At 36.8% G+C, this 144,179-nt stretch overlaps 2 protein-coding genes and 1 long non-coding RNA gene across 3 annotated transcripts in view; 1 reads left to right on the forward strand and 2 right to left on the reverse strand.

Moving 5' to 3' along the window:
• Nucleotides 1-50,941: 50,941 nt before the first annotated feature.
• On the forward strand, nucleotides 50,942-112,155 carry LOC129740333 (glutathione hydrolase 1 proenzyme-like). The gene is made up of 6 exons (XM_055731983.1): nucleotides 50,942-51,243; nucleotides 70,387-71,193; nucleotides 100,222-100,644; nucleotides 105,410-106,216; nucleotides 110,983-111,408; nucleotides 111,466-112,155. The coding sequence occupies exons 1-6, from the start codon at nucleotides 51,149-51,151 to the stop codon at nucleotides 111,977-111,979; spliced, it is 3,072 nt and encodes a 1,023-aa protein (XP_055587958.1). The 5' UTR covers nucleotides 50,942-51,148; the 3' UTR covers nucleotides 111,980-112,155.
• Nucleotides 91,878-93,528, reverse strand: LOC129740334 (uncharacterized). The gene is made up of 3 exons (XR_008736206.1): nucleotides 93,081-93,528; nucleotides 92,930-93,009; nucleotides 91,878-92,872 (listed from the first exon to the last, which is right to left on the reverse strand). It is a non-coding gene; the product is annotated as an uncharacterized LOC129740334 (long non-coding RNA).
• A 14,588-nt stretch (nucleotides 112,156-126,743) lies between the features above and the next one.
• The window catches only part of LOC129737638 (serine/threonine-protein kinase Smg1), a 69,713-nt gene continuing 52,277 nt past the window's right edge, over nucleotides 126,744-144,179 (reverse strand). The window contains 4 exon segments of the mRNA XM_055728799.1: nucleotides 126,744-127,519; nucleotides 127,587-129,132; nucleotides 129,424-130,389; nucleotides 130,448-131,362. Of these exon segments, the coding sequence (XP_055584774.1) occupies nucleotides 127,320-127,519; nucleotides 127,587-129,132; nucleotides 129,424-130,389; nucleotides 130,448-131,362 (3,627 nt within the window). The 3' untranslated portion in view covers nucleotides 126,744-127,319.

Below are 144,179 nucleotides of genomic sequence, written 5' to 3' on the forward strand. Positions count from 1 at the left end.
TAAATTTTAATCGTTTAAACTATTTAGGTTTTGGACAGTTTGTTTTGTTTTGCGTTTACATTTGTTTGTATTCAGTATGAGAGTCCTCCCTCCTTCGAATGAAAGAGACTCAAAACTTCACAGGAACAATTTTTCATTCGGAAAACTACTTCATGCCAAGTTTCACATCAATCAGTCCAGTAGTTTATGAGTTCTTGAAGAACACAGATACAAATTCTCTATATTTTTCTAAAGATTTTAGCGGTTTTTACAAAACTTCAAACACCCTTACCTAAACGCTTTAAACAAAAAAAAACATTCTTCCAGTTTTTTGATATTGTAAAGACTGTAAAATGAACTTTCAAATGCAATAATCCACGATGCAATTTTCGACTTGCTCCATTTGGAGTTATCTTAGTTCTAAAAAAAGTTATTTTCAACACAAATTGCCTTATAAACTTAAAAAAACAAACAAAAAAATGGTAATCCGTTTTCCACAAATGATGTGCACCCTAATCAGTTAAAATCTAGTCGAACACATATTTTTGATAAAATATCACACTGAAAAATTATGACGAAAAAACTGTTTTTTGGAGGGCCACCCTAATTTCATGAAAACAAATTGCCATAAAACTTTTAATTATATCTCTGAAACTTAATGAGCTACTCTAAAATTATTTTTTTCAAAATGACTGCTTCAAACTTAAAGGGAAGACGCTCAAGTCTTGTTCACATAGAATCTGGTCGGATAAAATAGATCATTTCCCCGCAATGAAATAACGTACAACAAGAGTAAAAATGTCATTTTGTAGGGTTTTTAGTGCACTTTAAGGAAAAAAATACTTAAAAATCATTCGTCAGCTTTTCGGATGAATTTTCGAACTTTTTTTGTGATACCACCCATCATTTTCTGCACAGTACTGCTGGTGACCTCATTCGCCATCTTGTTCCACCACTTTTCCATTTGGCGGGTTTTTTCATGGCTCTGCCACATTTCTTCAGTTTTCCCTATTGCCCAATATTTCTCGATGGGACGAAAATCCGGACAGTTTGGTGGATTGATACTCTCAACTTCAACAAAATCGATCTTGTTCTCCTTATACCACTTAACGACATCACGGCTGTAGTGCCAGCTTGCCAGGTCTGGTCAGAACTTCACCGGACCTTTGTGGGACCGGATGAATGGCAAAACCCTGTTCTGGAGACATTTTTCTTTGTAAACATTTCCATTCATTGTGTCCCAAGTGATGAAAATCTTAGTCTTCTTCCCACAACTACAGTACCGTTCATAATTGTATAGAAATTGAAAGCACGCGCACTGTCACTTCGACTTTGAACTTCCATAACTTTTTACTATGATGATATTTTTTGATCAAATTTTCTGCGTTAGATACATCAACTATCACACTATTATATCACGAAATTTTAGCTTTCTGGAGTTTGTGTGGCCTGAGATACATCAATTCTACGAAAATCGGACTTTTTCGACTTTTCTCATTCAAACTGCAATATCTCAGAAACTACGCTACATTTTTTGTTGAAATTTTGCAGAGTGATTGTTAAAATGTGAAGCTATCATTTCTGAAGTTTTTGGAAAATTTTATCAATGGGATCATAAGTTACGCGAGGTACAATTTTTCGGGCATGAACCTAGAAATGCGGTTTCCTTTGGATTTTGTGACGAATGTTTTCATAGGAAAATCATTTTTTATGTTTAACAACCAGTAAATTTATTTCAACCAAAAAATCAAAACAATATTGCAAAGTTCTGATTTCAAAACACAAATAGATCTTTAATTCCATTTTTTCATTTCTTCATTGCTTTTGCCCGACATTTTTTGACTGATTTTTGGATGGAAACGATATTGTTCTCATGAATCGTCCAAAATTCTATAGAAATCGCATTTTTAGGTTCATGCCTGAAAAATTGTTCCTGCCGTAACTTTTGATACCATCGATCGAACTTTCCAAAAACTTCAGACATGCTTACTTTATATTTCAACAGTCACTCTGCAAAATTTCAACAAAAAATTTAGTGTAGTTTCTGAGATATTGCAATTTGAATGAGAAAAGTCCAAAAAGTCCGATTTTCGTAGAATTACTGGGGCTTATTCTGCGAGGCGAATGACGTGAAGTGACTACGATTTTTAGAGTCACCGTATTCTAGCAGGCGAATGCCGTGACTTGAATGAACTTTAGGTGACTCGAATGAACTTTTTTTTACTGTCACCGTATTCCCAGAGGCGAATGGCGTGACTCAAGTCGGTGCCAAGTGACTTTTGAAGTCGTAACCTATTCCGCAGGTGACTTTGAAGAAATAAAAACGAAAATTACATAATATGACAAAATTGTAGTGATATTATTGACAGAAACTTTAAAATAAATTTTTTAAGATGATAAATGTTTTTAAAAAATACTACAAACGTTTGTTTTCTTAGTTTGAATCTTTAAAAGCACCTTAAGATTTTTGTCTAATTCGCACAAAACATCTCAGTTCTGGATATTTGCACAATGCAGAAAAGATTATAGAATATATAAAAAAAATAAAGAATCCTTACCGATGATTGTAAATTCGAATTCGAGACTTGGATTTTGTATTTGTTGATCCAGAATCAAATTTGAAGATCAAAATAGCACATGACGAGGATGAGATCTGGACTGCAAGTATTTTTATTACGAAGTTTTAATCAGAAACACATATGAAACGGAAAGTATGTTTATAATAAAGAGATTTCGAATAAAGTTTTTCAAAATCATTTTTTAAACTTTTATTGATATAAAAAAATCAACTTTCCTCTTTGGTGATTCCGCAGCGTGTCTCGGTGCCAGCATCATTCCCTTTTGACATGATTTGAGCCGCTGCTGACTGCAGTGCTCCAGAACAGCCGGGGTTCCGATAGCCTTATGTGCATCTCCATTCGTCGTTGTTGTAAGTCCAATTTCCGGGTGCAGCTTCGTCTCAGCTTGCCTGGGAAGAGATATCCGCGCACCACACCGTAACACTCGAACGGATGACCAAACCGCGGATCACAATTTTTCTAGTTCGTACTTCAGCACCTAATAAAATAAAATACAAAATAATTAAATTCAGGTTCCGTTGGGTTTTTGAAGAAAATTTACCTAATCTGTTTGTTCTATCGCTGTTGGTAAAACTATAGAACTTCCGCCGAATATTTTATTGGAATAGACTTTTGGTGTGAGGAGAGCAGGCTTCAGAGACACAGTTGCCGTACGGTTCCCGAAACGCGAAAAATTTTCACCGAAAACACGGAAAAACAGACAGTTTTGGTTGTTTTACTTTTTCTTCTGTTTTTTCATTTGTATTATTGAACGTGCGGATGAATACAGTGCAAACACCAACGAAATATAGAGGGAGGTGAAGCTGAAAATTTTGTTCGAAATTAGTTGGAACCAAACCAGATAGAAAAACTACTTTTTTGTTTATTAGAGCTCTTGAGCTATCTGCAAATACAAAATAAAATACTTAGAATACAAATGAAAGTATGTTCACCCCTATAATTTTAAAACTAGTGAGCAAAATTGTGCATGAAATCGATCTGATTTGCATCACCTGAGTATGTACGCACATTGGATGAAAGTCATTTCGGATGAACTTTGACAAACTGTCAATCCATAAAGATAACTTGTTTTTCTAGGTACGCAATTTTCGTTTATTAATATGTGTTAGTAGTTCAAGAACTTTGCTATATTAATAAAAGTAGATGTTTATGTTGATTTCTTTTTAATAAATAACTCTTTAATCCATAAAACAATTACTAATAACAAAATATACTGAATTAATTCAAGCAACGTATTTGTATCGCAGCCATTACTGAAAAATCAAACACAATTGTTTATCGAACTTAATGAAACAGCATAACTTTTTCACAATGTAATTTGTTTAACTAATAAAATTCAAACGGTAGTTAGAATATGATTGAAGAAGAACATTTTGAGTTTTTATGTTTCAACATTTTTTTTTTCTAGCAGTGCTCAAAGATTTTAATAATAGAATGAATTTACTTCAAAGCTTAAGATAAACCTACCTTGATCACTGAATTCTAGATATAATTTAGAGTAAAATAACGAACCATAACTTAGATATTTGAAATTTGCGCATTCGACGTTTAATATATATATACAATAATAAATAGAAATAAAAAAAAACAGAAGTTATAACAAAAGAGTTTGGTAAATTCAATCAAAAGCGTTATGTATAGAAATAACACTATTAAAGACTAAATTTAATAAATGTGTGATGTGATCAATTCATTACGTAAAAAAGCAACATTTATAACATTTTTAATAAACTCTTAAAATAAATGTTATCGATCAATGTAACGATTTCTTTTTTTTAAGTTTTCAGATCACATATTAATAATAAAGTGCTGAGTTTGAATTATGAAATATTTAAAAAAAAAAAGAGCTTAAAGAGCAAAGTTAAAAATAAATTGTTCTATTTAAACTAAAAATGGCGTCCTTTCTTCTATTTCAGAAAACCAAAAGACATATCTACATGAGGAATATTAATCTGAAATTTTGATTCCGAATACTAAAGAATATGAACTTTGAATCCTGAATATGAAATATATGTTAAATTAAATATGAAACCTTAGTTTGGAATGTTTTTTGAAATCTTTATATCTGAATTACGAATCTATATACTTACTTACTAGTAAGTATATAGATTCGTAATTCAGATATAAAGATCTGAATTACGAATCTATATACTTACTTACTAGTAAGTATATACTATATAGATTCGTAATTCAGATATAAAGATTTAAAAAAAAAACATTCCAAACTAAGGTTTCAGATTTAATTTAACATATATTTCATATTCAGGATTCTTTATATCTGAATTACGAATCTATATAAAAAAAAATATTATTTGAAATTTGAATTTTTTATCTGAAATATGTATTTAAAAGGTTTTTAATGTTGAATTAATGTGAAGTATTATCGAAAAAAATAAATTTATCTGACAAATTTGAGATTGCAGTTTTCAATCTGAATTTGATCTTTGAATTTGGAATTATCGATATTTTTATCTTTTTGATATAGAGGCGAACCAGCCTGCGGCTGAAAACATCTCAAATAAAGACAAAAATAAACTTTTTGATAATAAATTTTTAATCTTTATCAGAAATTTTATTACGTAGAAAAATGTAAATTCCAATTCTCAACATGAACTAGAATTAAAAACAATTTGAATTCCGCTTGGGGATTTACAGCACATTGAAATTGTTTAATTTTTTTGAGTCCAAGATTTGGTTTGATTATTTAAAATTAAATGCATTATTTTAAAAATTTTCATGAATGACGTCATCCAAGAAATTGAATATCACACCACCTTCTTTGAATGTTCCTTATATGTTTGACAGTTCGCATGGTGAACCCGATGAAACTAGTTCATTGCCTCTGGAACGTCAAAATGAACAATTCGACTCCGGAGTAATGAACTAGTCACCTGGAGTGAGTCGCCTCTCGGAATACCACGACTATAGTCACGTGACTACGACTAATGTGACTCCGAGTCACTTCATTCGCCTCGCAGAATAAGGCCCACTGTATCTCAGGCCACACAAACTCCAGAAAGCTAAAATTTCGTGATATAATAGTGTGATAGCTGATCTATCTAACGCAGAAAATTTGGTTAAAAAATATCATCAGAGTAAAAAGTTATGGAAATTCAAAGTCGAAGTGACAGTGCGCGTGCTTCCAATTTCTATACAATTATGAACGGTACTGTACAAATCCCTTGCCAAATCATCAACTTGCGAGCAAATTTATCTGCGAAAACAAACTTGAATCTACCCGAAACATTCCCTTTACGCTTCGCAAGGTAAAATTTGTTACCGGGTATTTGCCCAAAATCCATTTTGACGTAAGTTTCGTCGTCCATCAAAATGCATCCGTTGTACTTGGTCAACACTTTCTCGTACAACTTCCTTGCCCTGGTTTTGGCAACCAGGTTTTGTTTCAGTGTCCTGTTGGGGTGTTTGCTTGCATGATACGACCGCAAGCCTTCTCGCAAACAAATTCGACGAGCTGTACTGTGGTTCTTCTTGAACTTTTTCGCCAAATCACGCAAGGAGATTATTGGAGGATTATTGTAAACTGATCGAATTACCTTCCGGTCATATGTTCCACTTTAACGCCTGGTTTGTTTTGCTCGATCCACCGTAAGGGTCTCCCGGTAATGTTGCAGCACCGAATTTACAGTCGATTTTGGATATTTCAGGAATTTTGCGATCTTTACACCTGACCACGTCGGTTTCTCTACATGAGTGTGCAGAATTTCCTCTCGCCTTTCGCGTTCCATCGTCGATAACTTTTGACTGACTGCTTCAATCTTGATGAAATTTTCACCACTAAGTAAACAAACCATCCGGATCAAAACATTGTCAATAGATTTGCGATGTGACAACTAGGGGCGCTGCAGTAAATGAAAAGATGCGAGCAGATTCTATGTAAAACAGACTTTAATAATTGTTTTCCGCTAATTTTCATTTCTCTACCACTGTGCATTGGGGAGAACCTCGGAAATTTTGGGCAAATTCAGTTATTAGTAACGAACTGAACGTTTTAAGTGCTACACCCAAAATAATCTACACGTGGCGGCTACGTGAAAAACTATATAATTTTTATCCAATTGATTTTCACGTAGATGGTACGGTATAAACATGCAAACGCGTCGCTATAAGAATCAGCAACAATCCGCATTCCGTGCCTGGTTCGATTGTGTTATCCTGTAGGAATAAAATAAAAAGTTGAATAAATAAAACGAATTTTCTGAATAGTAAAAAAGTTTCCTTTACCGGATCAGTCGAGGATTCATTTTTTATAATTCCTGGAAGGCACTCAGATTTACTTGATTTGTCAGGAAGTCCGCAAACCTAACGCCAAAATCTAAAATCTAGTTACTACGACGGCGCACTTGAAACACTGAGGTTACTACAAGACTCACGTAGAATCGATATGATGCAACCAAATGTTAGTTTACGTGAAAAATACCGTAAAAATAATTTCTAAATTATTTTGGCTGTATAACGCTGAAAAACGTTTTTTTTGTAACTTACACTTTAGAAACTTAAAAAGCAGAATGTTTGTCACATAAACTTTGACTTTTTGCCACAGAAGCAGAAATCTTGCCCATTCTTTTTATTTCTGCGAACTTACCCGCTTTTACAAATCTCAATCTGCTATGAACATTGCCACGAACAAGGATCGTGTAGAAATTAGACCTTTATATTTTTTTTGTTTCGATTATAGTCGTTTCACCATCTTTATGGCATTCGCGACTTGATATAAACGTTGCAGTTGACGAACAGTTATCGAAAAACTTATCCGGTAAAAACTGTTTACTCTTGGGCTCGAACTCGCGGACATCGGCTCAGAAAGCAACTGACTTGCCAACTGAGCTATATCACAAGCCTTATTCAAAATTATGAAAAAATGAAGAATTATACTTGCATCTGTCTTTTCAGCAATCAGCATTTTAGAAATTGCGTTCTGTTAAAACAACCTCACAGGATGGCTAATTCATCCCTAAAAACTGATATTGACCGAAATCTCAAAAATTGTCTGATATGTGAAATCAAATCACACATTAGGGACTTAAGGGCTTGTGATACTTTTTTGTTAATGTTAGGTGTTTAATATGAGGTATATTCTTAGATTTTTTGTTGATATTTTTCTGTTAATTATCAGTGTTTTGTTGATATTATTCGGTTGATTATGAGTGTGAAAACTGAAAGAACATTGCGTAACGATTAAGATTCAGATAATAAATCTTCCGAAGAAGTAAGTTGCAAGGACTGTGTAACACTTGTTGGACGCCACTGAATCATGAATCATCTCATCGATCATCAAACCATCCATTCGGTTGTGTTATTCAAAACCCTTCATTTAACACCAAACCATCATACAGTTTTAATCCATTCGTCATCGTCATCGTGTAAAGGTTGAAATTAAATGTGGAAAAAATAAAATAATCACACGAAGCTCTGCAGTTGTTGTTGATGTTGTGAAATTACTCTTGAACGTTGACAAGTTTTTTTCTTCTTTCAACAAAACAAAACAAATTCAGCAAAAACAGATTTGTTGCTGAAGTTTGATGACCATGGCACTGATCGGAAAGCTGTCGTTAGCCATTTTTCCGTCGAGATTGTTTCGTTTGAGTTGACGCTAAACAAATAGATTATTTTGAGCTTAAGGTTGATCTTCCCAATTAACTGACAATAATTAAAAATGAAAATAATAGATGCCAATAATAAATACAGAATGGATACTTGATTGTTGACAATCTCTTGTTGAATACCTTTTTTCTCATAGAAAATATCAAAATTCAGAATCACAATGATTATTTAAAATTGAAAAAAGTAAAATTTATAATTAGAAAAAAATCAGAATTAGGAATCTGAGTTCATAATAAGAATGACCAAAAAATCGAAGTCTGAAAAATAAAAATGTGAACTTAAAATTGGTTCTGAAATTTGAAAAAATATCAATTAAGTTTAATTGCCATGCTAAGTGCTAAATTCAGCTTCGTGAAAGTTTCATGTTTAACGTGATTTATTATCAAACAAATTGGCACTAAGCGTTAACTGTATGTTTAAAATTATACAAGTTCATGGCGACGGTTAATATTGCCAAATTATAACGTCAACAGAATGGCTTCCAACGCTTTAGTTTGATTTTTTTTCTAACGGGAGCCATTCGACTTGTCACGCTGCTGTAGAAAAAAAAATGTTATCGCCTTTGTTTGAAAACATTTCTGTCACGTGTGTGAATGTTTTGATTATTACAGTGGCTAGCTTTTCTATTCTTTTCCCTTTATTTTTAAATGTAAGTATTAAGATAAATTACATGTCTTAAATAACCGATTTGAAAAAAAAAAAATACAAACAACCTATTTATTTTAATTTCTTGAAAAGAAATAACAAATCAAAACATGGTATGAAGAATCTAAAAGTTGCAGATGACGCAATTTGAAAACATTTTTAATTGTGAGAATGGTTTGCAGGAAGTTGCTTTGAAAAACTCTGCGATTCGTTGTCAATATATGCCTCATATTTTGTAGTTAAATACTATTCAGTGCTTAATTATATCAGTTTTCATTTTAGCCTTTCTACAAAAATAAATTTTAAAACATATTCTCTCGTAGTTAATTACTCATTTCTGTCAGTCATTTAGTCAGATATTACATTGACAGTTTATAAAAAGAAAAGTTAGATTTGGTTGTAAACCGATTCAAAAGGTTTTTTTAAATAGATCATTTTATATTGTAACATTTTAAAATCCCTGTGCACAATCACTTGTCACTGAGTATTTATATGAATTTTGTCCTTGGAAACATAGACGATTTTCTTTAAGCATTTTGTTTCATTTTCATAAAAGTCACTCATTTATAAAAAAGAATGTTTTGAATACAAATTATAATATCGCTGAAATCGAAATTTTGATAATGTTGCTGTTTTGAGTTATATTGCAATTTTTTATTCACTTCGATATTAAGTTATTCTTGCAGATTTCGAATGTAGAAATGCCAATTAAAGGGTTTAAACCAATTCTAGAAAGAATAACTAAGTTCCAACATAGTCGAACTCCTTTTTTGAAATAAACTTAAATTTTCAAGAAAGGAATATGGTACTTATCTGTAAAAATATTCTAAATAAACTTAAGAAAAATTAGTAAAGACAGAAGTAAAGGGTGAAACGGTAAAAATTTTGTCAATATCAACTTGACGTATTTCTTTCAATTTTGCATTTAAAAAACCCGAACACCCCTCATTTTGAAGGTGTGTGTGAGTAGAATGTTGCTCCTATTTTGATTTTGGAATTCACTCTTCAGTTGTCAAAATACCGTCCAAGGAAGAAGAGCAGCGTATCAAAATTTTGCTCGCGCATCGCGAAAATCCGAGCTACTCGCACGCAAAGCTGGCAAAATCGCTAAAAGTTGCCAAATCAACCATTACAAATGTAATTAAAGTGTTTGGGGAACGTTTGTCGACAGCCAGGAAGTCTGGATCGGGGGGAAATCGAAAACCGGAAGTCGCTGGGACGACAAAGAGAGTTGCCGGTAGTTTCAAGCGAAACCCTAACCTCTCTCTCCGAGATGCCGCAAATAAGCTGGGTGTATCGTCTTCAACCGTGCATCGAGCCAAAAAACGAGCCGGACTATCTACTTACAAGAAGGTAGTGACTCCAAATCGCGATGATAAACAAAATACGACGGCCAAAACGCGATCCCGGAGGCTGTACACGACGATGCTGACGAAGTTTGACTGCGTGGTAATGGACGACGAAATCTACGTCAAAGCCGACTACAAGCAGCTTCCGGGATAGGAGTTTTCTACGGCAAAAGGAAGGCGAAAGGTAGCAGATATTTTCAAGCACATGAAACTGTCAAAGTTCGCCAAGAAATATCTGGTTTGACAAGCCATCTGTACCTGTGGCTTTTCAGCAGCAGCAGCAGCATTTTCATAGCTTCCGGGACTGTCAACCAAGAAATTTACGTGAAAGAGTGTTTGAATAAACGTCAGCTGCCTTTCCTGAAGAAACACGGTTGTTCCGTATTGTTTTGGCCGGATTTGACATCATGCTATTACGGTAAAAAGACCATGGAGTGGTACGCCGCCAAAAACGTGCAGATGGTTCCCAAGGACAAGAACCCTCCCAACACGCTAGAGCTCCGCCCAATTGAGAAACACTGGGCTATTGTCAAGCGGAACCTAAAGAAGAACAAAAAAAAACTGCTAAGGACGAGCAGCGGTTCAAGGCAAACTGGCTTTCTGCGGCGAAGAAGGTGGACAAAGTGGCTGTACAAAATCTGATGGCAGGGGTTAAGCGTAAGGCCCGGCAATTCGAATTTGGAAAAGCGGAAGCCTGACTGAATATTTTTCCTGAATTTTATACATACTAATTAAACTTGAAAAAGAAATTTAATTTGATTTTTTAAATAAACGATTTTACCGATATACACGCGTTTTCCCTTGACCAAATTTTGACCGTATCACCCTTTACTTATCTTTAAAATGAATCTTCGCAGTTCCGGCGAAATATTATTCAGGATAGATCCGGAGGGCGCTGAACCAACCCTTCTTTTTCAGGCACAATTAGTCCAGCAAAAAGCATCGCAAAACTAAAACTTTGCTGAATCGGGAATCAGTAAACCCAACGGGTGAGGATAACCTGTAATCCGCGTTGATGTCACAACTCTCACTCACAACTGCACTTTGAGTTTAATGAAATATCAAAACAATTTAAAACTTTCAATTTTTGACACGAGATAAAACTGTTTGCGTCCTATCTAATCAACGCCTACTTCGAACCTCTCCAATTCTGCATTTCTGCTTTGTTCTGATTTTTTGCCAATGATGATTCAAACTGAAGTTCAGTAACAATAAACTGGATACCGAATCCGAATTCTTATCACAGACAGCAAATTTGGAACCACACAATCATGAGTTATTCTAACCTTAGCTTTCCAATTATTCAAATTCGGGAAATTTTCTTTACTATCAAAAAATTTCAAAATTTATAAATAAAAATCATGAAGAAAAACACTTGACTTTTGTTTATCGAAATACATCAGTCAATTTGAAATCATATTTTAAGCTTTCAAAAAATAATTTTGATAAAATTTACTCAATAAATTTAAACGTAAATACGTAATTTTAATGACCTAATTTAAATTTTTGTTTGATTTTGCAAATACAGTGCAAAAACTGGAGTAAAATCTGGACGATATGCAAACGTAGTCTTATCTTATCAAAATTCGGTATTGGGGACTAAATTTCTATCCACAAGTAGAACGTTTTTTTGAAAAACTGTAGTAGAATCATGGCCGTAGGAACAGGGGGGGGGGGGGTTGGGAGTTAACCCCCCCCCCATGAGGGTCCAAAAAAGCAAGCGTGGTATTCTACTTTACACTTTAAATTTTAAATTCATAATCCAATCATAATAGAGCAAGGTTATTCAAAAGTTACAATCTAGATTAAAACCTAATGCCAAAACATCAAAAACCCATCCCAAGTTCAAAATTCTGCTACAGTTTTTCAAAATTTTCTCACTTGTTCATGGAATAAGCTGGTTTTTATAAAATCCTGGCAAAATCCGGGAATTTGATTTCAAAATTGCCGACCAAAATTTTATATCTCTAGAGTACACTATTCAGTGCTTCCTTAAAACCTACGTAGTTTTAAGGAAGCACTGAATAGTGTACTCTAGAGATATTTGTATTTAGATTAGATCTAGGTTTTATTTCATCTCCATTCGAACATCAACTAGTGAAATCCTTATGTTACATATCCTTAACCTGAACTATAGTTTACAACTGACAGGCTCACGTACTCCTTACAATAAACATATATACATATATATACCAAAATTCGGGAAATATCCGGGCAATTCTGGTCAAAACCTAGGAATTACTCATAAAAAATCAAGATAGAATACCTTTCAGTTTCTTTTTTTTTTAACTTGCTTCAAAAATTTTGAACGTATTAATAAATATAAATTTGCAACACAATTTGTTTTTTTAAGTTTGATTTCAGAATAAGAATGAGAATAAACTCGAGCAAAATGTACACCGAAAAAACTTTTCACATGAACGCTACGTGAAAATGTACATGATTTTTTGCCATCATGAAAATCACGTGGAACCTACGTGAATTTCAGGTAGCAATCAGAGCTCGCGTAGCAAGCAAAATTCATATGCGCTGTAGGTGAGTTCTATTTGAAAGGTATGTGGAAATAACGCAGATCGAATTTGAATAGGGATTCGTTCTGCTACATGCCTTTCACATAAATTTTGTTAAAGATGAACGTAGGTTAATGTAGTTAGTCCTCTCCGAACAAATAAATAAAAATGTTTTGATTTTGTAGACACATTTTATTTTCTGGAATAATTGATATAACACCAAGCACGCTCTGTACACTTCACTTCACTTTTTTATTTAAAAATATTTCGCTTCGACGATTTCATTGATGTCCCTTGTTAGCCGTTGCCTGTTCGTCCCAGCTGTCCAATTCCAAATTCTGTTGAAATGGGAAAAGATATTAAATGAACAAAAATCACACAACAAAATTTTTAGGTATATACTTACGAAAAATCAGTTCCATCACCCATAATTTCTCTAACTGCCTGCAACAACTGTTGGATGGAAGCCATATTGAGAACTGGTGTTCTTTCACATAGATTTTACATGAGTAAGTTATTTAGAGCTACGTGAACCTCACATAAGATGCACCAAATTCGTTTGTGCTTGGCGGATCAATGGATTTTCACGTAAATCGAATGTGTCTTTGTGTTGACAGCAAACGGCTATGTGAATTTCACGTACGGATCAAGTGAATTTATATTAACATCCAAATGATTCACGTAAGTCAAGCAAAAATTCACGTAATCAGCGCATACGTGAAAATCCAGGTGAATTCAACGTTTGCTTTTCGGATGAGTGTAGGCTTTTCCAATGAAATCCGGGCAAAAGGGTCGAACCGGACTTTTCCAAAATTTTATATTAAATATCCGGGCCAACCCGGTTAAAACTGGACAATCTGCAACCTTATCAAAGAAATTCTAGTCTGAATATTAAATTTTAAATTAAACACATTTTGGAGGTTTTGGTTTCATATTTCTATAACCAAAATTGTATTTCTACATATTTTCGTATTTCTGATTTTATATCAAGCTTAGGATTCTTGATTTCCAGTTCGAATGATCATAAGAAATAAGGAATGAGAAGCTGCTTTGAAATCATGGTTCAAATTCGGTTTTGCATTTCATATCAAATTTGAATCATGTTTTTCAAAGATCATATGCATTTCCAATATTTCGATAATAGTTTTTCGAATATGAAAAAAAAGAAGAATTTGGTTTTATATTAAAATTCGAATTTCTCAAACTTTATTCTTACACAAAATTTAAACATTTAAAGCTTCTTAGTGATGATCCAAAATAGAAAACTCAGATTCAGATTCATCATTTGAAATTCACATTTTAATTCAGATTTACAAAACATCATTTGAAAATAAATAACTGAAATAATGAATTAAGATTAAACCAGCACTACAGAGTTCAAATAAAAGATTCATGAATGAGGGCTTGGCTCATGAAATTCTGTTTTTATAATAAGATTCAGAAATCGTATTTTTTGTACATTCCTGAAATTGTATTGAAATTCGAAAACAGATTCAAAAATCAATTTTTGAATTCAGATTGAAAATTCAGAAAAAGATTTGGCTTGTGAATGAGTTTTTTAATCAACATAAAATTGTTGAGGAATTTCAAAGAACATGAACTTAAATATTTGCACACCCAAAATTCAGCCTCTGTGCCAATGGCGTGTAGTCAATTACATAGCATCATTGGTACAAGAAGATAACGCGATCGGTGCTGAATCGATTTGCTCCCACCGGCATTAATCTCCCAAGTTAACCGAATTGCGTATGTCTGAAAGAAACAAAATAAAAACGCTTTCACGTCCCTCCCTATCGCATCACAAGACGAAGAAGGATGGAAATAAATACCGGCCAACACCAGGCAGCCAGCGAACCGAGAACTGTGCGTGTAAATGTAGCAAAAGCAACAACAAAAACATCCTTCTTATTCAATCCCTTCAATCTACCGGCAAACAACCACGGCCGAGCTGTGCGTGTGTATGCAGTAAAAGCAACAAAAAAAACATTCCTTCAATTCAATTTGCCGGCAAACAACCACGGCTAAGCTGTGCGTGTGTATGTAGCAAAAGCAACAAGAATATATTCCTTCAATTGACCGGCAAACAAGCACCGGCCAAGCTGCCCGGCTTTAGCAGCTGTGTATATGTAGCGTGTGTATGTAATAGCAGGCAGTAAGCAAAGCACAGTTCTCATTCAATGGGTTTCCCGTTTCCTCCACTCCCGTTCCCTTTCCCGTTTCCATCGCAAGACAAATGAATACCTTGAAAGGAGACCAAACGCCGGGAAGCCACTGTCGTGCGTTTCTTTTGTGATTGATCGGTGGCAGAATGCCTATGACAAATATCCCTCTTCCTGCATGAAGTTCAAATAGTACACTGGTTAAGATGTCGGTCTGGCAATACGATTTAACTGATGATTTGAGTTCGATTCTCCCTACGGGCGCTGTGGTTTATATTTTTATATTTTCTTGTTTCTGGGATGAATTATCCAATAGGAACGAAATCCCATAAAATGTTTTTCTTGTTTTGCTTGAATGTAGTGGTCATGCATCATTTTAGTTGGGAGCCGAGTCCTTATGCCAGTTACGGTTTTTCAAACATATCATCTTCGGCACAGTGCACATTTCAGCGCATTATCGGCACAGAGATGTTCCAAATAGGCATTGGATTTTTGCAACCTCTTCTATGGGTGCATGTCAATTCAATTTCCAGATTTCAATTTTTCAATCAGAATAAGTTTGTACACAGAATTCAGCTGAAAATTACAAATATAAAGTAGAATTTGAGTTAATTTTTTAAGTTTTATTTTATGAAAAATAATCCTAAAGTCATCCTCAGGATTTTCATTATGGAATTGATTCCTTATGAACATACATATATTTTAAAGAAAAGGAAGAAACTGTTAAAGAAACATATACCTGATCTTCACCTAAAACATCTGCACAAAGTTAATTTTACTTGGTGTATTGTTTAACATTATGTAGTTTTTTTCAAAAGCCAAATTTGAAATTAAAATCATAAATGTAGTTTAAGTTTGCATCAAGCAAATGTTTAATCTCTTACTGTTTATTTGAAGTCTTTTTTTTTCAAAGGTTTGAATCTTGGAACTTGCTTAAGAGTTTGGAATTTTTGGCTTGTTTGATTTGAGTATAGAATATGCTTTTTCTAAGAAATTGAAGGCTATCCTAAGAAGAACTTATTTTATGCTCAAATCAAATAACTTTGATCTACCGGACTCTTGAACAAATTCATAAATTTCAACCATCAATGAAAGCAAATTCCATATTTTGTTTCTAAAGGTTTCATTATAAAAAATGTGCTCACCATTTAGGCTAAGGACCCCTTTCCTAAAGTTACGATTTAATACGAAAACTATTGATGAATACTTAGAAATGAATAATCATATAGTTTCAAATATATTTTGATTTAATTGTTTTTGTTCGTGCGTTGTTGGGCAAAAAATCATAGGTAAAAATCAGTCACTGCCTTGTTTACACGACTTTTTTTAAATTTATGATCTGAAAATTAAAAAGAAAAATTACAATCAAAAAGTTGAAAATTCGAGGCATATCCAGCATTTTTAACCATTTATACAATAAGTTGAAAACCATTGAAACACAAGGGTAAAGTAGTGGTTAATTAAAAAAAAAAAAGTTTCCTCGACATATGAATACGTTACTCCAAATCCATTGAACTTAGAGTGAAATAAAGTTCCACTAACTAAAACTAAACACTTCAAGTAACTCAAGAGTGTCAAGTTTTTAAATGCGGATGGACTCCGATCGCCGATAAATATTTTTCATGTGGGTGGGAATGGGATTATTTTACAAAAAAATTCCGGATTTTAAAATATATTCATTTCGAATTTTTTGCTTCCCATCCCTGGTTGGTCGACCATGGATAAAGCGGCATTGCTAGTTCTTGGAGAGAAAAATTAAAAAGGAAGAACGTTGGTGTAACATCCATGCAATTTTTGGAACTTTACCCTTTCCATTTCCAAGGATTCATGGTAAATATAAAAGAATTTATTAGATAAAGTTTTGTACTTAGGTACGATTAACGGAACTAAAATTTCTTTGAAAGACTAATGAATACATTTTAAGTGAGTTTGCCCTACTATCGCAGATTTTTTTTCCAATCGCAACAATCCGAAAAGTTTTCACACATGCGCACGTGCGTCACAAAGAAATAATAAACATAAAATAAACGAAAAGCCATCAGAAATATAAAATAAAGTTTAAAACCACAGCAAAAAATAAAAATCATTCAAAATCAATTGATTGAAGGGGCTACGTTTTGGAAGAAACAAAATTGCTGTACCTGATAATGCTGAACATATAAACTTTATTCAGCTAACTATTCTTGAAAATCTGAGATACTCAAATGTATTGAAAATTTCTAGATTACCATGAGAAATTTCCAGAAAGCATGCATTCTTTTAAATTTACGTATAATAATTATCATGGAACGAACTCACCAAATAATCTTCGGGCCCTGATAGTCGTTGATCGATTCAACTTTCCAATCAGCTCCAGCGCCTAAGAAAAAGGATGCTTAAAGTCTTTACTTCGCCGAGGTAGACTGTTACTTTCCTGAAGATCACTTTAAACGATTGGCACATTTGTAAGTACGATATTTCTATTTTTTAGGTTTGAATCAGTTTAACCACTAAAATATTCAAAAATAAAATTTTCCCCGACGGAGTGAAAATAAAACGCGTCCAACGTTGCCAACGAATCATGGCCTACTATTTAATTATCTTAATATTAACATTGAAACTTATGTTGTAGCAGGGGATTTTTTTTTATTATCTGACAATTTGCGCCGGGGGTCTTCAGATTTTCCCCAAAATTGAAAATTTGGTTCATTTTTGCGACTTAAAAACACATGTACTTTTTCAGATTTCTAACATTTTTATTTTTTGAGTTAGCTTCGGTTAGATTTTTTTGTAAATAAAAAATAACCATTTTTGAAAGCTACATAACTCTGTTGTTTCTCAACGGAAATTATAAAATAGCACATCAAAATGCATTGAAATTTTATCAGCTTTCCAAATAGAATAGTTGAAAAAAATTAAATAATGACCTTCAACATGAAAAGTTGTAAATAAACTTTAAATGGCGTCTAAAAGTACCGTCTGCACCACCGAATATTTTGCAAAAAATACTGTTGTATAGCTCGATTCATGATGCAACTTTCATCTGAAGACACCAAAGTGGGCCATTAACACCTTGAAGAGTTATGAAAGAAATAATGACGATAAATCTCTTTTTTTGCGACGAAAACAAACAATGGTCGAACAACTGCACTCACATATGGAGGTAGCGCGAACTTCTAACAACATGGAAACAAAAGAACTTACCAAAGCAGGTAAAAAACACTACTATTTCGTGCTTTGTAGAGTGTTTGCAGCAAAACTGACTTTAAATTTTAACCAAAATTCTGAGTATCGTATTGTTTATGTGATATAACTAATAATGGGAATGTTGCTTTTACAACCTGGTCATATACTATATAACTTATTAATTTTTCGATCAAAGATCATTGTGAAGCATAATCAATGCCAATAGTAGAAGGTTCAGTCCCTGTGTTTGGGATCACAAAAATCTGATTAAAAAAATGAAATATAGGCGTGCTTTACAAAATTTTTATATCGGGAGCTAAACACTGGACACCAAAATCCTTTCCCATTGATCAAAAAAGTATGAGAAAGTGGCACAAATGTTGTAGAAATAATCAAAGAGCTCAGTATGGCCAGCCCAGGCTGTAAAATGATGAAAATATGATACTTTAACCGTATTCGTTTTCTACATTCGCCCAGTTTTGAGGTTTACCATACTAGAACGAACATAATTCGTCGTCAGTGTTTTGCTACCTCGATCGCTCACACACGAATCTTCAGTGTTCCACCGTCTATTTTAAATCAAATCTGGGGAATTACGAATGTCAAACTTAGCGCATAAACTTCTAAAAATGACAGTAAAATGTGCATAACTTGTTGTGACTCGATGCAAAACTGGGTATGAACGAATACGTTATTAGATTTTTGGATATAACATGAAGTCAGTTAAGCTGCAACAATCTACGGCCCCTTCTTTCATAACAGTCCAATATACAAAAATAAGCAAGCGAGACAATCAGCTCTTTCTGTTTTGGAATATATTATTAAATTGCGACCACCACTTTCAGCATAAACGAAAATCGTTTCTAGGTTGTCATAATAAATCGTTAGACCTGACATTTCCGAAATTGGGTTATTGGTAAGGTCGAGAGCACCATTTTTATTCATTATGGGACTGTTAATCGACCATTTTTGAAACCTTTTTCAAATCTAATCGCATAACAGTCCCACACATAATATTTTTCTCTAACCAAGCTACTTTCTAAGACTTAAATTGATCATTTTTGAGCTTCCTAATGCAATTTTCAGAAAATAAACAAACTATTGGAAAAATATCGTAAATTCCACATTTTAAGTTGAATATTTTTACGATTTTCGATTGCATCCGATAGTTTTTCGCTCAGGAAGTCATTCCTAAGAAAGTCAGACCTGCCTTCGAAAACTAGTGTGCATCATTCGACATCAAGTGAGTTAAAAAAATGTTTAAATGATTCAAAGCAATAAACCAAAGACTATTTCGCCGAAAGAAACATTGAAAAGTAACCAAATCCGTGGTATTTCACATATGGGACTGTTATTCAGGTATATTTCATATAGGACAGCCACGAATTGATATTTTTTTTCGAAATTTCTAGAACAAAACCTCTATTTTTAGTCTTTTATGTTGAAGCCTTATGTTGACCTAAAATGACGAAAATTCATATGGGACTGTTATGCGAGTAGGGGCAGTCTGAAAAGGACGAAAAAATAGTGTTTTTACCAGCTTTGATAAGTTCTTTTGTTTCCATGTTGTTAGAAGTGCTTGGTATCTCCATATGTGAGTGCAGTTGTTCGACCATTGTTTGTTTTCGATGCAAAAAAAGAGATTTGTTGTCATTATTTCTTTCATAACTCTTCAAGGTGTTAATGGCCCACTTTGGTGTCTTCAGATGAAAGTTGCATCATGAATCGAGCTATACAATGGTATTTTTTGCAAAATATTCGGTGGTGCAGACGGTACTTTTAGACGCCATTTAAAGTTTATTTACAACTTTTCATGTTGAAGGTCATTATTTAATTTTTTTCAACTATTCTATTTGAAAAGCTGATAAAATTTCAATGCATTTTGATGTGCTATTTTATAATTTCCGTTGAGAAACAACAGAGTTATGTAGCTTTCAAAAATGGTTATTTTTTATTTACAAAAAAATCTAACCGAAGCTAACTCAAAAATTAAAAATGGTAAAAATCTGAAAAAATACATGTGTTTTTAAGTCGCAAAAATGAACCAAATTTTCAATTTTGGGGAAAATCTGAAGACCCCCGGCGCAAACCCGTCAGATAATAAAAAAAAATCCCCAGCATCCATTACCGTCAACTGGGGCAACATGCAACATTTTTCAACTTCAATGGCTTCTTAAATCTTAATGCCTACAGATAATCATTCCTCTTGTACATCAAAAGTTTTAAGGTTGATGGGACACCAAATTGACGTAGTCAGAAAAATTATTGGTTTTACCAGTTATTTTTAAATTTTCAAAAACATGCGATTTTCACCCTACTAAGAAAAAGGGGTAAGTTGCAACAAACTCTATTATTAATGAAAAATCAAATGAAAACGTTTGAAAATTTATTGTTTTTGATACATTCATGATGTCATAACGCATAAAGCACCAATCGCAGTAATTTTTTTGTTTTGCTCGAATTAAATTTTACATTTTTCTATCAAAAATGTTTTTAAGGAAAAAAGTGTGAATTTACTGCATACATTCAGGGGTAAAAAATACTACAAATATTCTATTAGCTTAAATCATGAAAATAAATCTTAGGATGGATGAAATTTTCAACGCATAATGCAAAACAATCATATCCCGGCATATGGAAACGCGATTTATGAGATTTAGTTCTGATTTGCATTTTGTAGCATTTTGCCCCAGTCAGCTAACTGAATTATAAAAATATTTATTTAAAAAAAAAAGGTGATTGTCCGAAAAATATTCATACACCAACAGTGTTGGTATTGGATAATGAAAGCAATATAAAGCTTGTAAGTGATATCATTAAGCCAATCCGGCATACGAGGTAAAGTTTTTTACGGCATCGAAAAATGTAAAAATGTGTACATCTATTGCTCGATTTTTTTAAATTTTTTATGAGAATCAAAAACTCTAAAAAACTCTTTCACGATGTTGAAAACTATGTCATCATCAATTTGTTATCATTCAATGATAACTTTATTACAGTATATTGAAGTAAAAATTCATGTTGTGGTATACAAATGTTGCATCTAACCCTGCTTTTGCATGTTGCCCCGTTTGACGGTATTTCGGAATGATGTTTAAATTTAACTTAAAAGTTAAGTATTATAAATCAACTAAAAACCCCTTGATAAATTGGTCCAAATTAAACTTTTTGAACACCTGCAGCCGAATTCCGGGCAAAAAATGTCATGAAAGAAAAGAAATTATTGAAGACATTTTTAAAATTTTCTTATTTTGGAATTCCGGTGAATTTAAAGAAGACATTTTTTGACGTTTAAATAAGAAAACATGATTTTCAATCTCTTCGGATTTTTTTCGTTGTGAAATTGTCTTAGATTGACATTCCGGTCAATTCAAAGAAGACATTTTTTGACGTTTGGAATAGAAAACGAGATTTTTAATTTCTTCGGCATTTTTGCTTCGGAAATTTAAAAAGACATTTCTTTCGAGTGAGGATTTTTTTAAAAATTAAACGTTAATACCTATTAAAACATGAAAATAATTGAGCAAATGATTGTATCATACCTATTACTATGCAAAAAAAATGGTATAAACGCCAAGAATAAATCCAACTGCTTCGGCATCGTCGTTATTTGAGAGATATTAGTAATCCATTTGATATTTCATTGCTATATCTTGGCTCAGGTAATCGATTAAACCTAATTAATTGTACTTCGTCAAATTCTATGGTTTTTTTTTTATTTTTTTTCTTTATTATAGAGACTTTCAGCCTCGGGCTGGTTCGTCCAAAAAAATTCTATGGTAAAATTATTAACATCGTCGCCGTTCAACACATCCGATTGTCTACAAACACGTAACTTTCAAGCTTCATTTTTCAAAATGTCCAATTATGCCTTCAACACTCAACGATATGTTTTTTTCATATTTAATTGCATGCACGATTGGAGCAAGATTTGAAAAATTTTATCTAGCAATATTGAACATTGCTGTTATAAATAGTTTTCAGTATTTAAATATAATTTTTATCTTATTACCATGCTCAATATCGGGAAACAAACTAACATGGGAGAAAGATGGTGCCAACAATCAGTCGTTTTGAAAAGTCTCACCGACAGCAAACGTCAAAGACGTCTAGCGGTGAATAGGTGAACTATACTTTTTTCTTCTCTTACATTTGATTTTTTTTTTCTTTCTCTTTACTTTTTCGGAATCAGCCAAGAAGAAAAGACATTTTTATGAAGAGAACGACAATTTCAGAATTTCTTTTCTTGAAGAGATTTTTGGTGATTTTCTTCAAGTACCGGAATTCGGATGCTGGTCAACTAGTTCCTAATAAAGTACTAACAAATTTAAAGAATCCGATTTTGTTGTTTTGTCCGTTTTTAAGTGAAGATGCTGTTATGTGATTGTTATGAACTTTGCTTAACAAATATTCAGCGTTCTTGAATTAGTCCGGCCACTCTAATATCTTTCCACACTCGGACAACAATGAAATGCTCAGTTTTTTTCTGGATTAATTATCTATCAAATCAATCTATCGACCGAATACCTGTTCTGATTATCAATCATTTATGGTTACGGTTTTTTTTCTTTAGTTTTTTTTTCGTCGATGATTATGAAGGCAGCGTGCGGGTAATAAACTAGACGTCATCAATTAGTTCCCTTGAACCCGATTGTACGCCCTCTAATATCAGTCGACATTATTGATATGCAAGCTCCGGTATTGACTGGAGGCTTTCTTACGCATTTTCGTTGTCGATTAACTGGTTTAATCGCCGCGATGAATTGTTTGTTGTTTTCATCGACTTTTTTCGGCGAGGAATAAAAACAAATTATTTGCCAGTTGGTCCAAACGTTACGAGCTACTTTTGGCTGTTCGCTCCTCTTCAGTGGACCTTAAATAGAATTTATTTTCAATACAATTTTCCATTTTACTAGATTATATAACTTACTTTATCTAGCGATCGTCTAACTACTGCTTGTTGTCTGTTGTTTGTTTTTGATGTTATGTTTACATTTATCTGTCAGTGTTCTGATGTTGGGTAAAATGGAGTTGTAGGCTGATTTAAAATTGATTGAATCTTTCTGTTTGTTAACAACGTCGTTGTCTCCTCTTATCTTAATGTGAAACATTTCTGCACAAATTCTAGTGTTGTATTTTGAAACTTTTTCTAAGATGTTAGTGTTTTTGAAATCGAAAGCATGACCGTACTCTATACTATGTTGAGCAAGTCCTGTGCCTCCAACTTTTTTGTTTTTTTTACATCATTTCTATGCTGTTCTAATCTTTTGTGTAAAAATTGGCTAGTTTCACCAAATCGAAAATCGAACAATCCAAGAGTTACATTATAATTCCGTATTGTGCAGGTTTAGGTGAGAAGTTAGCCAAATATTTTAAACAGTACGATATCAATGTAGCTTTCAAATCCTTAAACAAAGTAAAGAACACTTTTTTCACAAAAACCAAAGATAAAATACCAAAAGAAAAAACAACAAATGTGGTTTACAACATAAAATGTGGAGGTTGTGAAAAATCTTACATTGGTGAAACTAGCCAATTTTTACACAAAAGATTAGAACAGCATAGAAATGATGTAAAAAACAAAAAAGTTGGAGGCACAGGACTTGCTCAACATAGTATAGAGTACGGTCATGCTTTCGATTTCAAAAACACCACTATTTTAGAAAAAGTCTCAAAATACAACACTAGAATTTGTGCAGAAATGTTTCACATCAAAATAAGAGGAGACAATGACGTTGTAAACAAACAGAAAGACTCAATCAATTTTAAATCAGCCTACAACTCCATTTTACCCAAGATCAGAACACTGACAGATAAATGTAAACATAACATCAAAAACAAACAACAGACAACAAGCAGTAGTTAGACGATCGCTAGATAAAGTAAGTTATATAATCTAGTAAAATGGAAAATTGTATTGAAAATAAATTCTATTTAAGGTCCACTGAAGAGGAGCGAACAGCCAAAAGTAGCTCGAAACGTTTGGACCAACTGGCAAATAATTTGTTTTTATTCCTCGCCGAAAAAGTCGATGAAAACAACAAACAATTTTCGTTGTCTCCAAGTTTTCTACCTTATAGGTTGGCAACAGCTTCAAAAAGTAGTAATTTGTCTGTTGACATTTTTACCTTCATAATTAAGCCAGCCGCTTTGGAAGCTACACAAAATTGCAAGATGCAAAAGATGATCACCTTCGGCAGAGAATGACTTCACAGTTGCAAAAAAAAACATTGTTAACCTACCCTTAACGACGGAAAGCCAATAACCGGTTAAGCTAGCTAGACTGTTACGTGAAGGCTTGCCTTAGCTCTTGACTTGACACACCCCCCATTTGGTAGAGTCCCACTTTAGCTCATTCATAAACTTCAGAAGAAAAAAAGAAAGTCAACAAAGATGTCAACACTTGTATTTAGTTGGGATCAACGTGACTTCCCCGTATTCTAAAAACTTGTAGAAAATCGCGTGTCATCAAAATTTTTAGAACATAAGATTTATAAGAGAACCGAATGACCCGGGTGGTTGAAAGTTCTTAAATTAAATTACAATGATGAGATTGATCGAGTAGCTGATCTGGAGTAGTTCTAGAATTTTTATTGAATGCTGAGCTGAGCCCAGTTGCATAGTTAAACAGGATGGGACAATGTGGCAGAGAGGAGAGCCGGTCCAAGACTTGGTAATTTTTGGTGTCCTATTCAACCAATTATGTTCAACATTAATTGAAACTAATTACGTAAATAAACTAGACAACTAGGGCATTCATGCATACGACACGTTCAGTGAGCAGCAATATGCCGGACACTGTCAATCACAGATGGTAATTTCAGGACATGGAAGACAACAAAAGAAAATCGCAAAGTAAAGAACAATCATAAGTAGACACGATAAAAGTTGATGTCCTTTAGTCAAGTTCAACCCGACCATGAATTTTAATAATTAGTAGGGAGGTTCAATCACGCTTCGGGGCAACCATCATATTGGCAGTCAGATATGGTCTAGTTTGGAGGTCGGGAACCGGGAAGCTCTAGATCCAGAACCCTTTAAGAATTTAACTGCTCTAGAAACAAAGTGGAAAGGAAAATATAGTAAAATCTGATAGGTATGTGTGCTCGTTTTTTTTTACTTTTAGTAAAACTCTAATACAGTTACTTTCGGATTTCATTTTGTGGAGATTTTCAAGGCCATACACACAATAGACTGGCCCAGATTTGTATGGGATTTTTTCTCTAACATTTTTTCAACGCGGCACCCCATCCTAAATTGGTGCCATAAAGCATGGCCATAAGAACGGGGGAGGTTTCGGGGGTTATGTCCCCACCTCCTCCATGAGGGTGTTCTTCTTTTAAATTCTCAATCAAATGTTGATGAACGACTAAAATGAATCGAGAGAAACATTCTCGACTCAGAACTAAGGCCAAAACCACGAAATCTTCTGTCAAGTCCACAATTCTACTACAGTTTTTTCTTAAAATTCTCACTTTTTGAAGGATATTTAAGACTGTACTCGAAAAAACGTTATAAAAAGTTATGCACAAAAGAAAGTGAGAGCATGAATTTTGGGTAGATCATTATTCCTGAATATCGAATTTTCAATAAGTCTGATCTCTCTAAGGTTGCCAGATTACCCGGATTTTGACCGAATGTTATCACTTTATTTGCCAATGCTAAGAAAAATTCAAATTGCGTGATCACAATTATGAATTTAATGAATTTAATAATTATTCAATATCGAGCAAAATTAAACACAACACTTTTAGTTTGTAGAATGTTGTCCAGTTGCTGAACTTTGATGATTTCTGGCTGAGATTCCTACGCGGTCCTTAATGTGTTAAGATTCAGAAATCGAATTTAAATTAGGAATTCAGATTTTTTTTCAGGTTCACAATGTACAATTCAGATTCGTAATTAAAATTAAAAAAAACACATAAAACAGATAAAAACCACTTTCATTAAATTGTGGTCTTTGAAAAATCAAAATTTTAATATTGATTTTTTTCTCAGGATTTTAAAAATGAAATCAATTTTTAGTATTTTTTGTTGATAATATAACTTGTAACTAATCTTCAGCTAGAAATATATTTTATTGGTTTGTTGTTTAACATCATTTATATTGTTGGCTCGATCAGAAAAAAAACTTCTTTTGATCAGACTTAAAAGTATAGCTCAAAATTGCTTTTTTATTTCAATGATTTGTTTAGTCGAAAAATTATTAAAAATGATATTGTGAAACCTACATTTATGGTTCTTTTATAATTATTGGATCGAACACCAACCAACCTAGTGGGCGAGCTTATTTTCCTGACCTGGTACGTAAAGTAGTATAAAGTCATACGAGGTATTCCAATAAATGTTAACAACTCACTCGTAAAGATATCGGAGATACAAAAAAATCGTTTGCCAAGAAATATCAGTTCTAAATTGGTTGAATGTGGCACGCGACCTGGGTTGCCAGGTGCCCAGGTTTGTCTGTAAAACACAGACTTTTGACCCTTCGTCCAGATATTGGTCAGACACAGATTTTTTCTCAGAGTGCCCAGACTTTCAAAATTGTATGATAAAATCAATGTTCATGTATCGGATTTGATCCGTAAGTGCCAGATTTTACTAGAAATGTCTCTTGTATGGCACCAGACACCTGTGTAACACACAGGCAAGTACAACAACTTTTAATCAACCCGAAAACAACACCGATGCACCGTACCTTTCAGCACCAACTCATTCTACCTCCGCAAGACGACCGGACTCTGAGGCATCCCTACACATTCACCGCCACAACATTCGAGCCACCAGAGACCGGGTACCTGCTAGGGAGGAAACTCTGGTGTTACAGTGGAACGTATGTGGAGCACGCCCACGCAGAGCCGAACTACAACGCCTTATCAGCAAGTACGATCCTGTAGTAATTGCCATCCAAGAACTGCGCACACCAAACCTAGACGGGTATGTACAAAACTTTAACTGGTTTTCAACACCAAGTGTATTCCCTCACACATCGAGCGCTGGACTCGGAATTCGAAATGGTATCCCAGTCTCTCAAGTCAGCCTAAACACAACTTTGCCTGCCTGTGCTGTTACTATCGAGTCTCCCATTAAAGTCACGATCTTATCTACCTACGTCCCGAATAGTGAATCACTTGCCTCTTTTAAAACGGAATTCGAGAATATTATCCACTCATTATCCCACCCCCTACTCATTGTCGGAGATTTCAACGCTCACAGTGCCACCTGGGGTGATAGTCGTACCGATAATCGTGGACAATTTATCGAAGAATCCTGCGCCGAAAATGCGCTCATCATTCTCAATTCCTTAGAACATACCTACTTCCATCTCCCAAATGGTACAACTAGTGCAATTGACCTATCCTTGGCATCCGTATCAATCTGCAACCGACTCTCGTGGCAAGTGGAAAACGACCTTTGCGGAAGCGATCACTTCCCAATTCGAGTAACCTTAAATAACCCACCAAAAAAGCAAAACTGTCGTCCTCGCTGGCTTGAAGATCAAGCTGATTGGCAGCTTCTTGAAGATACTCTTCTAGAAAAACTACCCCCAAACTCTGCACCAAATTTAAACGCAATCACTGCGGCGATTGTTGAATCGGCTGAGGTTAGCATCCCCCGTACTAGTGGAAACTACCACCGCAAAGCCGTACCATGGTGGAACATTCAAGTACAAAAGCTGATTGAAGACCGACGGAAAAAGTTGAGACGACTACGTAATCTTACGCCAGACGATCAAGAACATGCCAATGCCCTCAAAATGTTCCAAGCATCTCGCAACGCTGCACGTAGTGGAATCATAAAAGCAAAAAAAACTAGTTGGGAAAATTTTGTCGCTTCTTTTTCACCAGACACGCCAACATCTGTGATGTGGCAAAACTTTAATCGTTTCTCAGGGAAACGGAAACCACCGAGAATTGTTCTTGAAACTCCAGGAGGGATAACCGATGATCACCAACAGATTGCGGACTGTCTAGGTGACCACTTCCAAACAATATCCAACCAACCACAACTACCTTTTCCTCTCCCACCGACAACAAACCGACGAAATAGGAAAGACGTTTCTGAAATGGAAAGAAAATTCTCAATTCAGGAGTTTTTTGTTGCAACCAAATCAAAAAAAGGCAAATCTGTCGGGCCAGACAACGTCAGCAACGAAATGATACGACGCCTTCCGATTGCAACAAAAACACAACTCCTTGACTGTTTTAATGAGCTATGGGAAAATGGAGTTTTTCCATCCAACTGGAAAGAAGCGACAATTATACCATTGGCAAAGCCGGGGAAAGATCCAAAGAAAGTCGAAAATCATAGGCCAATATCTCTCACGAGTTGCATAGGTAAAACGATGGAGCGCATGGTGAACCGAAGACTTGTTCAGTGGATAGAAGACCGGAAATTGTGGAGCCCAAATCAATACGCGTTCAGAAAAGGAAGAGGGGTAGAACAGTACCTTGCAGAACTGGAAGCCGCCTTAGACACACCCTTCGAAAATAAACAGCATTCAGAGTTGGCTTTGCTCGACCTTAGCAAAGCGTATGATACTGCTCAAAGAGCACCTATCCTTGCTACTCTAGCAAAATGGGGAATTAGCGGAAATCTGTACATGTTCATACAAGATTTTTTAACGCATAGATCTTTTAAAGTACTAGTTGGTGGAACCCTCTCTGATTTAAAATCTCAAAGAAATGGAGTACCTCAAGGATCGGTCCTTGCTGTGACACTTTTCCTCATTGCTATGGAGACAATATTCGATAAAATTCCTCGTGGAATTCAAACCTTTGTTTACGCCGATGACATAGTTTTACTAGTGTCAGGAAAACAAGTTAAAAGCATCAGGAAAAAACTACAAAATGCTGTAACAAACGTGATCAAATGGGCTGATGGAATTAAGTTCACAATTTCGTCAGAAAAATCTAACATTCTCCACATTTGCAGAAGAAGACGACACAAAGCAATTCCGTCAATCACGATTGATGGAAAAAACGTTCCAGAAGTGAAAAAAGCCCGTAACCTTGGAGTGACATTCACTAAAACCCTCAACTTTACCTCCCACATTTTCGAAACTAAGGCAGCGCTAGAATCTCGCCTCAACCTATTACGTGCAATTGGTGGTCGACCTTATGGTGGTCAAAGGAAATGCCTACTAAACATGTTCAGTAGCATAGGTGAATCTAAGATCTTTTATGCGATCAATACTATAGGGCGAAAAGGTCCCAACTCACTCAAACCACTCATGCCCAACTATAATGCTGGTATACGCATCGCTGGCGGAGCCATGCGTAGCAGCCCCGTCCTGTCTATCCACGCAGAAAGTGGAACACTTCCATGGAAATACCGCCTTATCGAGCGTTTGACAACAAATGCCATTCGCATGCTTGCAAAACCACATGGAACAACCACTCCAGCCTCGGAAAGGTCATTGCAGGAGTTTCAATCGTTAACTGGAAAAGCGGTTCCCATAGTTGCTCGCTCTAATATGGTTTGTACCCGACCATGGAATTCCAATATGCCCAACGTTGACTGGTCGATAAAACACAGGTTCAAAGTAGGAGAAGGTAACCGAAAGGCCGTCCAACTATTTAAAAATCACCAGGAACAACGATATTCGAATTTTTTGCAGATCTACACTGATGGATCAGTTGCGAATAGGCAGGTTGGCATTGGAATATTAAGCAGAAACAAAGAGCTCTCCTTCCAGCTACCAGAGGAATGCACTATTTTTTCCGCAGAAGCCATGGCCATTTTGTTAGCCCTCAAGAACATAGCGAAGAAATCAAGGTATCCTGCAGTTGTTTTCTCGGATTCAGCCAGCGTTTTAGCAGCAGTAGAGTCGGGAAAATCGTTCCATCCTTGGATACAAGAGATTGAAGAGAAATTGCATCAACTTAAAAGCACTTTATGTTGGGTCCCCGGTCATGTGGGCATTGAAGGCAACAGCAAAGCAGATGAATTGGCCGAGAAGGGTAGGAGTGGCCCGAGGATGTCAGTTGAGATTCCGGCACAGGATATTATCACATGGGTTAGGTCAGAGATAAGATCGAAATGGGAAGCAGAATGGATAGATAATCGGGAACTCTTTTTAAGAAGGATAAAAAGTAACACTCGGAATTGGAAGGATAGAGGAAGTCCTTTAGAACAACGTGCTTTGACCAGGCTACGAATTGGGCATACGAAGTTGACACACCTGGAGTTCTTCACGAGAGGAATAACAACATGCATCACCTGCAACAAACCGCAAACGGTTTCCCACATCATCGGAGAATGCAGATTATACGCAACGGAAAGGCAAAACAGCGGAATTAGTTACGACCCATCGACAGCGTTAAGCGCAATGAACGAAGACAAACTAATAATTTTTCTGAAAAGTGCTAGAATATTAGATAAAATCTAGAGTTAAGAAACAGTGTAAACGTTAAAAATCTCCTAAGAGGACGAATGACCATGTTGGTTAAAATCCTCTATAAATAAACAAATTAGAATAGAATAGAATGTCTCTTGTATGCATTGGTATCTCACCAATCGAGCATTGAAACTCAATCAATTTTTGAAATTAGATTGACATGGTACGTGGTTAGTAAAGTGTTTGTTATATATATAAAGTTTCTCAAGTCGAAAATCACCCGAATACAGAACAACGCCAATAATCCCTACTCTCACCCCGCCCCCTTGTATCTTCAAAAATTTTGTTTGGTACTAAATTCGTAATCTTGCTTGTGCCCAGACATTAACAGATTTTTTATTCTAAATTGCCAGATTTTTCATCCTCAAGGCCTGGCATCCTGCACGAGACTGAAAACTTTTGACATTTCTCCTCTTAAAGTTATAACTTTAAACATTCATATCCATCTAAAACTATTGCAGTGCGGCCAGTTATGTCAACATATATTGTAGACTAGCTGACCCGGTGTGCTTTGCTACACCTTTCAAAATCGAATGATATTTTAAGAATTTATTCAAATTTTTATTGTTTTGTTGGCATTATTTTAAACCAAATTATAACATAATTCATAAGCAACCGCTTTAAAATGAGAGCTGCAGCTGGAGTTTCGGATTGGAACACAAAAATAATATAAACTAATATTCTGAATCTTGATCTATAAATTTGTGTTAAAGATCTGATAATTTTAATCTGTTTCTTAAAGCTTCGCACTAAAAAAGGAGGCTCGCAAATTAATCGTACGCAAACAATCCAACTGATAAAATATGGTTGTATTTGCTTGATATGTTCTAGATATATGCTAAAAACTGATAAGAGAGCCCCCCTTCTTGTCCTACCCTTCCCCCCCTGCTGAATAGAGATCGTGATCTTTAATAATCCTACCCATTTTTTTCGTTCCCAAAAATCATGTTGTATCAAATATTGTTCCATTGGTTGATAAGTTTTTAAGCTTTACAACAAAACTTATATGGAACTCCCTCCTTTCTTCTCCTCTCTACACTGTAAAGCGTGAGGGTCTATAACAATCGTAGAACCATATCTCGTAACCAAGTACCTTTCCATGCCATATTTGTTTCCGTTTGTTGGCTTCGTTAGCATAAATTGAGAACTTATGCTAACAAAATTGTATTGGGCTCACCTTCCTTCTCCTATGTATGTACCTACTCACTGAAAGGAGGATGGTGTGTCAGATAATCATAGAATCATATCAAAATGATTTTCCATGTTAAGGTTAGTCCATTCCCAGATTTTGTAAAAAAAAAGTTAAAAGTAAGCTTTCCTCTTCCCTTTCTTTATTCCCAATTCTATCATCCCACTGCAAGTAAGGAATTGTTTTACATAAAAAATTTCTCGTATTGAAATACCATCCCATGACAAATTTGGTTTTATTTGCGTTGTAAATTCTTGAGTTATGCATAAATTTGCCTCCGTTTGCTTCCGTTCTCCCCATTGAATTGAGGGGTGAGAACTTAATGTTTATAAAAGTATTTTTTGTACTCGAATACTTTTTGATACCAAATTTTATTTCATTTGCTCTATTAATTCTCGAGTTATGCAAAAAAATTGTATGGGGGGGCTTCCTTTTCCCCTTTTATATCTTTCCGCTGAAAAAGGTGGGGCTTCAACTTATAATAGAAACATTTCTCGTATCCAAATACCCTCACATGCCAAATATGGTTCAATTTGCTCGATCAGCCCTCCAGTTATACTGAAAATTATAAAGGAGACCTCTTCTCCCCCTTTTCATCCACCTTTTCGAAGGAGTGAGGAATACCAAATGTTCATAGAAGCATTTCTCGTACCCAAATATCGTTCCATGCCAAATTTGGTTCCATTTGCTGTTGTAGTTCTGCAGTTATGCAATAAAAATTGTATGAAACTTCCCTCCCTCTTTCCTTTCTCTCCGTTGAAAGAAGGAAGGGGTCTCAAACAATCATTAGAACATGTCACATTCCCAAATATCCGACCATGCCAAATTTGGTTCCATTTGCTTGATTAGTTTTTGAGTTATGTAAAAAAATATGAAAGAGGCCCCTCCCCTTTTCAACTGCAAAAAGGGAGGGGTCTCAAATAATCATTGAAATATTTTTCGTATCCAAATACCTTCCCGTGCCAAATTGGGTTCCAATATCTTGATTAGTTTTCGAGTTATATGGAAAATTGTAAGGTAGCCCCCTTCCTCCCTTCTCATCACCCCACTAAGAGGAGGGAGGGCTACCTTATATCCATTAAAGTATTCTCCGTTCCCGAATACTGCCCCCTGCCAAATGTGATACCATTTACTTGATTGGTTCTCGAGTTATGCAATAAATTGTCTTTTGTTTGGGAGGCCCCTCCCTCCCTTTCTGTTAGGGGGAGGGGTCCCAAACCATAATAGGAACCTTCCCCGGCCTCCAATACCCCCACCGGCCAAGTTTCACGTAAATCGGTTCTGTAGTTTCTGAGTCTATAGGGAACAGACAGAAAGACAGACAGACAGACAGACAGACAGACAGACAGAAATTCATTTTTATATATATACTAGCTGACCCGGTGTGCTTTGCTACACCTTTCAAAATCAAGTGATATTTTCAAAAATTATTCAAATTTTTATTGTATTATTGGCATTATTTGAATCAAATTATAACATAATTTATAAGCAACCGCTATAAAATGAGAGCTGCAGATGGAGTTTCGAATTGCAACACAAACCATAACTTATATTCTGAATCTTGATTTATAAATTTGTTTTAAAGATCTGATAATTTTTATCTGTTTCCTTAAGTTTCGCCCTAAAAAAGAAGGGTCCCAAATTAATCGTTCGCAAATAATCTAACTTATAAAGTATGGTTGTTTTTGCTTGATATGTTCTGGATTTATGCTTAAAAACTGATTAGAGAGACCCCCCCCCCTGTTCTTCCCTTCACCCCCTGCTGAATGGAGATTGTAATCTTTAATACACATTTTTTTCGTTCCCAAAAATCCTCTTATATCAAATATAGTTCCATTGGTTGATAAGTATTGAGGCTTTACAACAAAAATTGTATGGAGCCCCTTTCTTTCTTTCCCTCTCTACACTGTAAAGCATGAGAGTCTATAACAATCGTAGAAACATATCTCGTAACCAAGTACCTTTCCATGCCATATTTGTTTCCATTTGTTGGCTTCGTAATCATAAATTTAGAACATATGCTAACAAAATTGTATTAGGCTCACCTCCCTCCTCCCATGTACCTTCTCACTGAAAGGAGGATGATGTATCAAATAATCATAGAGTCATACCAAAATGATTTTCCATGTTAAGTATTGTCCATTTCTCGGATTTTGTAAAATAAAAGTTAAATGTAAGCTTCCCTCTTCCCTTCCTATATTCCATGCCATGCCAAATTTGGTTTTATTTAAATAGTAAATTTTTGAGTTATGTATAAAATTGAAAGGGAGTACCATCCCCCTTTCCGTTCTCTTCTTTCAATAGAGGGGTGATAACTTAATATTCATAAAAGTATTTTTCGTACTCAAATACTTTTTGATGATTATGATGAAATTTGGTTTCATTTGCTCGATTAATTCTCGAGTTATGCAAAAAAAATTGAAACCCCCCCTTCTTCCTTTATATCTTACCGCTTAAAAGGTACGGCTTCAATTCATAATAGAAACATTTCTTGTATCCAAATACACTCACATGTCAAATATGGTTCAATTTGCTTGATCAGCTCTCCAGTTATACTGAAAATTGTAAGGGAGACCTCGCCTTCCCCTTTTCATCCACCTCTTCGAAAGAGTGAGGGATACCAAATATTCATAGAAGCATTTCTCGTACCCAAATATCGTTCCATGCCAAATTTGGTTCCATTTGCTGTTGTAGTTCTTGAGTTATGCAGTAAAAATTGTATGAAACTCCCCTCCCTCTTTCCTTCCTCCCCGCTGTAAGAAGGAAGGGGTCTCAAACAATCATTAGAACATGTCACGTTCCCAAATACCCGCCCATGCCAAGTTTGGTTTCATTTGCTTAATTACTTTCTTAGTTATGTTGAAAACTATAGAAGAGGCCCCTCCCCCCTTTATATCTCCCTACTGGAAAGAGGGAGGGGTCTCAAATAATCATAGAAGTATTTTTCGTATCCAAATACCCTCCCATGTCAAATGTGGTTCCATTTGCTTTATTAGTTTTTGAACTATATAAATAAATATGAAAGAGGCCCCTCCCCCTTTCAACTGGAAAGAGGGAGGGGTCTCAAATAATCATTGAAATATTTTTCGTATCCAAATACCTTCCCATGCCAAATTTGGATCCAATATCTTGATTAGTTCTCGAGTTATATGAAAAATTGCAATGTAGCCCCCCTCCCCCCTTCCTATCACGCCACTGAAAGGAGAGAGGGGTACCAAATATTCATAGAAATATTCCTCGTTCCCAAATATCACCCCATGCCAAATATGATACCATTTGCTTGATGGGTTCTCGAGTTATGCAAAAAATTGCCTTTTGTTTGGGAGGCCCCTCCCCCCCTTAATGAGAGAGGGAGGGGCCTCAAACCACAATAGGAACCTTCCTCTGCCTCCAATACCCCCACCTGCCAAGTTTCACGCAAATCGGTTCAGTAGTTTCCGAGTCTATAGGGAACAGACAGACAGACAGACAGACAGACAGACAGACAGACAGAAATTCATTTTTATATATATAGATAGATACTACAAAAACAAAGGTTCATACTAAAATCTGAATGTATCGAGTTTACAATAGTTGAAAGAAACCTTATTCGAACCCCAAACATTATCTTTAAGCAATAAAAGTTTATTGCTTAATATTTGATACATTTTTACCAAAAATTTCTTTCAAATTAAGCCTTCTAGATCTCTCAATTATTTTATAAGCTTCAATAAAACTGGAAATTTTTAGTACCTACTTATATTCGAAAGTAACGATTTTAAACGAATAACTTTTCACTCTATAAAGGTATGAGCCGTTTCAAATAAAGATGTTACAAAAAAACTTTTCACTCTTATATGTGTTATGAGCCTACTTGGTTGAATAATTCTACTAACCCGAATAGAAAAACATTGTGATAAAACCATGAATTTAATTTTCACATTACCATGGATTTTATGGTTGACACTATAAATAGCATGGTACAAGAAACGTTGAATGCACTGTCAAATTTATCGTTTTTGACAGTGAAATTTATGGTTTAAACCAAAATTACCATGGAAAAGTGGGTTGTTAAGCAAATTAACCATGAAAAAATCAACTTTTTCCATACATTTCAAAACACAAAACTATTAAGTTCATGGTAATTACAGCTTCCAGTTTTCCTCAAGGAAACTGTGAAATTCAATGTTTTTCAATGAATTTTCATGGGTTTAAGGGAGGGGTAGGGTCTAACGGCTATAAAAAAAACACCATTTTCACGATTTTTTTCTAGAGCTATCGTTCAAACAAATGTTTTCAAATTTTTTGCATTATACAAAGCATTGTTAAAAGAACATTTAGTAATTTTTTCGTAGAAAAATATTGAAAAATGAGCCGGTGACGGAGCATTTTCGAGGATGCCTTTTTAAAAACAAGATTTGCGGTGGACACTGTATCTCAGCACAGAATCATCTGAAGTCAAAAAATCAGAGCAAAATATTTTTAATAGATGTTTTTCTAGACCCCAACGTTTTTATTTAACTTATAAATTTTTTTATGAAATTTTTGTGGCTGTTTGAAGTAAAAAATACGATTTTTCACGAAAAAATCCACCATTTTTCACCTGTCAAATCTCCCCAAAGTAAAAAAAACAAAAAAGAAAAACGTTGGGGTCTGGTATTTTATATGTAGAAAATATGTTCCAAATTTGAAAAGAATCGGATAAGTAGTTTTCAAATGACGATGTCCACGGACTTTAAAAATGTGCTTTCGAGAAAACGCGTTTGAAGATTCGGCTCTTGCTTTCTTGCAGTATAAGATAGGAGGAGATAAAGGCCTATAACTTCTACAGTTTTGCTTCAATTGACTTGAAAATTTGACACAACATTCTTGAAATGTTTTACAATAAGAAAATAAAAAAATAAAAAAATCGATTTTTTGAAAGTGTTAGACCCTACACCCCCCCCCCCCCCCCTTAAGGAAGATTAAATTCAATGTTATTTCGTGATCTTATAATAAGATTATGGTGTATAATTTTCGTTTATATAATATTTCACGGTGTTTCGTAGAAGGACTCAAACAAAAAAATACAGTAACGCTAATTTTTGCATGGGCAGAAAGTAAAGTTTTTTCCAGGTCATTTTCAAAACAAAATTAAATATTCTTTCGGTGACCCCCTAGACAAAATATTTTTTTGAAAATTTGCTGTTTGAATTCTTAAAAACAAAATAAATATATTTAAGTGTTTAATAATTTCAGAGGTGCTGATTATCTTAATTTTAATTTTCAACACTCTTAAATAAAACTCAACAATGTTATTAAAAACTTTTAAAAATTTACAATTTTTTTTTAAAACAAGTTACAGAGCTGTTTAAACGTTAAACAAAATGCTTAAAAGTACCTTCTAATACTAAAATTAAAACCCTGTCAGCAATCTGAGAGGGTCAAATTATTAGAATTATCTAGAATGATATGAATCCATTTGAATCCATTGTCTTTAGATTTTCTGATTGTGGCAACACTGGAGGGAAATTTATCAAAAAAGCGCAATGATTGAGAAAGTCAGTGAACAATAGGAAGCACTATAACTTTTTTGTGATGACGCTTATCGTGATGCGAGCTGGAGTTAAAAGTTTTGTCTTAAGTAAAGCTTTTAAAAAACTAAAAAATCAATATTCGAAAGTAAACGATTAGATAAATTAGATTTTATACTTCAAATCGTTTATTTAAAAAATCGAATTAAATATCTTTTTCAAGTTTAATAAGTATAAAATTCAGGAAAAATATTCAGTTAGGCTTCCGCTTTTCCAAATCCGAATTGCCGGGCCTTACGCTTAACCCCTGCTATCAGATTTTGTACAGCCACCTTGTCTACCTTCTTCGCCGCAGAAAGCCAGTTTGCCTTGAACTGCTGCTCGCCCTTAGCAGTTTTTTTTGTCTTCTTTAGGTTCCATTGACAATAGCCCAGTATTTCTCAATTGGGCGGAGCTCTGGCGTGTTGGGAGGGTTCTTGTCCTTGGGAACCACCTGCACGTTGTTGGCGGCGTACCACTCCATGGCCTTTTACCGTAATGGAAAGATGTCAAATCCGGCCAAAAAATTTCTTGGTTGGTTGCATTTCAAGCAACAGGTTATATTTCTTCGCGAACTTTGATAGTTTCATGTGCTTGAAAATATCTGCTACCTTTCCCCTTCCTTTTGCCGTATAAAACTCCTGTCCCGGAAGCTGCTTGTAGTCGGCTTTGACGTAGGTTTCGTCGTCCATTACCACGCAGTCAAACTTCGTCAGCATCGTCGTGTACAGCCTCCGGGATCGCGCTTTGGCCGTCGTATTTTGTTTATCATCGCGATTTGGAGTCACTACCTTCTTGTAAGTCGATAGTCCGGCTCGTTTTTTGGCTCGATGCACGGTTTTAGACGATACACCCAGCTTATTTGCGGCATCTCGGAGAGAGGGGTTAGGGTTTCGCTTGAAACTACCGGCAACTTTTTGTATCGTCTCAGCGGCTTCCGGTTTTCAATTCCCCCCCGATCCAGACTTTCTGGCTGTCGACAAACGTCCCCCAAACACTTCTTTAATTACATTTGTAACCGTTGATTTGGCAACTTTTAGCGATTTTGCCAGCTTTGCGTGCGAGTAGCTCGGATTTTCGCGATGCGCGAGCAAAATTTTGATACGCTGCTCTTATTCCTTGGACGGCATTTTGACAACTGAAGAGTGAATTCCAAAATCAAAATAGGAGCAACATTCTACACACACACACACACCTTTAAAATGAGGGATGTTCAGGTTTTTTAAATGCAAAATTGAAAGAAATACGTCAAGTTGATATTGACCAAAAAAAAGTGGTTTATTGTATGGAAACTTCCCTGTACTCGGCCTCTAAATACATCAGTACTATTTAATCTATTTTAAAAGCAAGGCTCTTGTTCAGTTCATGTGTCTGTTCATCTGATTTAGATGTTGTTCTAAAAATTCCAAAGGCGCTACATCATTAGTTAAGTACATTCGTATATGCTATATTATATGTTTTCGATCTATTTCTGTTATCAATATGATTATAATTTTAATAGCATGAGCGGCGGAATGAAAACTAGAGAGAATTTATTTTATAGAATTTGAAAGAAAGATGGATAGACAGGCATTAGTACGCCAATAGGAGAAAGCTTGATAGGAGTTGAAATTTTAGGCTACAGGGCATGTTGATGAAAAGCTCCCATGAATTGCTCCCGCCTTTGCTCTACACTAGCTAACTATACATGAGAAACTCAGAAAGAGAATTTCCATGTATAGCGAGCCCAGTGGTTTGAGAGCGTGTTTTTACGCACACTTCAAACGAGCAACACCTATCAAGCTTTCTCCTATTGGCGCACTAATGCCTGTCTATCCACCTTTCTTTCAAATTTCTATAAAATAAATTCTCTCTAGTTTTTCATTCCGCCGAACATGCCATTAAAATTATAATCATAAAAATTACGGCGATTAAAATCATATAACGTTATCAATATGAATAAAAACTAACGTTTCATGCGTATTGGATTAAAAATTGTATGTAGAGCTTCCCATTTTTTTTTTCAAACGTCGCCAAAGTGTCATACCATTATTTCATGTATGTACATCAGCAAGAGATATTAAAATAGGTTAGTTCGAAAGCCATATAGGATTTTTTTTGAGATGTCACAAAAACGATTTTATCAAAAATTTATATGAGAATGGAAGAAATTTCAAAGAAAACACGTTTTAGAACGATAATGAATTCAAATTTAATTTTGATTGTGTTTTAAGGCCTCTATTTCACTATGTTTTTTGTTCTTTTGGAGATTGCATTATGTTTTTTTTTAATTTTATTAACGAATGCATTGTCCTATCTACCTTGAAGCTTAAACGTGCAACAGTGAAGAAAAAATCTGCTTTAAAAAGGTGTGGTAGTTATTGAGTGTTCAACTGATCGTCATGATTTTTATCCAACCGGTTTACCATATTCAATTCTTACGTAGAACAATAAACACTGATTTATGATTATTAACTCAGTTTTTTTTAAATTCCAATAAAAGATTTGCGTTTTGATTACTTTGTTGTAATATAGGAGCTTAAACTGCACTGACTTGAACATTTTCATGGGTGACATTGAATTTATTTTAAAATTTTTCAATTGGAGTGGGGAAAATCCACAATTTTTGCAATCTTCGATGATCTATTTTATAGAAAAATAATTCTAAAACGCAACTTTTTTGTAGCGATCTTGAAAAACGAGTTTCCTAGTAAATGAACAGATTTTTCGTGATTGTGACGTCTCAGTCTGTACCAGTACTAAAGCAAATATGAATATTTCTTGGTGCGTCAGTACTAAATTCATATTTTTAAGACAAAAAATACTACTAACATTGACACATTTTTCGGCAAAACATCATTTTGGGTCACATCTAGGCGTCATTCATTACCATGTGCTGAACAATTGAGTAATGAATCAAAGAGCCTACTTGGTTGAGAAATACGCGCTCAAATATTGCCACTTATCGGTATGCTTTGGCAACTATTTCAGCGCCAGCACTAAATTTTACTTCGGAAGTTAGGACTTCCGACTTCCGAAAGACTTTCTAAAATTTGTATTAAAATACACAACTCAACATTTGCTCGCGACGCCCATGGAGACGAAAACAAATCCCCCAATGGAAAAAAAAATCGAATTTTTAAAATTCACATTATTCACAACTTCAACATTTTTCACATTCACATTATTCACAACTTCATGATTTTTCAATTTCAGATTTTGGGAAAAAAAAGAGATTTGAATTACTGCGGACAATTACTATAACTTTGTGTTCGTAATATTTGACTAAAAATGTTTCCTCATGCATACAACTTATTTCAAAAATAATTTCATGTCACGGTTCACACGGCAATTTTACATGATAGATGATTTTTCAACTCGATTTTAAAATCTCTAGTTTTCTCAAACTTGTCATCTACTAATTGCATCGTCTTTCGAATGATTGTAAAAAAAATGAACCCATATTCTAAACAAGAACTAAGCTCAAAGCGCAAACAGCGCATATGCGGAATGTGACGTTTATGGGCCAATAAACTCATTGGCCATTAGCCAGTTCTAAGTGGTAGGGGAAAGTCGAGTGAGACGTACACCGTATAGCATCGCGCCAGCACCAAATATTACTTCGAAAGTCCTGACTTTTCGACAAACAAAATATGAAGTACTAGATTGGCCTTTTGCTCTAATATGTTTTAATGAGAAGTCTATAAACTTTCCACCGTTGAAAACGGTAAACATTTCTGAAAAATGTTGAAATGTTGCGAGGTATGGACTTTTTTCTGAGTAGAGAAAATAACATCAAATGGTGCATCCTCAAAGATTTTGTTTGTTTTGTTTACTTTTATGAGATCTTGATTGATGTAAATCAACAAAGGGTCTCGAAAGTGTTGATGCACTTAGGCAAATATATTTGCTTCATAAATATTGAAAGTGTTTGTTTTACCCAACTTTCCCCTACGTGATTGCGCCATCCATGCCTTATTAGATGCACGTGGTGTCACATTCAGAGTACTTTCGATCGAGATCTTGTCACGCTTGAAATCCTTTGTTTGCTAGTTGGGATACGACTTGGACCAACATTCATTGAATTCTTGAAACAAGCTAGTCGATTTTAAATTTCTATTCCAATAAAGAAAAAAACGACGAATTATTTTTTAACAGAAAAGTAAAACTGACACCTGATAATGGTTGTCACTGTCTGGATGATAATGAAATAGTTTATACACACAGCAAGAAATGTTTCTGTCTGCTGTTCAACTAAAACTCAATGAGTGACGTAGAGATAATGATGTCAGGTACCTATATACAAAACAGTCTGACATAATTCGAGTGACTGATACAGGTATCTTCCTGATTGTGTTTGATAATGTAGATATGAATGACAACCGACACTGTCACGATGACTCTGAACAATGGGACACGCTTGACGGGTAAAGTTTTCTAGATCAGGCAGTACCGGTTTGAGTACGTTTGAACTTTGTTTTTGTTTTTAAGTTTCAAGTGACTATTGATGATTTTATATGTACATTAGACAGGTAAAGAAATTTGGTTTTAGCGAAAAAATGCTCTGGTGTTACAGATGTTAAAATACCATGTATAATTTTCCAAGTCAGGAGATCCTGAAGATTGTTTGTCTGCATCGCAATGAAGAAAAAACATTCCAACATAATTAGGAATCACTATTGTGAAACCGAATCCAGAATGTGAGCCTGCTTGTAGAATACTTAATCTTTGTTAATTGATTTCAGAATCGAACAAGAATTTTGAAGAATTCAGAACCTATAAACGAACAAACAAAGATTCTCTAATCCGGTTTCAGGCCGTATCGGGTTTCTTGAGAGAGACTGACAAAGTTCCTTCAAACGATCTTTGGAAGGGCAAACAGGAAAAAGGAATAAACTAAAATGTTTAGCCTGTTTTGAACCTATTATAAAAAAAATAGAAGACGAGTCGTTCGATTTTGATCGCCAACACGTGTCTCATGAAGCTAGGATTGGAATGATATGGAAACGTAGAAAAAAAAATCAATTGACAAACACGTGGTGATCTCATTTTTCTATTAGCCTTAGAAGATCTCTTCTGAATAAAAATAACAATTGAATTAATTATACTGTGCATTCGGTGAATCAGTGAAAAGTTTCCAGCGGGTAGTGTTTTGTTCTCTCTTGCCCAAACATAGATATGTTTATTGTTTATATGCACAGTAAGGTTCATAATTCTACAGCAATTGGGAAGCATGCACACACTTCTTCAATTTTTCACATCCATAACTATTTACATTAATAATAATTTTTTCCTAATTTTGAAAGACAGTTAGAGTGTTCCACTAAAATGTGATGAAATTTTACGTTTTTTAATACTTGGGACTTGAGCTACATCTGAATCTGAAATCTTAAATCTGAATCTGAAATCTGAATATGAAATCTGAATCTGAAATCTGAAATCCGAATATGGAATCTGAATCTGAAATCTGAATCTAAAATCTGAATCCGAAATCCGAATCTGAAATCTGTAATCTGAAATCTGTAATCTGAAATCTGAAATCTGAAATCTTAAACTGAAATCTGAATCTGAAGTCTGAATCTGGATCTGTAATCTAAAACCCGAATTCTAAATCTGAATCTCTAATCTGAAATAAAAAAAATTGAATCTGAAATAATTTTCCGATGTGCAAAGAATTTAAAGGGTGATACGGTCCAAATTTGGTCAAGGGAAAACGCGTGTAAATCAGTGAAATCGTTTATTTAAAAAATCAAATTAAATTTCTTTTTCAAGTTTAATTAGTATAAAATTCAGGAAAAATATTCAGTTAGGCTTCCGCTTTTCCAAATCCGAATTGCCGGGCCTTACGCTTAAACCCTGCCATCAGATTTTGTACAGCCACCTAGTCCACCTTCTTCGCCGCAGAAAGCCAGTTTGCCTTGAACTGCTGTTCGTCCTTAGCAGTTTTTTTATCTTCTTTAGGGGACCACCTGCACGTTGTTGGCGGCCTACCACTCCATGGCCTTTTTACCTTAATGGTAAGATGTCAAATCCGGCCAAAACAGTACGGAACAACCGTGTTTCTTCAGGAAATGCAGCAGACGTTTATTCAAACACTCTTTCACGTAAATTTCTTGGTTGACAGTCCCGGAAGCTATGAAAATGCTGCTTTTCAAACCAGAGGTACAGATGGCTTGCCAAACCAGATATTTCTTCGCGAACTTTGACAGTTTCATGTGCTTGAAAATATCTGTTACCTTTCCCCTTCCTTTTGCCGTATAAAACTCCTGTCCCGGAAGCTGCTTGTAGTCGGCTTTGACGTAGGTTTCGTCGTCCATTACCACGCAGTCAAACTACGTCAGCATCGTCGTGTACAGCCTCCGGGATCGCGATTAGGCCGTCGTATTTTGTTTATCATCGCGATTTGGAGTCACTACCTTCTTGTAAGTCGATAGTACGGCTCGTTTTTTGGTTCGATGCACGGTTGTAGACTAGACTGCCCCAAATGACATGACTTTTGAAAAAGTGATGTGCTGCAGGCTTAAATTGATCATAGGCCTAGTGCAAGATTTCATGCCAAATTTGGGCCAGATCGGATCACGGGAAGGGGTCGCTCAACGAGCCTGAAGTTTGTATGGGATTTTGAGACATTTTGTTCGGGAGAAACATGGAAAACCAGTTTTTCATGAATAACTTTGGTTTCCTTCATCCAATTTCTTTTGAAAGCGGGTTTTATTATAGCCCAAACTATGACAAATATTTTATCCGAAGACTGCAAATCGATTCGAGTTAAAATAAAAAAGTTATTAGGCTTCAAAAATGGGCTAACTTTTTTCAGGGTGGTATTCATCACGGTTAATGCTGCGTCGAAATGTTCGAACGCCCTGACTCATTATGAATGATGAATACCACCCTTAAAAAGGTTAGCCCATTTTTCAAGCCTAATACATTTTGTATCTTAATTCGAATCAAATTTCAGTCTTCGGATGTAATATTTGTCATAGTTTGGGCTTCAAGAAAACCCCAGCTAACATGAAATCGTAATGGAAATGATAATCCAAATCGATTAGTAACACATTTTCAATAACCATCGTAAACACGTTGGTATTGAGTGCTTTTCAATCATTCATTTACGACAAGCCTTGCCCAAAAAAAGTGGAATCGGATAGCAGTTTAGTCAATTCGTAAATATGTCTCCAAAAAGTTGAGAATATGCTAATTCGACATTTACGATTTGAGTAAACTGATTTACGATAAATGGGCGGTCCTTCAATTGACACTCTATCCAGTCTCTTCCTTGGACCGGTTCGTAAAAAGAAAATCTCACTTATAGAGCTATAGCGTGGATCATTTCAACTGATGAGTTGGCATCGTGGAAGGATATCGGACAGCGAACTCGGACGACTCGAGTTCAAATCTCGGTCGGGGAAATTCTTTTTTTTCGTTTATTTTGCTTTTTGTGGGAAAATCGAATCGTTGAAATCTTGTCATTGTAGATATATCGCCTCCACTTATGTAGCTATATGCTATTTTGGTAAGTTTAATACAATCTTTTCATCTGGTATATTTGTTTGAATAATTCTGTTGTTCCTGCGTTATACCTTCATAAATGTTTGCTGGGACCCGTTTTCAAAAGAAATCGGCCGAAGAAAACCAAAGTTATTGATGTAAATCTGGTTTTTCATGTTTCTCCCGAACAAAATATCTCAAAACCCCATACAAATTTAAGGCTCGTTGAGCGACCCCTTCCCGTGATCCGATCTGGCCCAAGTTTGGCATGAGATCTTGTACTAGGCCTAGGATCAATTTTAGCCTGCAGCGCATAACATTTTCAAAAGTCGGGTCATTTGGGGCACTCTAGTTTACATGCAAAAAACTGTTGATTCACAACTTGTGCAGAATCTTATGGCCGGGGTTAAAGCCAATGTGCTGGCATTTGCGTATGGACTGTGAATAAAATGCGAGAAAAATAGTAAAATGAAGTTTAATAGTCATTCTTCAATCCCTGAAAATTAGATGGAAATCGGATGAAAGCTCGAATTTTGCTAATCAATTTTGCGTGTGGCAATTTTATCGTGGACACCAGGGCCGTAGGAAGAACCTACTCATGGGGGGTGGGGGGGGGGGGGGCTTTGTGACCAATTTTTTATTATGATATTTTAGCTTAATCAATGCATGAATAATACAAATAAAAAAGATATTTTTATACTACAAACTTGATTATTCAATTCTTTCACATAAACAGAATTTTGTATAAATTAGAAACTTTTGAAAATACATCCTTGAATCTATAAAATGGTAAGCTAAGGTATTTATTTAAGAAACCCTTTGGTATAGAAAAGAAATCTTTGAATTAGCTAAAAAACACTAGCACTTCTCATTTGATTTTAACATAGAAAACGTGTTTACTTTAAAAGAAATCCTTGAAAATAAGTCAAATTTTCAAAACCAAAAGTAATAGATTAAAACTTTGTGGTTCAAATCTGATTCTTGTAAATTTCTTCCAAGTTTTAGATTTTAGTTTGAAATTTGGCCTTTGAAAAAACTGCAACTGCATATGTTAAGCAATACACAAAAATGTGAAATTCTCTGCAATTTATTTTACAGGAAGATAACAGACAATATTTTTCACCAAAAATCAATTCCATAATTAAAAACCTCTGGATGATTTTAGGATAAAAAAATTACATTTTACCTGAAAAAATCACAAAACTATTTCGTTTAATATAAAGTTAGTAGAAATATGTTTTCAAAAAGACTTGTTGAAGAATTTGAAATTTTTAAATTAAAATAACAATAAAAATTATAAGTATTCGATCTCTTACAAGATAAATTCCCCAACGCAAAAGTCAACTTCATAATTTTATTTTGATTGTGAAACTCAATAACGAGATAAATTTGAATCTACATTTTAAATATAAATTCAAAATCTCTATTCTGCACCTGAACTCAGAATTTGAATTTTAGATTTGTTTTTCGAATTAAATTTCGATTTCAAATCAGCATTTCTATTACAAGCCAATAATTGAAATTTATTTTAGACTCTCAACTATGAACCTAAAATTTTATTTCTAGTGTTTTGGGTTTCAATCAGAATTTATTTATTATTTTCATCATAACTTTCATACGACTTGAAAATTTAAAATAAAATGTGAATAGAATAAAAAAATGATGAATTGAATGGGATTTTAAAGAATTGATTTCATAAACTTCGACTAAAAATCAAACAAAACCCAAGATGATTTCAAATTTTATTTGGTTTTAAAATTTGGAAAATTATCATCGAAATATTGAAAACGCATTTCGAAAACTACGTATAAAATTTTGAATGAAATGCAAAACCAAATTCGATCGATTACAAAACAGCTTTTGATTTCAATTTTATAATGATTCGAACTGAAAATCAAGAATCCTGAACTGGACATAGGATCCAAAATATAAAAACAGAAATGCAATTCAGATTTTAATAATATGGAATCAGAACTTCTGGAATGAGAATAATGTTATTTAAAATTTTATATTTGGAAACAAATTTCTATCAACAAGCATGAAAATTTTGACAAACTAAAGAAGAATAGTGAACCAGGGATTAGTTTTCGAGGTATTGGCATTGTGTCTGAGTTAAGATTGTTAGTCATGAATAACCCTACTTAATGATTAAAATTCGAATAAGAATTTAAAATTTTAAGTGCAGAGTAGAATACGTCGCTTGCATTTCTGGACCCTTATGGGGCGGATATTTATCATAAATTGCCCTGGGCTTGTGGTTGATGTGCATTTTTTTGAAAAACTTCAACACAAAATCATATAATTTTCAAATACAGGTTTTTAGTCAATTACCAACTTTTCCCAAGGAAAATGTTAAAGAGGTTTTCTATTTGTTTACTTCTCCTCATTTTTAAATAGGTTTCGAACCAAATTCAATTTCAGATATATTTAACGCAGAAATCTAATCGCTTTGCACTTTTGAACAAATATTGTTCAATGAATTCAATTTTTTTTAATTTTTTCAGTAATGGCAAAAATATTTTTAATGATATCTTTCCAAACTTTTAAAAACAATAAAATTTGACTGTTTTAGATCATTTATCATCATCTTTAAAATATTATTCCATAATTGAATGAAAGAGGTACAATAAAAAAATTCACAACCAGATTTTTTCTTCAACGTCAATTTGTTATTTCATCAATTATCACTTAAAACTTATTCCTTTTAAAGCTGATAAACTTCATATCACCAAAACTAAAGGTAATATACAAATTTGTCGAAAGATTCGAGTTCGGGAAGCTTAAATCTATCAAATATCATCAAATGTCTATAAAATAAATCATTAAATCAAAGGCACCAAAGTGCTGTTTCCTTCAGTTATCAAATTATTACTATAGATAAGTTTTTAAAAGGGTTAGACGAGAAATCCTTCTAAAATGTTTTAGACTTATCTTTTTCATATTCATATTTTGTTTTTATTTTGAAATAAATTTACCGAATTTTAAAGTCAAACTATTTAAATTTAATTAAACATTTTTCATAATCGCTCTGTTATTTAGTTCTGAGTTTTAGTGTTCTGATAACATTATCTTTTTGGAAATCTTTGACACTTAATTAAAAAAAAAAAAAAAAAGAAAACACAATATTTAAATTTAAGGCGACAAAATATTCAGAGCTTAAAATTTTGAACTTTAAAACCCGCGAATTGACTGAAAAATCCGAAATATTTTCCCGTTCCAGATTGGTTTTTGAATAATCTTCAGAAAGTTCAAAAAATGATTCGAAGTAGAAACTTAAAAGGTAAATTTTAATACGCATTGGTAACTGATATAATTTGTATTATCTTTGTGCTTTCAATATTTCTATCAAAAATTGAAATTCATTATTTTTATTTTATTATTTTTCAATAAGATCATTTTCCAATCTGTAATTTGACATAATAATTAAACATCTTGTATTATAAATATATAAAGTTATTATTTTGAACTTTAAAAATTAAATTTTGTAGCCTTTTAATTTGAAAACTGGAACAGTTGAAATAAAGAAATAGATTTTATCTTTGACATTGACCCCTGGTACTCTTGAAATAAAATTAAATATTTTCTTTTTTTTTTAATCAAATAAAATTTAGTTATCAACTTATGTATATGTTCTCCTTAGTACAAAATGGATATTTTTTCCTCATCGAGAATTCACATTTTAAATCGTGATAACATTTTTTTAAATTCAAGATAGAACAGCGGAATTTTTTAATAAATCCTTCAATTGAAAATGATGAAAAAATGTAGATTTAGAAGAATGATAAATAATCATCGTTATATTTTTTCTAACACTTTTGAATATTTTTTTTATGGTCTGACATTCATTTAAGCCTTGAAATTTTCTTAAAATTTAGTGTTATATTTCTTCTATTCTATTTCTGTGTAATAATTCTTAAATCCGAAGCTTAATTTGAAATTTATTTTCTGGTGTTTCGGACAAACTGATTTCAAATTTGAAAACTAGACTGCTAACTCGTTTCCGGTTGATGCTTTTTTATGAATGAAAAATAAAAAAAAAAATTTTGAAGTTTCGGCCAAATACTTTTAGTCTATTTTTAAACTCACCGAAAAACAACAACCAAAAAATAAGAATATGCAATGATCAAAACTCGTTTACAAAACTAATCTGCTTAAAATTAATTTTCACCCGATTTCTAGTTCAGAATAGGGATCACTATTGAATAATTATTATCAATGACATACCGTGAATGAATGAAACAGTCGCTCTGATTTGTTTTGAAAATTTTGATTTAAATATTTTATCAGTAAATTTTATTATTTTTTGAGTAAATTAAAGAAAATCAATTTTAAAATATTTTTTGAGTTTGTGTAATAATCCCAAGAAAGAAAATGGTGTTAAAACCAATTTCTTTATTTATTGTGTATTTTTGTTATTGGTAATATTTTCGGCTAAATTTCTATTTCAAATCCCCCCCCCCCCTCCCCCCTCCATGGACGGGTCCTTCGCACGGGCCTAAAATACATAGATTCAAAATCAGTTCTTATTTTTTGTAGGTTTTTTTTTAAGTTATCAAGGATTGAATTTACTCAAAACTGATTAATTTTAAAACTTTCAAACGTCAAATATCTTCAAAACTAGGACTAGGAGACAGACAAATTCTGACAAATGATTCGAATGCTGGTCAAATTCGAATGCAAATTCGTCAATCAGAGTAAAAGTGAAAGCAGAACGTACTGATGTACTCGAAATAAGTGTAAGTTTAGTCAATATTAAATAAGATGTAGGTACTTACGACCTATTGCTTTTCTCATTTGGCGCAAACGTCTTTTTACTCAATCCATATTTTGATGCTAAAATTTAGTCTAACTGGCCCGAATCTTCCTTATTTCATTGCTTGAAAAAATATGTTTTTAACATTTAAACCGATCCAATAAAACTGCGAAAGTGGTAAAGGGTTCTGGAATCATTTCTTTTTGGACGAACCATTGGGACTCCACCTGGACATGTCCGGCCTTCACTTGTGGTGACGCTACTGGTCATTCGAGCGTATCCATTGCTTTTAATTTGTTTCAATTATTTTGGCTGCCTCTGTAAGGAAATAAGTAATACTGGCTATATTCACACGGGAAATTGAAACTTAATTGTACTCATCTAACAATTTGCAGCAATCATAAAGCTATAAGATAGCTATTTATCACTCCTACAGACCGTTTTTTACATTTTCTCTTGAATTTCCGAACTTTTCGCAACGATGCATAACGTCCTAAAAACCTATTCGCCAAATTAGTTTTTGTATCCTTTTGCATCACGGCAAATGCACGGCTACGCAAAAAGACTCAAAAACCAAATTACACTCGAAAATGAGAAAGTCATCATACGTCCTAATTTCAAATCATTCTGTTAAAGTTATTTATTGACCAAATAAAGCAAAATTTTCTACCAAACATTGACTACGTGTTATTCAATCGTTTGCAGTCATTAACTCAATTTTGTTTATATTGGTTCATACGACGTAATCAAAACAAACTCTAGAAATCTTCCAATTTTAACAAAGGAAATGAAAAGTTTGCACATTATAATAATCATTAGAACTCTTTTGTCAGTCTAACTTAATGGATATTTTTTCTCACGGTAATCCCATCATTTATCAGCCTTCCTTTGCTAACTGTTCAATAGACAACCTTGAATATATTAATCTTTCAAGGTGAATGTAGCTCGCATTCAATCATAATCATAAACTGCAACCGCCCCGCGAGGCAACTCCGACAACAATAACAACAATTACGCCGGCGTTTTGAGAAACACACTGAGAGAGAGAGAAAAAAGAAATCCCAATGTTGCAACATTTTAACTAGAACGATGGATGGCAAAAGTTCCTCGCTGGTTTTCCAATACAAATCTCCGCCCCGCGATATGATCATTCGCGATCGCCCGAAGGCGCTCTATCTTAACATGCATTGGCGTATTGTATAGTATTTATTTTCTCGCGAATATGTCTCGCTGCCAGATACTATACAGGTGGTTTACCTACTTATTTGCTTAGGCTACCTACCCTCCACAAGGCAGTCTATCAAAAGCGGCTTACTTACTCTCGCCGAGAACGAGCGATCAACGCGGACGCCGAGCCGAACTTCACTGTCAGAATTTGGAAGCGATTGCAATCAGTTCTAAGCTGTCTTCGAATCGGGCCGGTCGCGAAAAAAACGCGTGTTCTTGTTCCCTCGGGGATAGCAGTTCGATACGTAGAATTTGATCCCAAAGTTCTAGTGTGTTGACAAAAGGTGTGGTGATCCGAATCTGTGCGTCATGACAATGACCAAGTTCAGTATTGATCTCGATGATCGACGAAGGTTAGCCAATTATGTGTAGATTATGCAAAGTTGCCGTCTCAGCAGAGTGATGAATTGTAGGCGGTTTACAGTGTAGCGCATATCAAGGGGGTGTCGATTTGGCCCTACTTACCCCTAGAAATCTCTAGTTTCAGCCTCTAGTGACTGTTAAATGATTTTTCACCCTTGTTACGAGATAAGTGATAACCCACCACTAGACTCGACGAAACGTTCTTCCTAAATGATGGCAGATGTCAAGCGACGATCTTCAACGATACGATCGGTAGAATCTTTCACTCTACTCGAGGAAGCTGCAGAGCTGTGTCGCCTAGATGTGTAACGTTACAAATGCTGGATTATCTCATAATAATGGCTCGGTTTGCGGCATAAAATTACTCAGCGCTTCTGGCAAAGGTGTAATTTACTCAATTATTTTGCGTTGACCAAGTCATTGCGATAAGCTAAGCGCGCTCGGTTGCTTTCCAAAGGTATTATTGGGTCGATTGGCGCTCGGATTATTACGAAATATTTACGGTTTCAGCAGCAGAAAAAAAAACTTTAACTTAATCGAGCGGTACTGCTAAAATCAGCATGACGAGGCATTATTTTAGTAAAACCTACATTTAAATGATAAACCACAACATGTATAGAAAAATTAACAAGTAAAACGACAATGGGTGATTAATTTTACACAAAACTGATTACACAGCATAAAAAGTTGTCCAACAATCAACCGGTTCTTCCACACGCACTGAAACACTACAAGGGTATGCAAACAAATATAGGAAGTACCGGAAACGAACATCCATCATATGCATAAGTAGAATATGGAATTTCCATCGAGTGTCTGCTGTGTGTTTATCACACGATTGTTACAAGTTTTACCTTGAGGTACTGTTTTTCAGTCGTCGAACATTACTTCCGCCGCATACATTTGAGCAACTTTCGTGAATGCATAAAATTCACGTATTAATCCCCTAATTAAGACCAAACTTGGTATAATTTTATTGATGAAAATAAATCTCTATTTTCTCGTTGAAATCTAATAATTCAACTAGCTTAGCTAAGGTCCCGCTTTTCTAGAAAATGTCCCGCCGTCCCGCTTTTTTCTCAAAACGTCCCGATTTTTTTATAAGAACACTTTTGTGGTAGACTCAACCCTCTCCGATTCTACCACTTCAAAATAGTTGTTCCGTACTTGTAAAAACGCTTCTTATAAAATCTTTCCTCGATGATTTTCAAACCCTGTTTTTGTCTAATCTTATTTTATTTACAATCCCCCCACAATCATTAGTCACTTAACGTATCCTTTCACCACAAAATGCTTGTTTATTCGGGTGTTAGTTGACCAAATATCAAGCTTTGCATGTATTTCAGTCATTAAAAGCTTCCTTTTTAAGTTCAATTGTGTTTTTATTTTCAGTTTTGTGATAAAATAACATAATTTACCGAAACAGTCAGCATTTTTCAAAACCACAATTATGGGTCAAAATTGTAGCCCGTAACAATTATTAGTCAAGCTGCTCACAATTATTAGTCACATAGAAGTCCATGGCAACACCCGAATATCAACATGGAAATCATCACGTTTCTGGCAAACATTCAGGGGCATTCTTTGATAGTATAAATTGAAGGGGCATTTGAGTTGAGCTATAGCAACCAAGAAATGTTTTGCTTTGTAGCAAAAAAGTGACCCATGACTGTGGGAAATTTGGTGGATATTGCAACAATCATGGGTCAATTTTATTTTGCAAATTATTATGAAATTTCGCGTTTTATTCGCTCAGTTTCATTTGGAAAACGTAAACTCGTCCTTTTTGCATATATAAGACCTAATTACTATTATGGAATTTTTCAAATACCCGCATAAGGGGCTTAACGGTTTATGATGTCAACCTCATAACATTGGAAATTTTTGCGATAGTTCAACAGATAATTATTAACGTATGAAAAAAACTATTCAAACATCAATTTTACTGTTATCAAGCGCACACATAATATTTTAAATGCATTTTGATGATATTATCGATTAACTAAAAATAGAAGTATGAAAAAAATTATTTTAGTTCAGTAGATATCAGCAGTACATATGACCGGTGACTAATAATTGTGTGTGACCCATGATTGTGGGGGGATGTATCTATGATTTTCAAAACTAGAAATGTTTTTACTTGAGTAAAATGACATTCATCGATAAAGGTGTAAAATTAAATAACACTTAGGGGAGATGGGGGCATAATGGCCACCTTAAGGAAAACGGTTATTTAACCATAGAAAATAGCTATAATATGGAGGTTACATTATTGTTTCGTGTTCAGACACTTGAAAAGCCTATTCCCTAACAGGCTGAAACGTGAAAAACTAGATGAAAACGTTAAAAAATGCATTTTAAAAAATTTTGCCAAAAGCTGAAAACCAGCCACTGTGGAGGCATAATGAGAACCCCCCCGAAGGCAGTATGAGCACCATTAATCAGAGCAAGATGTGCGTTTTTGCCGGGGAATCTAGCAGCGAATTCAATTCGATGAAGTCAGGTGGGTCGTAGATTCATCAAACAAAGCATTAACAAAATAATCTAGATCTGTTTGTAGAATACAAACAATTCACGCACGCTCATACATTAAGTGCTTTGTTCGGAGGATGATGCTGCTAGCGGGAAGCTAAGTTGGCCTTGCTCGAGTGCAGTCGCGTTTGTTTTCGACGGTCGCGTTTTGCTTCGTTATTCCACGATTTTTTTTCCTTTCCTGAAATAAGAAGTTTCTCGAGAACGGCGTTCGTCTATAATATGCATTTTTTCCACGATGCTCATTGTTAAGTTGTGAAAAATGCCTTTAAATGGAGATGGAGTTGGATATGATATAATGTGAAATGCAGAAACGGAAAGTTGAAAGTGCAAAAAATGGACGCAAAATGGAAAGTGCAAAAATGGATGTTTGGTAGAACGGGTGTAAATTTGTTCATTCTTGCTGATCATTATGGTGTAACGCAAATCAAAATTTGATATTTAGAATCGATTAAGCAACCTGCAGTTTAAAAAGTGTTTATATTGAATGGTTGGTTCAATTTGTTCATTTTTGGTGCTGGGCGGAGGGGGGAAGAGTGTGGGTGGAATTGAATAAGTAGCGGCGGCCAGATGTGAGTTTGATATGCTCCAGGAGGAGATTCAACAAGAAAAACGCTGAATGCAAACCATGGAGGCCTACTAGCATGCCGCAAAACCATGAACAACAGCACCACAGCTAAGTTAATTTTGTATATCAACTTTTTCTCTCAACTTATGATCTTTATAATCTAATTATTCTTAAGGCACGATTCTGTCAGTAGGTTTCATCGTAAAGCAGGAGGAAAGTACCTATGTTTCGAATGAAAAACCTGTATGTGTGGTGTGGGCTAGCTTTCTGCGAAATCGTTCAGCGGCTACTTTGATTGCTGTCTAGTTCTTACTGTTACGCCGGGAAAGGTTTTTTTTTAAATTTTTTTTTAAATTGAATTATTGGTTCTGGGTGAAAAGCTTATTTTATTTTTGCTTTTTCTAAACTTAGGAAATTTAAATAATACGTTTGATAATTTCGTAAACTTATTACATCACAAGACTTTTCCATTTCGATGTGTGAAGAATCCAAAACGTGAAAAAGCATGTAACAATGAAAGTTCCAAGTGATTGAGCTGAAACAAATGTCAATTTCTTCTTTTGTCGACCCCCCCTTCGAAATTTCCAAAAAACCCTGAAGGGGGGAATAAATAAAGTGTGAAGTTTCTTATGTAAATTTCGAGAAAAAAATTAGATATCCAAAAGATTACAATTTCTCAATTGGACTTGAAAGGTTAATAAGGTATTTCGGCAATTTTGTCCAAGAATAAGAAAAAGTAGTTATTCGATAAATTTAGATTAGGCTTTGTCGTGGAGCTTTTTTTTTAGTTATTTCGTATATCAGATCCAGCAGTTGAAATCCTCTATTAGTTCATGAAAATGTTGCCACAATTACATACGTTTAAAACAAAATAAACTGTTTGTTATTGATCTTGCTAATCGATAGCCTTTTTTTATTCATCCTGCTGCTTTACAAGAGATGAAGATATCAAATGCGAAATCGCTCTCCCGAAAAACACGGCTCAAATTGCCCTTCTCCAAAGGACGACTTGGAATATTGTAATTTAATGAAAAATCATTTTAATTAAAATTTTACAAATGATTTTTAAAAATAGACATTCTATAGTCTCTTCAGTTTTTTGTTAGGAACACTTTTTATCATACGTCACATTGAAATTTTTTGACAATTTTAGTATCTTTTGATATTTCTTTTAAACGAGGCCAAGATTAGTTAGAACAGCATATTGCAAACCAATTCCAATAAAATAATCGTAAAACTAATGAATTATTTTGAGCATGGTAAATGAATAATGAATCAGTGTTTGGATATGGTTCTGATTAAGATTGATTTATGAAATATTATTCTTTCCTTGAATTGTAAAAGAAAGAATACAGTGCATTTAAATTCATTTTTCAAGATAACCAGACTATTGATTTTGTATATTGAACTTTATGAATTTTGAATTCGTTTCCTCTGATTTAGTGTTTTTTTTTTATAGTAATTTAATTTTGGCTTTTCCGGTCTTGGATGTAGATCAAACAACGATGGTTTTTGAAATACCCTTTTTTTATTGTTATAAATTAGGTGGCATTTAATGGATTAGACCGTAATTGTTCCAAAGAAAGATGTGTTGATTATAATGATAAATTATAGCTCCATAGGATTCTAAATTGATACAAATCAATAAAATAAATTGCATTAAAGTGTTATCTAATCAACGTTGTATTTATTAATCGTTTTTAACTTTCCTATATCTGTTACTAACAGGAGGTTTGCATGTAATTAAAATTTTTAATCCAATAATAAAAATGCTCTTACAAATTAAGCACTATTTGGAGTTGGTTTCAATAAGTATAGGGATAAGCTACACAATTTTACGTTGTTAGAAAAAATAACCTTAGTAAGATTTCCAAATTTGATTGAATTAACTGACACTCTCTGAAAATAAAAATCTCATCGTTTACAAAATTTGCCTCAATAGGAGAAAATAGGAGTTTCAATAGGAAACTTAGGAATTTGAGGAGCATAGGAGCGTAGGCTTTAGTGGCTACGTCGCTTACCAAGGTGACAGTCCATGCCACATTACCTTGACCCCCAAACACTCAGCGTGAGATTTGTGGAGGGATGGCGTACAGCCGGTCTCCGCAAAACAAATCATCACATGTGCTGCACTTCCCTTCCTCCTATCGACTACATGGACTTGGCCGGCGTCGTTATTGGTTCATTTTAAAGTAGGAGATCCTCAAAAGTGTACAGTGAGACACCTTTCATTTGGTTCATTGTGCAACATTGATTATCTCGAACCAATCACGGAGTGCAACCATTATGCCATTGGCCATGGGGCCGCAGGTGGACCGTAGTTGATAGCAAGCTCAAGCTCAAGCTCAAGCTCGGAGGATGATGCTGCTAGCCGTATAATGTAACAATAAAAAAATCGATCATGAATTGTGAATGGAAAAAAATCACCTCGAACAGAAATCTAACACTAGTCTTTTGATTACCTATCCGACACCTTACCAATAGGCTGAATTGTCGGATGAAAACTAGTCAAGGTGTGGCGCTATAAATCAATTTTAATTCGCTGCTAGATTCTACGGCAGAAAATGCTCATTATGCCTCGATAATATGGTGCTCAATATGCCCCTAGTCAACAAATTTAAGTAAAAACGTGTTTTAAAATTGATAAAAGTGAAAAATCAAAAAATTTTTGATGGTAAAAATTGAGAAACAATGTGTACATCATGTTGCAGTGCGTACATTATAGATCAAGGTTATTTTAAGATCATAAGAGCTTATTTCGTGGTGCTCAAAAATTATAATATTTTCGTAACTTGAGAACCAAGCTAGTTTTTTTTTTAAATATCTCTGTAAAGATGATAAGGAGATTCCTTTTTTTGTGAAAAATTAATACTATAGGAAGTACGAAACAAATCCTCATGAAAATTTATTTAAGAAAATACGCACTTTCGTAGAAAAGCGTAGTTCTCATTATGCCTCGGGTGCTCGTTATGCCCTCATCTCCCCGGAGATGAGGGCATAATGGGCACCTTAAGGAAAATGCTTATTTAACCATAGAGAACAGCTGTAATATGTGAATTACATCATTGTTTCGTGTTCCGACACTCAAATAGTCTATTGTCTAATTGAATGAAACTTGAAAAAGTAGATAAAAACGTTTAAAGATGCATTTTAAAAAATTTTGCCGAAAGCTGAAAACCAGTCACTGTAGAGGCATAATGAGAAACCCCCCGAGGCAGTATGAGCACCATTAATGAAGGCATAATGAGCATTTTCTGCCGGGGAATCTAGCAGCGAATTCGACTCGATGAAGTCAGTTGAGTAATAGAGCTACAGCTCAACTTGTATCGTCTGACGATTTGGCCTATTGGTTAGATGTCGGAGAGGTAATCAGTAGGCTCGAGTTCGATTCCTGGTGGAGGTGATTTTTTTTCTTCATTTATCATTTATGATCATGATTGCACTAAACGGCGAGGCGTAGATTCATCAAACAAAGCAAAAACAAAATAATCTAGGTCTGTTTGTAGAATTCAAAGAATTAACACATGTTCATACATTATGTTTCTGGTGTTTTGTTTGACGGATGATGCTTTGATGCTATTAGCCGTATAATGTAACAATAAAAAAAATCAATCATGAATGGTATGTGCAAAAAAAAAATCCCCTCGAACAGGAATCGAACTCGAGTCTACTGATTACCTCTCCGACATCTAACCAATAGGCCAAATCGTCAGACGATACAAGTTAAGCTGTAGCTCTATTATTCAGTTGACTTCATCGAGTTGAATTTGCTGCTAGATTCTCCGGCAGAAAATGCTCAATATGCCTCCATTTAAAGTGCTCTGTTCGCCTCTAGTGAACAAATTAAAGTAAAAACGCGTTTTACAATTGATTAAAGTGAAAAATCAAAAATTTTATGATGCTGAAAATTTAGAAACAATGTGTAGATCATGTTGCAGTGCGTACATTTCAGATCAAGATGATTTAACGGTCATAAAAGCTTATTTGGTAGTGCTCAAAATTATAATATTTTCGTCACTTGAGAACCTAGCTGGTTATTATTTAATATTTCTGTAAATATGAAAAGGATATTTCTTTTTTGGTGAAAAATTAATACTATAGGTAGTACGAAACAAGTCCTCATGAAAATTTGTTTAAGAAAATACGTACTTATGTAGAAAAATGGACTTCTCATTATGCCTCGGGCATAACGAGCCCTCATCTCCCCTACCGATACGAGCGAATCCGGCCTTTTTTATCGCAAAAACTTGTAAATTCCGGGCAATGGATTTCAAAATGTTCAACCTAAAATCTGGGCAATATCCTGACATATTTGATCAAAATATCGGGATTATTCAATAATAAACTAATTCAATGTAAGTTTTTTTTTTTGTTCAATTTCTGAAATAAAGTGAAAAATCTGGGCAAACCGAACTTTTTCTCAATTGTGTGTCAAATATCCGGGCAAGTCCTGATAAAACCGGACAATCTGATAAATTTGTCTAAGCATCACCTTAACAATCTGCTTTAGTCAAGCGTTCTAGTGAGGTTAATATTTTTCATTTTAAAGAAAATTTTCTTTAAGTTGCTTCCAAATAATGGTGGCTCCAGATGTTTCTCCGGAATCCTAAAAAAATCCTTTGAGTGTAAAGTTAAGGAAAAACAAACTCCAGATAAAAAAGGACTACCGAGCGAAAATAAATTATTTCCAATCAAACAATGAATGAATGGACGAATTAAATTGAATAAACTTGGGAGATGATCATTAACGGCTGTTAAAAAATTTACAAACTTTCTTCAAATTTCGGATTTTTAATTACTCGGAACTACAACATTTTCAACTTATGTGTTTGCAGTTTGAAAAGATGGAAGTTTTCTTGTAAATTTAATTTTCAAAACAAATTTCATTTATCGACATTTTTTTACTTTCTATGAACTATTTCAGCTAAAGGAACTTATACATATGTATAGGAATGGTCGAACATAGGTTTTAAAGAGTTTCTAAAATGTCCCGCTTTTTTAGACGATGCCCCGCTTTTTTTCGTGAAATGTCCGGCTTTTTTCTGAAAGTATCTGGTAAGCCTACTTTAACCGCAAAACCCGAAATGCAATATATTATTAAAAAAATTTATACATTACATTTACATAGTAAGCAGTGAAGGAGTTGTCCCGTGTTTTGCGGGCTGAGAAGATCTTGGTATTTAATTTCAAAATTTTCAACGCAAAATCTGGACAAAAATAAAGTGAACCGAATGATGTCATTACACGAAGAAAAATTAAGAAGAACATGAGGAAATACACCTCAAATTTTTATTTTTTTTTTATCGAAACATGTCAGTCAGGATATTCAGTACAGTCAGGTAGAATAAAGAAAAACATCTCATTTTCATTAGATAAAATGTCTTGCACAAAAATAATGTTTATTATTATGCTAACTTTCCAAGTAATGATTAGGAACTGGACTGCACTAAAGTAGCAGCTAATTTCGTCAAAACTGGCTCACAGTGCTAAGAGAGAACAGAGAAGCTCTGAAGCTATTGTTGAATACCATTTTGACAAGTCGTTAGTGGGTTCCTTGGGTTAAACTTTTAATTTTTTTGGCCAGAAATGTTATAGATATGCAAATTTTGAATATATTCACTTATTTAAACTTTTCAACCATTATTAATCAAATTTCCGTTGGATTGTAAATTATATACTCTTTTCTCTCCCTTTTTTGAATATATAAAATATACAAAAAAAACTGTAGTAGCTTAAATTGGACCAATCGACAGTACTGAGTTCCTTTATTGAATTTTCATCCCAATTTCTGTCTTAGTTTTGAAATTCGAATTGAAACATTTACAACTGATTTAACCAAAATTTTATCCTCTACTGAAGTAAATATCCTGAATGCAGCATAACATTTTCCAAATGATCATTCTCAAATTATTTTTATCAAAGAAACAATCTCAATTTTTTCAGTCGATCATTTTTGCACTTATACCCCTTTGGCTTTGATGGCATCGAATGAAACTTTTGTCCCATTTAGAATAACAATTTGATAACATTTTTTTCATATTCATATTGAATATCCCATGGAAACGTTTTTTTGTTTTTTTTTTTTGTTTCGATTATAGTCGTCTTACCATTTGTATGGCATTCGCGACTTTTTCAACGTTGCAGTTGGCGGATCGTTATTGAAAAACTCATCCGGTACAACTGTGTTCGATGTTTACTGTTGGGCTCGAACTCGCGGACATCGGCTCAGGAGACAACAGACTCGTTTTTTTGTGTTTCAAAGATACTGAATCGAAAACCACAATTTAATGCAATTCCTGCTATGGCTCTGATTATAACTTTGAATCTCATTTTTTAATTTAATTTTTATTTTGTTTCTCAAAACATGATTTGAAATTATAATTAAGATTTGAGACACTGAATTGTGGTTCTGAATATAACCTGATTTTAAGTTTTGAATTCTTAAACTCTTATATCTGCATTTGAAACAAAATTGAATCATAGGGGCCTCCCGAGAAAAATCGCCCCGAGTTCCCAATGGCTTATCCGGCCTTGGATAAAACACTCATTATTTGAGCAAAGTTTCATATTTTGGTAATACATACAACTTGTAGAACGAAGTTAGTGTTTATATTTTTATTGCAGTAGGCTGTGATTTGTTTCCAGACTTCAACGTTTTTTTTTGTTTCGATAGAGTATTTCCTGAGACATATGGTGGTATGGTAGCTTTTTGTTTTTGTTTTGAAAAATGTAAACTGGTCGCCATTTTGATCTTTGATGATAAGCTCGTTCAATGCTTTCTTTTTAAAACTTCTTTAATTAAAAGCATCAACATATCTTCATGTCTTAACTTGTTATGAATTTATAAATCATTAAATAAAGATTTTATATTCTCCTCACCAAGGTGCGCTTGCAAAACCACTACAATTGCATTGCCAATTTTATTTTGTTACTATCTGGTCATTGAACATGCGTAATGTTGTTGTTATGTTTACCCTACCACGATATGCCGAGAAAATGTAAACATGAGAAATCAGTTGTTCGTTTGACAAGTGGGGAAATGCCTTATATCCGGGATTAATTAGGTAGGGTTGGCTGGATGATTTTGGCCAAGAAATAAGTACTTGGTACCGTGTGAACGCTTTGGAAATTCTTAGATCGCTAAATCGAAAAAAAAAATAGAATTGCATCAAGGTCACTTAAAGTGAATTTTTATGAATGAATATCAGAATAATTTTGTACTTTGAGATGGAGCTTGATGGACCAGACGGCTAGCAGTATGATGTGCAATTGAATCGGAAGTTGAGATGAGCAGGAATTTTGGCGGTTGTACATTCTTGTGCTGGTGATTCTTTTGCATATCCGGAAACGCTTTCTGCAGCGTGAACTTCCACAAAACTGTGATGGGAAAATACCTCATAATGATGAATATGGGCATAAATAAACCTGGAAAATCAATATTGAGACTTAATTTGATTTTAACTGCAAGATAGTGCTGCCATCTACGAATTGAAACTGGAATAAGTGTGGTTTACTGAAAAAAATCTAAGTTTTTGATTTCCAATCTATTTTTTTTCTGATTCTAAATAAATTCCGAATGTTTGTTCCATCATTTCACGTCATTTAATTAAAGAATTACAGCTCAAATATCAAATTCCTTAGTTCTAGAAGAGCATCTTCTTAAAACCCCTTTGAATACCTTTGAAAACCTTTGAAATTCTAGGAAACTCCTAAAAATGCAGTTATCCATTCGAATAATTCGTAGAAGCATTATTGATCACTTTTACACAGTAAATTTTTAAAAAATAATCTTGTGTTTTGTTGAAAAACTAAAGTGGTACTATTCTTATTTCGCACCCCTTTTTTCACATTTTTGGTCCTCAACGCCAATTGCTACCTCCAAAAAAATTAAACTTATGCTTGATTTATCCGTTAAACAATTCAGAACAAACTGTAAAAAAAAATTTTCCTGATTTTCAATCATTCATATTTTAACAAACAAAACACATAGTGGTACTATTCTTATTTCGCTCACTGTACAGCAAAGCGGTCAAATATTATGAATAATTTTAAAATAAAATTGTTTTTCGGGTTTTTTTTTCATTCGAAACCTTGGTAGATCATATCTAATTATAATCCTAATATTTCTAAAATAATTATTTTAGAAATATTAGGAAACTAGAACGCCAACAAACTACATGTCAAATTTTTCTGAAACGGATGTTTTACGAATAGCTTTGCAGGGTTAAATATGTTTTAATTTTAGCAAACTTCAGTTCCAACGTTCACTACTGATTTGATCACGTGCGGCCCAGTTTAAATGCCAATAACAAACGAATAAATCTACAAAAAAGGTTTGTTGAATTCTTTACTAATGATTACCCGAGCAGACTTTTATGGTAAAATTAAACCTACTTTTGTTTGAAAGAAAGGCAGAAGACACTTTGTTTAAAAAAGCTCGTATTACAGGACTCTTTCATTTTAAAGATTTTTAAAAATGAGGAAAAATTGCAAAGATATAAATGTTTCATAAAAACGTAACAAGGCAAATTTATGATCACTTATTACAAAACAACTTCTATGTACAATAAATTGATATAAATGTTAATCTCTATGAAAATACAGTGTTGAGAGGCTCATAGGCAGGAAGAATCACTAATAAGAATATAAAGTATGAGAAAATGAAGAAAATCAGAAAAAATGAAATAACTAAAGTTTTCGGGCGGGATCATTTAGGTCCAGCTGATTTTTTTTTATGTTTTACGTGGATATTTAACAAGTTCTGGAAAGGTCAGTTCCGATCTCAAGATTTGAAACTTTTCTAGAATTTCACCAAGTGTCAGTTTTTTGGACCAATTCTCTATGAAAAGTAATTATAGAACGATCATATCAGTTTTCCAGATTTTCAGGTCACCCGTCTTTGACTTTGAAACTAGGTATCCTAACGGGCTATCTATATTGTCCTTACTTTTCATACGTGTTTTTTTACAAATTAGAGCTGGCTAGAAGTGTTTGAAATATTAAAGGGCAGCCACTGAAAGGATAGGGGCCTGAGTTTAACCAAATATAATAATAATTCCTCACTCCCCAGAAACTTGAACACATGAAACGCGCCTCCATGTGAGGAAAGTTCTTACGAACATGAATAAATGCTATCGAGAAGACCTAAGTTGCCTTAGACTAAATTTCGAAAGCTTTTGGCGAAAACTGTTAAGCTCATTATCACCAAAACTTTGTGTCCCGATCTGACAATTATACCACTGATCATGGTCAGTGATTATACTAAATACAACACAAGTGTATCTACTTTTTTTTTCATAATATCGTTTATGATAAGTAAGTTGACTTTGTTAATAAATTTTATATGTACTAAAAATATGATTTGATTTATTGGTCCAATATTCAATATTCAGTATTGTCCAAAAAGTGAAATTTCCATCAATGATTGATCCAATTCAAATGACATTAGAATCTTAAATTGTAGATTTATTAGCATACTCCGTCAGTCGGAACCTTTTTTCCATTCGGCAGAAAACAACACAAATTGAGAACCATAGCAACATACTTTGCTACACGAAGAAAAGTTGGAGTAGGCTGAAATTCCTATGTTGAAAATAAAACACAAACAAAATTTTCTGCGTGATCTTAGAAATGCAAGTTCAAACACGAACTTTTGTAGTTAAGACGCGAACCCACGGTTGATGGAAAGAATGTTCAGAGTTTCCTCAGTACCTCAATGCTTGAAATTTCCTTCTAGTCAAGGTCTTTTGATACACTAGGTTCTCCGACTTTCACAGTAAGTAGGCGAGGAGTGAGCGGGGCTCTCAATGAGTTTGTTTATTTTTTGCTCAGCTTTTCGGTGGTTTGTTGGTTAACAAACTTCATGAGTTCCGCATAGTTGCATAGCCTACATAGCCAAAATGGCTGAATCGGGAATTTGATATTCGGTAACACCTCCTGAATATAAACACACCTTGCTTCTAGTAAGAACTTTCTCCAGGAGGTGGTGCTGATGTACATGTCCTTGCTGAAGTATATGAAGCATGCTGAGAGTTACCAATGTTGATTATAATATGTTTGGTTTAACTCAAAAACAAGTATAATTTCTCCCATTTTTAATAAAAATATTTATTTAAATTTCAGGGACTAGACCAGATGAAAATTAATGTTGAAAAACATGCGAAAAAATTCGCCTTGTCTCCCGGTAGGACTTGAACCCACATCTTGCGCCTCTCCGGGGCCCATGTATTAACATTCTACTACAGGAGACAATCTGGCGTATGAAAGTTATACTGGTCGAGTGTAATTTTTTCGCATGTTTTTCAACATTAATTTTCATCTTGTCTAGTCCCTGAAATTTCGACTTACAGTTGGATTCATTTCCCTACAAAAAAGTTTTGCTGACTGAATGTTTGAGTCAAGACCCATCTCTAGGTCACAGTTCAAAAATATTTATTTAAATTTATTTAAATTTTAAAATTTAATTTACAAAATGTGATCTTGAAATATAACCTTTTGATCTTACAATCGTAACCAAAAGAAATGACTGTCAAATTATTAAAAACATTTCAATACATGTTTGCATTTCGAAATTATCGAGATTTTTCGTTGAGTTTAAATTTTAATAAAACAAAAGCTACTCCTCGAGTAGTTCGAAACGTATAGACAACTAGTAAATTTTGTGGTGAAAAGAGCGAAGAGCATTTGAAGCTTGACCACATACTAAATTCTTTGTCCCACACCAATTAACTGTATTGAAGAAGTAGTACCCAATAGAGAAGGCACTACGTTTTTCGATACAGTTAATTATGGATGGTTCGACCGCCATGTGAATGCACATGTGTCAAACGGACAAAAAATTTAGCATGTGGTTGCTCTGTTAAGGGGGGGGGGGGGGGTAGGGTCTAACGGGTATAAAAAAAACACCATTTTCACGATTTTTTTTCTAGAACTATCGTTCAAACAAATGTATTCAAATTTTTTGCATTATACAAAGCATTGTTAAAAGAACATTTAGTAATGTTTTCGTAGAAAAATATTGAAAAATGAGCCGGTGACGGAGCACTTTCGAGGATGCCTTTTAGAAAACAGGATTTGCGGTGGACACTGTATCACAGCACAGAATCATCTGAAGTCAAAAAAATCAGAGCAAAATATTTTTAATAGATGTTTTTCTGGACCTCAACGTTTTTATTTAACTTAAAAAAAATTTAATGAAATTTTTGTGGCTGTTTGAATTAAAAACTACGATTTTTCACGAAAAAATCTGCCATTTTTCACCTGTAAAATCTCCCCAAAGTAAAAAAAAACAAAAAAGAAAAACGTTGGGGTCTGATATTTTATATGTAGAAAATATGTTCCAAATTTGAAAAGAATCGGATAAGTAGTTTTCAAATGACGATGTCCACGGACTTTAAAAATGTGCTTTCAAGAAAAACGCGTTTGAAGTTTCTGCTCTTGCTTTCTTGCAGTATTAGATAGGAGGAGATAAAGGCCTATAATTTCTACAGTTTTGCTTCAATTGACTTGAAAATTTGACACAACATTCTTGAAATGTTTTACAATAAGAAGATAAAAAAATAAAAAAATCGATTTTTTGAAAGTGTTAGACCCTACCCCCCACAAAACCCCCCACCCCCCCTTAAGTCTTCTATTGTGCGTTATCGTTCGATCGATGGCTAGGTAGATTTCTAATTTTTGTTTTGTGCGCAAGTTCCAACTGGATTGAGTTGTCGCCTACGGTCAACGGTCAGAAATTTTGTTTGATTATTGTTAAAACTCACCGGACATCGATAATTTCGAAGTACAAACAAAAGCGTTGATAAAACCAAACTCCAATTAATATAAGTTTGTCCGCTTGCTTGTATGACTATCTCTCATAGTGCGTTTCCATAGTTGCCATAGTTACCACAGGAATTGTTTTATTTTCATAATAAACAAGAATGAGCGCCAAGGATAGACATGAAGTAAACATGAAAAGTTAGGCTGGCAGATTTTATGAGGTTTTTATTCATATTGAAATGATTTTTTTCAACAAAGTAAAAATAATTACCTGATCGAACGATTCTATGTGCGTGCTTGTCTTAATGAATCGAGTGCAAGTGGTGCGAAAAACAATGGAATTTTATGTTATGCTTTCCAAATCAGAGCAAAATTTATCCATTATTCAAACAAAATCAGGAAAAGATAGGAGGACTTGTACATTCATTTTTTCGTCGAAGCTCATCAAATGTGTTCAATGCTTCAAAAAAAATCTTATTAATTTTGATGAAAATAATTAAGAAATATCCGTTTTCGGATCACAAATTAAAACAAATCATTACTCAATTTGATTTTTTGATAAATTCAACAAATTATGTGAATACATCCGAACAAAAACCGGACCATTGTTATAAAATCAGGGAATCCGTGCTGATACGGACTCGCCTCGATATTTTCCTTAAATATTTGGGGACGCCCGGATAAAATCGGGAAATCTGGAATGCTATACGTTCTAAAAACCGTCGATGTTAGAAAATTTTGAAATCGATTTAGAATTCTATTAAATTGATTGTTAAATATAAGAAAAAAAGCTAAATTGACAGTCATTACCATTGTTTTGAAGGTAAAAATGGTAAAAATAGAAACTTGTTAAAAAAAAACATTTGAATAAATTAATCAAGCTTGTTTTCATTAAATATATCTGAATGTCAGTTGGAACATTCTCAAACTTCTCATTTTATATCATTAAAAATAATCTTATGCATTCCACTTTTTTATTCAACAGTTGAGGATTGAAAATGTTATGGCCAGTCATTTGATCAATTTAATAGCATTCAATTTACAGTTGAATTTATCTAAAATCTAAATGATTTCATGTCACCCAATCTGATTCGATTCAGTACCGCCATCTGATAAAAATAAAAAGTTTTTTCATAAATACCACAGATGGATGATTTGTATCTCTCTAGCGGATAACTACGCAGGAGGTGCTTAACGAGATCAATTAAACGGTGTTTTACGATATGAACTGCAAGCTAGCTAAGAAGTTGATCTCTTCTGTTGCATAAATTAAGGCGTCTGCATCACCGTTATTTCGGCTTAATTCATGCAATCTAAGAAGAGCTGCATTTTATTTCCACCAATCTACTGGTGTTCTGAAATATCCTGTTTTTTTTTTCTTCGTGGTGTACTGATTTTTTGACGATACCACCTGGCAGCTCTGCCCGAACGTCACCTTTGACAGTAATTAATATTGCACACGCAAAAAAAAATACAAAACAGCAAACAGCAGAGAGCATGGTAGCCACAAGTACAGATTTATCTTAAAAGTACAAATTTTATCATTATTTTTTTTTGGTTCAGATTCTGCCTCACAGTAGACACGTTTCACATTTTGAAATAATAAACTATAAAAAGCGTTTCGAAATATTTAGACAAACGAAACGACGAAACGAGACAGAATTCAGATTCATGTGAAATTCGTCAATTATGAGCAATAATAACACAGTTGAAAGTAGCTTCCGGTTTTTAAAACACCTTTAAGCTAATTATTTAATTTTGATTATTGAAAAATTGAGAGAAAAGGAGTGGTATCAACAGTAAAATAAATTTAAAAAAAAACTACAAATTTTCCACAGGTGGTCTAAATTTTTTTTTGGTTTTTGGTGGAAATATGGGATAATCTGTATTCTTGCTTCTTCTGGGAATGAAAAAGGACAGAATTCACCACTCCAAATGTCCAGAAAATATAAACACATGCTGCATTATCCATAATCTGCTGTGAGAAAGTTATGAAATATCAAGTTAAAGTGTTTTGTTTCCCCTGAGCCCCATTGTATTGTTAATAATTTGTGAAAAGTGGCATTGGCGAGTCTTAGATTACGACATCTCACTGATTTGAATGTTTATAACATATTTCAAACTGCAACTGTTTATGAAAAATAATTTAAAACCCGAATGTAAAAAATTCATATTAATGACAAACTGTTCTGATTTCTAAACAAAATCAATAAACGAAACAAATTTTATTTTTTTTAAATGACAAACTTAAAAATAATGATAAAATTTTTTTGGCCTTTTTTTACTTCGAGCTTGAGCTTGCTTTCAACTATGATCCACCTACGGCCCTCCTGGTCAATGGCATAATGGTTGCACTCCGTGATTGGCTCGAGATAATCAATATTACACAATAAAACAAATAAAAGATTGCTGAGAACAAGCGATACAATCTCACTGTACAATTTTGAGGATCTCCCAATTTCAAATCAACCAATAACGACGCCGGCCAAGTCCGTGTAGTCGATAGGGGGAAGGAAAGTGCAGCACTTGTGATGATTTGTTTTGCGGAGACCGGCTGAACGCCATCCCTCCACAAATCTCACGCTGATTGTTTGTAGGTAAAGGTGGTAAATGTGGCATGGAAATCACTTTGGTAAACGATGTGGCCACTTAAAACCTTTTTTCCGACTCTCCTAAAATCTCTACGTTTCCTGTTGAAACTCTTTATTAAACCTAGAGTAAAGTTGCCGGCTCGGTTGCCCAGATTTCATTGAAAAATGCCCGGATTTTGCCCGGATTTATTGACTTTATGTATAAAAAAACAAATTGTGTTATAATTTTTTTTTATTTATGCCTGAAAAAGAATTTTACCAAGTTTTATAAGAATAATCATGAGGTTTTTTGGAAGCTTTAAAGCCTTAAATATGATTCGAAACATGTCTTTTCACTGGATTGGCTCGAACATTAAAGTTTTTTTTTAAAGATTAGAACTAGAGTTCGGTAAATGAAAAGTCGATTAAATTGAAACCTCGGTTAGAGAATTCGGAATCAGAACTCAAACTCAGAACATGGAATCGGAATTCACAACCACAATCAAAGTTTCCGGATCGGAATAATGGATTAAAAATCAGAATCGGAATCCAGGAGTCAGAAGTATTCACATAAGTAAAAATTACTTATGAAACTCATTTTCAAGATTCAGAAATTATTTCTCAAAAGTAAAATTTCTTATTACTGAAAAAAAAAAATATTATGATTAATGTGCTAATTCTGATATATTCAACGCATTAATTAGAATAAACTTACCAGTCTTTTGAAAATACTCTATGAATTTTTTGCGGGCCTTGTTTTCAAAATTTATCGTTTGTTTTTTCCTAATTATTTTGCTGATGAACCCTTGGTAACGAGGGTTGAAAACAGGGGAATGGCAATCTGGTTCTTCATGCGAACAAAAATCTTTTTCTTTTTTCTATCCATCGGGAGAGACGTTTACGGTGTTTTCCTCTCCAAGCAGTACGGAGTTGACAAAGTCAAACATTCATCTAATGAGGAACCAGAATGATTGTTGTGTTAGTGAGCAATCATTCATAATTCTCTAGGATTCGACATTTATTCCGGTTCCTTGACAGCAAGTTGTCAGGTTTGTTATGGGCCCACAACATCGTGGGCCCGTTATTTTGGTGGTTGTCAATTTGATAGGGATGCCATCCCCCAGGGTGAAAACGTTACACTACTGCAAGTATAAAATTCCTGTGATCCTTTTATCGCCGGTTACTCCTTGATATTCATTGCTTGAACTCTTCTATTCTGGAAGCCAGAGAAATAATAAAGTATTCAAAATTTTCATGCTGTCAAAAATTCAACTCACTTTGATATCTTTTCAAGGCCAACTTAGTATAGCGCTATGTTCCAAAATAGAGCACGTTCAACGTAAAGACAAAAAACATGAATAGTGAATAATAAAATGAAGGAATGAATATAAGATTGGTCATGAATAATTTTTTTTATTTTCTTTTAACATTTTCTTAAAAGTAACATTTGTTACATCCTGCGCAATGTATCGATACCGCCTTTAAAACGTGACTTAGCGCAAACTATTCACAAGCCGCTGTGAAACACTTGTGTACACGAAAATGTACCGATGACACAATTTTTATTGACTTTAACAACTGACTGGCAGTGCATTTTTTTGCCAACGGTAATAATTTACCAATCGATATCTAGGATCTATGTTTCTCTGTCACAACTCAAACCAAGGTCTATGTCAAAAAAAATAAGCATTAGGTCTACAAATCTTTGTTTGAATTGAAATTTCCATGGAAAACAACTCACAACAACAACAACACCTGAACAAGAAAACACGATCATCATTTATCTTTTCCACAAGACAATCAATCTTCTAACCACAACTTCGCGAATGCAAATCGATGACAATGCAGAGGCGAGGTGTGAATTCGGTTGGTGTAACCCCGGTGTGGCATCCATATTTAATCCATGGTGTATGTATAGTCTTTTTTTTTTGCTACCTCCATTCACAATTCCGTCATCTTTCTCTCATCCGTCGATCAATCAGTAAAACAAATATTTTGTGAACCGTGCCTTTTTTCAGAATAAACATCAACAAACGGCTGTTGCTGGTGGTGGGTCTGGCGGCCGCCATCGTGCTAGCCCTCGGACTGGGACTGTACTTTGGCCTTCGCGAGACCGGATCGGATTCTCCACAGCGTGATGAGGAAGTTTTCCTGCGCGGAGGTGCGGTTACATCCAATGGACTAGAATGTGCGGCCATTGGCGAGGATATTTTGCGCAAGAATGGTTCCGCAGCCGACGCCGCCATAGCCGTTCTCTTCTGCGAGGGGGTGACCTGTCCGCAGAGTGCCGGTCTAGGAGGGGGCTTCTTCCTGACCATCTATGATCGAGCGACAAAAACGGCTCACACCCTAGATGCTCGAGAAACTGCTCCGGCAGCCGCAACGAAGGACATGTACGTCAACAATCAGGAAGCTGCAGTCGTAGGAGGCCTTGCCGTGGCAGTGCCCGGTGAAATCAAAGGCTACTGGGAGCTGCACAAGCGATACGGCAAACTAGATTGGAAGACACTTATCGATCCCACGATCAAATTGTGTCGCGAAGGTCATGTGGTTTCGGGCTATTTGGATCGCATCATTAGGCCTCGGCGAGACCGTATCAATGCGATCCCTTCGTTAAAGGAAGTTTTTATCAATCCAGAGACGGGCGAAACGTGGAAGGAAGGAGAGCGTATCAAACGCTTGGCCTTGGCAGATTCCCTAGAAGTGATCGCCAGTGAAGGGGTTGATTCACTTTACAGTCGCAATGGTACTCTTCTACCGAAACTTATGCGTGATCTCAAGGAATTTGGCAGTATTATTACGGAAGATGACATCGTCAATTATCAGTTAGTAGATGGGATTACGGCAAACGGTACCATAAACTTGGTTGCGTTTTGAAGATCGTGTTTTACACACGAGATCAACAAGAACGGACTCAACCAAATTTATTCCATTCCTAGAAATGTTTTATCCAGAGTACAATTTTGAGTGAGCCTGATAAACCCTAATCCGCTGTTGAGTGTCTATATGACGTTTTTGGAAGTTTGGCGACTTGTAACTTTATTCGGGTGCATCCAAATGAAAAAAAATCTTCGGGACCCTTAATGTTTTCTTGAAATCTTTAATTTTGCCTCATTACTTTTTTTTATTGACGCACCCTGAAAGCCTAGGAAAAAGCTCCCTAATCAGACCTTAAGTGTCAATATGACAATCCTCGCTTAAATCCGCAATATTCCTCCTGTTTCTCAACCTATTTATAATTTTGAAAACCTGGTAATGTTTCTCAAATATGTTTCTCAGACAATATTTAGCTACAACACTTCATTTTTCCGTTATTCAAACTCTTAAAAAAAATCCGAAAAACATGCTTCAGAAAAAAGACTGCAGATCAGCTACGGAATGCTAAAAAAAATCACTTACTTAGTGTCCAAAAACCTGAAGTAAGAAGCTAAACGTTGCTCAAAAGCATCGATTTTTGGTAATTTTTTAAGATCATGTATGTATGTATGTATGTATGTATGAAAACCCACCAGTGGCTGATAGGTCTTTCGACCCGAGTCGGTACGGGAAGTCTCGATCGCACATTCAAATATTATTCATGCTTAACTCATCAACAATAATTGCAGCACTACCAAGGGGTCCGTTACCACTGGTTTGGGACAGGTTTGGCTCATCTTACTCCCTTCCAACTGTTCGAAACAAATAATGATTTCTTAAAAGGTTCCAAAGTATCCTTATCAGAATTCCATATTTGCCGAGATACTCCGGCTGGCTTCAATCCACAATCCATTGTATATCAGTTTTCCGATCGTTCAATGCCCTGTCCAACCCCCCCACAAATCACCTTGAATAGAGTTAAGCTATTTTGAATATATGAATATAAAAGAAATATATTTAAACATGTTTAAAATCTTACCTCTTTACCATTAAAAAGGATACGTATTTTATACCAGGAATTATTTGCTCTCATTTGTTGTTTATAAATTTATTCATATTTCCGCAATTTTTTTATCAGCTATCCATTTAGTAAACACAAAATCTAAATACTTGATACTAAAGATTTCATAAGGTTGCCGAGAAAACATCTTATTGAACGATGGTGTGAAGAAAAAAACCATATAGGTTAGTTTTGTTCCATTATTTTTAACATCAAAGCAATCGAAGCCTGTTTGGATGACACCAGCTTCTAGAACGATATCTATCCGTGACAACGTTGATTACACGATATGAGCATAATCAATGTGTTAAACATAAGTAAAAAAATACAGCAGCCTAAGCCGTGTTTGCATAGGAGAATGAAAATGTTCATGGAGTAGTAAAAAATCGGAATGCTCTCACCAAGTTCTCGTGCTTTTACCGCCCTTGCGCCCGACGTTATTCGCATTATGGCAGTCATTTTTATCGTATTCGCTTCTTTTTGCATACTACGAATCATACGAAAGTTTTTCAATTTAACCTCACACATTAGCACTTCAAAACAAAACAAGGATATTTTTCTTTTCTTGCAAACTAGAATTTATGTTTCATTCACAACGCGGAACCAACTACTTTCAGACCACTGAATGACTTAAAAATTAGGATTTTCAGTCTGAAATGCAGAAAAAGCAAGAACCCAAATAAATATGGCACCGCAATACGACCGAAAAAAAAATGCTACCGCACACGAGCAAGGCCTACTTGGAACCCTTTTGGTAATTTTTTAAGATCATGACCACAAAAAATGTAAAAAAGTGGTGTAAAAACCGTACTTTTCAATCAATGAACCGTCAAAACTGTTTAAGTTACACCGGATAAATTTTGAAAAGAGGGTTGAAAAGATTTTCCTGTACTCAAATTCAATTTTGCACTGGATTTTGGGTATATTCGCGGAAGATTTCCGTAATCAATTTATATTTACCAGAAAAGAAATATAATAGCGGTTCTAGTGGTGTAATGACATTAACGCTGCAATACTTTACCCAGATATGATAAATATAAAACCTAATGTAAATCAAGTAAATTTACGCGAACCAGTGTTCCGAAAATCACTCAATTCTCATGAGAGACACTGATACGTTTTCAAAAGCGAAAGCAAAACCTAAATTGTCTATTGGTTTATCTCCCAGCGGGGCAAAGATTGTGTTCGACAGCGCTGCTCTGAGAATCAAAGAAATAAAATTTGAAAGAGAGACATTTCTTCTCCAGTTGGAATTCTCAACTGACTGAGGAGCTACCTGATATTCAGTTTCCTCTTTCAGTCAATAACTTTTCTTGCTCAATCACTCACTCACTCACTCGTTTACTGATCGATGATCGAATGCTGTCTGCCTGATACATCTTGCTTTGTTGTTGCTGTTGTTGGGGAGGACCAAAATAGCCATTCAAACACGCAGGCAGTACGTATGAACATATGTTTCTGCCGCTTTGCCAGAAAGTATGCAGGCAGTATGAACCGATGCAAGGCCGCATTGATTGAGTTTGAGTGAGTGAGTGAGTGGATTTTCGAATTGGATCTTGTATCAGTAAGTGTCTCAATCACTTCTGATACACCAGGCAGTGAGCTTGAAAGATCGACTTAGATGCGAATCCGCTCTCGCTTTTGAATCTTGTTTACATTGACTTCGCATTGTCGCTCTGCCGATTCTCTAGGGAACAACAGGCAGCAGCAATCGGCTTTGAATGTTTCCAACTGGAAACCTATCATGAGCGTTTCTTCTGAGTGATTTTCGGAACACTGACGCGAACGCTTGCGTTTGTGTCTGTTTTGTGCTTGGCGAAATAAAAAACTAGAGAGAATTGTTTATTTCTTTTTATACAAATCCACCTCGCTTTCATTTTCTTTAAAAATAAAAAAAAAATCTCTCTAGTTTTTCATTCCGCCGAGCATGCCACTTTAAATTAGAATCATAAAAGTAAGGGGAATCAAAATCATAGAACAGACGAATATTTAGAAAGTATTTCACATTTTTATTTTTCATATTTTTATCAAGTATCGCAGCGCTTATATGACAACACCGTTAGAGTCGGTTGGCTTTCTGATAAATATAAATTTATTGCAAAATCCAGTATAAAATTGAACTGAAGTAGAAGAAAATCTAAAAAAAAAAATCAAATTGAAAAAGCTTAGCTTAGCTTGGTTGACTACTCATATCCACCTTAAATCATTAAACTCGAAATGCTTCATTTACAGGTTTATTTAAACGATTCTAGAGGAACTTCGTATTTTTTACATTTGTTTTCAAACTATACATTTCGAATTCCGTGATCGCTGGCGTGGCTAAGCAGAACAAGTTCCACATCGCCAATGCAATGGTTGCTACTCCTTGATTTATCGAGGCCATCAATTTTGCACAAAGTCCAAAAGAATGGTGCTTGGGATTAGCAGACATTCTCATTGTACAATCGACTTCCATCTGTACCGTTGAGCCGTCAACACGTACGCCGGAGCATCGTATCGTTGCTGTGTACCTGCAGGAACATTTTACATTATTTATTTTTTCCTTACCTGTATGTCAATCAGCACTTTTCAGTGCTAAAATTATTTTCATTTTCTTTTATTCATATTTTCTCTTTTCTTTCCAGCATGGGGAAGTCTTCGGCCGGCTCAAGGGCCGGAAGAAAACGGATTGCTGAACCTAATCCAGGGCCATCTGCCAAAAAAGTTGAAATTTCCAATTCATTCGATGTCCTTCATAACATCGGTGATGAGGAAATATTCATATTTAATTCTGATAAGAGTACTAAGAAACCTTCTTCTTCTTCTTATACTCTTAAAAACGAAAAGATTCCACCAATAACGGTCACGATTCCTGACTTCAATGCCTTTCGAAAAGAAATCGTCACTTCCGTCAAGGATGTGAAGATTTCTTTTCAGATCGGTCGAAGGGGAACTGCTCGTATATTGGCGGAATCTTTTAATGATTTTCAAAAAATTTTAAATTATTTGAATAATAAAAAACACCAATTTTTTACGTACGACACTAGAGGTGATCGTCCTTTTAAAGTTGTACTTCGTGGTCTCACCGGCGATCAGACACCGGATGAGATCACAAATGAATTAAATTCTTTGTTAGGGTTTTCTCCAATTCAAGTAATTCAAATGAGGAAAAGAACCAACACGAATAATACCAGTAGTGTTGGTTTTGCTCCTGAACTTTATTTGATCCATTTTAAAAAGGATCAGGTTAATAATTTGAAAATTTTGGAAAAGGCTCGTCTTATGTTTCATTGTCGAGTAAAATTTGAACCTTTTCGTAAATCCCATACCAATTTTTTACAAAATATTACGCAATGTCGTCGTTGTCAAGCTTTTTGTCATGGCACTAAAAATTGTAGAATGAATGCCAGATGCATGTTTTGCGGCTCATTCGATCATGAAAAATCTAAATGCCTTTTTGGTGGTGATAAGCCAAAAACAGAATTTTTTAAGTGTGCGAATTGCGCAGGTAATCATTCCTCGAATTCTCTAGACTGTCCCGTTAGGGCAAAAATTATTGCTTCTAGGAAAAATCCCAAAGTTTCCAGAAAAGTTTCTTCTCCTCCTTCCTCTTTTTCGTCTTCACACGTCAGACCGGCAAACAACCTGCCTGTTTGCGGTCAGCCTCGGCCTACATTGGAATCACGGCTGGGTAATACCCGAAGTGATTTTAATGTTACCTGGGCTGATTCTGCGCCACAGACTCGTTGTTTATCGTTCTCAGAGGTGGTTGAAAATGGGTTGCCCTCTCCAGGCATAACTAATAAAAATGGGAAAAAACCAAGTCTCAACGTTCATGCGAAGGCTTGGGAAAATCCCCGAAATTCAAATACTTTTTCTTCTCCTTCCTCTTCTGATCCTAACAATTTTGTTGATTTGGGTGAGATTACTGAGGAAAAATTAAAATTTTTGCATCAAAATTTAATGGAAATGATGCAACTTATGTTGAAAGCAAATTCAATGTTTGAAGCTTTCCAAACTTCTTTTAATTATGCTAACAAAATTATTATGACTTTACGATTCCCTCATGGATCCAAATAGATGTTTAAATATTATGAATTGGAACGCTAGATCTTTGCTGGCTAACCAAGACAAGTTCTTTTTATTTTTGAAAACTCAAAACATACATATTGCTGCCATCACTGAAACTTTTTTAAAGCCAGACAATAACTTGAAAAGCAATGCTTTCTTTAAAATTTTACGAAATGATCGACTTGATCGACAAGGTGGGGGTGTAGCTATTGTCATCAATAGTCGTCTCAAATTTAGACTTCTTCCTTCTTTCAATACAAAAGTCTTAGAAACAATTGGAATTGAATTAGAAACTTCTATGGGGAAAATTATAATTGTTGCCGCATATTTGCCTTTTCAATGTAGCGGTGAACAGAAAAATTTTTTGAAGGGAGATTTACAAAAACTCACCAGAAATAAATCTAAATTTTTTATTATTGGTGACTTTAATGCAAAACACCGATCTTGGAATAATATTTCATCAAATTCAAATGGGAATATTTTGTTTAATGACTGCTCTGCAGGTTATTATACTGTTGAATATCCTAATGGGCATACTTGTTTTTCTTCAATTAGAAATCCCTCCACAATTGATTTGGTTCTAACGGATTTAGGCGAGCATTGTAGTCAATTAGTTACTCATGCGGACCTCGATTCAGACCACCTTCCAGTAACATTTTCTTTATCCCAAAGTCCCATTGAAAACCCTTTAAAATCAACTTTTAATTTTCAAAAGGCTAACTGGGAGCGATATATGAATTTTATTGAACGTAATTTAGATGTAAACGTTCCATTGAATTCAATAGAAGATATTGATTTGGCTGTAGAAAATTTGACAACTTCAATAGTCAATGCTAGAACCGCTTCAATACCTAAAGTTAAACATAAATTTAATCAACCTCTAATTGATGATGATCTTCAGTTTTTGATACGACTGAAAAACATTCGTCGACGCCAATTTCAACGAACTAGGGATCCTTATTTGAAATTAATTTATTGCGACCTTCAAAAAGAGATCAAACGTCGTTTAAATTTCATTCGTAATGAAAATTTTGCTAAAGCAGTAGAGGACATAAAACCCTACTCAAAGCCATTTTGGAAATTAACTAAATTCTAAAAAAGCCCCAGAAGCCAATTCCTACTTTGAAAGATGGGGATAAACTTCTTTTAACTAATTCAGAAAAAGCTCAAAAATTAGCCCAACAATTTGAGTCTGCTCATGATTTTAATTTAAACGTTGTAAGTCCAATTGATGCTCAAATTTCCCTAGAATTTGATGATATTCTTTCTAAGAAATGAATTTGCGGCTTTATCGGTGAGGGTTAAAGAGTTGAAATGAAAGACGGATAGAAAAACAGAAGAAAATTCTAAGGTGGTGAAAAGAGCGAAGAGCATTTGAAATAGAAGCTTGACCACATGCTAAATTCTTTGTCCCGCATCAATTAACTGTATTGAAGAAGTAGTACCCAATAGAGAAGGCACTACATTTTTCGATACAGTTAATTATGGATGGTTCGACGTCGACGTCGACGTCGACGTCGAACCATCCATAATTAACTGTATCGAAAAATGTAGTGCCTTCTCTATTGGGTACTACTTCTTCAATACAGTTAATTGATGCGGGACAAAGAATTTAGCATGTGGTCAAGCTTCTATTTCAAATGCTCTTCGCTCTTTTCACCACCTTAGAATTTTCTTCTGTTTTTCTATCCGTCTTTCATTTCAACTCTTTAACCCTCACCGATAAAGCCGCAAATTCATTTCATAAAACAAATTCACGGTGATTTCTCCTCTTAAAATAATTCTTTCTAAGCAAATTGTGTTTGAAAGTTCTTGTGAGACAAATATTGATGAACTTAAATTGATTTTCAAAAAATTTAAAAATATGAAAGCCCCGGGGGGAGATGGGATTTTCTATATTCTTATTAAAAAGTTGCCTGAAAGCACTTTAAATTTTTTAGTTAAAATCTTCAATAAATGTTTTCACTTGGCTTATTTTCCCAATAAATGAAAAAATGCCAAAGTAACTCCAATTTTGAAACCTGGAAAAAGTGCTTCAGAGCCTTCAAGTTATCGACCAATTAGTTTGCTTCCTTCTTTAAGTAAACTATTTGAGAGAGTTATTTTGAATAGAATGATGATTCACATTAATCAGAATTCTGTTTTCCCTGATGAACAATTTGGTTTTCGTCATGGACATTCTACTACACATCAACTTTTGAGTTTAACTAATATGATTAACGCTAGCAAATCTGAGGGTTATTCAACTGGTGTTGCTCTTCTTGATATTGAAAAAGCTTTTGACAGTGTTTGGCACAAAGGTTTAGTAGCTAAATTAGCTCGATTTGATTTTCCTGTATATCTCACCAAAATTATTCAAAATTATTTGACTAGCCGAACTTTGCAAGTAAGCTATCAAAATTCATGCTCTGAAAGGATACCCATTAGAGCTGCTGTCCCTCAGGGTAGTATACTTGAACCTATTTTATACAATATTTTTACTTCTGATCGTCCTGATGTCCCAGAAGGAAAAGGTAGAAGATTATTTGCTGACGATACTTTGCTTTCAGCCAAAGGTCGAAATTTACGGGTGGTACGCAGTAGATTGCAACAAAATTTAAATTCTTTTTTGAATTACTTGAAAATGTGGAAAATTTCTCCTAACGCTTCCAAAACTCAACTTATTTTATTTCCCCATAAGCCAAGAGCAAATTTTTTAAAACCTAATGAAAATCATTCCATAACTTTTAATGGGGTTTCTTTAGAATGGTCTGATCACGTGAAGTACTTGGAACTCACACTTGATCGGAATCTTTCTTTTAAGAATCACATTGAAGATATTCAATCTAAATGTAATAAATACACTAAATCTCTTTATTCTCTCATCAACAGGAAATCCCGACTTTGCCTGAAGAATAAGATGCTTATTTACAAGCAAGTCTTCCGACCAGCGATAATGTATGCAGTTCCGATTTGGTCTAGCTGCTGCGCGACGAGGAAGAAAGCCATCCAGAGGATTCAGAACAAGGTTCTGAAAATGATTTTGCGGCTTCCACCTTGGCACAGCACCGAAGATCTTCATCGGATTGCAGGCATTGAATCTATCGAAGAGATGGCCAACAAAATCATCTCCAACTTCAAAGGCAAATCGATGCAGTCTTCCATCGCAGAGATTCGCTCTCTCTACAATTAGTTTAATTTTAGGATAGCTTTAGTTTTTAGTTTAAAATATTTTTTTTTTTTCACTACAGGATGTTCTCCTTTATAAAAATGCTTGATTGTGCTCAGCAAATTTAAGTCGAATAAATAAATTTTAGTGGTTATTAAACTATAGGGCTATGAAAGTTCATTATTGAACTGAACACCTAATTTAATGTATTAATGTAATATAAATGTAATGATGAATTGGTACTAATAAAGATATATTTAAAAAAAAATTCTCATTGTACAAAACTGATGCTTTCCCTTTTTTATATATTCACTAGCTGATTTTACCCGGCCTTGCTCGGGTTCATGTAAAAAAAAAATAATCAAAATGAGTCGTTTGACTTTTCTAAATTTTAGAAGCTTTAGAAATTTGACCGATTTTTGGTCATGTAATTTTAGTCTTTTTAAATTATTTAATGAGATTGTAAACTGATAGATATTAGGTTTTCATTAATAGAAATTTGAAATGATTTCCCATGAATGAAATCCCATCTCGAAAGACATAATTTTTACCCACCATTTTTTAGAAAGCTTGAATAGATATTTTTATCTTCAAATGATAAAACTGTTTTTTTTTATCTAACTCATCCCCCATTCAATAAAAATCTCTTTTAAAGATTATTCCACTTTTCAAGATGTACACTCAGAAAAATACTATTAAGTTTGCCATAAGATTCTCTTATAAACTGGCGCCATAAGAAAAATCATTGAAATGTATAAGATTGTCTTATGACGCGAATGAATTCTTCAAATGAACGCCTACTTCGTTGAGAGGTTTTTGCTTTTCATAAGAGGGTCTTATGGAAACAGAAAATGTCATGTTTGTTGAGAATAACTCAAGATAATTGATAATAAAAACATTTTATTTATTTTCTAGCTTGTTTCTATCTAGTTTGTTACATCATTAGCACTCACAGCAGCACACAAACACCCGGTTCCAACACATTTATTCTGCCGCATCGGATCCTTTGAGTTTTTACTTTTTCCCGGTCAATATGCTGAAACGTAAACAAAAAATAATGTGTTTGAGTTCACAAATAATATCAACGTTTACAAAAAATAAACTTACCATTTAGAATGAGATAATCACATATCTTTTAGGAAAACTATAATGGTTTCACGCCTCGTGTGACGATGAAAAATAATGACTGATGGAATGAATGCGTTCATTATTTTTTCACAATGCCGCTTCTTCTATTTTTCATAAGAACTTACTTTGAAAATTGGAAGAATTTCATAAGACTCTTATGAAAATCAATTTTACACTCTAAAAAGCGGCTCATAAGATGTATCTTATGAGAATCATAATAAGAATTTGCCTAAGTGTACTTTTACTTAGAAATTTCTAATAAGACTTCTGAACCTTGTTGAAGACTCACTTTGCATTGTAATTGTGTGTTTTTTCGCTGTTTAATTTCACACTGTCTTATGATCAGTTTTAATTAAATTGAATGTTTACAAATAGTTATTTAAGTAATCAAGAACAAATAATCTCGGAACTGAAATCGCTCATTTTATAATATTATGATAAAGGTTTTTTAGCTCTATTTAAATTTTTCTATTCTTGGAAACAATTATCCCAATAATTATTGTTAAGAGTGACCACTGCAAAGATTTTTAGATTCTACTTCTTTGAAATCGTAGTAATGCACGGCTGTACAATTAGTTTTCTCAAAATTGGATGGTAGAATTGAACACATTGATGACCAATAATAACTCAAAAGTTATAAATTGACCAATGAAATTTAATTGTATTAATCTAAAAACTAAAGATTTAATTATATAATCAATTTTCAAATCCCTCGTTTAAATTTCCCGACGGCTATCAAAGCGTTGCAATCGTAGCCTTCAACTTATAACTCTGAATCTTATTAATTTTTCTTTCTCTAAGAGGAACTCTAAAAATATGAAAATGGTTGGTTCTAAAGCTGGATTTTATGAAAATCGGCCCATTAATTTCCAGCACTCAGTCTGAAAAGTCATTCAGCTGAAGAAGTCAATTCTCTGTTAACTTTCAACTTCACTGTATATTCTTGTAGTCTCTCAAAACCCCCCAGCGGCGGTAGGGAGCACTTTGAAAACCACTACATTTCAAGTCAATATATTCCCAACAGGCTAGTTGTATTTTTCAAACTAAAATGTAGGCTCTTTATTGCTTCCAAATATCTCGTACCGATAACACGTGCTTTAAACTGCAGATGAAAAAAAGCCCGCCAAAACTATCAGCCATCAAATTTTCCATCAGTAGCAGGCTTGGATTTGCTGTCCAGTACACATGAACTCTGGCTGGATGGTTGTTTCTAATGCCCGGCCCATGGTGATGGTGAAAAAACCCCGCCGAAGGAAACGAAATTCGGTCGACAAAATGGGTGCCATGACTTTCGATTCGTGAGAAAAAAACGAAAGTTGTATGGGAGGGTCCCTTTTGTTAGGTGGGAGGGGCTCAGAACTATTACTAAAACCTTACCCTGGTCCAAAAACACCACTGTACCAAATTTCAGGCTGATCGGTTAAGCGGTGTGGATTTGCATACAAACATATATAGTCCAACTCATCTTTATATATTAGATGTATCCAAGGAAGGGTGTATTGTGTTAGTTGGTGAAAGGTAAAGATCAGGATCCATTTTTGTATATGGTGCGATAATGAGTTTCCTACACCTCCTATGCTCCTAGACATTTCATAAGGAAACTCCTATTTCTCTGAGGCATTTGATGAACGTCCAATTAAAATGGATCGAGTAAAATATTGAAGGCAAATCAATACCATCCAAATTTCTTCCTTGATAAACTAGCTCTTTTTCCTAAACATGATCCCTGTTGAACTAAAGAGTTTGCGAAAGGGCTTTAATGGTTGAAGACGGAAAGTAACTTAAAATGACACAAATTTTTCCAAATTGTTTTTCTACACTGTAAATATTTGCCTCGATTTTCAGCAAAAAAAATTGCTGGAAACGTTCAGCAATCCCAATTTTTGCTGGAAACCAGCAATCGGTTTTCGAATTGCTGGATTTTTCAGCATTCGGTTATATGCTTGTCATTTTTGCTGAAAAATCAGCAATCGGTTTTCAAATTGCTGGACTTTCCAGCAATTGATCTAGTTTGCTGGAAAATCAGCAATCGAGTTGTCAATTTGGAGTTTGTTTTTGTATCGTACGCTGAAGTAAGGTGAGATTCTATTTTACGAATTTAGGTAAAATTAATATTATTATTTTATTTTCCTCTATATTCTAGCAACCAGGCATCAAATCAAGGGTAAGTTTTTATTGTACAGGTAGATATTCCATAGAAGATACTAATCAAAACTATTTTTACAGGTGGCGGATGATCAACACTGCGGCACAAAGCGGCCACCCCAGAGCCGGTTTTAGAAAGTTGTAAAAAAAAAAGTTTTTTTTTAAATAAATAAATCCCTCATTGAAAATGGGAGAAAATAATTGTTTTATTGCTTATTATATGCACAGCCAATATTAAACTGTAATTTTGAATTGAAATATAAATTTCATACTAAATACTGCCGGTTGTGTTGAAAGAAATAGCTGGTTTCCAGCAATCTGGATTGCTGATTTTCCAGCAATTTGAATTGCTGGAAACCAGCATTAACGTTTGCTGTTTTTTCCAGCAATTGAAATTGCTGGAAATTTTGCAGGAAAGCAAAATGCACTTCCACGGTTCCTAGTCAATCGTCTACATTAGTTTAGACTCATTAGTTTCATCTTCTGTTATTTAAAGAATTATATATTTTCTTAAAATGTTAAAGTAACCCTTTTGAACTAATTTTTCAAGGAAAAGAAGAATAACTGATTTCATAATAACTTTTCTATAATCTACAATAAGCTTTAAACCATTTAAAAAAAAATTAACTGCACACTAAAATTGCCAAAACTAATGTCATCAAAATTTCAATTTTTTAAAGTTTCAATTATTCCATTCACAAATATGAGTGAATGGAATAATTGAAATGAACATGTGTAGGTACTTACATGAAGAAAAAATCGATTTTCACTTTCTTCAATTGATTTGTTCAATTTTGTAACTATTTCATTCGATTCAGAACAACTAAAATTGAAAATGTGAATAATAACTTGCCATTCAAGAGTAAATTAATAAAAATTAAGTTCCAGAAGCTTCATACTTCAAAAACTGATTTTGATAATCTTATTTTCTACTGAATTAATATTTAGAGTGATATATTATATTAGACTGAGTCGATTTGGGGTCATTTTTGAATTTCTCAAACCCTGGGGTCTTAAAAGCTTCGTTTTGGTCCAAAACTCATCCATGTTTTTTTGCAGAATTTTTAAGTAACGTTTACATGAGTAAATTTGAACTTTTAAGGTTTGTATGGGAAAATTGGATATTTTGTACTGAAAAATCAACATCATTTTTGTTTCTTCTGTGGAACCGAGCCTGCTAATGGTTTTTGTGCCAATTTATAAACTTCTTACAGGAAATTTTTCGCTGAACAACTTTGTCGAATAACATAACTTCGTATCTTTTTAGACAAAAAAGTTATTAGCTGTTTAAAAGGTTTATGTCTTTTTGGATTGATAAACCATGAATTCAATTGACACCACTGCTTGTGCCCCACGAAGTATGGCATGAAAAGTGGTCTTGCAATTCTTCGCTAGGCACCCAGCAGTGGTGTCAATTGAATTCATGGTTTATCAATCCAAAAAGACATACCACTGTTAAACAGCTAATAACTTTTTTGTTTAAAAAGATACGAAGTTGTGATATTCGACAAAGTTGTTCAGCGGAAAATTTCCTGTAAGAAATTTATAAATTGGCACAAAAACCATTAGCAGGCTCGGTTCCACAGAAGAAACAAAAATGATGTTGATTTTTCAGTACAAAATATCCAATTTTCCCATACAAACCTAAAAGTTCAAATTTACTCATGTAAACGTTCCTTAAAAATTCTGCAAAAAATCATGGGTGAGTTTTGGACCAAAACGAAGCTTTTAAGACCCCAGGGTTTGAGAAATTCAAAAATGACCCCAAATCGACTCAGTCTAATATTATATATATTAAGAATACTAAACCTTACGATAACATACTCAAAATCCAGTGCAAAGCTGAATTAATGTGTATGAATTGTTTCAAAAAATCCGATTTGATGAAAAGTTCGAAAAACAGCTACCTTTGAAAATTCGTCATAAATTATGTACTTCGTATTCCAAAAATCTAAAGATGCCAAAATGTGGCAAATTACGTCAACTTTCCAATTCTTTTTTCTACTGTAACAGGAACAGCTGTGTCAGTTAATTGATTGAAAAGTACGGGTTTTACACATTTTTTTACATTTTTTGTGGCCATGATCTCAAAAAAAAAATTTAAAAATTTTTGCTATGTACAGCATATATGTAGCTTCTAACTTCAGCTTTCTCAGGCACTAAGTGATTTTTTTCCGAGCACTTAATAATTGATTTATAGCAATTTTCCTGAAGCAAGTTTTTTCATAAAAAATTCTTGGACTTAAAATAACTTTGAGATAATTGTTCGTAGCTGAAAATTGTCTGAGAATGTTTGAGTCACATTATAGGCTTTTCAAAACTATAAATTAAAAAAAAATCTGTTGAAAAGCAAGAAAGTTTTAGCGAAAACAGTGTAGGCCGTCATTGGACCGCTCGCGGTATGAATAGGTATAGACAAAGTGTCGGTATGTTTAGTGTTAAAATGATTCGATATTAAAAGAATAATAATCAAAGAAATGATTTTTAATTCTAAAAACGTTAAAATCAGAAGAAGTAAATAACTGTCAAATCATTTGTACCACTTGTGTTGAGATGAAAAATTTTGGCGAATTTGTTTTTTCTTGTTAGTTACATTCTATTGAATGGAAACTCGAAAGTGTGTTAGTAGTTATATTTACGTAGTTGAAAACTGTTTATTAGTATAGAAAAATATCAAATTTCAACACCTTTACCTGAAATCAATAAATTAAGTTTTGAACCTTGCGACCTTCAAATCTGTGATATTGTTAGCTTTTGTTTACGATTTTTGTTCACCGCCAGTTGCTGTTATCTTTTTGAGTTGATATTTCTCGGTGATTGTTGAGCCAAATAATAACAATTTCTTAACGTTTCGGCCTACTGAACAATTTCAGCCATCTTCAGAAAAACTATTCAGGTAAAAATATACAAAATTTAAATTAATACTTTTAATTTACACAATATGTCTTAAAATTACTTCACTTTTCTCCACTTACAAATTGTATCGCCGTGTGCTTCCGTTACGGCTGTCTTATTTAATTTGAATCCAAAATTTAAACCGCTTCTAAAAGCTGGTGTCCAGCATTCTCGGCGTCGTCGTGATGTCAGCTGGAATCCTCGTGTTTGAGGTCGTCGTGTTTAAGTTTGTCGCTTTCGTTTTGAATTGAGGCGTCTCTCTAAGTTTTTTTTATTATTGAGCTATATATTTTCGAAATTTCAATGGAATCTTGTTTGATGTTTACTGCATTTCCTTTCTCTAGTTTTATGTGTAATGTTTCAGCTGTTTTCCTTTTCCCTTCTTCATTTACTCTCTCTAAAATATATGCTTTCTCGAAGTTAAATTTGTGATTTTGTTCGAGGGCATGTTGTGTTAATCCTGTGGCTATGGTGCTTTGTTTGAGGCTTGTTTTATGGTTTTTAATCCGTTTTTCCAGAGTTTGTGATGTTTGGCCATACTATTCTTTGCCGCATTCACATGGGATTGAGTAAACCACATTTGTTTGTTTTAATTTTGATATTTGGTCTTTAGTTTTGGTAAATAGCCAAGTTTCGGTTTTTTTTTTATTGTCAGCAGAGGTCATCAGACTACTTAGAAAACATGACCTTATTGTCTCTTCGAGACCAATTCACAAAATCAAAACTTGCCTATTCACCAAAACTAAAGACCAAATATCAAAATTAAAACAAACAAATGTGGTTTACTCAATCCCATGTGAATACGGCAAAGAATAGTGTGGCCAAACATCACAAACTCTGGAAAAACGGATTAAAAACCATAAAACAAGCCTCATACAGGATTAACACAACATGCCCTCGAACAAAATCACAAATTTAACTTCGAGAAAGCATATATTTTAGAGAGAGTAAATGAAGAAGGGAAAAGGAAAACAGCTGAAACATTACGCATAAAACTAGAGAAAGGAAATGCAGTAAACATCAAACAAGATTCCATTAAAATTTCGAAAATATATAGCTCAATAATAAAAAAAAACTTAGAGAGACGCCTCAATTCAAAACGAAAGCGACAAATTTAAACACGACGACCTCAAACACGAGGATTCCAGCTGACATTACGACGACGCCGACACCGACGCCGAGAATGCTGGACACCAGCTTTTAGAAGCGGTTTTAATTTTGGATTCAAATTAAATAAGACAGCCGTTACGGAAGCACATGGCGATACAATTTGTAAGTGGAGAAAAGTGAAGTTATTTTAAGATATATTGTGTAAATTAAGAGTGTTAATTTAAATTTTGTATATTTTTACCTGAATACAGTTTTTCTGAAGATGGCTGAAATCGTTCAGTAGGCCGAAACGTTAAGAAATTGTTATTGTTTGGCTCAACAATCACCGAAAAATATCAACTCAAAAAGATAACATTGTGAGCTTTTCAAGCATAAACTTTTCAAATCTAATGCGCGCATTTAGATAAAGCTCGTAGGGGAGATGGGGGCATAATGGTCACCTTAAGGAAAACGGTTATTTAACCATAGAAAATAGCTATAATATGGAGGTTACATTATTGTTTCGTGTTCAGACACTTGAAAAGCCTATTCCCTAACGGGCTGAAACGTGAAAAACTAGATGAAAACGTTAAAAAATGCATTTTAAAAAAAATTGCCAAAAGCTGAAAACCAGCCACTGTGGAGGCATAATGAGAACCCCCCCTGAGGCAGTATGAGCACCATTAATCAGAGCAAGATGTGCGTTTTTGCCGGGGAATCTAGCAGCGAATTCAATTTGATGAAGTCAGGTGAGTCGTAGATTCATCAAACAAAGCAATAACAAAATAATCTAGATCTGTTTGTAGAATACAAACAATTCACGCACGCTCATACATTAAGTGCTTTGTTCGGAGGATGATGCTACTAGCCGTATAATGTAACAATAAAAAAATCGATCATGAATTGTGAATGGAAAAAAAATCACCTCGAACAGAAATTCAACTCTAGTCTTTTGATTACCTCTCCGACACCTTACCAATAGGCTAAATTGTCGGATGAAAACTAGTCAAGGTGTGGCGCTTTAAATCAATTTTAATTCGCTGCTAGATTCTACGGCAGAAAATGCTCATTATGCCTCGATAATATGGTGCTCTATATGCCCCTAGTCAACAAATTTAAGTAAAAACGTGTTTTAAAATTGATAAAAGTGAAAAATCAAAAATTTTATGATGGTAAAAATTGAGAAACAATGTGTACATCATGTTGCAGTGCGTACATTATTGTTGTCGCGGTGGAATGAAACGCCACTTCTGGATAGCTGAACAAATTTATTGTCGCTTTTAAGCTGTAGATTTTAGGGAATTCAATTAGAATTTGGTAACTTCAAGAAAGTGAAATATTGTTAACTTACAATTTTAGTGGCGTTATCCTATTTTTAGCGCACAACGTAGAATTTAAGATTGGTTACCACACTTGTTCTAACCTATAATTTTAGGTTATAAAATTTTATCAATAAATGTTTCGCAAATTAAGTTTAAAATTACTCACGATATATTCCTGCTTCCTAAGCTAATATCGTAGAACAACCGAGGAAAATACTTTACGGTATTGCGTAGGAAACTATCCCGACTTAATCGGTATCCAGTTTAGCTAACCTATACATTTTAATAAAGTAAGTTTTAACAAAGTGTTTTTCAAAAAACAGTTCAAAGTGCTTACGACTTATTCAGAAAGTCCGGAAATGGTCACTTGGACACAAGAGTTTACAATGGGATATTACCACAACTTTGACTTTTTAGCAAATTATGATTTAATGCTTCCTACTATCAAACTCACGTTTTCCTCAATTTCAATCCTCTTCCTGTCTCTCTTAACCTTTTCTTTCTTCTCTTCAATTCCTACTATCAGCTAAATCTGTCAATCATTTCTGTTTGTATACGCCCTACACTGCTACTCTAAACGAGCGGTAACGGCTGAGCGTTACGTCGCAACAATTATTGATCAAGGTTATTTTAAGATCATAAGAGCTTATTTCGTGGTGCTCAAAAATTATAATATTTTCGTAACTTTAGAACCAAGCTAGTTTTTTTTTTAAATATCTCTGTAAAGATGATAAGGAGATTCCTTTTTTTGTGAAAAATTAATACTATAGGAAGTGTCGTGTCCCAAAGCCACTTCGCCTTCCATTTGGGTTTTGTCGGCCATATTTGCTTTGGTAGGATTGTCCATTTTTCTAAAGCAACACTTGTGACGTCTATCGCAATCAACAATTACCAACAGAATGACCAGTTACTCTCCGCTGCTCTCGTATCTGACCGGCTAGCTTCAACGTTGACTTATGTTATCTCTTTTCTGCTTTCAAATAGTATAGAGATAAGTTATTGACTTCTCTTTCAGCTTATCCGAAAGAGCGGAGAGATTGTATTTTGCGTTTCTCCATACATATTTTTTAATAATATTTTTTTTTTTTTTACGAAGGAATTATGCGTTCGTTGCACTGATCTAAAAACTATCTTATTTTCCATTTTCCTAAATTGCCTAATATTGTTTGATATAGCTGGCATTTATATTTATCCCACTTGCTCTATTCACTACAATACTCTCCTTGTCTACACTCCCTTTTTGCTTTATTCAAATCTTTTCATCAGTACAAATACGTTTAAAGTTTTTTTTTTTTTTTTTTTAATCCCAAATTTATTTATTTTCTTTTAAATTGCCTCACATATTTTGTTTAATAAATAGTAACTTTTTCCAGAACAACCTCAACCTATCATTTATTGATAAAATTTGTTTAACATAGACTGAACTCGCGGCCTAGTCAATCCAAGCGATCGTTTCTATAAATACTCCTTCATATTTATTTAAAAATTTCAAGCAATACATTTTCGTATCTTTCTTTAATCATAACGTCCTATTCTGAGGAAACTCAAATTTGTGTGCAATGTTTTCTTATTTCGCAGTGAACAACTCAAAAGTGGATTTAAAATTTTTAGCGTGTTTAAAATGTCAACATTCATTCAAGTCATTGATCAGCTGTTTGTTTTCTCGATTTTAGTAATCTCGTCTCGTCGTAGTTCGAATAACTAGTTTTTTGTTTATAAGATTTAGTGATACAAAAGAAAGTTTAGTTATACAACAGAAGATTCAGTTGAATATGGAGTACACAAATTGATCTCCAAATCTTGCCGGTCTTCTAGTGATGCGTTGAGCCCGGACTGAACCTTCAGGGCTGGAACCTCTAGCTGCTAAATCCGGGATTCGTTGTTCCGCTGTTTCGTCCCCGTCAGGCATGTTACTCCAATCAACTTTCTTAACATCTCGAACATTGCGCTCATACTCAACTCCAGTCGGACTCATCACCACAACCTTTGCTCCATGACGTGCTACAACTTGGAATCGCTCCGAAGAGAAGGTAGGATCAATTTTGGATTTTCTTTCTTTTGCGAGATATACTTTGTCTCCAATCTGAACTGATGATTCCTTGGCTCCTCTAGCAGAATCGGCATATTGCTTACTAGCCAGTTTAGCTGCAGCATCTTTCTCTCTTATATCAGTGCGATCTAAAGTTTTCCTATTGAAATCATTCCATAAACTTGGAAATGTTCCACGAAATTTTCTTCCCACCATCAACTCGAACGGGGTGACATTGAGGCGTGAGTGTGGGATCAAAGTATTATGATGGTGCACATACTTATTTAATGCCATCCTCCAGTTAACGCTATCTAATTTCGCTGCTGATACAGCTTTAATAACAGCTTGATTGTGCCGTTCAACTAATCCGTTCGACTGTGGACTGAGTGGAATCGATTTATTAATCCGCACTCCTTTTGTTTCCCAGAAACTTATAAAAGCCGTACTCTTAAATGGGGGTCCATTGTCGCTTTGTATAACACGCGGCAGTCCCCATAATTTGAACACCTCGCAGAGAGCAGTGTTCGTTGATTCAGCATCCTTATTTTTCATTTCCACTATATTCAAATATCTAGAATATGTGTCCACTGTTATCAGGAAATCGCCAGATCCAAATCCAGGTAAATTCAAAAAATCGATTTGTATTATCTCCCATGGTTCCATAGGCAGTTCTCGACTAGACAGTGGTACCGGGGGACATTTTTTAGAAAGAAGAGAGCATGTGTTGCACCCTTTAACATACTTTTCCACCTCTGTTGCCATTCCCGGCCACCAGAAAAATTCACGCATAATCCGCTTCATTGCGACCTGGCCTACATGACCACAATGAGCGGATTTCATTGCCTTCTGTCGCAATACAGCAGGGAGTACAATACGATCATTTTTGAAAACCAACATACCTAAATGATGAAGATTTTTCTTGTGCGGTTCATATTTCTTTAAGGTTGTTGGCCATTTGCCTGAATCCAGAGCTTCGCATAAAGTCAGCAATTCATCGTCATGATCGGCTTCAGCCTCCACTTCTCCAAGTGTTATTTCCATATTGCCTGCATCTAGGGTGAACAAAATATGATTTCCATTGTCTTCTTCAAATGGCACATCACTTTGTGTTTGCTGGATTAGCCGTGAAAGTGCGTCTGCTACGTTATCTTTGCCTGAAATTGGATCTACTGAATAGGCGTTAAACTAAATCAAGTATGCTTACCTGCAACCCTCGAGATCTCAAAATCATAAGGTTGAAGTCTTAGGGCCCATGCTTCGGCTCTTGAAACAGCCCTTTTTCCAATTCGATGTAAGCCATTAAAGATGAATTGATTTGCCTCGGCGTCCGTTAGAATGGTGAACGATAGATTCATTAAATAAAATGAAAATCGCTCTACTCCCCAAACAACAGCCAGCGCCTCCTTGTGAGTCTGGGGATATTTCTTTTCGACTGATGACAACGCCTTGGACGCACAAGCTATTAACCTTGGAGTGCCAGCTTTATTATATTGGACGAGCACAGCTCCAAGTCCGATAGAGGAAGCATCTACTATTAACTCTGTTTTATCCGAGGGGCAATAATATCCTAGTCTTTTAATATTTTCCAAAGCCTTATTTTTTAAATATTGAAATTCCTTTTCCTCTTCTGGTGTCCAATAGAATTTTTCAGATTTGGCGAGCGTTCTCAATCTATCTGTTTTTGTAGCTCTATGTAGAATAAATTTGTCTGTGAAGGTTAATAATCCGAGGAAACTTTGTAACGATTTAGTTCGCGTCAGCAATACCAACAGCTTGTTAAGGCGCCACTTCCCCAAGGGAAGGCTGAGGGTACGAGTTCACACCGGCTTAAGACTCCCAAGGCGGGTTTCAAGTAGTGACTCAAACGTAAACCTTTAATCAATTCAGTCCCACTCAATGGAAACCAAAAACTTAAGGATTGGAAAGGTTGGAACAGGCCGACCAATCTAGAAAAATTCAATTGCATACGGACTAAAAAAAAGTTAAATGAAAGTATCTACAGAACGTTCTCAGAAAACCAAGTGACGAGCAAATTTTTTTACAGTTTACATCTTTATATTCTCTCTACTAAACTTTTGGGGGGCCCCTTTCCTAACTGTTATACATAGTTATATATGGTAGATAAAAGGTAGTTGTAAGGTAAATATAATGGTTTGATCTGACCTTAGAATGTTTTTCATTCTGCTTCCTCTGGAACGATGCGGCGAACTCCCTCGTAGTAGTTCCTTCCTGTTGGTGAATCGATCCACCTTGTCGATTCGGGCTCGACTAAACTGCCTTGGAAGGTTTGCTGATGGTAAATCGGCTCGTGTACTCGCGTCCGAGTAAAACACACGTAGCTCGATATTCTCCGGGTTTATGGAACCCACCAGGCTGTAGCCACCTCACGATACAGTTGGGTTCTAAACACGAACCGGTGAAACAGGATCTCAGCTGACGGTCGTCTTCAAAAAGAAGCCAGTCTTCTTGCAATACGGATTTGATTGATGCGACACGAGTGTCGAAGGCTCTCGCTGTACGATGTTTACGATCGAATCGGCCTATTACAGCGGGTGACACCACGAAATTCGACTTCCGTCACACGAAGCAAGTTGCTTGACAAAGCGAAATATTCCCAGGTTTTGGCAGGAGTCCCGTGAAAGAACTGATTCGGAACTAGGTTTGACTTAGCCGAAAACCGGAATTAGTCGGATACTTCTTTGGCCTCGGGACCGGGACCGGACTCGTTCTACAGGCTAGTATCCCTGACTAGCACCCACGTTTAGTGGGATTTACAATCCTGCTAAACGTATTTTGAGGTTAGACCTATCACACCTTATTTTAGAAAAAGGTCATTTACCTTGATTCTCGAACCAAACCACGCACCGTTGGTTCAGGTTCCTCCAGAACGCACAAACGAGACTGCACAGCGTCTCTTTCCTTTGAATTTACGTAGAAAAAAGGACTTAGATTGGTTCAGATCGCACCACGTGGTTTTTTTTTCAACTTACTTTTCGTTCGTTCTTTTATCCGCTCTAGCTCTTACAACTTGGCACAACAACTGTCCTAACGAACTACTAATATATTACCTATTCCCGTTTGACTTGGGTTTAGGTTTTCCGAAAATCTAATTTTTCCACGTTATTTTTGTGGGCAAAAACGGCGGATACGCGCGAACACTCCGTTCCGTCGAACGTTCTGGGAATAAAAGAAAGAGCCCCTGATGGGCCCAAACGACAAACACTAGAACAAAAGAATCGTTCTTGATCAACGGCTATGCGTATAGCATTCTTTAGGACAGAAGTGTGTGTGAGGATAGGATGTTCTCGAAATCCACGAATATCGCTGCAGAGATGAAAGGTGTGTAACGGAGTAAAGATAAATATTTTGTGAACGCGACCTCGCTGCCCCTTGAAACGAGGGAGCGTCAATTAGTTGTTGCATATGCTGTCAGTTATTTTTTTCAAATAAAGTGGTTCATTACAACTTTTTACTTCCCCACAGGTCTCTGGTGTTCTGAAATGTTTGATAGCGTTGAGTTTCTCTTCTTCAATCATCCAACCGGATGCCGTAAGAGTGAATCCCAAGAATTTGACGTTTTGACTTCCGAACACGCATTTGCTGTGATTGATTCTGACGTTATGGGCAGAAAGCTGTTCGAGTACTGCGGACAAATGAGTATCATGTTCCTGTTTGCTTTTACCGTACACCAAGATATCATCGAGATAATTTTTAACTCCATTGCAGCCTGCCAGGATTACTCGCTGCATTATCTCTTGGAAGATGTCCGGTGCGTTAGTTAAACCAAAACATAATCTTTTACACCGGAACATCCCAAACTCCGTGAAAAAGTTGGTGAGGTGTCTCGAGCCTTCGTCTAACTCCACATGGAAGTACGCGTTGGACAAATCAATTGTCGAATACCATGTCGCGCCATCCAGGTCCGCCAAAATACTTTCCAAAGTAGGCATACTAAATGGTGTTCTGTGAATATATTTGTTAGGTCCTCTGAGGTCTATTACTAGACGAATATCGTCTTTCCCCTTAGGGACGACAATCAGAGAGGAGCAAAACGATACATCCATCTCAATGGTAACTGTTTCAATTATATCTGCTAATACCAGTTGATTCAAACGTTGTTCAACTAGCGGTTTTAATGCAACCGGAATATTCATAAATATGTTTCTACATGGTTGAACTGATCTGTCGTAATCAATCTTAACAGGTGCTATATTGAATTTCGGAAATGGTTGGGAGCAATCTACAACAGCAATTTCCCCAGCCTCGGTTTTGAAGTTTTGGAGGTTGTTTTCGTTAACAGGAACATTAACTCCCATCATCAGGATGCTATACCGCAAGGCTGTGGTTCTACTCAACAAGGATTTACATGCTTCGATAACGTAAAATTTTTCTACCAACACCGGGCGGTTGACTGAAATAAAAAGCGGTGCTTCGAACGTGCCTCTAACGTCGATTGGCTTTTTACTTGCATATGCTTTCAACGGTATGTCGGATGTGCTACTGATATTGTACAATTGTACTCTTGATTGCTCTCTCTCTAATAACTTATCGAATATTTCTGTTGTCACAGTGTTAACTTGTGCTCCAGAGTCTATCAAGAAACTACAAGTCAATCCCGCTAGTTGAACTGTAATCATGCCATCTTCTGCCGAGTAGTTGGAACCAGAATTTACAGAGATGTTTGCAATGGGAGCCTGTTTAATTACATCAATGGAATATCAAAAAAATGAATCAGTTTTCTAGTTGAATTCAGTTATCTTTAATTAATTCTTGATAAGTGTCATTAAAATGAATGTAATTCTAACAAATGTATTTCACTGTCCCGAAAATTAAATGGTTGCGCAAAAAAAAATAATTAAAAATTAATTCTAATAAAAAATAAAAACAAGTATACTTAGTTTAGTCGATATTTACACGTACGTTTGCTTCGGCTGTAAGTTCATCTTCGGTTTTCTCTACTAGTGCTATTTTCTTCGTTTCGATAAGTTGTTCGGTAGATTCTAGCTGTCGTTTTTCACCTGTTCGAAATGATGTGGATAAGGGCTTCTGAAATATTCCAGGGCACGCACGTTGAATGTGACCATAATCTCGGCATTTATAACATTGTTTGTTAACGGCATCGCACTGGGATGATGAGTGATGCCAACTATTGCATCGAGCGCAACGTTCCTGTGGTTCCTGATCCAGCTGTCGCTGTCGGAAAGGAGCAGCTTTCCAACGTGGGTTCCATACGTTCGTATTACGAGTTCCCATAAAACGGTTACGTGCTCGTCCGCGCTGACCAGAATTCGATTGCCAAGATCCAGATGGTACCGATGATACTTTATCCGCACTAGAAATGTGCGCAATTGCAGCTGACGTTTGTTTTCCGTGTTTCATCTCAAAGAACTGTTCGTTTAATCTAATAGTTTCGATTTTTCGCACTTTATCAACCAGGTCAGTGAATTTCCCATCACCACCTAGCATTTCTAAAGCTGTTACACGAACTTCTTTATTTCGAGCGTGAGCTGCCACTGTGCTCACAATTTCAGAGAACTCCTTGCCTTCTCCGAAATCGCACATTCGTGCGGTTGTCCCAACACGATGTATGAAACACAAATCGGATTCACCAGGTTCTTGTTCCATCATTGTTAATCTTCTTCTTTGCAGCATTATATCCGAATCAGAGTTAAAATAAGCATTTAAACGACTCAACGCATTTGAGAATGGAAAATTTTCCGCAATGGGGTCATCCTTTGCTGATTTCGTGTTACGAAATATTTCGAGCAGACGACTTCCTGCCTTTAGCTTGAAAATTGTAAACTGTACACTCTCGTCAACAATTCCAGCTAACTTAAGAGCATCTTGCAGAAGCTCTTTCCACTGCTCAAAATAATGCCGAGTTATCTCTTCGTTCTCCTTAGCTGATCTGCATTCGGGAATGCTAATTGATGCTATGGACATTTGATTAATGGATGCCAAAAATCGTGATTCCTCGATCGAAGATCCGGTATTCGGTGTTCGGTGTACATGTTCAGTTGCATTACTTGCTGTTGGTTTCCGGGTACTGGATGGGCCCAGTTCACGATTAAAATCGTCGCTATCTATTTCCGAAGGAGCTTGCGAAGGCTTAGTCAGTCGCGTTTGAAGGGAAAGAATAGTCTCACGCGCTTTCTTGAGTTCGTATTTCAAAGAAGCATTCGCAGCTTTCTCATCATCCAACTGTTTTGAAACTTGTTGCAGTTTTGAAGTTTTCTTTTTCGATACACTGTAATCAAAGTATACGAACATTAAAAAATATTTTAATTCAAGACCTTACAATTATCCAAAGTTTTATTCTAATAAACCAAGGGTTTAGTTTAGCTGTTCAGTCTCAGGATGTAAACCGAGATGAACATATTTTCTTAATATATATATTTTTAGAGCTTCATTGACACATTGCTTCTCTCTTTTTTTTTTTTTTTTTACTGTTCAGTCTCAGGATTTCAACCGAGATGAAAGTATTTTCTTTAATTGTTTGGAGAGCTGACAGAAACTTTGTCACTTGCTTTTAATTTTTCCTCCGTATCAAATTGAACATGAGACTCTCGCTCACAAATTTCAAATCAACTAGAGAACTCTCGCTCTTTCTTACCAAGGTCAGAGATCTCTCGCTCTGCCTTACATTTCATTCGCCGGTCAGAGATCTCTCGCTCTGCCTTACATTTCATTCGCCGGTCAGAGATCTCTCGCTCTGCCTTACATTTCATTTTCCGGTTAGAGATCTCTCGCTCTGCCTTGATTTTTTTTGTTTTATACGACACTTGCAATAACACAGATTTCACTCTTTACGCTTGGCCTAGTGACTATTCCGTCAGATCTCCAACAATTATTTCACTTTGCCTGGGGTTTTATTTTAATACTTACCGAGCGGTTTCGGTACCGCCTGCGCCATTGTCGTGTCCCAAAGCCACTTCGCCTTCCATTTGGGTTTTGTCGGCCATATTTGCTTTGGTAGGATTGTCCATTTTTCTAAAGCAACACTTGTGACGTCTATCGCAATCAACAATTACCAACAGAATGACCAGTTACTCTCCGCTGCTCTCGTATCTGACCGGCTAGCTTCAACGTTGACTTATGTTATCTCTTTTCTGCTTTCAAATAGTATAGAGATAAGTTATTGACTTCTCTTTCAGCTTATCCGAAAGAGCGGAGAGATTGTATTTTGCGTTTCTCCATACATATTTTTTAATAATATTTTTTTTTTTTTTACGAAGGAATTATGCGTTCGTTGCACTGATCTAAAAACTATCTTATTTTCCATTTTCCTAAATTGCCTAATATTGTTTGATATAGCTGGCATTTATATTTATCCCACTTGCTCTATTCACTACAGGAAGTACGAGACAAATCCTCATGAAAATTTATTTAAGAAAATACGCACTTTCGTAGAAAAGCGTAGTTCTCATTATGCCTCGGGTGCTCGTTATGCCCTCATCTCCCCTACATAGCAATTATAATTGTGAAAATTTTTTCTACCATCAGCAGAGAAATATTTCGAATTTACAATAGAAATATTTCAAACTAAAAAATCAAGTATAATAAGTAAAAAAAATCTGAACTTGTCCTATCAAACTAAAGCAATATAGGTACTTACAAGTTGTTACAAGTAAGTTACAACACATACAATCACAAAAATGAAAAACAGGTACTTATCTTAAAGATTCGAACTCAGAAATCCAACAGTTCTGTGGGAGTACAACGGCCCTGGACCGGTTTAATTCGTTCACTTCCGACAACGGAAATCTTGGATATCATCTGGCTTCCTCGTGTTAGTTTGTCCACAAATTCGAAAGCACCGAAACACTAGTTTTTCCAATATTCTTGAGTAAGTTGGGACAAAGTGGAAAATCTTCGTAAAAATTACGTTACCGCGGACTACTTTGATCCACGATGGGTGGGTGTCCTAAAAAAATCAAATTGAAAAAGGTTTCAAAATAGCTACCTTTGAAATTCGTCAAAAATTCTGTATTTCGCACTTTGACAATCTAAAAATGCAAAAATGTGCAAAGTGGCTAAAAAGTGGCTCCTGAGACATTTCTCTGGAGCCATCGTCATTTCTATAGATTTGTCTTTCTAAAATATATTAACTGTGTACCACGATCAGTTTCAATAAATAAGTTGTCATTAAAGGGCGAACACGAAATTATTGCGACTCCGAAAATGTCATGCCATTTTTCTTATACTGTTTAGAATCAAACCCAAATTTCAGGGTAGTTTTATATATACATTTACTTCAAAAATAAAAAAAAAATTGTCGAGCCTTGAGTGCAAATTTGAACGCATTTTCGCTCGATGTCCTCCATCAAAGTCTTTACAGTGTCATCCGGTACCAGTTTCTCAGTTTTTTTTTTTTTCATTTTCTTAACTTGTTCTTCTCGTCTTTGAATATCTTCTTGCTCTTCCGAAGTTCCCGCTGTATAATTCTTGCTCAGTACTGCTCCTCCGGGCACAGTATCGGACGGTTTGACAGGTTCATGTCCTTTGGGACAAAATGGGCAGAATTGGCCTCATACCACTCCAGGACAATTTTAGAACAGTGGCATGATGCCAAATCTGGCCAAAACTGCGGAGCTTCGTCGTGCTGCTGCAAGAACGGAAAAAGGCGCTTCTTGAGGCACTCAGATTTATAGATCTCGCCATTTACTGTGCCCTTTGTCACGAAAGGCTCACTCTTCAGTCCGAAACTTCGATATTTACTTCTTCTTAAATTTGTCGTCCACATCGAACTTGCTCTTGCCGGTGAAAAACTCCAACCCAAAAATTTGCTTAAAATCGACTTTCATATTTCGGCTCGAGTTTTAGCCGTCGATTGTTGCCACTCATCGCGATTTGGGAAGTTTTCTACCTTGTGTGTATGTAGTCCAGCTCTCTTCTTTGCATTCTGGACGTAGCTCTGCGACATGCCGATCTTTTTAGGCAAATCATCACTTGAGACGTTGGGTTTTGCTTTAATCATCCGCTTAACCTTTCTCTCCGTCTTTTTGTTCTCGGGTCCCGCTTTTCTTCCAGCTCTTTTGCCGTGGTTCAACGTCAACTGCTCCTGGAACCGCTTCAACACTCTGGAGACGGTTGAATGGTGAATGTTCAATATTTTTCCAACTGCCGGTGTGACAGGTCAGAAAATTCCAGGTGTTTGGAAAGAATTAGTTCTCTCGGCTTGCGTTGTTTCACCTCCATTTTCGTTGAATCGAAAAACACGACTTCGAGTTTGACAGCATGTAAACTATACACATCAATGAGAAAGTTTGCAAAATTTGGTTGATTTTTACCTAATGGTAAAAAAGTTATGAATTTTGCCAAAACGTTTGCGAACCAGGTTTTCGAAACTATTCGACCATACACAACTCTCTTTTTTTTTATTGCATCATCTGAAATTGCTTAATTTGGATTTGGTGACCCACAATTCCCCATCATTTATCAAAATCTAAAAAATATTACTTTTTTTTAAAACAGTCAGAATTCGAGGAAAATAGTTTACTAAAAAATAAAAAACAAATGCCTAATGATACATTAAAATTTTTAAAAACCATTCCATTTATTTTTACCATTTTATCTTTTAAAATAAAGAAGTTATGGGACAAATAAAAAAGTGAACCGCGATATCCCACTCTCCCATATATAATATTTGCGCAGTGAGCCAAAGAGCCGCAGGTTGCCGACCTATGCAATAGACCGCGGCATGCTTTGTATAGAAATTTCTAATTCTTAAATTTTTAACCATTTTTAAATCTTAAACCAATATTCAAAGACCAGCTTCATTTCAAGCTTATTTGAATATCGGCGCATACCAAACACTAAGAATGTATTTATGTAGTTTACTATTAACTGATAATCATATTTGAGTTACGTTACCCTCTAGATCTCGAAAGGGAGTTTTTTTTTTGTCTAAGCTTTTAGGAAGAATCCATTTTTTTAAAAATGGTGCAATGTTAACGAACTCATCAATTTATTGAGGGTCCCAGAAGATTTTTCTTTTTCGATACGCCTGAATAAACGCATTAGGGTTAATTTGCATTTCTGTTGGCAGTTGAACTCAATATGTTGATTATGTACTCTGGAAAAAACATGTCAAGCAGGCCTTTAGCTTAGTGATTGTTCTATGTTCCTTAGAGTCCGCTGGCTTCCACCAGCCTACACTGAACTGAAGGGCAACTATCACGTGTACTCAATGCCACTGCCGGGTAGTGGCCACGTACTTAACTACATGTTGAACATCCTGGACGGATACGACGAACTGCGGAACGATCCCCTGACCTGGCACCGGATCGTGGAAGCTTTCAAGCATGGCTACGGTCTACGGACCCATCTGGGCGATCCGGCCTTCGTACCCGGCATCGAAGAGCTGATCCGCAAGTTGACCAACAAAAATTACGCCGCCTTTGTGCGGGATGGAATCTGGGACAACAAAACATTCCAGGAGTACGAACACTACGGGGCCGAGTATTTCAACGAGGAAGATCACGGTACGGCTCATGTTTCGATCCTGGCCCCGAATGGGGATGCAGTAGCTGTAACGTCCACCATCAACTATATGTAAGTTTACAAAAAAATATTTTTTTTTCGAAGAATGTTCCGACGGATGTTTTTTTTTTGTTTCCAGTCTTGGGGCATTTATCCGGTCCTCTTCAACCGGTATCATTCTGAACGATGAAATGGACGATTTCTCCACACCGGGCGTGATCAACGTTTACGGTTTGCGCGCGTCCCCAGCCAATTACATTCAACCCGGCAAGCGCCCTCTCTCGTCGATGAGTCCAACGATAGTAACCGATGTCAATGGCAATGTTAGGATTGTGGTTGGCAGTGCCGGTGGATCCCGAATTACGACAGCCTCGCTGCTGCTAATCCTCCGATCGTTGTACTTTGGTGAAGACCTGAAAACGATCATCAACCACAAGAGAATTCACCACCAGCTGGCGCCAATGTCGGTCGAGTACGAGTACGGTTTCTATCCTGACGTGATCGATGGTCTGAAGGAGCGAGGTCACGTGACGCGAGAGGCTGCCCCGGATGCTGGCTTTGCAGCACTAACGGCCATCGTGCGGGAACAGGACGGTACCATTTCGGCAACCTACGACCCGCGACGATCGGGAAGTACGGCCATTTTGGACTAGAATGGTGCAAGTTAAAGTAATGCATAAAATAACATTCCCTTGTTTGTATTTAGTTACAACAGTTGGTTGTGTGATGTTTTTATTCTCTTTATGTTAGATTGTTTTAATAACTTTACCTTAAGTTCAAATATTCTGTGAACTGAATAAAATGTTTAGTTAAAAAGTAATTTTCATTTTGTTTTATCTCTGGACGGGTCCGTGATCAATTCAATCATTGTTTTCATAATTTTTCATTTGACCACCTAAGGTTTAAAAATGGGTTATAAATTGCAAAACTTTAATTATTCTCCAAATTCAGTCATGTTTTTAACGAGTGTGGAAAGGGTTGTACTCCATTTCCAACTTCAACTTTTGCCCAGAAAGAAAAATTCCCAGAATTTCAATCACCAGAAACCCACATTTCCAGAATTTTTTTGCCCAGAATAAACCATTTCCCAGAAAAGTTTTCACCTGAATTACCATTTACTAGAAGATTTAGTATATTATTCCAAACGGAAAATTTATATATCAATAGAAAGCCAATAACATGACCAACAAACACCACTCTAAAAATTATACGAACTCGGCCGAACTCTTAAGGTTATAACTTACTGAAAAAGGCATTATTTTTTTTATATTTTGTAGTATATGTATCTCCTTTCTTAGTTGAAATATGTATTTGACATGTTCGACAAAATTGTGTGTTTCAACAATTGAACAATTTTCTCAAATATACCAAGTTTGTAAATCGTCTGTTTGTCTGTTCCCTATAGACTCGAAAACTACTGAACCAATCATTGTGAAAATTGGTATACATATAACAGTTTTTAGGGCCGGAGATGGTTCCTAAAATACTTTCAAATGGCAAAAGGAAGGAGGGTTCCCCCTTCATAATTCGAACAATTTTCGGAAACTTCTGAACCGATCAACGTGAAACTTGGTGAGTAGCCGTTTTAAGACTGGGAATGTTTTTCAAAATACTATCAAACCCCTCTGAATCCAAAAAGGGGAGGGGGGCTCCTATACAAAATTAACAAAAATTTTACACAATTCGGATTTTTTTTTCCAAATTACTGAACCGACAAACGTGAAATTTGATGTGTAGCCATTTTGAAGACGGGGAATGGTTTCTATAATACTTTCAAACCCATTTAAATTCAAAGAAGCCCCCCTTACAAAATTATCAATAATTCGAAACAATTCGAACAAACAATGTGAAATTAGGTGTGTAGCCATTGTCGAGACCGGGAATAGTCTCTATAACACTTTCAAACCACTCTGAATCCTAAAATGGGGGCTCCCATACACGGATTTTTGTCTAAAATTGATGAACGTATGCGTTTTGCCATAATGAGAGATGTATTGAACTGACAAATAAGTTTTAACATAATTTTATGATATATTTTATTGACATACGCTTCCTATTTGTACAATATTCAATAAATGTAAAATACATATCATTTACAAAACCAATGTCTTAGTGTTTTCATAAAGTTTGGCACACTTTTAGATTATGTGCAAATTTGCCTGTTCGACTTCTCGCGGATCAAAAGGGGCATTTTTTTTTAATTTAAACGGTTTATTTATGTATTGAAAATTCCGCTTTTTTTCTCAAGAGTGGCGCCCTTAACCTACAAACCTTCTAGTTAAGTTGAGACTCAAGATAATTTAGAAGCTCTGATGCCTAGAAAAATAGTTTGCTTTTGAATAATGTTGAAATTTAATTTAAAGGGAAGTTTATTTTGATTATGATAACTTTAACGAACTTATTTTTTTTTTTTCGTGGAAGGGGTAGCAAAGCACACCGGGTCAGCTAGTATATATATAAATGGATTTCTGTCTGTCTGTCGTTTCCTATAGACTCGGAAACTACTGAACTTTCGGCTAGTAGTGTGGTGTCCCCGTAGTTTCCAATCCAATCGTAGTTTCCGCCCGCTAGGAAAACATTAATCGGTTTAAGTTTTGAAGCTTTCAGCTTTGACATGATGTCCACCGGGCTGAATTCCGGAAGACCTCCTCTACATTTCCTAAACATGACACCTAACATTGCGTTTCATTTGAAAGGTTATTGAATAATACACCTAACCAAATCTTTTTTTTTTCTTAAATATCTTTAACTCTAATTCTACATGAAAACCAATTCCTTTTTTTACGTACATCTTATTCACTACAACCACGTAAAATGACATTCATTAGCTTATTTCCAGGAGAATCATGAGTATAAAACTCTAGATTTTTGTCTTGCAGGAACTGTTTGGCTTCTATGTAAACCGACTCGGTGGAACAAATTATCTTTGTCCCCATACTGCAGAGCTTTAAGAGAGGGAAAATTTTCTTCGCCGTGAGCTCGTTCCTGAGAGCATTTATTTCTTTGGAAGTGGGTGGACACTGTGTTAGCAGCAATCCTCTTTATGCCAGTTTTGTGGCGCGCCACCTCAAGCAGGTGGCCAAGCGCCGGAGATAACACATGAGTTGGATACGCAATCGCCAGAAAAAATCCCACTACTTTTTACAACTTAACTTCAGATCTAATGCAGCTTGGGTGGACGCTCGGAGTTTTTTCGCTTGGGTGTTTTGCGCACCAATTCGTATTTGCGTTTTATTAGTATTGGTGTAACACAACTAATCCGAAATGTACTTCAGAAGAAATGTCCGTTAAAGAAACTAATTTCGTAATGCGAGATCCGTTCGTGAACCACTGACCATAATCCATACTGACTGGACTCTCGATTTCGTTTGTTGCAATCTAATTCTCCTTGACTCAGATTTGAAGGAAAACAATTCAAAATGCGCCAAAACAAGGAAAACTCAAATTTTGATTAGAGCGGCAAAACTCAAAACTGAATTGTAGGGGTTTTAGCGAATTGTGAGTTGTTTTTGTTCAGGGTGGTTTAGGCTTGTTCATGAATCGACTGAATGAAAAAAAAAAATCAAAAATTTATGAAATTTTGAAGCGGTTTTGAATGGAATTTCTGATTTCAAAAAGGAAAAGACGAATGTACGGTGTATTTAGAAGATGAATTCGTGCATTTTTATCTGGTCGGCTTTATTTTTACCACAAAAAAATTAGTGCCACCGGGCCATTTGACCGCATCCAGCCGGTGGAACTACGGGCTGTTTCACTTGATACGCTAACCCGCCGGCATACTCTGTCTAATTTGACCTGATCTGAAAAGACAAGGAAAAAGAAAACACCATTGGTGAAAATCATTTACACTTCAAAATTATGAGAAAATTATACTTACAGTTGTGAATGATGGCTTCCGTAGAGATTTCTGGAAGAAAAGATAAATTTGTTAAATTTTGTATTTATCCTTTCGACACCACTTAATTTCTAACTCAATAGTAAATGTAATTAAAAGCTGTACTCACCTTGATTATTGTGATAAATAATTTCGTCAACTGGTCTCCGACCATCGCATCCAAACAATCAACACTGGTTTTTGGAACTCTCTGAGTTGTTTTCATCTGTTTTGTTAGAAAACATATGCGTCTTCGCTAAGTTCCAGGCTTTGAAAGTCAATAGATGAAAACAACTCAGAATTTTGATGGATTCTAACTCAGATGTTTTCATCTTCACACATAATGCGACCGCTGAATCGAAATTATTCAGTCTCTGAATAATCTAAATTTACCGTGTGGATAATTTTTCTAACAGTACGCAATATCGATTCCAGAGTGCGCATCGATCGATTTGAAGAAATGCTATCCCAGTTAGAAAGTGCCACCCAACTTTCGAAAAAAAAGGCAATTCCTACGATAAAATCGGGCTAACAGGTACATTTTTCCTACAGGGCATTTGTATCGGAAAAATGGTAGGTTCGCCACCTACCGTCGGTATTGCGAACCTGCTAAATTTGACGAAAAAAATTTGACAGAAAATGATCGAACTTTTGTTCTAAGTGTCCTGTCAGTATGATCAGTGATTCTACCTTAAAAAAAAACTAAGCATGGATACAGGAACCAAAACAACTGTACAGAATAGCTTAAATTTGTTTTCAGCATTCAAACAGGTTTTGGAAATATCCATGCTGCAAGCCATTCTGGAACAGGTAATTTTTATCGGGTGTATAATTATGCATCGTAATACGAAAAAAGGTGTAGGTAATCTCCTTCTTTTGGCCAACTCTTGATATGCTAAACTGTACTAATACCGTTAAGTTCTTAAGTCACAATCAATCATAACGACATCCTTCTGTTTCCAGAACATCGCGCCGGAAAAAGTTTTTGGCTGGCAGCGTTGTAACCGTTATTATTGCAGTGCTTCTGATTGGGGGGCTCTACATCGGATTCTTCCATGACGCAGAAACGGCTACAGCAGCATCAGCTCACAAGGGTGGCGGTGCCGTTGCAGCCAATGGACATGAATGTGCCGCCATCGGGGCCAACATTCTCCGGGTGGGTGGATCAGCAGCCGATGCCGCCATTGCCACGCTTTTCTGCGAGGGCGTAACCTGTCCCCAGAGCATGGGTCTCGGTGGTGGTTTCATTCTTACCATTTACGATGCGGCCAAGAACCATGCGGAAACTTTAAATGCCCGGGAAACTGCTCCGGCCGCTGCCACCGTTGATATGCTCGTGCAGCAAGATGACAGTTCAGGAAAAGACAAACGTGGGCTAGTGATTGCCGTACCTGGTGAACTGAAAGGTTATTGGGTCCTACACCAGCGCTATGGTAAGCTCAATTGGTCCGCACTTGTTCAACCGACGATTGATCTTTGCCGAAATGGGCATATGGTCACCAAGTATTTGGGCAGGATCCTGAGCATAACGGAGAAAAAAATCCTGGCCGAACCATCGCTGAGGGAGATCTTTATCAATCCGGCCACCAATGGCACCTGGAAGGAAGGCCAGTACATCAAGCGGCTAGCGTTGGCCGACGGCTTGGAGATCATCGCGAAAGAAGGCGTCCATGCGTTGTACAGCAAAAATGGTACGCTCCTACCCAAGCTGATGCAAGATCTGAAGGGCTTCGATAGCATCCTGACCGAGGAGGACTTCTACAACTATGAGTAAGTAGTTTTTCAAAGTTCTTTATATCTTATTGAAGTAATGTAACGTAACGGTGTTGTGATAACTGGCATCCCTGAGTGCGCTAATCAATAAACGCATACCATTACGATGTACTTTTGTTCACACCTTCTGTGTGACGTATATTGACTCGATACCAGTTGCGAGAAATCAGCAAATAAAATTCCACGCGTTTTTATTCGACCTCCCGGTTTTTTACTATTTCCACGCGAAAGATAATTCCCTGCGTTGGGTTCTCGGGTCGTGGGCACCGACAGGTTATGTGGGCCCAGTCGAAAATCGTGAAAACGGATTGTTTCGGTCGGAATAAATAGTTTTTCGGAACGTTCTTTGTTTGGTCGCGTACAGTTCCCGGAAAAAGAAAATGGCGGACGCCGGAAAATTTTCGATCGATAAGTTGGGGAACGGTAACTACGCCACCTGGAAGTTCCAGATGGAAATGTTGTTGGCGAGAGACGACATTTGGTATTGCGTGGTGGATGTCAAGCCAGAGCCGGTTACAGGGGCTTGGACCGCAGCTGATCGCAAAGCGCGAGCGACAATTTGCCTTTGTGTTGATCAAAGCCAGTACACTTTGATCAAGGACTGCGAAAGTGCGCGAGCGACGTGGGAGGCATTGAGGGCGTATCATGGAAAAACGTCCGTCAGCTCCCAGCTGAGTCTGCTGATGAAGCTTTGTGATGCAAAGCTGGAGGAAACAGGATGCGTTGAGAAACATCTGTTGGAACTTGACGCACTGTTTGCCAGATTGGATGGAGCCGGATTGAACCTGGACGAAAAGTTGAAGATTGCGATGGTGCTCCGAAGCATGCCAGCTTCGTACCATTTTCTGATATCGGCACTCGAAGCTCGCCCAGATGCCGATATCACCATGGATCTGATTCGTTCAAAGTTGTTGGACGAATATCGAAAGCGGTCCGATCGGGGCGGTGGGCGCTCGACGGAAGAGCAAGTTTTGAAAGCGCAGAGAGCACCGAGTGTTAAAACCTGCTTTCATTGCAACGAGCCAGGGCACTTTAAGGCTAATTGTCCGGAGTGGATAGCCTTGAAGAACCGGGAAAGGAATAGATCATCTGGCAAGAAGAAACAGCAAGCTAGAGCCAGGAAGGTGGCTGAATCCGAAGAAACAGCTGCTGTTAGTTTTTCGGCAAAGCACTGCAGTGTGATGCCGGATGTTCGTCATTCGTGGACGGTGGACAGTGGCGCGTCCTGCCACATGACGTCGGATAAGCAGTTCTTCGAGACGATGGATAAATCGTTTAGTGTGAGTGTGTCTATGGCCAACGGGCAAAGCTCCAAGTCGGACGGACAAGGAAGCGGTAAAGTGAGTGCAATAGACAACAGTGGAAAGTGCATCGAAGTAAATCTAGAAAAAGTGCTTTATGTTCCTGATTTGGAAAGTGGACTTTTATCAGTGAGCCGAATCGCGGATAAAGGGTATAGTGTTTTGTTTACGAAGGAGAGTGTAAAAGTGTACAACGATGATCGAGTGGTTGCTGTGGGAGAGCGCAGTGGCGGGTTGTATGTGCTGAAGCAATCAGAGAGTGTTGCGATTGCTCAGGGCAAGTGTCATACATTGCACTGCCAGCATACATGGCACCGAAGATTTGGTCATCGGGATCCTTCAGTGTTTGACGAGTTTAAGAAAGGTGATCTTGTGATGGGGTTAAAGCTTGTAGACTGCGGAACAAATCTGGTGTGTGAAGAGTGCTTAGAGGGTAAAATGGCACGGTTGCCGTTCCCGGAAAAGGCAAAGCGGAAGACTACCGAACCTTTGCAGCTGATTCACAGTGATTTGTGTGGTCCTATGCGGAATGTTACTCCTGGTGGACATAAGTACTTTCTTACGTTAATAGATGATTTTAGTCGGTATTTGATTCTCTATCTGCTCAAAAATAAAGCAGAAACGAAGAACTGTATAAAAAACTTCGTTCGGATGGTGGAGAATAAGTTCGGTAGAAAGCCACAAGTGATTCGTTCTGATCGTGGCGGGGAGTTTTTGAATAAGGAGTTGAAGGATTTCTACAATGCCGAAGGCATAGAAATGCAGCTGACTGCGGGTTATTCGCCGCAGCAAAACGGCGTGGCCGAACGCCGCAATCGATACTTGCAGGAAATGGCGGTTTGTATGCTCCTTGATTCAGGCCTCGGGAAACAGTACTGGGGGGAGGCAGTGGCGGCAGCGGCCTATACCCAAAACCGATTGCCTTCTCGTGCTGTGAATAAGACTCCGTTCGAACTGTGGTGTGGTGAAAAGCCGGACGTTAGCCACTTGAAAGTGTTCGGGTGTAGTGCGTTTGTCCATATTCCCGAAGTGAAGCGCGAAAAACTCGGCAGTAAGTCCGTGAAGTTAACTTTTGTGGGGTATGCTTGTGGTTCGAAAGCATATCGGTTCCTCGATAAACAAACGAACAAAATCGTGATAAGTCGAGATGCTCGTTTTTTGGAGCTCGGTTCGGGTCCGTACAAGGAATCCGATGTTCCTGCACAACGTGAGTCTGTGACTATCGGCGGAATTCCTCAGGCGTCGGGTAAAGAGCCTGAGAGGGAGCTGGTTCCAGAGGAACAGGAGGAGAATATTTGTGACGGAGAAGAGCGCAGTTTGCGCGAAGAGCCCTTATTGCGCGGTTTTGAAGAGGCAGATAGTTCTGTCGAAGAGTTTTTTGAGATGAGTGAAAGTGATAGTGAAAGTGAGTGTCGTCGTACGCGACGATCCAATGCTGGAGTGTTACCAAGACACTTGGATGACTATATAGTGGGGGTGGCAAAGCCCAGTGAATATCAGCCGAAAACCTATAAGGAAGCGTTAAACAGTGTTCACAAAGAAAAGTGGGTGGCAGCAATGGACGAGGAGTTTGAGTCTCTACAGTCGAACAAAACTTGGACTCTCGTGCCATTACCGGAAGGTCGCCATGCCATCGGATCAAAGTGGGTGTTTAAGGAGAAAAAGAATTCATCCGGTCAGACTGTGCGGTTCAAAGCCAGATTGGTGGCCCAAGGCTTCGCACAGCGGTCTGGTGTTGACTTCGGAGAGGTTTTCGCGCCTGTAGCTATGCAATCGACATTTAGGGTCTTGCTGACGATTGCGGGTAATCGGAAGTTCCACGTAAGGCATGTGGACGTCAAGAATGCCTACCTAAACGGCAGCCTCCAAGAAGAAATCTATATGAGACAGCCGCCCGGGTACGCAGTGCCAGAAAAGAAAGATTTCGTGTGCAAACTCCACCGCAGCTTGTACGGCTTAAAGCAGGCGGCTCGAGTTTGGAACGCAACAATGAAGGAGATTCTGCAGGGTTTGGGATTCAAGCAGTCGAATTCCGATGTATGTCTGTACTCAAAGTGTTTGGCTAACGGTGAGTGGATATACTTATTGATGTATGTCGACGATTTGATTGTTGCGTGCAAGGATGAGGCGGAGATTCTACGAGTAGAATCAGCTCTTGGCAAGAAGATCGAAATTACAGCTCTTGGAAGTGTGTCGCAGTTCTTGGGTATCAAGATTTCCAAGGACAGTTCTGGTGTGTTTTCGCTTAGCCAGCGAGCATTTGTGCAGGAGATAGCGGATCGATTTGGTCTTAGCGGAGCGAAGCCTTCGAAATTCCCGCTAGACACCGGCTATTGGAGGCAGCAAGAAAGCGAAGCACTGCCGGACAATGTACAGTATCATTCTTTGGTTGGCGCATTACTGTATTTGTCCACGAACACCAGACCGGATATTGCCGCGGCGGTATCAATCCTTAGTCGGAAGAGCAGTTGTCCGACACAAGCCGACTGGACAGAGCTGAAGCGGATTGTTCGCTATTTGCTAGGCACGCATAAGTACGAGCTTCGCCTGGATAGTGAACAAGCAGGTAGTCTGATGCTCATCGGCTACAGTGATGCCGACTGGGCAGGGGACTCACGAGACCGAAAGTCAACGAGCGGTTTCGTCTTCCAACTCGGCAAGGCAACAGTGAGTTGGGGAAGTCGAAAACAGAGCTGTGTTGCGACATCTACGATGGAGGCGGAGTATGTCGCACTCTCGGAAGCGGCAGTTGAAGCAATTTGGCTGAGACGGCTCTTGGAAGACCTTGGTGAGCCGCAGGTTCAACCGACGACTGTCTACGAGGACAACAACAGCTGCATTGACTTTGTGGCCCTGGAAAGGCAGAATAAGCGAAGCAAGCACATTGACACTAAGTTCCATCAAGCCAAGGATTTGTGCTCGCAAGGTGTCATTAAGCTTCGATATTGTCCAACCGAAACGATGTTAGCGGATGTGCTAACGAAGCCGCTGGGTTCTACGAAGATGGTACAGTTCTCCAGGACCTTGGGACTTCTCCACAACGAGTAATGGTTCATCCGATTAGCGAGGAGGAGTGTTGTGATAACTGGCATCCCTGAGTGCGCTAATCAATAAACGCATACTATTACGATGTACTTTTGTTCACACCTTCTGTGTGACGTATATTGACTCGATACCAGTTGCGAGAAATCAGCAAATAAAATTCCACGCGTTTTTATTCGACCTCCCGGTTTTTTACTATTTCCACGCGAATGATAATTCCCTGCGTTGGGTTCTCGGGTCGTGGGCACCGACAAACGGAATGTTTTTGAGAAAGAAATCATAGAATCATGTAATCATAGCAATTGACCACTTTCAAGCTGATCATTGTAGTTTTTGCGGCCTACGATCGCTTCTTTCCATGGCAAAGTTTTCCTACCACACTGTTAGAGTTCCAAGTTCTCTATTTCTCTTTCTTTTCAGACCGAAATGGGAGCGGCCGGCCACCGCAACGTTGCGTGGAGGAAGTGAGGTCCATTCGTTCCCTCTGCCCGGCAGTGGTACGCTGCTCAATTTCATGCTCCGGGTACTGGATGGCTACGAGAAGCTCGATCCCAAGGACACCCTTACGTGGCACCGGATTGTGGAGGCGTTCAAGTGGGGTTATGGCTTGCGGACACGCGTCGGAGATCCACACTACGTTGCTGGCATTGCTGGACTAACACAGAACTTAACCAGCGATAGTTTTGCGGCGTACATCCGATCGAAGATAGATGATAATCGAACCTTTTCGGAGTACTCTCATTACGGGGCAGAATTTGGCAATGTTGAAGATCACGGAACGGCTCACGTATCAGTGCTAGCGGCCAATGGCGATGCGGTGGCAGCGACGAGTACGATCAATTATTTGTAAGATTTTAGATTGTAAGAAAACTTACGGCAGATTAATCCTATTTTTTGTTACAGATTGGGAGCAAAAATACGATCACGTCTAACGGGCATAATTCTGAACGACGAGATGGATGACTTCGGCTCTCCAAACAGCACCAACACGTACGGTTTACCACCTTCTCCGGCGAATATGATTGCCCCCGGGAAACGACCGCTCTCCTCGATGGCGCCAACGATCGTGACCAGTCGAGACGGTTCCGGGGTTCGAATGGTTGTCGGAGGTGCCGGAGGATCGCGCATCACTACGGCCACGGCTTTGCTCATCCTGCGGCACGTGGTTTTCGGAGAAGAGCTGAACGCTACGATGGCCGCTCCTCGACTTCACCACCAGCTCGCGCCAATGGCCGTGGAGTACGAACCGGGCTTTGATGAACCCATCTTGGAGGGACTCCGACAAAGGGGACACGTGGTAAAGGAAAAAGCCCCGGATGCTGGGTTTGCTGCGGCCACCGCCATCTCCAGAGACGCAAGCAGCCGAATATCGGGAGCATTCGATCCCCGACGAGGAGGAAGTTTGGAAATATTGTAATCTAATTTAAGTTAGAGTAAGTTAGTAGCATCTGAATATCTTAAGCTCGAAGCGTTGCTGGGAGCAGTGAAAACCTACATTCGTGAATTATTTCTAGTTTTAATAGATAAGTGAAGAAAATCTGGATTTATGCGACGACCAACTTGAAAAATAAATATTTAATTTGTTCAATGAAAGGCCCTAATTTCCCTTAATCTAAACTCATTTTAAAAAATCTTTACCTGTTCTGTGGATGTATTTTGGAGAATAGTCGATAAGCGGCAGGAGGCATAACTGGAATTTAAGCTGAAACAAGTGAACGTCATATGGGCTTAATGAATTCAAAGCAGTTTGACATATTTCAGACTTGAAAGACAATGTTTTTAATGTAAAAATATGTGTGAGTACAATCCTAAAAAACCTCAGGATAATTGGTCAATACCTGCTTATTTCACTTGACTTTTGACGTAGATTTCAATTGATGGTGAATATTTGTTTAGCCTTAGGAATGATTGATTTGAATGCCACTTGTGTTCCCGCCACGTGTTGGTTTTGATAGAAGTATCGTCTTGCGCAGGAATTCTGGAACTAGCTGGAGATGTACTGTTTTTTTATTTATTTATTATATCACCTTCGACTATGTCGCACAGATGTGTACTTATTAACTAATCCTTAATCTAAAAGAACACTTACTTAAATTAAAGTCGAAAAGGTGGTAAACGTTGTTAAAATGTCGACAAGAATTTTCCACCATTTCAACAAAGTGTCGATATCGTTTCGCGGTAGATAACAGTCTAACGGACATGTTATCGTTCTGAAAATTTTCAGGTTGTCAGCGTATAGCAGTTTCTATGAGTGTATTAGAAAGCATAAGTCACTTATAAAAAGAACAAACAATTAGGGCTCAAGACGACTTCCTTGTGGCACACCTGAGGATATTGGAAAAGCTTCGGACACAACGGTGCCTTATTTTAACGTAAGCTGTTCTATTCACTAAGTACGAACTTATCCATTTTGTGAGCCAACTAGGAAGACCCATCTTTTTCAGTTTCTCTAATGACAGTCCATGTGGTACTCTATCGAACGCTTTTGTGAAATCGATATAGACTTTATTTATCAACGTTGAAGAATTACACATCAGGTTACTCAAAGTTGATCGTTTTTTTTACAAAACCGTGCTGATCAGGTGACAAAACATGTTGAACACTTCGATAGATTCTCTCGTACAACAAACTTTCCATCAATTTCGGAATACAACTCAGTATAGATATACATACCTCTAAAGTTCTCGACATTTTGAAGGTTTCCTGATTTGTGTATCGGTGTGACGCAAGCTGATTTCCATAGAGACGGAAACGTACTTTCATTCAACGAGCGATTGAAAAACAAGCTGATGGGCAAGGCAAGTGAAATTGCACAGTTCTTCAACAGCGAAGGCGGAAGGCGGACCTCGTTTTCCGAGAATTTCATCATTGGCATGAATATTTCATGACCAGGCAAACTATTCAAATATTCATGGTCTGGAAAAGTCATGGTCATGGTGGAAAAGTTCCCATAGCTTTTTCGAAAAAAATAGCAAGTTAGCAGATTCTCGGGGAGACTTTGCAAAATTTCCATCCAACTGAACCTGTTTGGGAACCTCATTCGATTTTTTGCGATCTTTCATAAATTTCCAGAAATTTTATGGATCACTTTTTATCTGTTCTTCAATTCTGTTGATATAACTCCTGAAGCACTGGCTATTTATGGCGTTGCACTCAGCTCCTAAGTCGAGAAGAATTTCTTTTCTGGTGTAGTCTTTATGCTTCAGAAAACCTCTTCGGGCTCTACGAACACGTTTTCTCAAATTACGCAGCGCAGGATTCCACCATGGTTGTCGATTGTTGCTTGTTCTATTTTGTTGTCTCTTCAATGGAACGTGAGTTTCAATAAGGTTGAAAAGTTCGGAATAAAATGAGGAAACTGCTCCATCGAAACTTTCAGTAGCGACTAGCGATACGGTCGTTCCAATCGATGTTCGAGATGGCAGTGTTCATAGCTTCAAAGTCACAACGATTATAGTCGAATTCACGAAAATTGACGTCAGAGAGAAGCTCAATTTCCGTGACGACTTGAACGATGAGCGGGCTGTGGTGTCGATCGATTGGGAGGAGCGGTAACGGTGGATCCAGAATCTCGGCCGAATCATCGTTGTTGATGAAAACAAGATCGAGCAGAATTTTCATTTGCTAGATGATTTATTTGTCGCATGCCAAAAGATAACACCGTTTTGTAGAGTATAGGATGTGGAATGTAATAGAATGAAAATGTTTGAAGAAATTCTTCCCAGTGCATCGTAGGCTCAATTCTTATGAAGTTGATCAGTGAGAGAGCAAAATAATGAACAAGAGAGAACGAAACAACGATAGAAACCAGGGTTTCCAACATGTTTTTTTCAAAAAATCAGGGAACAGGCGAAATAAAAATCAGGCAAAATCAGGCAGCCCGCATAAATAAGGATTATAACCAAACGATTTCTTAAATAGTCTAAAGACGATTTGGTGAAGCGTAAATAAACCTTTAGCAAACGATTATTCAAACTGTGAAATACATTGGTTGAACCGTGAAATCCGAATTCACAGTATTTTTAATATGTCGTTAGGTTATGTAATTGTTAAAAACTGTTAAAACGCTTATATGGAGGAACTGTTTTACAAACAGTTGAGATAACATCCAAAACCACTCATGGAAAGCGTGATTGTGTCGTCTAACTGTTTCTGTTACAGTTTTTCAAAAGGTTCTCCCGTAACCAGACATTGATAGTTATAGTCGTGAAACGAGTTGATATGATGTTCTTCGAACGTTATGCGAACGGTAATGGAAATCGTGCGCTAACGGAGCACGCACACAGACGTAAAATATGGAGATTTCGGATTTCATAAGTATTTATACTATTTTATATTATTTCATTTTATTATTTACTTACATTTAACATTGTTTTCCAGAACAAATATGTACATGCGTATTACTTTGTTTTATTCTCTTGTCGTGCCCCATCGCACCCAATCTGAATCAGGTACGTTCAACGCAGCTCTACCTAGGATTTTTATTCGGAGCTGTTGGAGAAACTGCCGGATGGGAAAACAACACGATTTCAGCAAGGTCGAGTTCCGTTGGCAGTTTTGATAGTGTCCTACTCATCAGACTCCAGCAAATCTTGATGAAATACATGGTCTCTGTTTCCAATTTTCGTTGTAGTTTCTGGTGTGCCAAAGACGTGCATTCCTGCACTAAACCAAATCAGGCAATAAAATTTAAAGGGCCCATCCAATGAATTTTATTACTCAGTAACTGATAGAGGCTAAAGATAATTCCAGTATAAATTATAGGAAAATCCAATGAATTCCAAAAATTCGCTATACCAAGTAAAACATACAAAAAATTCCTTTAAATTCCATCAGTTTGATAAAAATCACATTTGGCGGCATAGTTCATCCATTCAGAGTTCTTGAGTTCCGTTTTAAAGGTTGTTGGTTGTTCGATTGTTAAGGAATTTGTTTTCTAACTGATTGGCAAAATTTAAATTGGTCAATTTCAAAATGCGTCGACTCGTAATCAATGATAATGTGTATATCCTTCTTTAGATGAATCTTTATGGGCCTGATGGGAATTTCGTTTTACGGCACAGCAGGTAATCCATGTTTCTAAGAATATTTTTTTTCGAAATTAAAATGCGGTTTGTTTTTCAGATTACACCAACTTGTCGAAACAACAGCTACTAGACGGAGTCATCAAAATAATATTATGCTACAGGAATGCGAATATTGTCAGCGGCTAACACCTCAACCAAACTGGATTCAAATGCTAAAGTTGAACCACCAGATGAATTGTCGGTATACATATGTCAGTCCTCCAGCAAACAGTGTTAAAATTTTCATTACAATGTTTCTTTTGCTATGTTTTTGTTTTTCGATAGTTACGATAGAATAAATGTATTAAACATCAACATGAACTTGAAATAATTATTCAACATGAAAAATAAAAGCAAAAGTATTTGAATAAAACATAGCATATTTAATCACGCTGATAAAATAATTCATTTCATTAAAATATACAATATATTTCATCAATTTCGCTAGCTTTAAAATTTATTGGAATTCCTATCAATTCAATCATTCGTCTGTTGATAAAAAGTATTGGATTTTCTAGTAGTGCAAAAATACTAGAATTCCCAATAAAGGTTATAGCCCGATTTTGTTCAGTGTGGGGGGAAACGAAAATGCGATTAAGATTTGATACATCGTTATTTTCTGTGTTATTACTTACATGGTTGTTTATAACCGTTGATTCCATTGGATTTTGGTAGTTTTCGCTAGCAACATCTAGCAGTTCGGTCACCATTTTCACCAACTGGTTGTTTACTTTTTTCTCACTCAGCCGGTGTGGGGCAGTGGTGTCAGTTTTAGATATTTTACGATTTTGTACTATATTTATCCAAAAACTGTAGGAATCTGCATAAATTGAAAAAAAAAAAACTTATATAAGTTAACAATACGATGATATAGTGAACGCGAAAAGAAGCAAACGCAAATGAAGAAGCGAACTGCGGAGATATACGTTAAACATAATTTAACTTTTTTTCAATTATCTGTAATTGAAATCAATTTGAGTGGGCATACAGACGATTAATATCAAACCAGTCTAAGGCCGATGACATAGTGAATACGATGTGATGCAATGCGGTGAATGCGATTCAATGCGGTGAACCACATTTGATGAAAATGTATGTGAATCGCTTAAACCTTACATACTCAAAGCGGCGAAGCAGATCCCGAATACGAAAATATTGTAACAAAACTGTTCCTGTTGTAGTTATAAAACGATTAGAAACAGCGTAAAAAAACGTTTAGAAAATGATATCTGAAACCATAAAAAACATTCCACTTATCTTGAATTCCAAAACGACGGTCTGTTGAATATGGCGTTAAGTTATGTTACTGTTTAGAACTGTTAAAACAATTGTATGGGGCGACTGTTCTACAAGCAGTTAAGATAAAATCCAAAGAACACTCACGGGAACCATACTCGGCCAATCAAACTGTTTCTGTTACAGTTATTCTTAATGTTCTCTTGTAACAAAACATTAACAGTAATACGTATGATACGATTTGACAAAGCGTATCTTTCGAAGGTATGCCTACGTTTATTGGAATCATACGGGAACGTAGCACGCACACTTGTGCAAATTATTATATAGGATTTTCTGATTTTTTATGGAATCATTTTTATTAGATTTAATAAATTTATTAATTTTTCAAATATTTAGTTGACTTACATTTTCATACAATTGACCATCAATCGGCTACAAACTCCGTCCAGAATGATCGCCAACAATCGGCTACAAACTTCGTCCAGAAAGATCGCCAACAACGGTCCCATTTGGCTATAGGCACAGCGAATGGGTGTTTTAGTTGTTCCAGCGCTAGTGGGTGCTATCCTTTCCTTTCCACCATCCTTGGGCCATGAATGTTCGCGGAAACTGAGCTGTGTTCCATACTCGGCTACAAATTCACCCGGTCAAGTGGCAGAGATCGCCAACGATGATCCCATCCGGCCAAAGGTACAGTGGTTCTACCGCTATCGTCCTGTGGAATACAATTGAGCAGTGAACTGAAATTGGAATTAAAAGTCAATAAAAACAAAAACTTACGGGATCTTCCGGTAGCTTGAAGGTTTCGCAGTGGACACAATCGGACCCAGTTGCGGGGCGACTGGCTCCTTCCCCAACAAATCCATTCGGTTGTTTTCCGCTGCACATCGGTACTTGTTGCAATTTGTACTGTTACACTGATCCTAATTGGGCGAAGCCGTCGTGATAGATTCCAGGCCAGAAACACCGACGAAACGCGAGAATGGAAATAAATTTTCACCGGCAAAACAAGTGTTTCGAAAGAGCGCGTTCAAACAGGCAGTGATGCCAGATTTATAGATTTAAGGAGTTTACACTTATAGATGAGTATAAATAATTATTCATCCTCAATGAAAAATGGCATTAATAATAAAAAATGGAGACCATGCAGACTACTGAATTTTATTCAGCTATGAATGTAATTCATAGGTTGTCTACTGTTTATTGAAAGTACCATTTACCGGACTGTACTATTTACCGGAATTTCTTTTACCGGACTATACCATTTACCGGATTTTCTTTCGCTTTATGAATTTCCGGTAAATGGAATTCTGGTTAACTGTATAAAACCGTAAACTTAAAAATTATACTCAAAAGTTGAAGAATTTTGACGAAACAATCAATATATTCGACGTAAAATTTTGGATTTCTATCCATCGATATTTGAATTGTAAGAAAAACTTTGATTTGATATATATCATATAGCACCATGTTTCTTTTTATTGATTGAATATTCTTTAATGTAAGTGTTTTGTATAGATATTTTCAAAAATCTGTACTGATGTTTTTGAAAAACCATATGGCATCTCTGACCTGCGTCTCGTCAATTTTTGACGTGAGTGATATAAATCATGGACGCTTTGAGTAACGGTTCAAGATCATTTTAACGATTATTGAAAAAATTAAGTAAATCGTTCGTAACTTTCATTCACCGTTCCAGATACCATCACTTTTTTCACATGTACGTTCGTGTTTCGTTTCTTAACGTTGTCAAAGTAAAGTCTAATCTAAAAGCTACGATTACAAGCAAAATCACCTTTTCCAGAGCCGTAGATGTTTCGTTTAGACTGTTTGAGATATGGTTTTTCAGTATGCGGGATGCCAATTTGTTCCGCCGCTCGAATTCGCATAGGCTGCGTCCGTAAATTCGCATCGCATCGCTATCACTATGGCCGATGACATAGTGAATACGATGTGATGCGATGCGGTGAATGCGATTCAATGCGGTGAACCACATTTGATGAAAATGTATGTGAATCGCTTAAACCTGACATACTCAACGCGGCGAAGCAGATGTCAATTTGTTCCGCCGCTCGAGTTCGCATAGGCTGCGTCCGTAAATTTTCCGCCAATTCCGCCGATGGCCGATGACATAGTGAGTGCGATGCGATGCGAATTGGTGGAAAATTTACGGACGCAGCCTACGCGAACTCGAGCGGCGGAACAAATTGACATCTGCTTCGCCGCGTTGACTATGTCAGGTTTAAGCGATTCACATACATTTTCATCAAATGTGGTTCACCGCATTGAATCGCATTCACCGCATCGCATCGCATCGTATTCACTATGTCATCGGCCTATGTCATCGGCATAAGCGTTAAAGACCAATTTCCCTGAAAAACAGAAATCTGCATATTACCTGCTAATAAAATCTAATAAAAATGATCATTGGTGAATGCTGATTTTGTTAAAAAAACATCTGGCATCTCTGGCACCCTCATTTCGGCTATTTTCGCATGAGTGTGACAGAAGGCATGAACGCTACAGATAATGGTTTGAAATCATTTTTACGATAACAATAAAATTTAAGTAATCGTTCAAACCGTTAATACACCTTTTCAGATATCATCAATTTTCCACATGAACGTTCATGTTTTGTTCTTATCGTTTTAGAAATTAAGTTCAACATAATAACTACGTTTACAGAGATAGTCACTATTTCTGAAGCCGTTGATTTATTGTAAGGACTGTTTGAGATATAGTTTTTTAGTATGCGGGTTATCAGGTTATCAGGCAGAGAATCGAAAAATCAGGCAATGCCTGAAAAATCAGGCACATTGGCATCTCTGATAGAAACTTGGATTGAGCAAACGAACGATTGAGCTCAACACGTCAGTTTATGGAGAAATTTTGGACGATATAGACGCGTTCATGGCGATGGCTTTGTAAGTATCATTGTGAAAATAAAACGAGGGCCAGAGGATACGATACGTTTCTATAAGAACTTTGGAAGTAAAATTTTGAAGAAAAATAGACAAACCTTGTGTAACTTTTTTTCCGAGGAATCAAGTGAAAGCTGTTGAACCACCGCACGCATTGAAAATGGAGCTATGGCTGTTTTATCCTCAATTTCCCAACATTTTAATACACACAAAAAAAGCATAGTAAAATTACTAAATCCGTGGTTTAAATGAACAACAGGCAACCATATTTTTGAGTCAAATATGTTTTGTTGTTTATAATACCTTAGGCATAGCTATTTTACTATGTGCTCAATTTGGCAGCGCATAGTAAATTCGACTGCGTTTTAGTAAAATTGTCAATGAAATGATGCATTGTTTTACTTCGTCCCTAGTAAAATTAATATGTTTCATGATGAAACTAGTATGTGTTATGATAAAGATTAGGAGGAGCGAGGAGCTTGATTCAAATAGTAAAATTACTATGTATGTTTGTTTGTTTATTTTCATGCATGCATTATGACATTATTTGAAACATTAAAATTCACACTTCCGACACACGTCGGTCAATGTTAGTGTGTTCTCCCGATGCTCTGGAATGATTTTCAAAGTTATGAAACTTTAAAGCAGCTCAAAACTAGTTTTTTTACTCACGGGTTTGATGAAAAATGATCCTGAATTAGTGTCAACAACAAGAATGTTTTGCATGGTAAAATTATCATACGCACTGATGTTTTTGAGTCAATAATGTTTTGTTCTCAAAAGTACCATGTGCGTAGTATTTTGTTGATATGAATTGGTACCACAATGTCTAAATTACTATGCGGACGCTAGTTGTAATAGAAATTATGATGAATTTATCATGACCATAGTATTTTCGACAACAAACATTGAGAGTTATCGAAAATTACCAGGTACATAGTAATTTCAATATTGTTTCATGCGCACTTTTACAAAATCGATGTTAAACTTTTCGTGGTTGAAAATACTATAGCGCTGAAATGGTAAAGTTATCATGACAGCGTCTTTGGGATAACCACTCAATTTTTTTCCGTGTATAGTAAAAGGAGTGTTCATTTTATAAAACAGACACCTAGATGTTACGATAAATCATCGTGTTTCATCGTGTATGAAAGTTTGCTGACAAAGCACTGACAATTTTTTTTGTGAGAGAGCGACTGGATTTCGTAGAATGGGACGAATTGATATAGAAACCCGTGTTTTTGGCTAGTGAAGTAGACAATGTGCAACTCGAGACCCCATACACCCAACCTTCGGGTAGTGGTCATATCACCTCTTGTCTGCAACTCCGATTCTCTACCTCCCCGTGGTACTAGCTGGGGTGCGAGCAACCTTAGCGGAGATCGGGTACCCAACCCCGGTGGATGCTTTGGTCGCATGCAGAATGAGTTAGGGGGCTTCGTACGCGTCTGTTCTCCATGTTAGGGGCGGCGTGCGGAGTGCAACAACGTCCTGGTGGTGTTCGGGACCCAAAACAGCAACATCACGACGGTCCTCCTGCGAGATAGTGGGGTTAGCTGCGGGCCTTGCGAGCCTGTGACTACTAAAAAACATAAGCAACGAATAACGAACAACAAATTTCGGATGGAAATCGGCAAAGACCCACGCGACGAAAAGGGACTAGCGATTGGAAACTTGGAACATGGAACTGCCGATCTCTAAATTTTGTGGGCAGTACCCACGTGCTCTCCAACGAATTGAAGAGCCGCAAATTCGACATCGTAGCGCTGCAGGAGGTATGCTGGAAGGGCTCCACGGTACGAACGTATCCAGATGGTCGTGCCATCTACCAGAGCTGCGGCAACACACACGAGCTTGGAACAGCTTTTATAGTGATGGGAAAGATGCAAAAGCGCGTGATCGGGTGGTGGCCGATCAACTCACGAATGTGCCGGTTGAGAATCAAGGGCCGGTTCTTCAACATCAGCATCATCAACGTGCACAGCCCTCACCTCGGAAGTACCGGTGACGACAAAGACGAATTCTACGCGCAGCTGGAGCGTGAATACGACCGTTGCCCAAAACATGATATCAAGATCGTCATCGGGGATTTCAATGCTCAGGTCGGCCAGGAGGAGGAATTTAAACCGACAATTGGAAGGTTCAGCGCGCACCAGCTGACCAACGAAAACGGCCTCAGACTCATTGATTTCGCCGCCTCCAAACGAATGGCCGTACGTAGTACCTTTTTTCAGCACCGCCTCCCACACAAGTACACCTGGAGATCACCGTACCAAACTCAATCACAGATCGACCACGTTTTGATAGACAGCCGGCACTTCTCAGACATCATCGACGTCAGATCCTGTCGGGGCGCCAACATCGAGTCGGACCATTATCTGGTGATGGTGAAGATGCGCCCAAAACTCTCCGTAGTGAACAACACGCGAAACCGGCGCCCGCCTCGGTTAAACATCGCGCGACTGAAGCAACCTGAGGTCGCGGCAGACTACGCGCAATCGGTCGAAGCAGCGCTGCCGGCAGAGGGCGAGCTTGACGAAGCCCCTCTCGAGGACTGTTGGGATACCATCAAAACAGCCATCAACAGTGCTGCGGAGAACGTCATCGGTTATGTGGAGCGATCTCAACGGAACGACTGGTTCGAAGAGGAGTGTAGGAGGGTGATGGACGAAGAGAATGCCGCGCGGGCGGCAGTAGTGCAAAGAGGCACCCGTCGAAATGTGGAAAATCACCGACAGCGGAAGAGGCAGCGAGTCCGACTTTTCCAGGAGAAAAAGCGCCGCCTGGAGGAGGAGGAGCTCGAGGAGCTGGAGCAGCTGCATCGTTCCCAAGAAACACGAAAGTTCTATCAGAAACTCAACGCATCCCGCAAAGGCTTCGTGCCGCAAGCCGAAATGTGCCGGGATAAGGACGGGGGTATCCTGACGGACAATCGTGAGGTGATCAAAAGGTGGAAGCAGCACTTCGATGAACACCTGAACGGCGCACATGCAGGAGATCAAGACGGTGGGGGAAGGTACATCGCCGGCGTAGCCAACGACGAAGAGGAGCCACTCCCAACGATGAGTGAAGTTAAGGAAGCCATTCGCCAGCTGAATAGAAACAAGTCGGCTGGGAAGGATGGAATCGCAGCTGAACTCATCAAAATGGGCCCGGACAGGTTGGCCGATTGCCTACACCGGTTGATAGTCCGGATCTGGGACATAGAACAGCTACCGGAGGAGTGGAAGGAGGGGGTAATATGCCCCATCTACAAGAAGGGCGACAAATTGGACTGTGAGAACTACCGAGCGATCACTGTCCTCAATGCCGCCTACAAAGTGTTGTCCCGAATCCTACTCCGCCGCCTCACGCCACAAGCAAACAGATTCGTGGGAAGTCATCAGGCCGGCTTCATGGAGGGACGGTCTACGACGGACCAGATATTCACATTACGGCAAATCCTCCAAAAATGCCGTGAACACCAAGTCCCTACGCATCATCTATTCATCGACTTCAAAGCCGCATACGACACGATCGACCGTAACGAGCTATGGAAAATCATGGACGAGAACGGCTTTTCCGGGAAGCTAATCAGACTGATCAAGGCGACGATGGATGGAACGCAGTGCTGTGTGCGGATTTCGGGTGAATTGTCGAGTTCATTCGAATCGCGCAGGGGGCTTCGACAAGGTGATGGTCTATCCTGCATGATGTTCAACGTGGCGCTAGAAGGTGTTATTCGACGAGCGGTGGGCGAAATGCGGGGCACGATTTTCAACAGATCCAGTCAACTTATCTGCTTTGCCGATGACATTGATATAGTCGGCAGATCATCTGCGGCGGTGGAGGAGATCTACCGCAAACTGAAACGCGAAGCAGGAAGGATTGGGTTGATGATTAATACGTCCAAGACGAAGTACATGCTGGCCTGCGGATCCGAGACCGACCGAACCCGCTTGTCCAGTAATAACAAGGTCATGATCGACGGCGACGAGCTGGAGATAGTCGAAGACTTTGTCTATCTCGGCTCACTGGTGACCGCAGACAATGACACCAGCCGTGAGATCCGGAGGCGAATTATCAGCGGAAGTCGTGCCTACTATGGACTCCACAAGCAACTGCGGTCGAGAAGACTTTGCCCTCGTACGAAGTGTAACCTGTATATGACGCTTATTAGACCGGTTGTTCTCTACGGGCACGAGACATGGATATTGCTCGAGGAGGACCTGCGTACACTCGGAGTATTCGAGCGACGAGTGTTAAGAACCATCTTTGGCGGCGTACAGGAGAACGGAGTGTGGAGGCGAAGGATGAACCACGAGCTCGCGCGACTCTACGGCGAACCCAGTATCCAGAAGGTGGTGAAAGCTGGCCGGATACGCTGGGCAGGACATGTTGCGAGAATGCCGGACGACTGTCCTGCAAAACAGGTGTTCGCTACGAATCCGGTAGGAACAAGACGAGCGGGGGCGCAACGAGCGAGGTGGTTAGACCAAGTGGAGCGTGATCTGGCGAACGTGGGGTGCCCGAGAAATTGGAGAACGGTTGCTATGAACCGAGTGAATTTTAGGAATTATGTTCGTCAAGTTATGTCGTGAGACGGAATACTATGTAAATAAAAATAAAAAAAATAACCCGTGTTTTTATAATTCAAAAGTACTGCTCAGATGGACTATCGTGTAGAAATATTGCAAAGCTTGTGAAACGATTGAAGTCTACGGTCTATCAAATCATCAGGAAGTTTGGAGAGCACCATACTTTTGAAGATTTGCCAAGATCCGAAACCAGAAGAGGCACAGTGAATCCACAAATCCAGAAGAAATGTGTTAACCTCTAGTTGTCACATGAACACAACTCTGTTCGAAGAATTGCCAAGAAACTGAAAATTTCTGTTGGGACCGTCCAAAACATAAAACGAAGGAACCACATTAAGACCTACAGGAAGCAGAGATATCCTAAACGGAGCGCTGAACATCACAAACGAGCGAAACAGCGATGCCGGGTGACTGGATACGATTTTGAAGAAGCAAAGTAGCCGTTGCATTTTAGTGGACGATGAAGCTTATTGCAAACTGGACACAGCCGCTCTTCCTGGGCCACAATTTTTAAACGCAATAGAGTTGTTTTTGACATTTCTTACGCACACTTGCTGAGCGTGTACAGATGAGGCGGGACAATTAACCTCAAAAACTCTCGGTACAAAAAACGGGCAGCCGATCAACACACATGGTTGGTTTTGAGGTTGATTGTCCCAAAACTGAAAAGTCTCCTCTCTATCGTCATCCTACAAGCCTACCATTGTTCTGGCCTGATCTTGCTTCCGCACACTACGTATCAGCTACTCTCAAACTACTGAAATCCTTTAAGATATGTTTTGTTGAGAAAGAGGACAATCCGCCAAATTGTCCTGAGCTGCGCCCGGTAGAGCGTTACTGGGCAATCATCGGGAGGATGGTAGAGAAGCACAGTCCATCGACGAGTTCAAGATAATGTGGACAAAAGCCATCCAAAAAGTCAAGCCGGAAACTGTAAAGAGGCTTATGCCGGGAGTTCGAGGAAAAGTGCACCAATTTTATCGTTGTTGAATTTCTCTGTTGTGGTATGAGCCTACTTGGTTGAATGATTCAACTGAATCAAAGCAATCGAAAGATTCCTTTTAATTCAACCACGGTAAATGAAAAGTTCATATATGTACCAGTATTTCGATAGCAACTTACTACCTTCTTTCTCACTTTCTGCTTGTTCTGGATTAGTTTTGCAATGTTTTACAGGAAACTCTATAGAGATTATAGATTTTCATGGTGGCAAAAATCCATGTACATTTTCACGTAGCGTTCATGTGAAGAGTTTTTTCGGTGTATACGTAATTTGGTCAATAAATGAATAAGATATCTTCAAAACAAAGTATCCGTTTTATAAAATGAACACTTCTTAGAAAAAGCATGTTCGGAATTGAAAATTTTAAGGCAAACAAGACTCATCTTATGTGTGTTTTTTTTTCAAGAAATCAAATGAAGACTATTTGAGCTACCACACGCATTGAAAAATGGAGTTATGGCTGTGTTAACTTTAATTCCTCTATTTTTTTTGTTCAAATTTTTGAAAAGAATATTCGGATTTGATATTAATTTTAAACCATGTTATCTATTTTTTTTTTTAAGGAATCGAATGAAAGCTATTTGAGCCACCTTCGCCTAGCGATCTTTTCAAGGATCATTCGATCGGCTTCACTACATCCCACAGCTCTTCCAATTCCATGTATGTACGCTCGGCAAACTTTCAACTGGACCAGTTGTCGCGCCCTGTTAGCCTTGGGATTCCGGGTACACTTGATATTGAAACGCTCGGATCATCACCTCCGCCGAAACTTCCGATTCCTGAACGGTTTCGACAGAGTTCAAGAAGACACGTCATGGAAGATTGAAGTTGTATTTGCGAACGATTGAAAAAACTTAAGAGCTAATGACATTGGAGCATCTTGATTGCTGTGATTAGTTTCACATTGAGATCGGCCTACTCCAACAAAATTGTCAGCAAGTTGTAAACCAAAAAAAGGATTGTTAATTTAAGTGAAATCAAATAAGTTGGCCGTGAATTGGAGTCATTACAAGAAAGAAAGGTGAAGTAAAGACAAAGTACGCCAACGGACTGTTGAACTCTTTAGGTAAGTTTTTAGGGTAAAAATATAAACATTGAGCGCTTTGTGGAATCCATAAATCAAGTCCGATTGAGCTGAAATTTTTCTCAGATAAATTTATTGGATCAATCAACAAAATGCATTTGGTCAGGTTTTGAAATTAGACATGACAATTTTCGCTAACACTCTAGTGTGCAGTTTGGTGCCGTGCAGTAAACATAACTCCTTCTTCATTAATAGCTGTCTATTTAGGGATCATAGTAAGAATGGATATGTTGAGATTAGGTCAACAATTTTCTCCAAAACTAGTGTCAGCAAGTTGAAAAAGTCAAAAAATCTCTTTTCTCTGTTGATTTATTAGTGTAATTTCTAGAAGTTTGTTTCTTATGTCAATTTCTGTATGCATGATACCGATGATTTTTTTGTTTTGTTGAATCGTCAAATGTGGATACCCAAAACCATATGAGTATGGTTTTCTCACATTTCAACACAATGATTTCGAAGTAAGACAGACCTGACAGGGAACTTGTGTGTGTTTTTTTTATAAATGAATCACGAACGCTTGATGGATGAGATTATGAGCGGACGGGCGAACGATCATTTTGTGCCAGAAAATGTCACAAACCGGACGACAATAACTGCGAGTGGCGCTTGCAGTTCTGCCACCAAGGCTACCGTACTCCATGTGTCCTACCCTGGTGGCATCATCGTCGTCGTCCGGAACAACCCTTTCGCTGTTCGTGATGGGAATTATTTTTGCGGAACTGGTACTGCACAGACCGGAACAGATCTATTGCTCATATCTGCTTCCGATTCCGTGTACACTTCCCAGCCCACTACTGCACAGATTTGACAATGCTGTTGACGTTCCAGAATTTTGATTCCACCATTTGTTTGTTACCTTTCCTCTAATTATACCCAAGCGGTCCAACCCTCGTACAAGACGGCCAGATTGTCCGCGTCCATGGCTTCGCGGATCATCCAATCCACCTGCTCCTGGACGGTGCAGCGCCGGTTGGGATCCGGATCGCGGCCTTCCAGCTTCATCCGGATACGGCGCCACACGGAAACGGCATACGCGTTACGCTTTTGCTCTTTCTGTGTTTGTTGTGCTGTTAATGGAAATTGGGAAAGTTAGTTGGATTTAAGTTAATCAAAGAAAAACTGAAGAAAACATACCCTTGTTTGGTTTTCCATCGATAGAGTATTTTTTGAATGGAGAATCAATCATCTCCGCACTAAGCCTATCGGAACCATCAGCACCAGGGTCGTTTAAGTCTTCCAATTTAAGTTCGGTGTTGTGATCAAAAGTAAAAAGTTGATCGAATATTCGGTGGACACTAGTAACGCCGCTCTGAACCTGTTCGACGGCATTTTGAACCATTTCATCGGTGAAATCTTTGCTCGAAACATTCGCGTGGAGGTCAGATATACTCTCAAGGAAGGCTTTGTAGTTGACTAGATATTCGCGCAGTGCAGGCGATGACTCCATCTTCAATCTCATTTTGAGCAAATTTCTGATATCCGACGCCAACACGTGGTGAGTGCTGATAAACGTTCTAAGCTTGTGGGCACTCATGTGCAGATTGTCCTGTGCGTTGCGTACTTGTTTTTCCGTACGAACGATTTTGTTATGCACCTGTTCGGTCATATCTTCGATCAGGGCTTTAACGTTGCTCAACCATATGTGATCAATCTGTCCCTCGGGATCAAGCAACTCAACAAGTGCCACTTCTGTTGGATTCACCATCGCTGAGCACGACTGCAGTTTGGTGCACGCTTTTTTATAGCGTTCGATCAGAGCTATGAAATCCTCATCCTGGCGAGGTTCGCAGTGCATTTGCAAGTTCGGTATGTCATGAGCGAGGATCGAGTTGCAGTGTTGAAGTGTAACATCTAAGTACAGCATAAGTTCATTCAACGAATCCCGTTTCGTCATTGAACTCTGCTCGAAAGATTTGAGCAATATGACAAGCTCTGGATTTGCACCAGCTGCCCACTTCAAGCGATGCAAGATGGCATTCGTATTGGTCACTATCTCGTCCAATAGAAGACGGATTGTGCTTTTCGCTGAACTCATTGAATCTACAAAGCCTTTCAGTTGCAAAAGAACTGTAGATTGGTTGCTATAGATGTTCAAATCAATCTGCTGCGGTACACTGGCAACTGCCGGAATTATTTGATTCGATATTTTATGCAACCAGCTATGGGCGACGTAGACCGTCTGTAGCCGATTCAGAACTGTTTGTTCGGTGATTATGCGATCCGAAAGCAGCTTTACCCGCATAATTTTCAGCCACGTAAAGCTCAAGTGTTGACAGGCAGTATTTATTTGGTTGAACTCTAGTATGCTTACACGGGCATTCGATACCATCTGCTCCATGTGGCTGTTGCACAAATCGGACAGAATTATTTGTCCCTTTTCATTGGTCTGACAATTCTGCAACGCCAATGCTTGAGAGTTAAAACGTTTGAGAGCACCACAGATGACGATCCCTGCGGCTGTTGGACCGACTCCTAACATCGAATGATACACAAAGTCAGCAATGAACCTTCGAATCGGCCACACCAGAGAATTCCCGGTTAGCTGTGTGGCCAAACCGGTGCCCTTGAAGGCGCAGGCCATCTGTAGGCAGGATGTGAAAAACTCAATCATCACCTGAACACGTTTGACAACGAAAATCGCTTCCAGCACTTTGTTCGTCGATTGGTGGAAAATCAGAACCTGAAATAAAAAAAAACTATTAGAAATTGTTATTCAATTCTAAAACTAAATTTGGAAAACTAAATTTAAATCCAAAATTGAAATTGGAAATATAAAATCTGACACCTAAAATCTACAATGAACAATCAATAATCTTAACCTAATCTGAAATCTAGATCTGATAGCTGTTTCAGAAATCTGACATTCGATTCGAAAACAGTTCTTAAATGTTTATCTTAACCTAAATGTAAGTCTTAATCCGATTTTGCAATTTCTACAAGCATGAATAAATTAATTGAACCATAAGCTTACCGCCAAATCCTTGGAGTTTTTAACATGATCAACCACATCCAGCTCACTGCAGTCAAGTATCTCGCCGTAGATTGTCTGCATCATATCGGCATGTTTGCTCAACAGTTCACTAAAAAGGGAGTGCAATTTCAAATACAAACGTGCGCCATCCGTTGCTGTCGCTTGCAGTTGATACCGTTCACCGAGGGAGTAAACCTTCCGTTTCAGCTCCTCCACGACCTCCAGCGACTGTCCGTGGGCTGAAGGAATACTCATCACGACGCACTGCATGTGCTGGTTCAGCTCGTTCAGCAGCTCTCCGAGGGGTGTTATGTCTGCCTGAAGATTGGACACCGAAGAAATCATCTCGATGATGGACTGATTCTCGGAAACGATTCCTCGCATCGTGTCTGTCAGAAAGTCCTGAGCAATGAACTCATTCATGTGGTGTAAATGTTCGTAGATAGCCACACATTGCGTGAGACACTTGAGGCCTTTGTCGAACATGTCCGGATTCGGTGTTTTTGAGCTGAAGTGGACGCTTTTGTTTTCGAATAGAATTTGCGACATGGTGTTCAGTTGAGCACCGGCCATATAGAATTCCGTCAGGAACCAGTTGTTGTTTATTTGAAGCTCTACCAGCGAATCTCCGGCAGTGGAAGCAGTCTGCTCCATCAGAAGATAGTTTTGGCTCAGAGTGCAACATAGCTGGAGACCTGCACAAACCAGAGTCGTTGCTTGTCCATTGTGATTCGGATTACCACCGTAAGCAATAGAGTTGATCGCGGAGAGTGCATCTTCGTAAACCTGGTCTAAGGGCACGGTTGTCTCGCTGAGTTCCTGGGATCTGTACCCCATTAGCTCTGACAGTTTGAAACCACACTCCGAGATTAAATTCGACAATTGATAGGAGAAAGCAATGTTCTTTTGCTGATCGGTAGTCTGTTGATTGACGGAATGCAGATAATGCTGATAGCTTCGTAGAACCTAAAAATTATTAAATTTTATTAAAACGGAGCTACAATTAAGTTATGCATGAACCAACCTCCTGGCACGCTTGCTGCGAATTTTGTTCCAGTAACGTCTTACACCACCTGGTATATTTGTAATCCTTAAAGTTTTGCTCGTAATCGTTCGGATAGTACCGGATGATTTCGCCGTAATGACAAAGTGTGTCCATAACATGCTTCAACAGAACAGTTGCATGAAACGCGTGCTCATTAACCTCCCGCCTCAAACCATTTGCTTTGACGAATGTTTCATGAAGATTTGAACACTCCAAGAAATCTTGCACTTGCTCAAACTCCGACTGCGAAAAATTTTCCACACCAAAAACGCTAATACCACCCAGGTATTCCTGCAGTTTCCCATTGGTAAGATCTTGCTGGAAGTTTTTATAATTTTCCAGCCTTTTGTCGCATCCCAAAGCTTTATCAACCAAAACTCTTCTTATCGACTCCTGATCTTCAACGATCTTCTTGTAGACGCCGTAACGTTGAGACAAAGTGTTCAACGGGTGGCTTCCGATGGCCGAATCCAACGATTCGGCTTCGCCAATCATCTGAATCTGGCGCGAAAGTGAGTCCCGCTGCAGTTCGGCATCTCTCAGTTCAGTTCGACTTCCGAGCAACTCCCGCAGGAACGTTTGCATCAACAGCAGCTGTTGGTAGATGTTGTCCCGATTGTGGCTCCACTCGGTTTTGATCTCCGAAAAGCGTATAGCCAGTGTATCCCGGTTAACCTCCCGTTCCAGTTGCCGTTTTGCTTGGCGCAGCTCGCTGTTGAAACCCTCCCGATTGCCGTAGGTGGACACGGCAAAGCCAGCACCCGCAGCGCCATCCTCGCTGACGGCCCAGTCCACCAGCGGATCGTACACGAACGCTTCCAGCAACGTGAGCAGGGTTTCACGCCCTTTTTTAAGTGACTTCAACACGTGCTCGCATGCCAGACGGAAGGTTCCCTGTGCGGAGGAAAAAAATAGGAAATATGATTAATTGTGGGTAGGGGATGATTACTTTTTTTTTTCTTCAGTAATCAATCTTTTATAAGAGATTCTAATATTGCTTTAAAATGGAAAACGATAAACCAAACATTGGTTAACTAGGGATGAATCATCCCAAAGGATGAAAATCTCGTACCAAAAAAAACAAACATTGATTAAGACTATGTAGAACAAATCATCCTGCTAACTCCTGTCTCAACGTGATGTCGGCTGGGATGCGAGTAACCTTAGCGGGATTGGGACGGGATTGGATTGGGTACCCAACCCCGGTGGATGCTTTGGTCGCATGCAGACTGAGAAGGTGGCCAGCACGCGTTAACCCTTGCCCAACAAGACAAGAATAGATATTGAAAATAGATATTGAGACTGTGTGTAGTACATCGGCCAAAACTGGAGGACACAAGACGTCCGGGCGAGTCCTGCTTTACTCTGGCATACGAGGAGAACACGCTATTCGGGAACAAGGAGTTGGTTTCCTGTTAAGCCCGCAGGCCCATGCGGCCCTCATTAGATGGGAACCGATAAACGAAAGAATATTCGTAGCCAGATTCAGAACACGGGTTAGAAACCTTACAATGGTCCAGTGACCAGTGTTATGCGCCAACTGACGTTGTCGATTTGCAGGAGAAAGAGCAGTTTTAAAGTCAACTGAACTGCGTGGTTGAGAAAATTCCGAAGCGTGACCTTGAAATACACTTAGGAAACTTCAACGCAAAAATTGGCTCCAACAATCAGGACCTCGATGTATATGTATATAGCTCAGTTGGCAAATCAGTTGCTTCCTGAGCCGATGTCCGTGAGTTTGAGCCTAAAAGTAAACATCGATCACAGCTGTATCGGATAAGTTTTTCAATGACTATTCGCCAACTGCATCGTTGATATAAGTCGCGAATGACATAATGATGTTAAAACGACTATAATCGAAACAAAACAAAAGTGTTGATTTTACTATAACAGCTGAATCATTAAAATTGTATTCAAATTAGAAAAGTTAGAAAATGATCTTAGCATGATTTGGTATCAAATTTTCATCAAGTTTATTAAGGTGTTTGAATTTAAATTTAACTAAAAACAAATAACAATTAAGTCATTACCAGCGTAGTGCACGCATTATTTAGAGCTGATTTCTCAGTCATTGAAAAACTAGGCATCATTATAGTTTCTTTTTTTCTAGAATGATTTGTAAAAAAATGGTATTATTTTCCCGAATAAAGGCGTTATAATACCAGAAATTTTGTTCTCATTTTCCCTAGACAAATAGTACAGTTAAGTCAAATATAGGTTGTTAAAAAGACAAGGCTAAAAGTTAAAAGCCTCATTTTTTGATAGGCCTATTTTTTGAAACTTCACTAGATTGTTCAAATAAGGAGGGGGGATGGTGTGCAGTGTTTGTGGAAAAAAATTTCCCATCACATTTTTTTAAATGCATACATAAGAATAGTAAAAAAATATTTGATACTAATTATTCGGGTTAAGTTCTTTTATATTAAAAGTTATTTATTTAAAATCATTTAAATTTTAAAATCATACTTTTTTCTAATCGTAATGGATGAGATTCTCACTGAATCGATTGACTGTGCACCGAACCGAGGATTGCCGTGGAATCCTTCAACAATGGAGCAACTGAACGACCTTGACCTGGCTGACGGTATTGTTTTGCTCGCCCAAACACAACCGGATATGCAGAGCAAACTCGACGACCTCACCGAAAGCTCCAAGGCAGCAGGTCGGAAAGACCAAGTCGATGGAAATCAACACAGAAAATCGTTCCAATTTCGTGGTAGCTGGACAACAGGTTGAGACAGCGGAGTGCTTCCAGTATCTTGGTAGCCAGATAACGCCTGATGATGGTACAAAGAAAGACATCGAAACCCGGATCAGAAAAGCCCGATTTGCGTTTGCGAGTCTCCGAAACATCTTCTCTACGAATGAAAATCCGAATCTTCAACTCAAACGTCAAATCCGTATTGCTGTACGGGTGTGAAACTTGGTGCAAGTATTTGTAAACCGCTGCCTGCGGAATATCATCCGCGCTTGGTGGCCTGGCAACTGGATCTCGAATGAGGAACTACATCGCCGGTGTCATCAAAAGCTAGAAATCTAAAATGTTTTCAAGATCTTTGGGCGTTGTTTTTTTACAACACTGTTTCTATTTCAGCCGTATGTGTTATTATTATTGCTATTTTTGCATCACAGCATGCGAAACTACAACACGTGTTGTTAAAAAACTTGAAGGCCAAAGATCTTGAACATGTTTTTGCATGGCAAAATTAGCTAATTGTGCCAAAAGTGACAACATTTCTACCACTTTTTCCCAACACAAGTGAACTCTACAACACAAGCTCTAAGATTTTGACACTTTCAGCACATTTTGAAAACTTTACCATGTAAAAACATTTTCAAGATCTGAGGCCATCAAGTTTTTTTTACAACACGTGTTTTATTTTCGCATGCTGTGATGCACAAATAGCAATATTTCTGTCACATAAGGCTGAAATAGAAACAGTGCTGTAAAAGAATACCACCTACCTACCTACCTACCTAAGGGTTCGGCGCCGATTGACCGACGCATAGGGCTGAGATAAAAGATCTCCACTGCTGGCGATCCGGGGCCAGCGTCTTCACCTGGTCCCAGTCAAGATTCTCGTCGACAGTTCGGATTTCAGCGGCTAGGCTTCGCCGCCACGAATTTCTGGGCCTGCCTCTTCTTCGATGGCCTTCTGGATTCCAATCTAGCGCCTCTCTGCAAATCTCGTTTTCATCTTTTCGCAGCGTGTGCCCAATCCATCTCCACTTACGTTCCCGAATCTCGATTTCTAGCGCCTTCTGATGACACCGGCGATGAAGTTCAACGTTTGAGATCCAGTTGCCAGGCCACCAAGCGCGGATGATGTTCCGCAGGCAGCGATTCACAAAAACTTGCAGTTTTCGCGTCGTCACCGCATATGTGCACCAAGTTTCACACCCGTACAGCAATACGGATTTGACGAATACCACACGCAAAGATATTGAAGACATATTTACATAGTAAAATTTTCGCGCCAAACTCCCTCTTTCTTCGCTTGCACGGCATTGAATGAGGTAGTAACGAAATTTAAATTTTAACTGTTGTCTAGAATTTAGATTATATTTTCATTTCCCCGACTTTTCTCCTGTGTACAAAACCACCATGTGTCACGTGTTAGGAGGGGGAGGTTGACCATTTGTAGCGAATGTTTTACATGGGGTAGGAGGGGAGTCTAAAATAAACAAAAGTCGCGTTACGTAATATTTGAATGGACCCCTTAGTATTTTGCGTTTTGTGTAAAGTTTTGCCGATTATAATTTCATTATGAATTCTGAGTAGGCCTTGCCCAGGTGCGGGCGCGTGTTTTGTCATCTCGTTGCTAGCGTTGATTTCGGTTTTTTTTTTCATCATCATTAATGCCGTTTTCGTTTTTCTCCACTGGCGCGGGGCAAAACTTTCTCTGAATAAACAAACAGAATCGTCACCCGGGACGATGCTAATATATGGTTGCTACAGTCAACCTTATGCTTACCCCCAACACTGACAACTTCTACGGGTTGCAACCGCCTGCTAGAGGTTCAAACCTCGGGCAATTTTAGTGGACTTCTGAATTAATAAACGAACACAAAAACAGCAGTTAGGGCAAAACTCGTGGATAACTAGGTTGCCACTGCTAATAAACGAAAACACTATAAATTGCATGAGAATTTTGATAAATTAATGGATGTTGAATTTACAAGGAACAAGAAGAATTGTTAAATCGTACCAAGTTGAAAGTATTTTAGTGATTTGTGGCAGGAAAAGCTGGACTCATTTTCAAGCGGTTTTGTGCCAACGTAAGAACTTTACTACACAATTAACACACGACATATTACAGGACACGACACTTAACGTTCTTACAAACGGAAAAAAAGAATTCAAAATTACCTTTTTTGTCGACCGGTTTCGGGCTCGATGTTGCCCATCTATAGGACGATGTCCGACTGATCACGCGAAGAAATTACTGGCAGGATCGTACTACGAGTGTCATAGTATTCGTCGAAGGATGGTTCCTTTTTAAATTTTTTCTTTTGGTGAAGGTGAAAAGCGGCGACATAATTGGTGGGTCATCTTCATTCATTAACGGTTTCTCTGAAGTGCTAATGAACATCGACTTCAATGCGTTCAAATGTGAGGCTTTTCTTACACATTTCTTATAGGTCACTTTTTCCAGTTAATGGAGTGACCCATTTCCGTTGCGTGGGTGGCTACGCTAGATTCATTGGCCCTGTTGTTGTCTACAGCGTTTCTGTGTTCTTTAAGTCGAACTTTAAATTTACGACGAGTTTGGCCAATGTAAACAGCTGAGCAACTCTCACAGGGAATTTCATAAATTCCGGATCTCTCATCTTGCGGGATCTTATCCTTCAAGGAGACCAACCGATCCTTAAGGGTGTTGCCGCTCTTGTATGCTGTTTTCAGACCATGTTGAGAAAGGATTTTTGTTATCCCAAATTATCCCCACTTTTGGCTGAAGTTTTTATGAGCGACTTGGAAGCAGATTTGGAGAAAAGAGAAAGACTTTTCCCACGTGTCTGGTGGCGCTACGTCGATGACATCCTTGCCTCGGTAAAGGAGCGTTATCTCACGCAGACTTTAGAGCTTCTAAACTCCAAACACAGTTCGATAAAATTTACTGTAGAGAAAGTGAAAGAGCCGTGGACTGTATTTTGCTCGAATTTGGGGACCGTTCGAAAGTCCGAAGACACAATTTACCGGATGTTAACGGGAGGGAATTTCCACTTATAACAAGGCACTAAATTGTTCTCTATTTACAGTTTTATTTACACTTTTTACATTTACTTAACTTAGCAGGAGGAAACATTACTTAAAGGAGGAAGGAAAACTTAACTTAACTTAACTTGGAAACTTGGAAGGAGGAACTTAACTCAGCAGGAACTTCTGGAAAGGAGGAACACTTGCTAAACTTCAAATCGACGTCTTGATTTGTCGACGGATGGAATGGATCTGAATGGATTGGCAAACATGCCATTTGCTTGAATGATTGATTCATTCACACGCACACAAACATCTGTGTGCGCAATGGAAATGTCCACTGTTCGCTGGCTGAAGCAACAGTATGCAATTGTTGTTGTACGCCGGCCGGCGTTTACCGGCGTTTTTTATGTACATATATGAATGCATGTCCTTGAATGGACAAACAACACACAAAAGTAGCAGGCGGTAATCGGTGATGACTTTTTTCGTTGGTGGCGCAATGCGACGTTGCCAATTCTTCGAGTTTGGCTCGAACAGAAAGAAATCGATGGAAAACTCCCTTTCCTTGACCTGTTAATCTCAAGGAAAGAGGACAACACCATAAAATTCGGAATATATCGGAAACCAACCTCAACCGACCGATACATAACAGCCGATTCCAACCACTTTGGTGCGCAAAAACAAGCCGCTTTCCATTCTATGGCGCACCGCCTGTACAATATCCCAATGGAAAAGGCAGAATTTGAAGAGGAAAAGCATAAAATCCTTGAGGCGGGGTTTTTGAACGGTTTTGACAACGAATTGGTCCTCAAAATTCTCCGGAAACATGCCAGAAAAAAGTACCGAAGTGATTCCACCACCTTTAGGCCAGAGAAAGAAGAGCCCTATAGAGTTAGCCTGCCGTTCCACCCTAAACTAACTAATGGGATAACAAAAATCCTTTCTCAACATGGTCTGAAAACATACAGCATACAAGAGCGGCAACACCCTTAAGGATCGGTTGGTCTCCTTGAAGGATAAGATCCCGCAAGATGAGAGATCCGGAATTTATGAAATTCCCTGTGAGAGTTGCTCAGCTGTTTACATTGGCCAAACTCGTCGTAAATTTAAAGTTCGACTTAAAGAACACAGAAACGCTGTAGACAACAACAGGGCCAATGAATCTAGCGTAGCCACCCACGCAACGGAAATGGGTCACTCCATTAACTGGAAAAAGTGACCTATAAGAAATGTGTAAGAAAAGCCTCACATTTGAACGCATTGGAGTCGATGTTCATTAGCACTTCAGAGAAACCGTTAATGAATGAAGATGACCCACCAATTATGTCGCCGCTTTTCACCTTCACCAAAAGAAAAATTTAAAAAGGAACCATCCTTCGACGAATGCTATGACACTCGTAGTACGATCCTGCCAGTAATTTCTTCGCGTGATCAGTCGGACATCGTCCTGTAGATGGGCAACATCGAGCCCGAAACCGGTCGACAAAAAAGGTAATTTTGAATTCTTTTTTTCCGTTTGTAAGAACGTTAAGTGTCGTGTCCTGTAATACGTCGTGTGTTATTTGTGAAAGCTGGACTGGCGAGCAAATATGGATAAGGAGGACGGCAGTCGACGGCAAGGACGACAACAGCAGGAAATTCCGGTGAAAGCTTAGTGATTTTTTTTCGGAAATGTCATTTGTAAGATTATTTGCATTATTTTGGGTTGTGTCACTCTCTTATCCGCAATAACTATGAAACTGTCGAAAAATGCATACACTAAATAGCTGAGATGTGAAGGAAAAGTGGCCGCAAGGTATTCGAGAAATTTAGAGGAAAATATGTGAGATTTTTTAAAACAGAGGTTTTGTCGATTATTATTTCATCATTAAATTTTAAACATTTGTGTGTTGTTTTTGGAAATAAGTGTTTTTTTTCTTATAGAATTTAGCAGCAATCTGTCATTCTTCCGTATAGTGATAATGGGGTAGGTATATCTAAATCAAATCAGTTGAAAACTTCTATAACATTTAAAAATTAATTTAATAAAATTTTTGTTATTCCGTGGAAAAAATCCAAACATGAGAATTTTTCCGGTGATGTGCTGAAATTCCCGGTTTTTACGGTTTCCGGGAAACGCAATGAAATTCGAAATTTTCCTAGTATTCCCAGTTTTTCCGGTGCGCTGGCAACCATGAACCATGTTACATAATCTGATGAATCTGAATTTTGGATCAAAATGAATATAAATTCCGAATAACTATTCAGATTCCTGAAGCTGGGCCATGTTTCAGTAAATTTTGTATTTCTTATCCGAAACATGCATCGGAATTCTATTTTTGAATATTTATGTTAACGGCACACAGCAAGAATTTAGATTGAAAACGATGCACGAAAACGGAACATCGATTTCGATGTAAAATTCTATCACGGTTTATTTTTTTCCAGGATGTAATTTTTGAGGCGTGTAAATTTAGATCGAAATCAATGCACGAGATCGGATCACAGAAGCCGTCGTGTAAAAATACACAGGGATGTAAATTTTTAAATTTATTATCGTAAATATGGATATTTTTGCTAAATATTCAGGTTTTTGCTTTTGTCTTTGAATGAATACACCCATATGTATTATTTTTAATTCACATTTATTTACATAACTGAAAATTAAAACACCATCACGGAAAGCGTCAAGCTGGAATTGTTGTTGCATCAGAATTCCCAGCACGGGGATGTTTTTACTGCAGTTCAGCGTCATCAGTATCCTCGAATGGTTCCGGAAAATCATGATCTTTCGCTTAGCACTTGGACACTTGAATTGATCTGACAAAAGTTTCTCCGGATAATAGCTGTCCGGATATCAGCCTCTGCGAAAAAATCTGACCTTGCTGTAATGGAGAAAAAACTAGTCAGTTTCAACCGTATTCTTCATTTCACGTATACTTACGACTTTAAAAGACTCTAGAAGTGCTGCTGTAGGTAGCTACGCCTTTGATCGACTCGTTTCCGAATAATTTTTCGACTTGTTTACTTTGTTTACATTCAATTTTAAATCAAACCGATCTAACTTTACACTGTTTGTGACATAAATTTCATTGACCGGTTGATTTTTGCATGACGCAATGTAAAATAACATCAAAACAGTTTATTTCTATCCTATTTTTGAAAAAAGTCTAATATTACATCAAAAAGAGTTTAAAATTACATCTTTTTGCAATTATACTCAAGAAAAAATAGATCACTCGTTTTTTAGATTCCGTGTACTTTTAGAAATTTTTTGCTGTGTAGGTGAGTAGGTAGGATGAATGAACAAAATTCTCAGTATTTCCGATATGATTTTCAACATCTGGATCTCCCAGTTCTGTGGCTCATGTTGATCATGGCAGAATGGCACCTGCTTTTAGAAAAATATGTACAATGGTTTACAATCAAAACGCCATAGAAACTCCATAGAAACTCGACCCATTTGAATAATAATTATAAACATTGAGACAACAAATGAGTACGAAAAGTCTAAAAATAAACTCACAAATAATAACAAACAAAAAATACAGAGCTATCCCCATTTCCCATCGAAAACCTCCCGGAGACCAACATAATTTCTACAGATGTGAAAGCTCACATGCAGATAAGTGAGCCAGGACAACAACAATAACAATAATCAGGCTGCTGATAACACATCGGTCGGCTAATTCCACTTCAAAGGGGGCCTCCTCTTTTCCGATAACACTTTTTTGCCGAAAACAGATAGACCCAACTAACTATGTGTCATATTATACGATGTAGTGGGTGGAAAGTTAATTAAACATATCGCTTTGCTAATTCTAATTGATAAACTGCGCGCAGATTTTGCAACGTTGATAAACCACGTGCTGCATGTAGACGAGTTAAGTGCTCTTACATTGGCGTTTAGACGCTTTATTTTTGAAGTACCCACCCTTGTAGAATGAAGGTGTAAATTACTGTTACATACTTAGTATGTCCCCAGCTGTAAAATGAATAAATAAAGCCCACGCCATGCCAGTTGGATCCTAGTACAAACAATTCAAACAGAGATACATTCGAAACTATTTGAAATTAACCGCATCAGTACTTTTGAAGAGGATTGTAAAATGTTAAATTGTTCCAGGGCTTCAGATAAGTTGGAGTTTATTGTTTGGCAGCAACATTCTTTTGACCGTATCACAATTATCGCTTTGAACATTTTTTTTAGTCTTGGATAACAACCGTTCAGTAACTTTTAATACTACTTTTAATATTTAATGAAATTAGAAAAAAAAATCAAATTATGACATTTTCAAGAAATAACATCAATCCATAGAGGATCATCTGTTGATTATCCTCCCATCCACGAGCTCGCAACTCGAAATATAAACATTGAGTAAATATAGAGGCAAAGATTCATCAAACACAAACAGGCCAGAAAGAAGAACGAAAATAAAAAATCACATCCTCCATGCGACATCACTTTATTGAATCCGGTAAATAAACGCCAAGTTCACATGAGTAAGCAAATATATGAACATACAATTTATTCAAAATCTCAATTCGCGTTTGTCCGCATGCAATACTACTTTCGGTTGGGTCCGAAAAAAGAAATAAAACTCCATACACCGTCAATTTTCGTTCAATTTGCGTTTAAGACGTTTTTGTCTCTCTCTCTGGTGATGAGGATAACTACGGTGGCATTAAAGTAGGAGAACGCAAAAAACCGTTAAAATCTAATCCGGCGGCGCTGAAGATAATCGTAAAGTATACATAGTAAAACATAAGGGGGGAAAAAACTTCCACTCCACTCCTAGTGTATACGATCGAATTCCGGATAGTGAAGGAGTTGTTTGTCTTCGGTAGAGCCCACGGCAAGAACAGTCGAGAAATAGAATATAGTAAGTCACCACGACAACTTTCTAATCTTTCAATCGATATCGCCGATCGAATCTAACATTGAAATCAAGTTCCGATTATTATTGACTGTATGACCTTTAATCGAAAAAAGTGTACTGATTTTTTTTATGTTCAGAGCCGCCAAAACTAAAAATAAACAGCTCAAACCCACCCCAAAATCGACAAAGTTTGTCAATAATGATCATGGATAAAAATCTTTATCCTCCATTTGAAATCACAACAAGTTCGATTATTTCTATTTTGGATAAAGAAAAAAAAGTGTTATATTAACATGGTTATAAAAAAAACTCTTTTTAAAATCAAACATATTTTTAATGATTCGCAAGTTTTGGTGTCGAGCAATATTAAATACCGTCAAACGAGGCAACATGAAACATCAGATAAGATGAAACATTTGTAAAAGGCACTACAACACTTATTCAATTTTTATTTTTATTTAATGTAATGAATGATGATGACATAGTTTCTGCAGTAAAAAACTTTACCACGTATGACAGATTGGCTAAATGATATCACCGAATGATATACTAGTAGTCGGCAACCTGCAGCTCTTTGGATAGGAAGGGTGGCTCTTTAACGTCAATTGTTTATTTCATTTAAATTTATGCCTACTTAAAACTGTGCTAAACCAACAAACAAAGTTTACCATGTGGAAAACCTGATACAAATTGCCTTCATTGTCAGAAAATTTGAGGGATGAATACTTAATCGAAATAAACATCACTTACTTCGACGAGCAGCAATTTTTTACAAATAAAACTTAATAAATAACAAGTACGACTATCAAATTTAAGTTTGAAAACATACATCAAAACAAAATAAAAATGAATCAATCAGAAAACAGAAATGCAAAATAGTTTTTCAAATTGATAAAAGACCCTTATTGGTACTTTTTGAGATTCTCTTCAGAGTCTTTTGAGATTCTGAAACAAGTTGAGCACCACTGACTTTCAGTGTGTGCTGCATGACTAACTTTTACACAAACACGCAAAACCCAAATCTGTAGCAATTACTTACACGACATTTTAAAAACATAACCCCCAAGTAACACAGATTATGCCAACTAGCATTAGGAAGTTTTATTATGGTTTAATTATGGCATTTTTTGTGCAGCTTGTTTTATGACGGTTTTATTATGGTCATGCAGAATGCTTATATTTTTTTTCGACCATATGTTTTCAGATGGTTTTGAAAACGCTAATAAAACTTTTATTAAACATACTGTTTTAGTTATTTTGAAAGAGTTATGAATGCTCTTTTTAAACTATAATAAAACACAAACTTAGAAGTTTGCTCCAAGCTTTCTTTTGCATGTTCTATAATAGCACTCAGTGCATGATTATTAAACCGCCATAAAACTTAGTGACAGTTCTCGATCAAGATGTCAAAACAGGACACGCTCAGATTAGATAGCACATATTTGAATTGGAACTCCCATTTTTACACATTTTTGGTAAGTTATGCGTGTTGGTTTTGAGTTAAAATTAAAAAAAAAAAACATCTTTGAAAACTTGAAACCACCGAAAGTGGTATGAATATCTTTACAATATGAGTATTGAGTGAAAGGGCCCAAATAGTAGGAAAAAAATTGTTGCTTGATGCCATCATCAATTCAAGATGGCGGCTTCCGCCAATATGGTTATTAGGTAAAAGTAATAAACGAGTAGAAGTCAAATTTCGTTGCCCGTCGCCATCTTAAATCCAAGATGGCGGCTACCACTCAACTTGAAAATACTGTAAATGACTGAAAATCGCATAAAACCGATATTATAGGGGTATAAGTTGAAAGAAATCAACCGGTAGAAGTCGAATATTGCTATCTTACGCCATCTTGAAATTCAAGATGGCAGCTTTCTATAAACTTAAAAAAATGCTCTAAATTATTGAATATCGCATGAAACCTCCGAAATATGGGTATTTGTCAATTGGGATAAGCTATAAAAAGTTTATTTTTGCATTCTGACGCTATCTTGAAATCCGGAATGGTGGCTTCAGTTAAACTTAAAAATACTGTAAATGAATGAAAATAGCATGAAACTCCCAAATATATTGTATTGGGTGCTAGGCTAAATGATAGAAGTCAAATATCTCTTTTCGCGTTTCTCTGAAAATCTGTAAGTGACTGAAAATCCCACAAAAACCACCACAATACAGATCCCGTTTGTTTTTGGCAACATTCGATTTTGGCAACATCGAATTTGGCACATGTGCCAAAATCAGACGGTTAACAGAAACAACATAGCCTTATAGTTTTCGCTAGAATTAGACCAATGATAGGAATAATAGAATTACATAAATGACAAAAAATCACAAACTATAAACAAAACAAGAAAAGTTCAAAATGCATTAGAAACATAATGAAACAATAATAAAAGTGATTTAAAATGATCTAAATTGTCTTAAAATAGTAGTTTTAATGTAGTATTATGTGAAAAAAGTTGTGTTCAAGAGATTTTCATTGATCAACAGCATTTGAAAATTCAGTGGAAACTGCCATCTTGGATTCCAAGATGGCGTCGGAAAGAAAAAAAATCGATATCTTCTAGCTTAGCCTTTTCATTCAATACCCGTACAGTAGTGGTTTAATGCGACTTTTTGTCAGCATTAAGCATTAAAAGTTGAGCGGATGCCGCCATCTTGGATTTCAAGTTGGCGTCTGATAGCGAAATTCAACTTCTACTAGTTTAGCCCTTTCACCCGATATCCATTTTGTTGAGGTTTCAAGTCATTTACACCATTTTAAAGCTCAGCGGAAGCCGCCATCTTGGATTTCAAGATGTCGTCAGACAACGAAATTTGACTTCAACTCATGATTTATTCCACGGGTCATTCAAAACCAATCTCTTTTCATTCAAAAAGTCTGTCCTCATTTACTGTACTAATGATTAACAACTCAGAAATGAGGAACTCAACTTTAGCGTGTAATTCGTTGACTTGCGAGAGAAACGTCAAATCGTAGCTTTTTCTGGGGTCATCATTAAACCATAATAAAACTATGAATTGACTCACGCCATGTTGGTTGCAAAATCGAAGGGCACAAAATGACGCCATGTTGATGGATTCACAATGCAAGCATTGGAAAATATTTTTTCAGGCCTTTTTTTCATCAATTCCATCATGATTGACCAT

Source organism: Uranotaenia lowii, chromosome 1 (assembly GCF_029784155.1).
Source record: "Uranotaenia lowii strain MFRU-FL chromosome 1, ASM2978415v1, whole genome shotgun sequence".
Classification (NCBI taxonomy): domain Eukaryota; kingdom Metazoa; phylum Arthropoda; class Insecta; order Diptera; family Culicidae; genus Uranotaenia; species Uranotaenia lowii.

What these genes read in the sequence shown, in the direction of transcription:
- LOC129740333 (XM_055731983.1), top strand. Translation starts at nt 51,149, where the DNA reads ATGATGGCAGATGTCAAGCGACGATCTTCAACGATACGATCGGTAGAA. An exon ending in GATGACATCGTCAATTATCA is followed by an intron (nt 71,194 to 100,221) that starts GTTAGTAGATGG and finishes TATGTTCCTTAG; the next exon opens with AGTCCGCTGGCTTCCACCAG. An exon ending in ACGAGTACGATCAATTATTT is followed by an intron (nt 111,409 to 111,465) that starts GTAAGATTTTAG and finishes TTTTTGTTACAG; the next exon opens with ATTGGGAGCAAAAATACGAT.